At 38.5% G+C, this 144,179-nt stretch overlaps 3 protein-coding genes across 4 annotated transcripts; 2 read left to right on the top strand and 1 right to left on the bottom strand.

The window, feature by feature from the left end:
- Positions 1–36,286: 36,286 nt before the first annotated feature.
- CZH9orf85 (chromosome Z C9orf85 homolog) lies at positions 36,287–50,130 on the bottom strand. The gene is made up of 4 exons (XM_062599877.1): positions 49,993–50,130; positions 41,568–41,674; positions 37,833–37,946; positions 36,287–37,128 (listed from the first exon to the last, which is right to left on the bottom strand). Exons 1-4 carry the CDS (start codon positions 50,092–50,094, stop codon positions 36,951–36,953), a joined length of 501 nt encoding a protein of 166 aa, XP_062455861.1. The 5' UTR covers positions 50,095–50,130; the 3' UTR covers positions 36,287–36,950.
- Positions 50,131–50,579: 449 nt separating this feature from the next.
- Positions 50,580–70,958, top strand: ABHD17B (abhydrolase domain containing 17B, depalmitoylase). Its single transcript, XM_062599555.1, has 4 exons — positions 50,580–50,649; positions 56,621–57,095; positions 69,339–69,518; positions 70,187–70,958. The coding sequence occupies exons 2-4, from the start codon at positions 56,629–56,631 to the stop codon at positions 70,404–70,406; spliced, it is 867 nt and encodes a 288-aa protein (XP_062455539.1). The 5' UTR covers positions 50,580–50,649; positions 56,621–56,628; the 3' UTR covers positions 70,407–70,958.
- Positions 70,959–92,090: 21,132 nt separating this feature from the next.
- On the top strand, positions 92,091–141,311 carry CEMIP2 (cell migration inducing hyaluronidase 2). Of its 2 annotated transcripts, none has more exons than XM_062599923.1 (24): positions 92,091–92,147; positions 104,462–104,798; positions 110,722–110,862; positions 111,413–111,974; positions 114,742–114,911; positions 116,405–116,593; positions 118,927–119,096; positions 122,288–122,497; positions 122,892–123,097; positions 123,657–123,726; positions 126,220–126,348; positions 128,094–128,182; positions 130,000–130,131; positions 130,572–130,607; positions 131,310–131,465; positions 132,300–132,477; positions 132,855–133,070; positions 133,808–134,016; positions 134,524–134,709; positions 135,920–136,139; positions 136,311–136,409; positions 137,512–137,660; positions 138,469–138,572; positions 139,087–141,311. In XM_062599923.1, exons 2-24 carry the CDS (start codon positions 104,474–104,476, stop codon positions 139,281–139,283), a joined length of 4,143 nt encoding a protein of 1,380 aa, XP_062455907.1. In that variant the 5' UTR covers positions 92,091–92,147; positions 104,462–104,473; the 3' UTR covers positions 139,284–141,311. The 2 variants fall into 2 exon arrangements, with proteins under 2 accessions (XP_062455907.1, XP_062455906.1); XM_062599922.1 differs by lacking the exon at positions 92,091–92,147 and adding an exon at positions 92,855–92,913.
- Positions 141,312–144,179: the final 2,868 nt, after the last annotated feature.

Here is a 144,179-nt window from a genome sequence, read left to right as displayed (position 1 = left end):
TTTTGCACAGCTCAACTGTGCAGCAGCAGCAGCAAGTCTGAGCTCCCAGGACAAGGTAGGTAGCAAGGCACTGAAGTACACAGTCCTCTACAGTATGCTGCCCTAGGTATCTGCACTTTATTCACACTCACATTAGGTCAATTGTGCCTCAATATTCCTGAAATTGCTGATACTTATTCCAGCAGTCTCAGTGACATTTAATCCAGCCAGTATTTGATCCATCCATGCATCATTATGCATGAGAAAAGAGCCAGAAAAACTGACAGTTTCTTCCTTTAGAACTTTTAAGAAGAAATATGAATAAAAAAACCCTGTTAATCATCAACCTGTTGCTCTAAGTGGGTTCCAAACACTGTAAAGTAAGTTAATCATTAAAAGAATCTCTCACCAGGTGTGAGACAGCATGTGAATCTTTCAGGAGTGCTGATGAAAGAACGGCTAAAATCCTTTTCCTCCTCCCAGACCGTTTTTCGTTACTAGTTTCTGAAGCTCAGAGCTGCATACCCAAAATATTGTGATGGCTAGAGATGAGACCTTGGCCAGCTGTGATAAACGGACTCATTTATCCACGATAATATAACAGATCTGCTCAAAAGTGTGCTTGGCTTGACTGGGGTAGAAATTTAATGGTTGTTATGATTGCTGTTTCCTAATTAACTTAAAGAGTAATTGCAACAACCTGCTCTTGATTTTGCTAAATAGTTAAGAGTCTATAGTGAAAGATTTAGTTTCTTATAAATTACATAAGAAGATTTTGTTTGACTAGCAATTTGAAAAAAATCTCAGGTTTAGAAACTCTTTGAAATCATTATACCTGGATTAACATGTTCATCCTAAAGTATAAAATCACTGTACTTTGACCTACTGCTGTTCAAAAAAAAAAAAAAAAAAAAAAAAAAAAAGTTTTATCATTTAATCATTCTGTCTCTCTTTGTCTTTTAAATCATTGTATTTGGATGCAATTTTAGAAATTAAGTGAAAATTAGGTTTAGGCTAAGTTCTGAAGCTAAACAACAGTAAATAATTCAGTGAAAGTATTTTTTGGAGTGTTAGAGTACTTTTTAGCAGAATTAGAATGTCATCCTAAATTCACATTAGCACTCTCACTTTTTGATCTTTTCTTTCACTTGGTATATTATATAAAACAAGAATTCAATGCCTCATTTACAAAGTTTTAGAGCAGCTCTGTTGATCCAGTAATACATGAAAAAAATGTAAGAAATGGGAACTTATTTTTAATCCCCTACTTTCAAAAAATAGTCAGTGCGTACATGTTACTGAACAGAAGTTCCTGTCTTCAGGACACTGCTAAAATACATGTACTCAGAGGATGCAACGTCAGGGCTCAATAATTAATCATCTGATACAGAATTTAATGTTGTTATTTGCCTTTGCATTTGATTATCAAAGTGTACCTTGTGTATATTTTGTAGCATAGCAACTAATTCCATTTTCTAATTCCATCTAAAACTGAAACTTACCCCCCCAAAAAAAAGAAGTTAAGACCATGTGGACAAGGTCCCTTTCATTTCCCGCCATGGGGATTCAATATGCAGCTGTGGGACAGAGCTATCAACCTTTGAGTTCCCGTCTACAAAAATAGTTTAGGCAGAGTGAGACACCACAGGGGAAACTGGAGGTGCCTTCTGATGTTTTTGACCTCCAAAAGAGGCCAGTACTAGAGCAGTCCCATCATAAAACAGCCTATTATTTGAGCTTAAACATATTATCTCTTACTTGTTTATTATGCATAATTATCTGAAGTGCAGATTGGCTATGTTTGTCTTACACATATAAATATTTTCTGTTCTTTTACCAAGGTTGATCCCTAACAGGAAATAACAGAGGGGTTCTTAAAGAGTGCCAGGAACTACACAAATGATCAATAATACTCATCCTTTACTAGAATACATATGTGAATGCATGAAACATGCCAAAAAAATTGTTGACAAACTTATTTTCAGTTTCCACAAGATACACAGGATGAATCAGTAGATTTGCTAGATTTCATCTCTGATTGTATTAAGAGGGAATAGAATAGAACTTGAGTGTCTGCTCGAACAGAGCAGACAGAGATTTGTTGTGAATAAACGAAAGGAGGACTGGGCAGAGTTATATGAGCTCTTTCGTTTGTAAAGGTTGTGTCTGCATAATTCCATTGCAGGGCAAATGCAGTGCACATAACAGAGAGAACAGGATCTATTGGTTTCTAGTCATGACATCATCACATACCACTATAATTACCAATTTAAAAACCTTTTTTGTTAGTCTCATTTTCATGCTCAAAGCCCATAAAAACAAATCATACACTTCAACCTTTTATTAGTGTCTTTAGACATATATCTAATTTTGCATTGCTAGCAGAAGATAAAACCCTTACATCATATAGACAAAAAGAAATTGTCATAAGGAATTGAAATCTACAGTTATTGTTGATTTCCTCTTTATTGTGCTATCTACAAATAAATTATTTTCCTGAATTAAAGGGGAACAAATGAGTACTTCTTCTACTCTAACTTTGCCTAACACTGGTAACTGATAATCCTGAGGGGCTCAATTGTCCAGTGTGTCCAGTTACATTTTCTTTTCTAATGACTTGTTCCCTTCAAACCAAGCTGAGCACTCTAAGTTACAAATGTCATTAACAATGCATACTTCCAAACCTACTGCTATAAAACTGCTTAATAATTGCAATGTGTTAACAAAAGGCTGTTATATTTCTAAGATGTACAAAGGACCTCTGTAAAGATATTTTTATTTAGTCAAGTAGTAAAATAATACTGGAAGATTTTGTGATCAAGTTGGAGGAATTCTACTAGAAATGTGAGAATAGTATCGCCATATAATTATTTTATCATTAAATCTCAGAACATATTGAAATATGAAAATACATGTACTACGAGATTTTTTAAAAAAATGAATAGTTATTGAATTCCAGTGGTAACAGCCATGTGTATAAATTGAAATAACTAATTAATTTATTGGCAGGTACATAGTAAAATGGATTAGCAGCTTTAGAATTGAAAAGGAATTTATTTCTATGCCCTGTTGGCAGGTAAAGTTTATTTTTCCATCTAGAACAGGATTTTTAAGCCTTCTGAAAATGGCAATCTCTTCTTTGGGTTATACAACTTTTCCATCTTCCTGACATTCCTCTTAGAGATGCATGGAGAGAGGGAAAGGGAGGGAATGATGAGGGAGAGAGGAAGGAACAGACTGATGATAACTATGATATGTCTCTATTACTTACCTACATTCAATCGAAGAACTTAGTAAGAGCTAGTAGCCCACTGCCCAAAAAGGATATGTAAGTACAGTAAGTGAGAAAAGTAAGATTTTTCATCACCTAAAGTTGTTGAAAACCTTCACTGCTTCACAGATTTCCTACCCTCACCCCTTTTACGAGGTTGCTGCTCACTGGCTAGAAGTACTATGTAATCTAGTGTACTGGGCAGGGACCTTCTATAGGATCATGTGAACGTGTCAAAAAAACAGGAATGATTTCCTAAGATTGAAAAGGCATAGATGTTGGCAGGCCTTAGTCATATAATCACAGAATGGTTGAGGTTGGAAGGGACCTCTGGAGATCATCTAGTCCAAACCCCCCACATGTTAGCATGTTAGACAGGGTTGCATCCAGGCGGGCCTTGAATATCTCCAGAGAAGGAGACTCCACAACCTCTCTGGGCAACCTGTGCCAGTGCTCTGTCACTCTCACAGTGAAGAAATTCCCCCTCACGTTCAGGCGGAACTTCCTGTGCTTCTATTTCTGCCCATTGCCTCTTGTCCTGTCACATGGCACCACTGAAAAGAGTTTGTCCCCGTCCCCTTGACACCCTCCCTTCAGGTACTTGTACACATTGATAAGATCCCCCCTCAGTCTTCTCTCCCCCAGGCTGAAGAGGCCCAGCTCTCGCAGCCGTTCCTCACAGGGCAGGTGCTCCAGCCCTCTGATCATCTTTGTAGCCCTACGCTGGACTCTCTCCAGTAGCTCCATGTCTCTCTTGTACTGGGGAGCCCAGAACTGGACACAGTACTCAAGATGCGGCCTCCCCAGGGCTGAGTACAGTGGCAGTAGCCTTTCACACATTCATTTGCCTGGTTATTGTCTACTTATTGCTTCAATTTTCCACTAGGTTTTCACTGATGTGAGTCTTCTAAAAGTACTATTTTTATCTTGCTTGATCATTCTCAGGCACTCTGGTGTAATTTCAGAGCACAACAAGTGTGTAACATTCAGGCACACAACAGAAGTGCCTACATTAGCAATTTACTGTGTTGGATAGGCAAATTTCCTTTACACAAATTTCTAATCGGGTACAGATTTGCCTTGCGTTTATACTTGGAGTCATGTGATGTGAGTTCATGCACACTACTTGTGTGCTTGGCATGGTTTTCCTCCTGATGGGAGGGAACCATGGTGACACTGCACTGAGGAAGCCCCATGAAGGTTCCAACTTGCAATGTGTCTGCAGGGTCCTGCAGCAGTTTGCTCTCTAAATGTGCAAGGGATTCTGTTAGCAGCGTTTAGGCAATCTGGGATGGCTGTACAGAAATCCAGCGTCACTTATTAAATATAGACATATTCAGTCCAGAATCACTAGGTACAGACACATGATACATTCTTGGGACTGGTAACTTCTGTGAACTCCACTGCTGGTAAACATATGGTGTGGTCATATAGTCCTAGAGCCGCAACAGATAGTAGCAAATCAATCCCTTTTCCTTCCTGTGACTCAAGCCGGTCAGTAAGTTGTGATCCTTAGGTCATTAAGGACCTACCTGTTTCTAAAGATACCAGTCCTTTTTCTTCCAAGTCAGTAACAGTGTTCACAATTATAGAAACTGTTATTTCTCTGCAAACTTAAGTTAATATCCAGAAGGTACAAACAGAGACCCTATGCCATTGCTGACACCTCCAGAAGGGAATTCTGACATTATTCACAAAAGGATCACAAGTTATCTCCCAAAACCAATGCCAAGGCAAAATAGCCATACTGGAAATGCACCTGGAAAAGCTTCAGAGAAACCATACTGACTGGTGCATTATAAACACTAACACAGACAACAGACTGCCCTGGATGCCATAACATGGAGACATGCCATGGAGGGCATGTGTCACTGGAAAGAAGCATTGGACCATTAGTCTTTTTTAGCCAAGCATTGTCCTATATTGCTTGGGTTTTGTCATACTTGACATTCTTTAGTTCTTCATCTTCATTTATTGATTAGCATGGTAGTGACTAGCAGCTCTCTTGCAATTTTAGTTTTACATAGCTATGATTTTATGCTACAATCTTTTTGCTGCTTACGAACACTACAAGACTCTGATTTATTTCCAAAGTTGTTTTTTCTGGCTTGCAGCATTGAGGGACTTCTATGGCTTGTACAAAGTTTTCTTCAGACCTTCTTAATTTTCACATTTTCAGAGAGGTATATTTTTCAGTTTGCCAGATTTGTGGTATTAAGAGATTTCTTCTTTCCAATTTTAAGCTGATACACAATGTACTTGAAGTTCAGTGCTATGGGTTGTAAGACACTTTCATACTATTCCATTCACCCATAAGTGCAGATAAATTTACAGGAATAAAGAAGAAGGCATAACTGTGATCCTGCAGTTTAATCATCTATGTGACATGCATCATTAGCTCTGCCTGAGTTTATGTGTGTTTGGTTATATCTCTAGAAAGATCTTGATGCAAACTTTGAGAGTAATGGGGAAATCATTAGGACCCTTAATATGCAAAATATTAATATTGCCAATAATTCTGGCCCTAAAAAGAAAAGGAAGAAAGAAAGAAAGAAAGAAAGAAAGAAAGAAAGCATTTTTTGTATAGTTTCAACCTGTTTACCTTGAATTTTCAGACACTCAGTGTTTTTATACCAAATGGAAGAATCCATTGTGAAAGCTGTGCTTTAGTTAGATTGTGGTCAAGCAGATCCCTTCACTCTGTCCTTGACAAACTAAATTGATTAGGTTTCTCATCTTTCACTGTATAGCTTGTTTTCCTGTCCTTAAATGTTTGTAATTGGTCTTTTCTGGAGTCTGTCTAATCTCAATGTCTTTCGTGGACGTTGAGAACTGGACACAATATGCCGTAAGCAATCAGGCTAATGCCAAATGCAGAGGTTATGTAATGTTCCTATTTATATGTCTGAAACTAGTGTATTAGCCATTTTGCTTGTTCTGCTGCACTGAGCAGTTATATTCTCTTGGTTATTGATCACAGTCCATCCTATATCGCACTGAACAAATACAACCTATGTTCTTTTTTCCTGAGCTTATACCTTATACTTGTTTATATTGAAATATGCATTATTTCTCTGAGGCAAGTCAGCTAAACTGTCAAGATCAGAGAATTATACTCTGCATTATTTACTACTCTCGTTACCTTCGTGTCTTTTGCAGATTTTAGTGATGATTTTGTGTTCTCTTCTAAATGGTTGATAAAAATAGTGCAGAGCCAAGCACTGGCATCTGTCTGCTCAACTCTACTAGGAAAACACCATAATGTACTTTCCCATTTATGGTATGACTTGAGATCTGTTTGCTTTCTAATGTGAGTTGGTGGTCAACAGCAGAGTGTGAATGGTATCCCATCTTGTGTTTTATCTGATAAAACAGATTTGGTAATTATTCAATGTATTTTTTTAATGAATTTTCAATATTTTAAAAAAAATTATTGCTTTTATTTTTTAATGTGTTATAACTTCACTCTGGCAGAAAATTCTGAATTCAAAGCAAGCAATCAAAAGACACTGGGGAATTGAGACTTCTCTTATTTTTCTCTCTCCCTCGCTCATCATATCTTTTGATGCTTGCAAAGAACAGCAGTAGCATCTCCACTCCAAAACATCTGAGTGCATCAATCTTCACATTACTAAATGTCAGCTCAGAAATGCCTTCAAAATCAGTTAAAAAATATATGGAACAACCTGTCAAGATGTCATGGATGAGGCAGAGTAAACGACAGCCCAGAGTGGATCTGGAGTTTATTGAAAAATCAGTGGGATGAAGAATTTACACTGCTATTTCACATGCTTGCTCCCATCAATGCTATGTTCACTAGATCTCACCTTCCCTCTATGGCAAGGATGTCATTGCTGGTCCAGGGAGGTCAGGCAGAAAATCATTTTGGTTCCTGCTGTGCCGCTGCTCAGAGTTACCTACCTTGGGTGTTACCACCCAAAGTCCCAGAGCATCTCCCAGCAATTATCTTCATGAAGCTCCCTGATCTCTAGGATCTTCCCTCTCTTCCAAGATGGAAGGACCCAGTAGCCAGGATCCTCACCTGCTTCCTTCTGGGCACCCAGCTTCCCAGCTTTCTCAATTTCAATAGTCTACATGACAAGTATAACATGTGATCAGCCTCCTAAATGGTGGTTCTCTCTTTTTATTAATTCAAGAATTCAGGACAATCCACTTCTGTTTAATCCAAGTGTTATCAATATTTACAATCAGCCCATACTGGTTGCAGCTAGCAAGTAGCAAATTTCTGCTTGAGAGTGTAAAAGCTCAATTTTGGCTATTTACCCCTACACACACATATACCTAGTTATCATGCTGCCTGTTAGCATTCACAATTTAAGCTATTTTTCATCCATGACACAGGCAAGGTTGTTTTTTTGTGATTCAGAAGTATTGATATGACTCATAGGCCCTTTTGATATGTAAGTACATTGCTCTAAATAGCATGCTGTGACAGAAAGAGCAGGAAAAGCAGCTTGTTTTCTTTCAGAATCTTGGTTCCTGGTAAGTCATACTCATCGACATACGTCAGGTGTTAAAATGCTGTGTTTTTGTAGTTCTTCAGTTTGATACAAAGAATTTTCAGGGGGCAAAAGGTCTAAACCTTTGCAAAAGGCAGTCAGAGCTCCTGTTTCTCAGTCCTCCATACAGTCTGAATCACAGAAACATGGCACAGGCACCTACATGGATTCGCTGCGAGTGCTTTGTCATTCTGGGGAAGAACAGCTTTATCTTATTGCTTTGTCTGTATGAGAGAAATGGATCTCTGAAACAGCAGACAAGTACCAACAAAAAATATAGTTTCTACACAGGCTGTGTCATTTGAGAAGCAGCACTCTACTGCCACACCGCTTCTGATGTGTCCCTGTCCTACAGCTCCCAAGGGAGAGCCTATGTGCAGCAGAATGACTTCCTAGATTGAAGGAGAAGGAAGGAAATTCCCATAAATTCCTGGAATATGTTCCATAACTCCCATGATAGCAGTACCAATTTCTAGTTCTAGTCTCAAAATGAATGCTAGAGAAGATGCTTACTTCCACTTTTTGCTTTTTAACCGGTTTGTTTTCAAGCAATTTAGGTAAAAAACTGCCTGCTAAAAAGCTAGAGAGGAAGACAAATATCTCACAGCTGTTGCGAGGTTCCAAGGCAATAGCTGCTAAATGAAAATTCACATAAATACCAGGAGCTTTAGCAGAGGTTCAGGTAGATGAATTCTAGGATAAAGTTGGGGCAATTTTGAAACTGTATTATAACTAGATTCCAATATTGCAGCAATGGTTCATGAATTTGAGGGCCACCTTCATCATGCAGAAGGGGGAAATAATAAGTGGGAAACAGCTATCCCAGGTAGCTACTGATCAGCTAGTTGGTGGTCTGGGATCAAGCAATCTGCAGTAAATTCTAATTTTCTATGCATCATGTGGTACGGGGCAGGAGTGTTTGCACAGCACAACCAATGTGCCAGAGGTCACTGAAGAAGTTAGAAGTGCTCTGGCTATTCCAGAGTCACATAGTAGCAGGGTATACAGAGTTCATTAAAGGGAAGAATTACCATGTTTCAGTAATGCCAGCTTGGGTATGTCAGCTCAGAGGAATCAATAACAGAAATGTAGAATAGCCACACAATCTTTCTGACTGGAGAGTTTTATAAACTCTCAGCTATTCCTACATTTGAGGTGAGTGGTGATTCTCTCCTCTCTCTCTGGCTCAGTTGTTGTAAAAATTAAGTCCTATGTACATTTGGGAATCCTGAAGGATAGTGGAAATGACTGAATTAAAATGATGGGTAGTGACTTTGAATTGATTATTATAGTACCTTCTGCTTTACCTTAGCTATGTAATTGCAAAAGTGTGTTTAACAAAATAACAGCTTACAGTGAAGGCTGGCCTGTCCAAGAAGCCTAAATCACATCAGCCATTGCATCTCAACAGTCAGATTTGACCTGAAAGAGCCAGGCTACATTGCCACAGGCAAACTGCAAAAGGAAATAAAATGCTCAATTTCAATGAGCATTTAATGCTCATTAATGTTCATTTTAATGTTTTTAATCATAAAAAGAAACTGAAAAAGGTATGCCTGTGTCTATGCTTTTGGCATAACAGTGGCTAGTGTAGAAATATTGGATTGTATGTGTGTTAAATATATCTGTTATTACTCATAGAAATCCATTTATTTCTCCAGGGAGCAGACTCCTGATGATTGGTTATACTGTGAAATAGTTTTGTATAGTATGGGAACTAAGCAGAAGAGCCAATTTGTATTTCATTTGCTGAATAGGTCAGTTGAATTAGCTTTAAGATTTGGCAGATGCCATTTTAACAATTAGTAAAGGTTAAAGATTAAGCAACTCACCAGTTGAGAATTGTATTGACAGTAACAACAATCTCAGTTCACATCCTTTAACAAACAAGAATAAGAATACCCACAAGTATAACTTCTCAGCTCCACATACTTTCATTTACTTCCCACATGCAGCCACCCACACTGTTCATAACTTGCTCCTTTAAATCATGCTCAGATGCACCAGTCTTGGGGTTTTTTTAAGAGTGATAACACATTCTGTACTTTTACAGTGGAAGTCTATCTGCTAGTAAAATATCTAATTTCACAGAGGGTGTAGCTAAGCTTGTACATTCAAGTCTAATTAGTGCTTTTGGGGCTAAAGTTTTTGGTTTTGTTGTTTGATTAAAACTCCTGAAATTAGATGTTACACTTAGCAACAGTTCTTTTTGTTGGCCTGGTCCAATTTCCACTGGGTACTTTCTTTCATTTCTCCTAAAGAAGAAAAAAACGTTTTAATAGCGCTCTGCCTAGCAGATTGCCAATAGAGGTATAAGTAGTTAAGCTACAGAAAGATAGTTTTGGTGTGAATGATGGGAAACAGCTTATATTCCATCCCTGTGACTTCTGCCTCTACAGCATTTTATTAAAGGATTTGTGAGATTTCTGCTTAAGAATTTAAAAGTTTAGCTTTACCTCAACAAGAAAGTTCAAGGACTGTGGGTGACAAAACTGAGGTCACTCTACCCTTTATAAATTATCAGCCTTCCAGATTAGTTATTCTTTCAGCTAAGGATAATCACTATGTTCCCTTGGACTCAAAAGCGACAGTAACTTCTGCCATGTGAAGATCTGGCTTCAGATCATATGTCTGCTCCCTAAGCCATTCTTTAAGACCTTAATTACAACAGCCGGGGGTTGGAAGAACGTATATTAAACTTCTGTTTTTCTGTATAGCTTTTAGAGAAGGGAAGAAAGAAAGGGAAAAGCTGTGTGTCCTTCGCATGCAAAAGATATGCCTTATATCCTATTAAAGTTCCATGAATGAAGATTGTGACACAATTCTTTCATCTGCTCTGCATATATATCAAATATATCTACAACCACAGTAGTAAGAGTTGTTTGATTAAAGCTATGTTTGTAGGATTTGTGTAAAGTGCAATGAATTGTAGAATGAAAAAGGACCAAATAAACAATTTAGATGTATTATTCTGGAAAATTTGATCTACTGTCCTTAAACAAATGAAAGGAAGTCATCCATATTAATACAATTCTCTTCTTTCCCTCCTGGAATGCTGGATAATACTGCTTGTTATTCTTCCCCATCTGACTTCTATAGATGCAGACATAGATACATGAGCAAATCTAGTGCTTGAAAGTGCTTTATCTAGTGCTTTAGGGACTGCTTTCTGCAATTAGGAATCTCCTGCAGTTGTTGATTATATAATAAGTTTTTCCATAACATTCTCATATTTCAATGCGACTTAATTTTAGTTGTGCGTTATTTATCTAGCTATTTGAGAAGTGTGATTAAACTTTAATTTCTGTTCTTAATAATGGAGAAAGTTAATCCTTCTCTTATGATTTATGACAGCTCTATAAAAAAAGGATTATCTTCATGGTTATACTGAATTTTCCATCAAAAGACTGTCAGAATTGCATTTCACTCTCACTGTTGCATATGTACTAGACTGACATTCACATACTGCCTTGCCTTGCAGATTGGTACTTAATGGAGCTGAGCTGACTACCACTAATTGAACACTGGGCCTTGTATTTGTAATCAGTCATCTTGAAGATTCCCTGAATGATAAAGGACACATATATAATCAAACATCTAAAATATTATTACATTTCTTTCCCTTTGGAGCCTTACTTTGCCTTCTTTAACAAACTAATGTGTCTTATTGGATCATGAGTTCTCAGCTCTTATTCAATATGAAGTAGTAATGGAAAAGCACTTTGCTTTTTACTGCCTGAAACTATATGGAAATGAGAATGGTTAGTGCTGCTAGGATACCACATATTGACTATTCCGTAGAATGATCTTTCATTGTATCCAGGGAAACTCAGGTAGAAAGCAGCAAAAGACACATTGTGCATAATATGCACCCTAAGCATTCATACATTATGCACATATTTCAGCAGCCCGCACAGCACAGCCTGCATACAAAAGAATAAAAAGCAGTAAAAGTAATATAACTTTTTTTGAATAAAAAGCAAGTTAAAGGATCTTCCATTTAGTTTTAAGAGTTACAAAAAAAATTATATTGGCTCCTACTTTCCAGCCATCCAACAAAAAAGTTAGTGTTTCACAGCATATGTAAATATTATGTATCTCAATAGATGTTTACTTCAGTAGAATCCCTTATTTATTCATGCACAAGGTAAATTCTTTGAATTAAGGGTTTTATTTAGGTTCTTTTTACTCCAGCAACAAGTACAATATCAGCTATAAGGCAATAAATTTGTTCGAGGCTAACAACAAATCAGCTCAGTGCAGTGTTTGCCCGTACTCAGACACTGGCACCTCAATGGAGCCATGCCTTGTTAATACCGACAGCTTGCTCTTCTCTTCTTTCCATTCTTAATAACACTGCTTATTTCAGTCAAAGAACATGGCAGCTCCAGAACCTGTTGTTTTTTTTTGTTTTTTGTTTTTTTGTTTTTTTGTTTTTTTTTTGTTTTTTTTGCAACTGCACTGAGGCTTGCAGGCAGAAGGACTCCAGGAATCCAGCTGAGAAGGCAGAAAAGGGTTACCACTGGAATTTCACCAAATGGAGGGCTTCATTTCTTGCACCAGAGCCCATACCACCAACCTAGTCTACAGAAACATTTTTGCGATATTCATCTACTGAAGAAGGTAAAGATAAACTGCTGTGTGCACAGGGCTGACCTTGACATGTATTGATAATTGTTTAGGCCAGAAGGCCTTGAAATGTGAAAGCTATCACACTTTTCAGTTAATGTTCCCACAAAGACACTTTTCAATTGTTGCTATACATTAGAAATAACACAGTTCCTGACATTTCTAATAAACAGAGGGTATGATATACTCATACAGTAAATATATGACTGTTGCCAGAGTACGCAGCCAATGAAGAACCTCAGTCAGATATCTAAAGAAGGGTACTTCCCAGTGTCTATTACAGCATAGGGTACTTTGTACTTTTTTAGACAGGAAACAATAAGTTTCTTCCTAATATTCCTAATATACAGATAATATCATCTCAGATTGAATTCTTCAATTACTTAAAGAATTATTGTCTCTAGGTAGCATACATGAAGGAACGACCTCCTCGGTCTCGGTCGTTGACACCAGCCAGCTGATACCACCTCGTAAAGTCCCATAAATCCATGCAGTATCAATTTCCATCTTAAAGCTAGCTGGGCTTTCTGTCCTGACTCCTGTGAAGTGGCAGCTATTCCAGGGCCTCATTTCTCTAATGGTAAGGACTTTTCTTCTAATTTCTAGTCTAAATATTCATACAGCTCATGGATTGGATGAGCAAGGTATCTTAATTTATGAGTGATACAGACATAATTCTTTCCACGCACTAGCAGGTTTGAAATCCAACTGATTTGTGTTAGTAATTATTTATAAATGAATTATTTTATTTATCTTTTTAATTATTTATAAATGAATTATTTTATTTTTTTTTCATGCAGCACTAAAACTGTAATTAGGTGTTTCTGTTTGCTTTTTATAGGTTTCCATATTATAAGCATTTCTATCAAAGCTCACCTTTTTTGCTTTAATTATTATAAAGTAACAGAGATCTGAAAGCTTGAAAAACATGATGCCAAGATACAGAGTCTCTGTAATTCAATATGAACTTCTTAATAGCTTTTATTACTCCCTGAGGGAAGCATACTTTGGAGTGGGAAGAGGTCTTTTGGCCTCAGTCCCCATGATAATGGCTGCTGTATACTGTCAACACTTGAGAGGTTAAAGTAAAGGGCAGGTCAAGGGAGCTTTCATTGCTACTGGTCCTATGGTCAACAAACACTAGGAGATTTGTGAATTGTGAAACAGCAGTGGCAGCTCAACACTGCCTATATGCATGATGTATTTATTCATCTTAGTTTTTGTTCATAGGCCATACACACTTTCTTAAAACTTTATTAAGTAAATGAGTTATATGTGCTGCAAGTAAGGAAGACTGTTTTGTTATTTTTTCTAAGCTTGTTACACTACGTCACTAGGAGGCTTCATGAAAGCAGATAAAGCACGTAAGCTTGGACAGATCGTGCTTTCAGATCGTGCTTTCAGAGACTGTACTAGGTCTGTTTTATGCTGCTGCCCTCAGAGGCACAGTACTGTGGCTGAAGATGTGTGACAAACTTTCCATCTGTTTTATCCTTCTGGTTTGCGCTGAGGCTGAAATCACATACCCAGGTCCTCCCTTTGATTTTTTTCAACAGCCAGAAGGACAAATAGTTATAACTGACAACGTAATAAACAAATACAGAAACAGAGTAGACATAAAGGCATTTTCTTTGGTCAGCACTATGTATTGCTATGACAATGACAACTGAATAAAAACCAAGCTTAACCAGTCAGATTCAAATAAATAGTTCTCACAAATAGGTACCTAAATGATCCTCTGAGGAAAAGTTCTTCAATGAGTGCCCAACACTCCCAAAAGATTTCCATTCTGTGGTCATGTACAAATCTACCTTTTTGGATATGGGTAGCTTTAATGCAGCTTGTGATCTGAACAGTTACTCAGGGCTCTGGCTGTGCAGTTTATAACTTTCAGATTTACAGGAGAAGTGCCACGCTATTGGTACATAGCAGCTATTATCAATCTGTGGTAAACTCCTTTACAGTTTACCCTTCTTGCTTATACGTTGTAATAATCAGATGGTCAAATGAGAAGAAGTGAGAAAGGGGCTGAAAATGGAGATAATGGACATAACTGGGTTGATATCACCTTTATAAAAAGTAATGATTCTGTCCATGTCAACCAGCAGAGACAGCTTCCTCCCATGGTTCTTCTGCCAGGGACGCCTCCCCCCCACTCCAGTTACCAAGAGCTTCAAAGCAGTCTGAAGCTTATAGCACAAGACTGTCTGCAGGCAAGCCAAGGTCCAAATCTGCCACCAGTAGGGTTGCAACGATAGCCCAGTTTTGTAAATGCTCAGCAAGCAGTCCAGCTCCTCCTGAAATAAGCTCCACTCACTGCGCTGCACTGGCCTTAGTATTATTATTCCTGGCCCCACTCTGAATGAAGAACAATCCTCTATAGCACTGCTCTCTGCTTTGGCTGGCCTGTGCCTGCACTCATTTTAACCTAAGAGTCATTCAGGTTTTTGCAGGTCCCACCTGAACGTGGATGCACAAGTTTTCCCCTCAAGCTTTTTTCTTTTTTTTTTTTCTTTTCTTTTTTCCCCTCTCCTCTCCTCTCCTCTCCTCTCCTCTCCTCTCCTCTCCTCTCCTCTCCTCTCCTCTCCTCTCCTCTCCTCCCCTTTCCTCCCCTCCCCTCCTCTCCCCTCCCTTCCCTTTTCCCTTTTCCCTTTTCCCTTTTCCCTTTTCCCTTTTCCCTTTTCCCTTTTCCCTTTTCCCTTTTCCCCTTTCCCCTTTCCCTTTTCCCTTTTTTTTCCTACTACTGTATTGCCAATTGGAAAGAGCTGAAATAAAAGGTCCTGAAAGCAGCGTGTGACAGAGGACATACAGAAGAACAATAAAAAAGGCAACTCTTGCTTGCAGGGTTGAGTATTTTTGCTCCTGTGCAAACGACAGAAGTCCCATGTCTGGGGGTTTTGTAACACTGTCATTAAAACAGCAGTTGTGGGAGGAAGGACTTCTCAGAACAGAGAAGCTGTATACAATATTTTAGGATCATAGGATCTTAGGAAATTCAAGCTGGAATTGATCTAGGAGGTCTTTGGCCCAACCTCCTACTCAAAGGAAAGCCAGCAATGAGATCAGTCTTTATCAGAGCTTTATTCAGTCAGGGCTTGAAAACTTCCAAGGATAGAGATGGCACAGCCTCTGTGGTCCAGCTCCACTGCTGGGCTGTCCTCAGGAGAAAATGTTTCTCCTCATCTCTGATCTGAGCCCCTGGTGCTCCCCCATACCAGTTGTTCTGATACTGCTGCTGTGCAGGCTGTGCCAAGCCCAGCTCTGCAGAGCTGCCCCAGCCCAGCCCATGGCACTGCCAGGCTCTGCTCGTCTGGGCAGGGTTGGGCCTTCATCTCAGCTGATTTTTTTCAAGTCTCCGCAACCCCTTCCTCTTGTCTGACCAGGGCACTCTGAATGGCAGCTGCCCTCTCACATAGCCCATCGTCACCCCGCAGTTCAGGGTCATCTGCACGCTCCATGAAGTGCCCTCTGTCCCCTCTTCCAGGTTACCAATGGATGTATTGAACAGGACAGGTCCCAGCAAAGACCCCTGCAGTGGCTTATAGCCTCATGTGACTTATAACCATAACCCTCTGAGCTCAACCCTCCAGCCAATTCTTTACTCATCTAGTTGTCTTCCTTCTCAGGCACAATGTCCTAGTTTGGGCATAAGAATATTGAGGGAGACAGAACCAAAAATCTTGCTGAAACTGAGGTAAATGATATCCACTGCTCTCCCCTCAACCACAGATCTGGTCATTTTATCATAGAAAGCAGTCAGGTTGGTCAGGCATGGCTTGGTAAATCCATGCTGACTATTCTCAATCACTACCTTCTCCCTTATGGGCCCAAACTTGTAGTGCAGGAGGATTCACTCCGTTATTTTCTCAGGAACCAAAATGATGATGACTAGCCTGCAATTTTCCAGACTGACGTGTTTCCTCTTTCTAAAGGCAGGTGCAACACTTACCTTTCTCCAGTTGTTGGAAATCTCACCCAATCTCCATAACCTGTCAAAGCCTTGTGAGGATATCCACCAGCTCCCTCAGCATCTTTGGTGCAGACTGTAGTGTCACAAGGACTTGTGTGGGTCCTTGTGAATGATCCCTGATTTGATCCTCACCCTGGCTGGTGGCTTCTCTCCTCCTTGAGCCCTGTCACTAGACACAGAGGTGTGGCAGATGTTGCTGGTGACAGCAGAGAAGGCAGCAAGGGCTTCAGCCTCCTCTGTATTTGCCTTGCATTTCACCTGCCTGATCCAGCAGTGGGTGGACAACCTCCTTGTTCAGTTTTTTACTGCTAATGCAGCTAGGAAAGCTCTTCGTGCTGCCCATGACATGTTCTGCAAGTCTCAATGCCAGAAGAGCTTTGGCTTTCCTGATGCCACCCCTATATACCCAGGCAGTCTTTCTGGTTTCCTCTTTTGTAGCTCTTCCCTGTTTTCTCTACCTGTCTGGTGCCTTTTCAAATTTCAGTTGTGCCATGACTTCCTTGATTAGCCACGCTGGTCTCTTGATACATGTCTTTATTTTCCTGAGGATGAACGATTCTTAAACTTGGAGGATGCTCTCCTTAAAGATCTACAAGCTTTCCTGGACTCCTTTGCCCTTCAGAGCCACTTCCCATGGGGCTCTACCTACCAGTTCCCTGATAAGCCAGAGTCTTCTTGCTTAAAATCCAAGGTCTATGTTCTGATACATGCCTTCATGCATATGTCATTAATATTAGACATATGCAGGTGTTTGAGTCCTTTTCAAAGGCTGTCCCAAAAACTCCAAAAGAATCCTGTCTTCAGCAGACTTCGCTGTGAAGTTTTCTATTCCTGGAAGAAAAGAACACACTCTCTGTTTCTAGGGAATTATTTTCGGTTTGTTTGCTTTTTCCTGTAGCATCACTCCAATCTTCAGCAAAAGGTATGTGAAAGAGGAGCAGCTATATAGAAGATTAAGCACAACCACTACCTAAAATCAAATTGGGAAATACATGTGTATGCAGTTTTCCTCCACATGAATTTTCTGCAAAACAAACAACTAAATTTCCTGTTATTATTTCAGCTAAATTTGTCTAGAAAATAAATCTGTGCTTCACACTTTCTGGAGGGTTTTACAGGCTATGGCAGTTGCTTAGATAATACTGATTTACCAGAATGGAAGAAAAGACACATTGAACACGGATAATTTGTCAACTTGACATTTCTGACATTATCCTTCTTCATTTTATTTTTAGCACAAAAGAGGGCAGCATTTTCTATTTTAATTCTGAGCATATAAATATAAAACATAATGATTGAGCCACTTGCTATTTTTCTTTGTTCATTTGTGTGTATGTGACAGGAATTGCGCAGTCACATGGAGATCACTAGACCTATAGTAGTAGAAAAAAGACACTCGTATGAAAAGGAATGTTTTCCTGAAACATCTCTAGCTAGACGACTTAAGATAGAACAGGCACACTACCATTGCTCATGAGCTTGAGTTAAACTTAATTTGGAATCACACTGAAAATTTTACATAGAGCAAGACTGAGAATTCAAAGAATATACATTTTAGATTTGAGATTTTTTAAAGGAATGGTGTTATATGGCTGTTCATAATGCAAACTCTGTAGTTGAAATCATGAAATCATACATGCCAAAGATCCATCCTGTCATCTCAGATTCTATTTCTCTTCCTTGATCCCAGCCTGAAGTGTCCAGCTATCCATATGCTACCTCTGCTTCTCAGAAACCAAGTAAAATATCATTTTATCCCCATTTCAGAGATGCCTTCTCATACACATGATGCTGTGATTCTGTGGCAATTGAGGGAAACAGAGAAACTCCCTGGTGATGAAAAGATGATGATTTATCTGGCAGACCAAAGCAAAAGGGATGAAGATTTAAAAGCTCTGGTTTGCAAGTCTCCCCTTGTCTACCCTTGGCTTCTGATACTGTAGGTTACTGTCTGCACTGCATTTGCAAGCCCTTAGGACTGAGGTTGTTAGGTTTGCCCTATATGACCTTTTTTTTGAAAGTCTGCAGCTTTGTTTCACCTGGTTTAGCTATGGCAACAGCTTCTCTAATTCAGCAGGTTTCTGTGGTTCATTTGTTTTATTTCTGTTTATGTTTGTGTGGTAAAAGCATGTTTTTATATAGATAGCAGTAACAAGCAGCTATTCTAGGTAGAATGAGAAGAGAACTTGAGAAGCAAAGACACATAATGTAGCATAGGGGAGTACAGGCATGGAATGATAAGAGACAGAGCACAAGCTTAGCATTGGAGACCTCATAGCTATAAACAATTCACCTGTAATCAGTTAAAGAAATGCGGGTCTGAAGCTGAACAAAACTGATTTTAAGGACAACAAAGAGAACAAAGAAATAATATCTTACATATATAAAGGGCATTGTATATTGTAAATTAGGATGTAACGTGGAGTTGCAGAACAATAAAGAAAGAGAAAGGTGCAAATGTGTCTTAGCAAGCATACAAAAATGACCACAAGCTGAACCTGAGTGAGGAAGAAGAAACCACCACCATGAACAGCATGTTCATCCTCCTAATAAAAGGACTCCAGAGGCTACCAGGTTACAGCTTTCTCCTCTCCAGCAGTCCAAAGCGACTGACTTTAAGATGCAGAGGAGTAATGGAAAGGTGTGCTTAACACCAGGGACAGGAGCTAAGATATATGGGTGTTACCATTTTAATTGTTTTATTACTATTATTGAGATTTTTTTTGTACAGAAGTTCTATAACTGTGTTATTATTCTTTCTTTTCCTGTCATAATTCAATCTGAACTAATAATGATTAGACTGTTAAGGCGTCTATTATTCCAACAATAGATTCTCAGCTTTACTGATATATAAGGTGTGCTTCCTTGTTGCCTGCTAAGAGGATTTGGTCTGTAACACCCTCAACCCCTACAGCTGCCAGGTCACAGCAGTTGTCACAGTGCAGCTGGCCATAGGTCTCTGCTAAAGGTGATGCAGTGACTGGGTGATGTGGAGCACAGCAAGGTCTCCCACGCAGCCCAAACGATGGTCCTTCAGACGCCTCAAGCCAAAGAAGGATGTAGACAATGATGTGAGGTGTCTTTTAGCCTTTCTCTTCTCCTCTCCTCTCCTCTCCTCTCCTCTCCTCTCCTCTCCTCTCCTCTCCTCTCCTCTCCTCTCCTCTCCTCTCCTCTCCTCTCCTCTCCTCTCCTCTCCTCTTCTCTCCTCTCCTCTCCTCTCCTCTCTTCTCTTCTCTTCTCTTCTCTTCTCTTCTCTTCTCTTCTCTTCTCTTCTCTTCTCTTCTCTTCTCTTCTCTTCTCTTCTCTTCTTCTCTTTTCTATTCTCTTTTCCATTCTTCTCTTTTCTTTTTTTTTTCTTTTTCCTGGAAGTACCAGCAGTGAAAATTAACTCAGATTAGGAGATCTTTAGTTTTCTAGTTTTGCTGTACAAGGCTGAGTTGTAGGGGTATTCTTATTATTCAGAACAAGCTACAGTTCATTGAGGTCAACAGTATAAAACTTGATAACTTCCTCAGGATGCTTAGACTGGTTACCAGCACTTTTGATATCAGCATTTCAGTGAACCATTTGCAAGGTTAAATTGCAATAATGATGTAACCATGGTAATAAAGCTAATATTTATGTTCTGTTGATTCTATAAAAGATGTGAAAATTAGTGTGCATAAAATTGAAAATAAATATGTATAGCAGATGATAAACTGTAAAGGACATTGTTTGTGGGAAGAAAGTTTATTCCTCAGATCTTCTCCTGAGGAGATAAGTTTATCTCAGGTCTTTGATGCGTTACAACCTAAAGAAGGCTGTATGGACATAAGCAACAGGCTGAAACAGTAGTTCATCAACTGTTGAGTAATTTTAGTGGTGTTATAATTGTTATTGTTAGGTGCCTGGGGACTGCCATGATGGCAATGTTCTGGGAGACTGAGATTGAGCCAAACCTCAACACTTCCAACATGTATTTATTTATGTTCTGCTAATAAACATTCTGTTAACAAGTAAAAATGAAGTATTAATCAAACATATTCATCAGACTCTAAGCATACAATTCCACATGTCTGATGCTCTTTTTCTGGCTCTGGTGCCCACAGTTTTTGATAGTTTTAGGTCTCTGAGGTCAGGATAGCCAGGCTCAAGACTATTTTGATGACAGAAAACAGGAACAAAGTTGGCCACTTTGATCCAAAGGATTATTTCCTCTTTTCACAGATCAAAACAAGTCCATTTTGGCTTCTCCAAATACATCAGTTATTGGTTTGTCCAAAAGGGTATTGCCTATTAGATGACAATTATCTGATTCCTTCTAATAGTTGCAGACTGGGTGTGATTATCTTAGTTGTACTATTTCTATGTAGTTACACCAAACAAACAAATATTATAAAATCTATCACTTCTTATCCTGTATCAGTCAGTCTTGACATACATCTAGCTGCAAGACAATCAGAACAAAATCACAAGCAGATCTTGATGCTGCAATGGGAGAGTAATGTTTGCACTGAGGGGTGCTAGTGTAGTGGTCATCACATCTGCTTCACATGGTGAAGGTCCTGGGTTCAAGCCCCAGTGGAACCAGCACCAGGAAACCTTTGGGAGGTTGGATTAAATGATCTCCAGAGGTCCCTTCCTACCTACTGATTCTGATATTCTGTGACCTAACCTGGGCTGGGTAATACTCCCCAACACCAAGAGAGGTGGTTTCCCTTGGCTTTCTTGCATTTACCAAACAGTCAAAGGCTTTGTGGTAGTTCTACATTCTGTGATATTTCATTAATAAAGCACATTAAGCTATGCATAGGTTTCTGCTAAAGTAAAGCTGTGAGTTAAAAGTAGTCTTGGAAAAATTAAGGCTCTCTCTAGTTTGAATCTTATTTGATGGTCAAGACATTCCACAGAAAACAAAAGAAAATAACCCTTTTTCTCTCCCAGATTACTTCCCTCTGCAAATCTCTCACATGCTAAATTTAGAAGAGTTTGATTAAACATCAAATGGAATAAAAATGTAAATAATGTGCTCAGAATCCAGCACATATTTGCTTTCTTCATATCTTTTTTTCCTCTGAGTCATCCTTTTAAGTCTCTTTTCATTAACCAGCCATGTATGTTTAGCTGAGAATAAAATAACCTCGTTAATTCAGAGACTAGTATAATCTTTTTTTTCAAGATATGAGTTTTCTTTTTTGTAGCTTTGGGAGTGTGGTAAAAACTAAAGTTTCAAGCTCTTAGAAAAAGGTATTATTCCACTTCTCAAAAAATAAATTCAGCTTTGTTTAAATGGAACAAAAAGCCTTGAGTCAAATACGTATTTGTTTTTTTCTACATAAAAGGACTGGAACACCTACAGGCTCTAGGATTTAAAATATTAAGCACCTTAACACCTTTTAAAATTATGGGAATTGGCTTGGATGTCTCTTGACAGATAACGTGGAATAGAAATGCTAAAGGGCATGTGTGTTATTTATTACAATGCATTTATCAAATGTGAAGAATAAAACTTTGCTATCTCCATAGCAGCCCTTGTGTTAACAGACCTCTCTCACTTGGCTGTTCTGGTCTGTTAAAGCTCAGCACAAGTGCTTCAGAGGAAGGCTTAGCTGAAATCAAGAAACAAACCATTAGGCATCAGTAAGCTTTTTGGAAGATTATCATCAACTAAGGGCAGGTAGGGTTTGGCATACACCCAGAGGAATGAGGGCTGAATTTTTGTCCCATAGCTTTTATCCTCTACCTCCAATTTGACTAAATCCCAGTTCCCAGCAGTGGGGGAGAAGAGGCGGTAGCCCAGGGTGAGCCGCTTCTGCTGCTGGCCCACCTGATTGCCCTCACCCTACCGGCATTGCTTTCACAGTGAGCAGGCAGAAGTCCTATCTTTCTCTACCCCAACAAGACCCTAAGAGCCTCCCTATGTCCCCAAAACCACATGAACCTCCCCACCGTCCTTTTTTCCACTGCCTCTTCCACTGCCTTCTGCTGCTGGCCCCTTGACCAATAATGAATGAAAGGTAATTTTCAAGAAAGATTATTTCAAGAAAGATAATTTATTTTATCCTTTTACTTGGAACAACATAATACAATTTTACTTATAGTTCTGAGAATCTCTGTAGCTTTGCAAGTGTTGTTTATGGCCCCTCCAGGAAATTCAGGCATGGATCTTACAGCAGCACCACTTCTCAGCATCACTGGACCATTGATCCAATAATGTGGTGTTCTGTCCACTTGTGGTGCTAATCCCCATCACAGCCTTACAGAGAGGAATTGTCCCAAATTTTGTGATAAAATCTGGATTACATAACAGGAAGCCTTGGTTTCCATTCTGCACTCACAGTTCAGCAGATATTTATAATGCAAGCTCCCTTCTTGGTTTTCTTTCAAAAGGTCATACTGAAAATGCTTGAAAATATGTGTTGTGTAAATATACAACATGTTAGAACCTCTGTTCTAACCCTGTTCTCAGGACTTTTTATCTTTCTTAAATATAGCCTAATTCAGGTTATTAATGACCTAGGAGGCTTCTTTAAAGAATGATTTTATAAAATGGGATCATGCTATCTTGACCATTCTATTTCTTCCTCCTGACAAAGCTTTTTAAGGCAAGAGAGATTTTAAGATTAGCCAACTGAGCAAAATGAAAAAAAATATAAATATATTGGATGTTGAATATAAAAGCAATTTATTCAATTTCAAGCCATTCTTCACATTTCCAAGAGTCATAGAAACAAGGAAGAAAGAGGGAAAATCTTTTCCTATCATTTGATTTCAGCCATCATAGTGATGCTAGACCAGCTAACTAGACAGATCAGTTGTTGTACAAATTTTATTATACTGAGCCGCACAATCTAATAAGTCAGTGTGTGCTTTCTGTATTCAGAGCCTTTCATTAGTAGCCCTCACATTATTGGAAGGATCATTCATGGAGATTTGTATTAAAAGCTAATAGAGTCATCTATTGATAAGATATCCCACTCTTTATATACTTACTCAGGGAAAAAGTAAAAAGGTCCATCCATGACTTTTCATGGAGCACTTTACAGTTCATGTAAGGTGCTGCACGGAAAGGGTGTGTGTGAACACTAATATACTACTGTAAGAATAGGAAGTACATGAAAAATACATTTGTGTGATTAATCGTCAGTGTTAGGGCCAGCCATGATTCCTCTCTGGAATGCAAATACCAGTATATGTCTCCAAATAATCGGAGCTGATGTCCCTTTTTGGAATGAGGCTACTGGGTGCTTTGAGATGGAGATTCCTGGCAGCTCTGCTGCTGCACTGCTGCTTGACCGCGGAGACCTGTCCTGGAGCTGGGCAGGCTCCTGCCCCATAGGGAGCATCCCTTGGAGCATCTTCCCTTGTTTCAGCATTTCGAAGGCGGCTTTCCAGCACATTGATGTCACTCAAACACTCATTGCTTCAGGTACAAACCCACTGAGCACCGGTGCTTCACAGATACCAGTGGTGCACTGGCCAATTTTAAAGAACGTGTTAACGATGGGTAGGTAGTATTCATGTGGTGAATACTGAGAAATGAGCACAGGCTCCTCTATCATACACATGTTCAGGAAAATCTTATTTTGCCTTTGGATTTGTTTGGTCAGTTTTTTTCCAGTTTGCCATCAGAATTACCATGTAGATGGGAGATTACAGGTAATCTGCAGCACAATACAATAATTGCAGTTAAAAATTAGGATATATCACAATAAGATTTGCTATTAGTATCACATTATGAAGCAGTCAGAATTATTTTGGCAAGATAATTCTTTTGGGGGTGAAGAAAGGAGTAAAGCTGTGAGAGATGACAATCTGAGTAAGAGTCTGTGTCCAAGTTAAGCATTTACAGTAACCATGGTTACCTACTTCTAAGTGAGAAACAGAGAAGGAATGTACCATTTGTCTTCTGTAACTGTCCTGCCCTACCAACACTATATTACATTTGGACTTGGCCCCACTTGGCTCAGCTATTCAAATGCATGGGCTTATTTTGGATATGAAAAACTGAATAAATTAGTCAGCATGTTCCTGCTCTCTGCAAACAGGAATCATTAAAAAAAGAACTCATAACAACAACAAAAGAAAACAAACTAACCAAGTCACAGCTTTTTTCTTCTTTTTTTCTTCTTTTTTCCTAATTGGCACAAAAATAGTTTCGAATTTTTTCAAAGGCGAAATGCAGCTCCAAGAGGACTATTAAAATTTGTAATGTAAGTTGCATGTGCTGCATAGAGTGTTTTTAGGCCTTCTGCACTGATTTAAGTCTCCTCCTGTAGGTGCCTTCCCTAACAGAAAAATGTTGCTAATAAAGAAGTTAATGACCTAAAATGATGATTAAAGGAGTATTCAGGAAAATAGTTTTAATGTTTATTAGTTTATTTCCACCAGCCAAAGACAGGACTTTCATTTTCTGCTCTATCCACTTGTTCAAATTCTCACTGATTGTCTTCGTCAGACAGAAGAGGTGGTGATTCTAGGAAGGGAATTTTCTTCCACCTTTACTCAGTCTGAACTTAGGAAATTCTTCAGTAGCTGCCTAACTGACTGGGAAATACCTATATAAAATTATATCTACACTGAAAGTTTCATCCAACACATGAAAGCAGCAATAGCTCTATATTCCACCCCTATCACCTACCTACCTATGTGCTACTTGATAAATTGCCTTTATAGATGTCCAGCAGTGCTTAGTGCTAAACAACATTCTCACCTTGATACGTATTTACTTACTTAACCAAGAGATAATTTACAGAGGAGGAAGTAGTTTTTTCTACTATCTGTCTGATCAGCTATGCCAGATAAATAAATTACATAAATTCTGGAGCACAACAACAATAGGTATCATCTGGCTTCATAAATCATGCAGAGCTAAAGATATAAGAAGTCTTAGTAGATACATATATATATTTTATTAGATAAAAAATTAGCAATTAGCAATTGGATATTACAAGGTCTGCCATTCAATAAGCAAAATGAATCTTCCTGTCATATGTTCCTCTGCAAAACCCAGAAGGATTTGCAGAAGAAAATGATTTTATGTTATATCTATCTAATTTGGTCTAAAAAGACCTATTACATGTCTTTCAAAAACATAACTCGTCTAATTTTCATGCACGCAGGTAATAGTATTTTGTTCATTATACAGTCAATTATGGGATGGCCTGTGCCCTTTACAGTAATACCATTTGCAACACAAGCAGCACTGCGGATCAAACTCAGTGTTCCTTGAAAAAAATCCTGCTTTCAGCATTTAATAGAGACCCAACCAACTAGATTGCCCATTCTAAAAAGTACTAAGATACACTCACTTAGAATATCCAATGAGATGTAATTAAATTTATGTTATAGAAAATATCTATTTTACTTCATTTTAATATTAAGAATTTATTTGTACAACTGTTGTTATTACTAGTAGTAAAATTGAACTGCATTGTAAAAACTGTCAATTTCACGTGCATTTTCATTTCATGCTTTTGATTTGGTCTTTAATTATTAATGTTTGCTTGCATCATAATTCATGGTGCAAATACAGTGACAACATCAGGCATGACTGATGGTTTTGGCACTGTTGTACTTTCCATTTTGTCAAGAAAGAGTTCCTGACAGCTGAGTCATTGCTAGTTTAGCTAATCCAGTCACCACATTTACTGCAGTCATGGCAAGTGATTCATGAGCTAAACTGTGAACAAAACGAACATTTCATCTGCTCTATCCTCCATGCCAAACAATAAAAAGTATAATTTTTTAAAGCAACTCTTTTTGACTTTAACTGTAATGGTTCATTTGCAAATACCTTTTAACAGAGCACACTGATGCCCAGCCCCCAGTGTGATGTTATAAATATAGACATACTGTTCTTCTGTTACCATAGAAATGGTTCAAGATCACAATAATTTATTGAGGCATCTAGAGAAGATCCAACTGATGCTGTTAAATTTCATCTGTTTTGCTTTAACTGCATGAAATACAGTCAATGACAAAAGCAGTTCAGCAGTCCAAAAGTAAACTCTGTGTATTAAAACCGCCCTAACTGGAGAGCTGGAGACTGTCCTGACATGGGAAAGCTCTGTCACCTGCGGGCACTGAGTAGCCCATGAGAGGGACATCTGCCTGCCCCAGGGCCACTCGTGGGGCTGCCATTTGCCGAGGAAAGGCTAGAAATCCAGACAGGTGGTTTGTAGCCATCTCATCATCTCTGCTCTCCGGTCTTGTGCCAGCAGAAGGTGGGTCCTCCAGCTTGGAGACCTGAGAGTCAGCTCCAAGAAGTTACTTCAGGAGTGTATTTATTTCTGTTATATCAGTTTTATGGGCTGGAAAGAATTTCACTCAAAAAAATATATTGATCAAGAGCTGAGACCTCCACTGCAACAAAAACCCAAGAAAACTCACACCTGATATTTACCTTCTCTGAAATATACTGATGAAAGAGCCTGTCAAAGTAACTTCTGCATGACAATTTTGGATAAATCAGGTCATTACCAACTGTGACCAAATACCCTTGTGAATTACAACAGTACAGTGAGACTCCACACGCCCATAAGGGCTTCTTAGTGGAATCAAGATTTGTTCTGAGTATGTTGCATAAGGCTTCATAATAAAAATAACAATTAACACAATATAAATAAGAATTAGAAGTTCACAGTCCATTAGATCTAGTAACAAAACTCCCACTCATTTTTAGCAGTCTGGATTTGGCCAAATAAAATGAATGACCAAATAAATGAACAAATCTGTAATTCTCAGAAAACCCTTTGGTACTTCCCAGAACAGAAAGCCTGTGCAGTGTTGCTTTTATCTAGACCTTTAAATAATAATTAGAAAAACACACCAAAGCAAATCTGAATGCTAGTACACATATGGCTAACTGCCAGAGATCACAGATCAGAGTATAAAAGGAATTGTGAGAGGAGTAAAATATCTAAGTTTTTCAGGAGTGGCCAGTAAATCATTTCTAGATTTCTGTTCCCAAGCACTTTTGATTGCAGCGTGTCCTGCTCATGTAAAAATGACCACCCCCATATTTAAATTTATCCAGAGCACACATACCCAAGAAGTTCTCCAGGAAGTTTTGAAAGCCCAAGCCAGCCTACCCCAACTCAAATGTCATCATATATGATTCCAAATGTTCAGATCTTAATAATCAAGTGTACAATAGGTATGTTTTACACAGTCTTCAAATCCTTAGCTAGTGAAAGAGATACTGATTTTTTTTTTAATAGAGGTTCAGATCATTGCTTATCATGCATTTTACCTAGCAGTGATCAGTGCAACTGACTTTCGGCTGGGGACAACCATTTTGTCAGACTAAGGCATGTGGATCCCCAAGTGTATGCTCATAAATTTTCTTACAAACTTGCTAAGTCTGTGTTTAGGAAGGTCCCTACTGACAGTGTTATAATAGCTTCTATGTTTGGCACTCAGAATCAAGAGTGCTGTAACACTAAGACAATTCAGAAAGCAAAGTCAGTGCTAAACAAGCAGGTGCTTATTTGGATAAATTTCCACATGCCAAATCAAACCAGCTAATCTCTTCTTGGCAAACTGATGAGAAAGGTTCAGATTTTGTTGGCACTACTGCGAAGATCTCAGATGACCACGAAGATGCTCTAGAGAAGCTGTTGCTGAAAAGTTTTTTCTGGTGAAATGTCATTTGGTGGCAACATTTTTATTTTCTGGGTTCCTCTTCTCTCAACCTCTCCATCCCAGTTTTCTCAGGCTATTGAGGAAAATCATGAGCTGAGGTTAATATATTAATGTGTAATCCTCTTCAGTGTCATTTATACATATGTGGAAGGAGGTCACCAATTTTTAATTAACATTGCAGAATGCCAGAGTACTAAAAAAGCACGAAGCACTCACTTTTGAAAATTCACTACCTGAACATGTACAGTATTCTGCTACAGGTGTGGAGGCCAGGCTGGAAAGCACAGCCTTTTAAGCTTTCCCTATAACCAGCCTGCAAACTAAAACCCAAATTCTCAGCTCAGGTGTCTGCTGTTGACTCCAGCTCCTCTCCTGAGTCATGTAACCACACGTTACATGTGCAGAATATCAGGATCACAGAGATCTGTATCAATCCAAACAAAAGCCACCTCCACCATATTAAATCAAAGCACTTCTAAGATGCTCAGCCTGGGATGACTAGAAATTTTAAAAAGCTATTATCATCACATACTAACCCAACTTTAAGCCAACTTTTTCACTTTGTTATAGTGACATCTGGTGTTGTAAGGGAGTTGGTTTCTCTGAGACAGAAAAATGAGGATTAGATTAAAAGGAAAATTAGAAACGCTTCCTCATTCAGTGATTTACCAGACGCCCCTGCCAAGCAAATATAAAAATATGTGGTATTCTGAATGCAAGAACTCTTGTATCTCTTTTTCCCTTTGTTCTGCATTTATTGGGGGGGGGGGAAGCTAACTTTCTTCTTTCAGCTTCTTAGACTATAAGAAGTCGTACTTAACTTGTGTAGAAATCACACGAAAGGTAGCAAAATCGAAGGGGCAAGGCATAAAATGGGGATTTAAGAAATTTGGATTCTATCTGCTAGTCCCTTGCTTACATTTCTCATGTGAAGCCTAGTAGCTCAGGTGACCCTTCCTGCACCTCTACTAACTCATTTACACAGTAGACTCACTGGAACAGCAATTGCCACACAGAAATGGGGCCCTTCTCTTTAGTGGACTATCAAAGTACTCTAAAATTAAAAAGACAAAAAGAAAAGAAGAAAGAAAAAGAAAGAAAAAGAAAGAAGAAAAAAAAGGTCAGAATAAGTTGAACATGAAGATTGCCAGACTAGTTTGATGATAAGACAGTTAGGAAAGATATATTTAACCACCAATATAAGTTACTCAAGATCAATAAATCAAGCTCTCTTGTAACCCAACTTATCTTTAAGAAGGGGCAAAGTCCCACTTGTGGAATAACGCAACTCAGTGGTTTTATCCTTAAAGCAGTAGTTTTCTGCAGACCGGAACTTTGCTCAATGATGTAACTAATGTTAAACAAAGCTTTAATATAAACAAGAAAAAGAACAAATAAAAAAAATCAAGCTACAGAGCAAAAGCAATGATAACACTATACCTTGACTTTGGAGAAGCCTGGTTTCATTTCCAAGAATTGAGGTCTTAATCTGAATTATTCTTTTGGGGTCATCGCCAGGCCCAGGAGAATAAGTGCATTACAGAATAGTTGCTATCCGTTGCAAAGTTCTGTTAGTTGCTTCATTTTCCCTTAAAATTAAGAGTGCCGCAGCAGCAACAATGTGTTTCGTTTCTTGGAGCCTGCTTGCAAACCTCATTAAACATGCTAGGGGGCAATAAACACTAACTTCTTGTCAGGCCAATTATGGTAAAGCAGCAGATTTATTACTGGCGTTAATTACCATGCACATTACGGTGACAGCTATAGACTGCGAAGACGAAGGGAGGCAGTTGCAGGCTGTGTGAACCTCTGTATTTCCTTACTCACAAGCTCAGTGCTGTGTTTATTTCAGTGAGAAGCTTTTTCTTCTTTTTTGGCCTCTAACTGGCGTTTTGGACAGAGCCGGCGTGGGCAGCCTGCCTGGCTCCCTCAGCCGTTTGGCAGAGGTCCTGCTCCGGGTTTAAAGGCGAGCGGCGTGCACACCACCCCTCCGCCGGTGCCTCGCGCGGCGGTCTCGCTAGCGGCGAGCGGGACTTCTCCGCGCAGCGGTGAACAGCACACGCTTTTAACGCCAGCCTCTGCAGGAGACAGCGCTCTGGCCCGTCACAGGCTGAGGGCCTCAGGAGACAAAATGCCCAACAGCACACGCTTCCGACGCGCTCCGCGGGAGCACCGCAGGCCTTTTTGTCCCAGCCAGTCAGCTGCTAGTGTGGTTTCCAGAAGCGACGTCCGACGTCCGCAGCCAGCCATCATCTTTGGGCTTCCCCAACCCTCTGAGGGTCGTTGAAGCGCGGCGGTGTGAACGGAGCTGCTAGCTGAACACAGTGATCCAAAATTTAATGCTTTCTTGATGCAGGGAGATCACTGTGTCAGTACTATTTATACTTAAATGCAACCCAAGCTATTATGCAAACTGGAAAGCATAGAAAGTTTTCTGTTGAAACACTGCAAAAGCAACAGACCTGAAGTTCCAGTTACCACATCCTTTGGGGATGGCTTAATCCCTGACGTTATACTTTCCTAAAATACAAAACTTCTAGACACTTATACCAAATTCCTCATTGGTACCAGTCTTTTCAGGGTGCAGAATTACAGATTTATAATGTAACAAACATCTTCTGTCATTTCTCTAAATAATGTAGGCACAGGCTAGTTTCATTTGAAATCACTGGCAAGTTTTGTAACCAATTTATGATAAGAAAGACTGAGCTCTTACCAAACAGTTACTGTTACAGTTACTGAGCATGAGATGTTAGCAGTAGCCAGAGAAGGATGTTATATAGACTTTATCGTGTAAGCAATAGCAGATTTGCTGTTGCTAAAAGTCCTATTTTAGTCTTATTTTAAGGTTTCTGTTTTTAATGGAATTGGAAGGTTTGGGGTTTTTTTTTGCATGACTTTGCCAAGAGAAAACATTTTAGAGGCCTTTTTTCCTTTCCCCATGACCTGTAGCCTCATTTTATTTCATACTGTCTCAGAAATATCACCACTTCAGAGCAAGCACTTTCCTTTACAGTTACAGTAGCAGCTCTGTTGCTGCTGCTGGGAATAACCCAGAGTAATCTATTGTTCCTGTCAGCCAGAGGCTGTATCAGCTTTCATTCAAGCCGGCATCTTTCACAGTGCAAAACCAGATCATGGCACAAAGATAGAGAATGATCCTAAAAAGAACAAAATACTGAGGAGATAGACTAAGGTCTATGAGAAAAAGCATCTCAGACCGTCACAAATGCAGCTTGCAATTATTCATGCAATAAATGTTCAAAGTTTCACTAATACTACACATACTAATATGCAAACCATGGATATTCTTCATAGATCCTCTTCACACAGTATGTCACATATGTTCACGTAGGATTTAGGAAACAGCAAGCCAAGTGCTAGGCACAGGGCTGTGACAATCTTGAGACTCAGAAATGCAAGCCATCCTAAAAAGAGAGCTTTCCTGTGAGCACTACCATTCAGGAACACAAAAAATCCATGTATTTTTTGTACAAAAGTATAATCATGCTATGGCTATAGGAAAAATAAACAAAAAAAAAATTTTGATACTGCGATCAAAGCATATTAAGTTATGTGATTTTACCACATTCTTCTAACTTGTGTTTCTAAATCTCTATCAAAGAAAATAGAGATGGTACATATATCTGAAAATCAGGCCAAATCTGAGCATGAAGGAGGTAGTCTTCAGTGTCTGTTTTTCAGGTCTTCAAATTCAAGTCTTTTATCTACAACTAAATCATGGATCTCACATTATTGCAAATAGCAGTTTTCTCTCAGACTTCAGTAAGAAAAAAAGCAACTTCTCAAGTGATTTCATCTAAATTTTTTAGAGGCTCCAATCTGCTACGTGAAATAATATACCAAGCACCTCATTTCTAATCTATGTTAAAGTTCATTTGCCCAAGAATATTTTTCCAGTCCCTGAACAGAAGTACTTCAGTTCGGTCACTGGTTTATGCAACCATGCTGAGGACAGGAATCCACCTTTTTATACCAAATATATATGATTTATATATATATATATATATATATATATATATATATGAGTCAAAGTTATGAAACTTTCTTTTTTATAAACATCTTTTGCCCTTTTAATAGCTGACAGATTTTTATCTGGTAGGCAGAAGAACGAAGTGAAACAGATGTTAACAGTGTGCATGACCAGCTCACTAAACACCTGGATATTAAGAATGTCTCTCCATGTTGCTTATAAACCTTTACACATTAACTCTGTAAGTCAGTCTGATGCTTCCCACAAGCAGAAACAGATTTGCATTTTCTACCAGAATCCATCTGTGTGAGAACTCCTGAACAAAGCAGAGGTGCAATTGTAGGGCTAAAGGGTTACCAGGTAGCTCATATTTTGCTATCTGCTATTTTTTCCTCTATTTTCTTTGCTAATGCCATGATTTGGAGAAAACAAATCATCCTTTTTTAATTAACCAGTAGCCCTACAAATCTTCAGAGGCTAGTACTGCATTAGTAGTTTAGAGGAGTTAATCAGTAATCAGGACAAAAATAGAGGAGCTCAGCCCCATGCAAAGCTTAGAACTAAATCAACTAACAATGCTTTTTGTATGGCCTGGTACTTCAGAAACATTTGATGATAGGATGTCTGAGATGCTTGTGAACTTTTAACAAAGGTCATTATGCTAGGGCTCAGCACTGCATCCATACTGGACTCTTCTCATGCTGCAGTGAATCTGGACTCTCTTAGAAAAGCCTCTTATAGGAATTTGTTTTTGCAGAAATCTTAATTTGCTTAAGTTAACAATGACAAGTTCTGACAGTACAAGCTTATGATAAGCATTTCCCTTGTGAAGCGAGAATGATCTTGCATGCTTTTTTACCACATGCTAACAGTCCATTATCTAATTAATTACTGTCAGTGTTGAGTCACGCTAAATGAGAACTGATAACATTTGAAAGACAATCAGTTAACAGGAATCCAACTGTGTCAGCAGCATCACTGCATCTCCTTTATTCTTCATATGACTAATTATTAACATCTATCATTCTCTTCTCCAAGAATATATGAGGTAAGGACCAATAAGGTTCAGTTCAATTTCTGGCTCTTGTGAAATGCTCCTAATCAGTCATCTTAGGTAGAGTGCTTAAACTGCATCTCAGTGTGCTGCACCCATGGTGATATTATTATTCCCCTCTCTTAAGGCTTAAAAATACAAATTCATTATTCTTTGTGAAAGAAGGTGAAAAGACCTTTCAAAATCTCAAATAAAAAAAGTAAAAATTAAAATATGATTGCTGTTACGTAACTACCCTAAGAATTTTCTCAGAAATCTAAGACTTTTAATCTCCTTCCTTCTTTTGATTTTCTCATTTAAATAAGATTGATAAGACCAGGGTTTAAACCAGTTCTGCCTATGGATAATGCTCTGATCAGAAAATTGTTTACAAAGAACTTGTAATTTGGAACTATTAATTAAAAGTCTTAGGAAAATCAAACCTTACAGTCATTCTAAATATGATCTAACTTTGGCCACAAATTAGACAATAAAATCAAAACTGTTCCTTTTCTTTCTCTGCTAGAGCTGTTTCCAGGAAAATAAAAACTGATTTTCTCTATAATAGCACATGTACACAAACTCTTCTAAGTTAGCAATTTTGAGAGCTTTAGCATGTGGTTTTAGTTGCAGCAGTCATTTTCAATAGCATCTCTTTTATGCACATGCATCAAACACAGGGAAACCTTGCCAGAATCACATCTTGTCTTCACAGAGGCTAATGCCAGACAGCTACCGCTGTAGCTGTCCGTCATCTAAGCATAATTTATCAGCTGCAGTACCAACTGCCCAACTAAACTCTGAACAGAAGATTCGGTATGTGATGAAAAGACACTGTCTGGAGGGGATTTTTGAGCTTTGTTGTTACATGTTGCTTATCTGTGTGCCATTGCTCTTCCCTAGTATTGACAGATTGTAACCACTTTGACCAGAGAGCCCTTCCCCTTATTTTCAGATTATGCAGCTATTGTCCGTTCCATGACACATTTTCCTATCATCATTTCAGGATTTCCTCTCACCTTTGGGCAAAGTGCTAGACCATGACCAAATATTTCCGTCTGAGAGAATGTTTGTTTTACGTATATCACTTTCAAAAGTCAAATTCATTTTGTATGAAACTCATTGCTTCCTCTTCACAGAGCTGCTTTTTGAAGCTCATTCCAAATTACCTATTAACACTCATCATGTGCATGAGGAGTTATTCGTTGTTTACTCCATGTCACTACTGACGTCAACTGGCAGGACAACAGGCGATGTCACACTAAGGCAGGTGTCACCACTGTCCTGTTGGGAAGACTCATCTATCAGCACAACATAACCTTCAGCCCAGTTTCGAATCACTTCTGATGGGGCCAGACAACAGAGTAGCCAAGTTAACCTCACTTTCTACTACCAAGCACCTCTTGGTGCTCTGCAGCTTCCTGATCTGACTCAGCCAAGATAGACCATCATCATTCTACAGATTTTTAAATTAGGTATTTCTTGGTTTTTATTAGTTGAAGTGAAAGAACCTGTGTGTTTGATTACAAAGTTGGTTGTTTAGCTTATAAACAACATACTTGGAGACTGGGTGGGGAAAGGAGATGGGCTGTTTGGGTCATCAAATCTAGTTCTTTATGACAGCAGATAACTATGCAGTAAGCAACTCCAGAAGGACGAATACAGAAAACTTGATAAACTTCAGATTTTTCTCAGAGAAGAGCCACAAAGATCATAATGCATGACAGAAACAAGGAGCAGAACTTGATGAGCAAACTCATCAAGTTTGCTGCTAAAGGTTACCACAAAATACTTGGCAAAATATTTTGCCAAGACCAACTTCCACCTGCTTGAAAGATCTACCTGTGACAGAAAAATTAAAATAATCTCTTAGGTAATGATGCTCAATAAAATTTGTTGAAGGGTAGCAGGGAAAAGGAACAACAACAGAGAAACAAAGCAATTATTAGTTCTTAGAGATCATTACAAAGGTAGGTTTTAGCTGTTAAGCTACTATTTTACAAATGATTTAGAAAAGGCAAATAAGGTGCTTTATTGTAGCACTAAATTACATAAAAATGAAAGATGAACTTGAATAAATAAAATAAAAGAAGCAGCCTATTTTTAAGGCCTGAAATATAATGACAATCAGCTGGGCAGTTACGAAAAACCTATAGGAGCTATTGTTCCATTAGAACAATGTAAGAATTCTACAGGGACTGAGGGGGGATCTTATCAATGTGCACAAGTACCTGAAGGGAGGGTGTCAAGGGGACGGGGACAAACTCTTTTCAGTTGTCCCGTGTGACAGGACAAGAGGCAATGGGCAGAAACTGAAGCACAGGCAGTTCCGCCTGACCGTGAGGGGGAATTTCTCCCCTGGGAGAGTGATGGAGCACTGGCACAGGTTGCCCAGAGAGGTTGTGGAGTCTCCTTCTCTGGAGATACTCAAGGCCCACCTGGATGCAACCCTGTCTAACATGCTCTAGGTGACCCTGCTGAGCGGGGAGGTTGGACTGGATGATCTCCAGAGGTCCCTTCCAACCTTACTGATTCTATGATTCTATAACATTAGTCTCATTAAATGCTAAATAGATAGACAGTTTGTCCTTTAAATTAGAGTAGTTTCTGTCCTACTGACAACCAAATGTTTTAAAGCTCCTTAGCTTGATAACTGAAGGATTTTTTTTTTATATATATATAGCTTACAGCTAAGGTCAACTACAACAGCCGGGGGCGGCAGAAGTTCTATCTCATTTCAGTATTTCCCTTCTTTTAAAGAGATACAAAAATCCAACAACCCACATTTCTTACAATTCATCTGAAGAAGCCAGTTTGGGAATCAAATCTTAGCTGAGTCTTCTACTGTGAACCAGGCACACCACCAGTAAGGATATGTGGCTGTTGTCACCAGTTCACAGGCTAAATCCAGATAAAATATTTTACATCATTTAATTACTAGGAAGTACTTCTTCAGTTTTATTTATTGAAGTAGTAAATTATATAAAGAAATCAAAACATTTCAGTTACATCAACAGATAGTTACGGCAAATTTGGTTGAGCTCTTTCTAGATCTTAATCTACACTGAAATAACCTCTGGGAAATTTTGAAAATCAGGGACTACACATTCTCCACTATAATGCATCTATCTGTATCTAAAAAAGCAACAAAAATAAATGCTGTTCTGTAGGAGCATCTCTACATAATACACAAGTGTTTTCACAACAGGAAAAACCAAATTAGATCTGCATTCAAAGGAAAAAAACATGTGAAAACAATTATGAGATTTTTTAAAAAGTCTTTTATTTTTCTTCATTTTCAAGACATTGCTAGTAATAATAATCACAAATTTAAAATCTATATTTATATATGGTAAATAAGCATTAATTGAACTGTCCTGACGATGGCATTCAGGCCCTCTCTGCACACAAAAGAAACAGCAGGCATAAGGGTAATGGGCACTTGACTTCTCAATGCTCTTTGGAAGCTCACTGACAAGAGTAAAAGTCTGAAGCTTTTCCTTCAGAAAACTGCCATATTTGATTTAGCTTTTCCTTTTTTATGACAGGGCCTTTTATACATACTTCATATTTTCCACATAGCTTTCCAAGTGTCTATAAAACAGTCATATAACACTGAATTTAGAACAATTCCACAAAGAGGCTTTATTCCTCAGAAACAGGAAGTTGTCACATATATGCAAAACATACTTGTGCTTAAAGATTCAGGTTCTGAATCCTTCCACAAGAACTCCTGCTTTAATACAGGAATACATATCAATGCCCCTTCTCCCCCTCCCCCTAAAAAACCTAACAAGTATTAATAGACAAAGTGCCAACTTTTATAGGCAAGCATTATAGATGACAAACCAGGCTTTCTGAACAGAAATTCAAGGCAAACAGTTTACTACATTTTATTTTATTCAGTCTCTTGAGTAGAAACTCAAATTTTAGACATCTGTCCTTTCAAAATTCATGCTTTTAAATCTTTCTTCAAGCACATCAGAATCTTCATCATTGTCTGTACTACTGAAGTTTGCTTCAAAATCCAGTTCATCCTCCAACCCACTTCTCTCTTGGCCATTTTCAGTAGCTGTACTCTCAGTTCTGTCTTGCCCTTTATTAATCCTACAGAAAGCAAAATGAAGGTATCACCAGACTACTTTTGGAAGTACAAGAAAACAATGAAAAGTAGGTTATTTTATTTGAGACAGAGTGACAACCTCAAGTTACTTTCATGTTAAATAGAAAAGACAGTAAGGAAAGAAGTCTCTGAAGATCTAAGACAATTCTGCGAATACGCTGACTAACTAAACAACTGCTAGCCAGCTGACAGGTACTAGTAAATGAATTCAGGATACTCAATAAAGATAGAACTCTAGTACAACAGTTACAAAAACAAAATCCCACTAAACATATATTGTAGCTACTGTGCTCAACATCAGCCCTTGTTTAGTTTACTTCTGTTCATCAGTAACTGAATCATAAAATGACAGACTAAATGCAAACAGTAAATTGGCTTACACATATTTTATGGTGCTCTATCCATTTTAAAACGTTTGCTCCTGAGGAGGAGATGCAATTTACCCTTTCATATTACAATAAAGTGTCTTATCCAAGTAAGAATTATTTGGTCTAGCCACACTAACATCAATAGGCATTTCACCCTGGCTTCAGCAGAGGAAACTGAAGCTAATGACTCTTAATAATTCCTGTCACGATTATTCAGAATACAGGCATGAAGTACAACAGCTTCTAGGCAGTTTCCAAACATGCTTTATTAAAAGAGGAAGACAGCAGTTCTGAAGGTGTGTAATCTAACAGCTACTTACGGAATTACAATTTCTTCTTCCTTTCCACATTTAGCACAGATTCCTAGTTTACAAGCACAAGGTCGGCAAATGATATGGTAAGGATCTTTTATAGCTTTCTGGAGGCATTTGACACTGTGAAGAGAAGAACACAGCATTAAAACATTATTTGTAGGCACTTATTAAACATTCTATGTTCAAAGACAACATAAACAAACTACTGTGTTCTTCTGAAGAGGCACTGTTACAGCCAGTTTCATAGGAAACAATTGATTTTGATGCTTGCTAAAACATGAAGAACATTGCCTGATTTCTTTTTCAACTTTTTCAGAAATAATTTTTAAATTTAGAACCTAAAGAGAAACATAAAAGGTAAGAATTTTTATATTTGAAGAAAAACACTAATCTTTCCATTCATTTCAACGGGCTGCTTTGCTTTAGAAGCTGCATAACTTTTTCCTCTGGCTTAACAAAAAAGGAAAATCAGAATAAAGTACAAAAAGGCACATGCACTTTACAAACAAAAGCTTTCAATCCAAGCAGTACAATGTCTTCCTCTTGAACTTCTCAGAATACAAACAAAGCTAGTGCTGGAGTTTGCTTTCTAGGAATATATGTCTGCATGGAACAGTGTTCTGTTCTGAAAAAAAAAAAACCAAACTTAATTAACCGGAGAGTTTTGGCTGTACTTTCGAGAAATGATAAAACCCTGCATATTAAATGATTTCTAAATTGTTATGGCTTAATATTCACCTGATAACTTTAAAGCTTTGTATTTTTGGAGAGTAGAGCCCAAAACAACATATCCCATGATATGTCGCTGGCATTAAAGACACCCTTTCTTGGTTCTTCAGGCCACCAGGTCCAACAGAAAGGATTGAGATATAACTCTCAAAAGCAGATTTGGCTAAAACAGACTGAAGAAAAATGCCAAGTGTTTTTGTATGCCTTGTAAGTAGAAACACAAGATCCAGCATTTTCTGAAACAGAATTTGACTTGCTTTCTGAAGTTCCATTCCTGAGCACTATCTTCTCCCCACTATCTTCAACTAGACTCTGTAAAGTTTTTATATTGAGATGCACATATCCAACTCCTTAACAAAGTGTGAATTCACAAGAACTGGGGGGCTGACCTGCTGGAGAGCAGCTGTGCAAAAAATGCCAGGCTCTGGGAGTCCAGGTGGACAATAACAACCACAGTGAGCCAGCAAGAAGACCAATGGTATCCCAGGGTGCATTAGGAAAAGCACTGCTAGCAGGTCAAAGGAGATGATCCTGCCCCTCTGCTTAGCCCTGGTGAAATCGCATCTGAAGTAGTGTATCCAGTTCTGGGCTCCCCGGTACAGGAGAGACACGGAGCTCCTGGAGCGAGTCCTGCCAAGGGCTATTAAGGTGAGGAAGGGACTGAAGCACCTCTTGTATGAGGAGAGGCTGCAAGTTCAGCTTGGAGAAGAGAAGACTGTGGGGGATATTATCAATGTGTTCAAGTATCTGACATGAGGATGTACAGAGAATGGGGCAGACTCTTTTCTGTGGTGCCCAGCAATAGGATGAGAGGCAATGGGAACACACTGAAATGCAAGAAAGTACACTTGAACATAACGAAAAACTTCTTTACTATGAGTGTAACAGAGCACTCAAACTGCCTGGAAAGGTTGTGGAGTCTCCTTCCTGGAGATATTCCAAAACTGTCTAGATAGGGTCTTGGACAATGTAGTCTAGGTGACCCTGCTTGTGGAGTTGGACTAAACAATTTCCAGAGGTCCCTTCCAACCTCAACGGTTCTGTGATTCTGTGATTGCTGTAGAATACATTTGACAAAAGCAAACTCTGATTTACCTGATGTTTCTAGTCTTTCCTTTCCCCAGTACAAAAAAAGATATACTGAGAGCTCACTGAAAATATTTGTTTAGTATTTTTCCCTCCCAATCAGTTGCAAAGACCCATGAGTGTCTTACCAAACAGTGGCATTATCAATGCAAAGTAAAAAATATATATATATATTTCTTCTTTCAACAGTTTAATTTATAATGTTCGAATTTGTGAAATAAAAGTGAACTAGATCTTAGGAAAATTCACAGTTGCTGTACTAAAAATCATGATTTTGTCAATGTTAAGAAAAAAGAAAGTGCACAGAAGTTCATTCTCACTTCGATTTGAAAAATTCTCATCACACGGCAGTTACATTCTTATATACAACAGAGCCATAATTTAGAAGCTTCACCCCTTGAAATTCTTTACACTCTTGTTCTTCCCTTCAGTCAATATACTGCTATAGATAGGGCTAGAAACCACTGCCTGGAGATCTAGAACAGCACGCAGTCTAATTCACCTGTTCACAAATATGAGGAAAAAAATATTATATATTTTGTCATAGCCAGCTGTCTTCCCATAATGTCACTTTTTATTTCTTATGCTTCTAAGATTTATTTCTTTTTTGCCCACCTTTTTTTTTGATGTGAGTGCAGACACGGCAAAAGAATCAAATCCACCACAAAACTATTTATTACTGTTCATTATTTCTGTACAGGATACATAACCATTTGAGAAAGACTTAAAAAAAAAAAAAAAAAAAGATACACCCCAGCTTTACCAATCGTGTGCATAACCAAAAATATTAACTCTAGAAACTAGTGAGACTCCTGCTTAATCAGGTGTAAAATATTTTTTTACACAAAAGAATGAAATAAATTATTTTAAAAATAAATATTTATCAGATGTTGTTTCATATCAAAAAGAGTAAAACTTCTCACAAACATGGGAGATGGTATGAATCAACATTTCTTCCCTTTTAACCTACCAAAAGCAAAATAAAATGCACAGTCATTGAGGGAGCTGCACATGTTGCATTTAGAACCTCTTCGTAACTCTTCTGTGATTTTGTATTTCAGAAGTACATAACTGAGAACAACTTACATACACAAAGAAAATCAGAGTGATAAAGCTGACTATATCATACCCCACAGTCCAGCTCTTTAAGTTTAGCTTCACTGTTAGGCCTGTGCCTGCAGCCACAGAGGTAAGGACCTATACAGCTGAGCATGTCATGAAAGGAACACTATCCACCTAAGAAAATTAATATATCACATGCCTATGAAGTATTTCAAGGGATTTATTGTTATGTACTTGCCCCAAAACAAATACAGCTCTGCATACAAACAATGCTAAATATTTTATATTTAAAATTATAGTTTCATGTAAGAAAAGAAAGAACATGCTAGGATATACTAAAACACAGCTATTGCAAATATTTGGCAGGAATAGAGGTTCTTGTAATGCTGAGAACAGTGTTATTGATGATTTTGACAGGGTGCACAATTAAGTTTTTCCTCGCCTCATTTCTATGCCAAACAGTCTTTGTCAACTGTAATAATCTGATGTGTGGTTTTCTCTAATATCGACTTGCCATAAAATCTTAGAAAATTAGGGTATATCTGGTTCAGGTTTCTCTTTTTGTTAAGGAAGATGCACTGACACACTTACAGGTCTACAGTGAGCATTAAGAATGTTCAAACATTTTAACAAAAAGCAGAGAGAATCAATTGCTTTTCTACTGTGTTTTCTTTTCAAATCTTTAAGATGGAAAGATTAATGAAGCATAAAATTAACATTGTATTTATATTATCATTTCAGAATACAAATTTGAAGAATGTCATATAATAGCAACTACTACTTTGGAGTTTCCCAAAACAGAGTATTTTCCCAAAAACTCAGAAATTATATTCTCAGTGATTAACCCAAAGTATCTTAACTCACCATTTTTTGGGTTTTGACAGTAGTTTATACTTGTTGAATTTTACCCGCCACTCCAAGATACCTTTACAATGCTGACAAACTCCATCATGAAGCTTGGCATTTATTTTCTGAAAAGAAAAAAAGAAAAAGTGAAGAAAAATGTTTTTGCAATTCATACAATATTTAGAAAGATGTTAACTGATATTAAAGTTAGTATTCCATATATATTTGCTAGTAGTAAGTGTATGCAGCAGGAAGAGCAGCCACGTAGTCTTCTTAAATTATCAAAAAATGACAACAAAAGGTGAGTATTTTTAATTATAATTATGAGGTTACTTCCATCTCTAGAGATTTTATAAAAAGGTACCTTTAAGTAGAAATACATTCTGAAGTACACCGTTTTTATTCAGAGAAGATGGCTTAAAAGACTTAACATTTAGCTTATTATTGCTCAAGCTATTGTTACAGTACATAAAGTGGGTTTTCTCATGATTTTTTCTCAGAGCACAATAAAATAGAATGGACACATCATTTGCTGTCAAACCATTCAATATCTTTTTCATTATAACCTTTCTTTACTACCAAGTAATAAATTTTTGCCCTCAAGCCGCTAAGACAAAATCCATGAAACAGTCATTTAAACCACTGTGTATCTTCAGGACAAGGCAGTATTTACCGTAGGATCTTCTGCAACATTTTATATTTCTTTCTCTTTGAGAATACAAAAGCTCAACTGGCCACCACTATTTGCACAAGAACAGTTATTCAGAATACAGGAAACCATACTATTGCCTTAAAGAACATGCAACATATACTGAGTCAATCTACCTTCTTTTTCTTCTTTCTCCAAAAGTGCCAACAGCAATAATAACAACAGTTACTTTTAACAGTACCTATTGTACTATTGTACCAAAATTACATGAATGTCATAGTCTAAAAGAACATCTAATGCTTAGAACACCTAGGAGTTCTTTGGGACAGATTCTGCATTGAGCTTAAGGAAGATTATTCTCTTACAGATACATCAAAAAGTTTATAAATTCATACAGTAACTTTTGAAGTTATTGCCTACTTTTATGATCCCCCTACTTCCTACTACTCCACAAAATACTACTTCAAGACAATAAAGAAAATAACAAGCCTGTCTTTAAAAGTGTGGTCTTTATTCTATTCCCAAAATAGTATGAGGCAGAGAAAATGGTGCTTAGGAATGAGACTATACTATAGGACTTGGTTTCATTCTTTCTATCTTTATTAAATTTCAGCCATGCAGTACGAATTTTCCCATGCTTCATTTAGAATCATAGAATCAGTAAGGTTGGAAGGGACCTCTGGAGATCATCTAGTCCAACCTTTCCGCTCAGCAGGGTCACCTAGAGCATGTTAGACAGGGTTGCATCCAGGTGGACCTGGAAGATCTCCAGAGAAGGAGACTCCACAACCTCCCTGGGCAACCTGTGCCAGTGCTCCATCACTCTCACAGGGAAGAAATTCCCCTTCATGTTCTGGTAGAACTTCCCAAAACTGTGCTGCTTTTTGACTGTTTCAGGTAAGAGAGTGTTATCTTTCTTTCAAGTGACTAACTGAGTTAATATGTTAAACAAAAAAACCCCAATAAACCACAGGTTTTGCAAAATGCTTAAAGAGGGAGGTTAGCCACAGTTCTGATGATGGGAATGTATTATGAATGATTTTTTTTTCAGAAAACACAAATATGTAGCTAATCTAGAAACTCTGAGGGAAGAAAATCATTAGTAATGATCTCACATGTATTTGCTAAAAGGCTGGCAGTTCAAACTTCTGTCAGCACTGACTGTACTTCATTCTTTCAAAATTTACACAATTTGAAGATAAGCCTTCTTTTCAGCACTTAAATAGCACACAGTAAGACTCCAAGTAGTATAGCCTGAATCAACATCTAATAACCTGCAAATTACCCAGTCCTCCCTCTTGCTCTGCTGATTTACATTAATTAGTAATGCAGAAGGGGAACAAAACACAAATGCTGTAATTTGTATTCCCAGAAGCACTTTACTGTAATTAGTTATTTTTAGCATTGTTAAGAAGTACAATAAACTTCAAAAGACTGCAATAGTTTGAGCTGAACATAGCTAGCTGCTGCAAAGCAATATCTGTAAAAGGGGAGTTAGCCTGCTGGCTGACAACTAACCAGTTTCCAATAATACCTGGTGGCATCACAACTGAAGAAGGAAGCCCTGTTACAGATAGGCTCAGTATGCCACATACTTGGAATGCAAGAGGCTATGCTCAGAAAAGCTGCATATGGCACAAGCAATACAGAAGAATGAATTTCCTTCAAATGGAGGGGGAGGGGTTACAGTGCTACAATTCTTATTTTAAAGTTTGAAACAGGTAGTTGATTAAAAACTCTTCTTTAAAAAAAGGTACTAAACATTAGCTATGAAACAAGGAAATAAGAGTAACCTTATCAGTAGACCTTTATAATGCGTTTTTCCTCAATGCTTATCATACGGCTGCTGAACACAAATAGTGATAAATATTTTCATCACAGACAGTTAAAATGCAGGCCATCCCAAATTCCTAAGAGGCTTTTGCATATTACTCATAATATAGGTCTTCTCTTCGCACGGCTATAGCAACATTCACTTTAGTGGGAGGCCTGGAGGGTACTATATGGCACAGCTTGTGTCACTGGGATTTCTCCACCTTTGATTTTATACTGTGTGTATAACACTATACAGTATGTTGAACAGCAAAGCCCCAAGTTCTTATCCTATGTCCTCATCTCAGAGATCAGTGCTCCCTCTACATTCTTTAGCACATCGTTTCACCACTCTTTAAACTCTTCTAAGCATTAAATACAACGATTGAGTATACTACATTAGTAATTACAGTTAAGTTATTCTTCAGGAAGAAAATGTTCTGTTAGAAGGCAGTCTCAAACAGAGTTAATAAACTGTTTTGTTAAATCATAAACATATATTTGTAAAGGAAGCTCATCATTCTTAAAGGATGCTGTAAATGTTATGGTACTACTAATAAAAGAATAGGACACTAAATTAAACTGCATCTATTATAAAAATCACATTTATGTGTGACTAAGATTCTCAGCCAGGCACATAGATTCATGAACTTATCTCAATATGATCAACTGTAGAACAAGTCCTACTTAGAGACATGAAGAAATCACATATGATATCTGCTCAGAAGATAACAATTGAAAGAAGTACTACAGCTTTAAGTTCTGATTTTCTAACAGGCATATGTACAGCACAGTCTCTTCGTCCCCTTCAGCAATTTCCTTTATTTTTGCATGACATTGTCACTTTAAGTATGGAGTGGTGTAGTTAATTATTGGCTCAGCAAAAGAGAATATGAGAGAGACTATGATTCTTACCATTTTTAGTTGGTTGTTGATTTAGAAAGTCAACAGAGAAAGATGACCGATGTAAAGTGAGCAAGTGAGCAAGCAGGAAGCATTTGTCAAGTTTAACCTTAATTTGCATGTCTTCTAAGATTATTTCACTCAGAAAAACACAAGATTATTAAATGTTACTATTACTGAAGCAAGTTGACTTGTAATTTCCTGCAATTTTTACACTAAATTCAACATTTTCCTAAAAAGTATTAAATCATTTTCAAAACTAAAACACGCGTGAAAAAGCAGAGTCATCCATAATTAAAGATTTGAATCAACTGACTTCTCAGAATTAAAAGCTCTCATAACAAGCAGGAAAAGAAACTTTCCTCCTCTCTCAGTTCCCACTCAGAATGATGAAGTTATTTGTTAAAGCAAAGAAATCCTTCTGCTCTCACTTTTCCTGCTAATATACACTATTTATTTTACATTTTGTTACCTTTCATATATTTTTTTTCTTTCACTCACTCAAGAGGTTGCTTTCCTTTTAACAGTTAAAAACAAGAAAGTTAAAATAAACACAGACCCGAACAAAGGTTGTCAACTTTGTTTTTCAATTAAAACTTTTTTACCCAGCTAATTAGCTTTCATACATGAAGATGTGATAAGACTCATGGTCTGAAATGGATTTCTTTGCATAAGAATTACTTTAATAGATTAGAATATCTGTTTACCACAGTAGTTTCTTTATGGTTTTTACTCGTTTTCCTATTGTACTCAATAGTTCTTCTTTCCTCCCTCCATTGCTATACTTCCTCCAAAGGCAAGGACAACTCATCCAATGCTTACATTATTCTTATATATTCTCCACAGAAATGAAAGTATAAAATACAGACATACATACATAGTTTTTAAGTACACAGTCACAAAATATTCTATATCCACATTATATATACTCTGCCAGGTCAACTACACTAACAAAACAGCATCCTCTCTATGCCCAAGTAACCCAGTATTAAATTATTTAACAACCTGCCAAAAGTAGTTCAGAATGTGTTAAAATAAATACACACCTACACCTACTGACTTGGCACACAAAATAATCCCTACTTTGAGCTAGCATTAAAGCAATCAAAAGCAAGATGTAATGATGAGGTTTCAAAGAAACTTCAAGTCTGTTTGAAAGTTCCTAATTTTTTCTGCACATATATGCATTTTAATTCACTGTATTAAAAGCAAAACTAGCACTGAGAACCCATCAACGGTCTGTTCTACCGCAAAAAAAAAAAAAAAAAAAAAAAAAAAAAAAAAAATGATGCCAATACCATCCATAAACTTCCTTGGCAGAAGCACATGTGATACTGCTTCAGTCAACATGGCTCAGGGCCGAATTTCTGAACAAATATGCTTCTCAGAAAAACAAAACTCCACTCCTGAATATCAGAGTTCAATTACAAAGCAGATAAAGTAGCACAACAGCAGATGCTGAGATGGCAGCTTTTGGGGGGTTCTAATAAACATTTCAGACTGAAATCACGTCCTCTAAAGAACTTCACTTGCTCACATGCTGTGCCAGTATTACTTTAAATTCCATTTTTTTACACAAATATTTCCTGATCTCCTTCTACAGAAAAATACATTTAACAGACTTCCTCACAGGTAAATATTGATAGCTATAAGGCTATTTCAGGCACTTTTGTGTTTTACTGCTATGGACCTTTACACATGTGAAACCAAAATCTTTCTGTAAACTCAATTCCAAATGCTCACCTTGGAGATTAAGACATTTAGCTTCATTCATTCCAGTCAAGAACCTCATAACTGCTCCATTCTCTCAGAGCAACCACGAATCTCAAAACATACAAAAGTAACCAGCAAGCAGATGTAATACACACTTGAAAGAAGGACTCCTATCCTCTTCTCTTGAAACAACTGACCATAAATACGCACCGCAGCGTTATCTTAGAATTGAAAATAGATGCTGTGTTCACTCCTATTCTCCATAAAGAAAAGGTTGTAGTTCACTTTAAACTCAGAATAACAGGGATGGTTTGAGAACAGACTTTAGCCTGCTGACCTCCTCTACTACGCAGGAAGAATACAAGCTCCAATAGTCCCAACACTGTTATCTGGCAATTTCAACTGGATATGAGTTTATCTATGTCTTCCCTTCTAAGCTGTAAGTCATGCTCACTGACTCAGCATTTAAGTCCAACATTCACCCATTCCACTTCTACTGCCTTCCCACAGTGTTGACCAGTGTCTTCACTAAAACAAATTATTCAACTACATAGTGAGCTGAAGAAATAGCTGACACCAACATTGTGGTAAAGCTAAAGTTCAGAGCTAATAACATCTGAAATTTAGAGATATGTAGATTATCTGGGGTGTATATCAGGAGTGTATTTAATGAGAGAAAAGAAATGAAGAAACAGATTAGTCAGTTGGGTGTAAATATGAATCACTTTGTGGTTTACCATCTTATTACAATGGAATTTTGAAAGTTCTTGTTGAATGCTACTTAATTTCACCTCCAGAACCACCTTCATTTACAGTTTCCATGTTGACTTACACAATATACTTTATATAAAAGTATGTTTATATAACACAGTGTATATTCCTCATTTCAGTGCCACAAATAGATGTTCTAAAGTATACCACGTAAAGCAAGCAAGAATCCATAAACAAATGCACAGATTCAACAATTAACAACACAAGAGTATCTTACCCAGTCTGGCTCTTCCCACTTCAATTCAACCTAATACGCAACCTTTCCCATCACAGTTGTTGGCAGTTACCCAAATACAGTTCAGAAGCAGTGTACTTTGCTGCGAGGGTGTTTCACCTCAATCTGCCTAACCCAGAATAATGCTGTGGTAAAGATGCATCATTACAGGAAAGACAGATGGATCTGTCAGCATGTCGTGCAAGTAGTCACATCTATACCCTTTAAGATTAGAAAAAGGATGGCAAGGTCACTGTCAGAGAGAGCACAAAACCCTTAAATAAACAAATAAAAAGCTGGATAGTGACTGCCAGCAGGGAAAAGTCAAAAGAATATTAGATCAATTTCCGCTGCAGATATTCCTCCATTGAAAGAAGCAGCAATAGCACTGCAAATAACTACCTGAATGCCACCCACAGAACAACCTGAAGCTGGAGTAGTTTATTCAACACTACTGATGGAATGCCTGAATGCAGCATAACATAAATCTTAAATTAATACATGTTCTGCAGCCTTTCAAGATAGCTTTGAGGGGTACAGTGTTTAACAGTAGCCAGAGACAGGTCACAAACCTTAAACGATTTTTTTTTGAGCAATGATTTGCAGATCAATCCGCTTTCAGTAGCGCTAAGCATTCTTTCGACCATGGAGAAGTATGAGAGAAGTGCGTCCATTCCCTCATCTCACTTCCCATAATCAAACTGATATTTCTTCCTTCTACTCATGATGGCCTGAATGTCCATGGTACATCTGATCATTCAGGTCTACATGTATGTCAAGGAGAGACAAGAACGAGGTGTAAAGCTCAATGTAATCAACTCTGTATCTAAACTATAACATTTAACACCACCTAATCTTTGTTAGTCTAACTTATTTTCAAACTTTCTAAATAAGAGGATTAGGCCTAGTTATCATCACAGTCAGGCCCCTTTATATCCTTTAGCACTAGACACCAAAAAACTGAATTTGTACATGAACATGTACCAAATGAAAATACATCCTTCCCCCCTTTTCCCATTTACCCCAGTTATTTTACCCTTTATTAGGAAGCAGCTTCTTCAAAACCCTGCATTCAGCCATCACGAAAAACTGCAGCCACAGAGGGGAAGAAATCATTTGCTTGAAACCAAAGCGAGAAGGCTGCAGCCCCATTTCACCCATCCTTTGTAGTTATAAAAGACTTTTTTGACAGACTGACTCTCTAGGATATTTTTGTGTGTGCAGGACAGACAGGAAAATATGTTCCTATCAAAGATCATGTAGTGACACACAATCAATGACACACAAGCAGCACTGCTTGGAGCCCTACAAAAGCAGCCTGCTCCACCTGTGAAACCAGTCCTACAACCATATAAAAAAAATCTTCCCTCCTTGGTGGCACTGCTTTATTACTTTCTTCCCCTTCCTCAGTTATTTGACAGATCAGTCAGCTTTGCTTAAAGGGTTACTGATGTAACAACAGTATAAATAGCATCAGATGAACTTTCCAAAAAAGTTTTGTTTTCTGTTTTATTCCTATCTTTCAGTTTAGCTATGAAGACAAAACATCCTGCTTTATTGCTACTGCTCAGGCACACTTCTTGGTCTTCATCCTCTCCCACACTACTATTATGCTACCACAAATATAAGCATATTAAGTTTGTTCCAAAAATATATCATAAACTATTTCCTTTTCCTCACTAAAAAAAAAAAAAAAAAAAAAAAAAAAGAGAGAGAGAGAGAGAGACAAAAATGGTGCTTTACAACAATAGTGTGAAATATCAAACTAGGGCAATGTGTGTAGAAAAGCACTAATAAAACAACTGAAGACACTTGTTTTTTCTACCCAGAAAACACCAGAATATTTTTTCAGCCTTAAAGGAAATATGAGTCTCTTTTGAGTTACATCAAAAGTACGTGAGACAAACTTGCTATTTATATGAAAAAATAGGTAAATTGTGCAAAATAAATTCTCAAAATACAAAGATGTCTGAAGTGACATCAGATAGTTATGAGCTTTGAAGTAAGATACTAAACATCTTCCCAGAAGTCACGTTAATAACACTGCAGAAAACGTTTACTTACTGCATTCACAGCACAGCAGTAAGTGTTTTATTTTTATCTCTCGTCCTAGTGCTTTGGCTTTTCGGTTTAGGAGGTATGTTTCAGGATATCTGCTTATGCGACAGCGTAAGACTAGGGCCTGGTGACAGCTGACAGAAACGGACCGTCGGGGACCCGTCAGGACCCGTTCCTGTAACGGCACAGTGATTCTTCGAAGCAGAACCGAGCCAAACGTCCCTCGGTTTCTGCCCGCCGCCGCCCGCCGGCCAGAGTCGCCGGGCGCCCAACGGCTCTCGCCCCGGGGCAGGGGGGGCGGCGCGGCGGCGGGCGCGGCCTACCTTCTGCCGGGCGCTGGTGTCGTACTTGTCGTTGCGGAAGCCGTGCGCGTTCTGGTGGCGCTGCGGCCGCCGGCGGGACACGTTCCCCCGCTGCGAGCTCATCCCCGCCCGCCGCCGCCGCCGCCGCCTGCCCCGGAACCGCTCCGCCCGCGCGCCGGCTCCCGCTCCGCCGCCCCCCCATTGGCTGCGGGCGCGGAGCTCCCGCCCACCCTGCCCATTGGCCGCAGGCAGCGTCCGCACGGTCGCCCCGCGCGCGCTGATTCGCCGCCTCGCCGCCCGCCCCGCCCGCGCGGCCGCAGGCGGCTGCTCAGTGGCCGGAGCGGAGCTGCGGGCTGCGCTCCCATTGGCGGCGGCGGCGGCGCGGCCGGCCGCTGGTCGCCGCGGGGCTGCGCCCGCCCCGCCGTCCCCTTGCCGCCGCGGCAGCTGCTCCGTCGGCCGCAGCCCCTCGGCGAGGCGAGGCGCCCGGGGCCGCACGACGGCTGCCGGCGCGGCGCGGCGCGGCTCGGCTCGGCTCGGCGTCCTTCAGCACAGCCGCCCCGCGGGCCCAGCGTTCGAGCGGCGGCCGACCGTTGGGCGAGCGCGGGGCCGCGCGCGCCGCCGCCGCCCAGCGAGGGAGCCGCAGGCGGGCGCGCGCCGCGGCGCGGGCGCCCTGCGGAGGTAGGTGCCCCCTCCTCCGCCCTCGGCGGGCGGGCGCGCGCGGCGGCGGCGGGGGGGCGCTGGGCCGGGGGCGGCGGCGGCGGCGGCTGCCGGCTCCGCTTCCGCGGCGCGGAGGCTTCGCGGGCGGCCGCGGGCCGGGCCTCGCCGCCCTACCGGAGGGGCCTTCGCTCGGGGAAGGAGCCTCCGAGAGGCCGGGTAAGCGCTGGCTCTCAGTGGGCCTCGGAGGGGGCCCCGCGCGGGCGGCCTCGGCCCCGGCGCCGCCCGTCGCGTCGCAGGGCCCCTGCTCGAAGTTTGGTGAGCTGCTGCGCGGCGCTGCCGCGGCTCGAGCGGCCGCGGCGGTGCGCTCAGGTGCTTCCGATTTAAATGCGCCGTTAAAAACGCTTGGCCGGGAGGTGACTGCGACGTTGTGCGACTGCAGAAGACCAGACAGAGCTGTTTAAGAACAGACCGGCTCTAAGAACACGTATTTTCGCCATCGATGCCCTGGTTGGTGCAGGGATCCAGCTGGCCGGTGCCCCTGAAGTACAGCTGGGGGCTTCGGCGCGCCGCGGTGTGCGCGGATTCCTCCGGCCGCCCGGTACCGTACTGCAGTGTCTTGCTTGGAGCTTGCAAAACATTATGTAATCTGACTTAATCCCACACTTCTCAGTCTGAGATCTCTGGAGTGTTGCTTTGTTTTTTAGGTGAGCAGGAATGGCTGAATGTTGCAGTCTGTGTTTCCCTACTTCATTCAACTCTGCCATTAGGTCTGTTTGGAAGTATGCAAACTAACCAGCGAAACAGTGGTTCATACGATCCCAAATGTTTTTCTGTGTTGTTTTTATTGAGACTTTCTAGTACTCTTAAAATTTGTGAGACTACTAAAACTGTATTTTTGTTGTTTTTAGAATCAAACTATTTCAAAAATGCAGTTTTGGTCCTATCAGGCTGCTTAGTTTTCACGTAAGGTCATTGTGCTCTTTGAGAAATACTTAGAAGGTTAAAGAGTTACTTCAAGGTATTTCTGGGTATGGGCTTTTTCTTGCTGAAAGACTTCCTCTGTGTTCTTTTCCAGATCTGCTATGTGTTCCTTCTGAATAGTTCCATTAATTTAATACTTTTATATAACACTAAGTTACATACTGATTTTTTTGCACTTTTATTTTAACAATACCTTTTCACTTTTTGCTCCTTTGACTACTAAACAGGTTGGAAATGTTCATAGCCTTCTGTTCCAAAATAGTGTACTGTAGATGGTGTAATAAATGTTAGTGTTTCAATAGTGGCTTAAACACAAATGTCCTTTTTGTTGTCTTCATTGAAAGGGTGATATATGCTGTGCCATAGTTTCTTATTTCAGCTATATATAATAAAAAATGATGATTAAAAAAACCCAGCAATGTGAGCTTTTGCTTGTTGCTGAGTTAGAGCAACATTAAACTTAGAAACTGTCAGCTGTATTTACAAGGTCAGCAAGAACAACTTGTTCTTGTGAATAATTCTTCTGAAAAAAGTAATTAAACTTTAAATACAGGATTAGAATAATTTATGTTTAATGTAAGTATAAGATCATTTTTAGGTAAGTGTTTGAGGCTAAGCTACTAATATGGAGTGAAGTACTTGGAGGTATAAATAATAGAAACTGTTCTCCCATTATGGTTTACAGAGGGATGAAGTCAGGAATACTTGCTTATATGAAAGAAATAACATGTTATCTTAGGAGTCCTAAGATAAACACTTGAGCTCTTCTTTCTGGTTAGACAGCCTTTTTTTTCCCCTCTTCTGTTGGCCTCGGTGAAAAGGTTAGTTGCTAAAGAATGGATTAAAACTACTGCCTGTAGGCAGTTTTAATTTTGCCATTTTGTACTTTACTTTTTTTACTCATGAGAGAGTTAAAGATATAGTTAATAAAATAATTTCTTTTTTCCTCTTAAAATCTGTCCCGCAAAGGGTGGGTATAGGTAATGCTATTTAGATCTGTTTTATTTCTTAGTCTATCTAGATGCAGTAATAAAAGCCGATGCATTTCAGTTTCTTTTGTAGATTTTTTTCTTTTTAGTAAAGATGCAAAATTTTGGATTTTAAAGGATATATATGTTTCTCTTAGTATCTTTTTTTTTTAATGAGTAATTTTACCAGCATCAGGAACTGTCTTTGCAGAACAGCATTAGTTTCTTTATTAGAACAGAATTAACAAGCAGAAGTAGTGAAATAGTTATGTTGTTGAGGTATGTAGATCTCTACATTTGAAGATGCTGCTGTAAAGAGGGAAAATATTTATTTACATCATGCGTGCTAAAAAGATGTTAGATGATAATAGGACTGTGTTTACTAACACAAGTTTTGAATAGATGAGCTAAAAACATTCACCTGTATCCGTGGAACTGTCTGCTTGGGGGAATCTATGATGGATGTTGTTTCTTCCCTCAGTTTTAGTAAAAGAGTTCAGATAAAGCAGTCATCAGGCCAGCATGTGATTAAAGTGATTTTTAACACAAATTCACTCATATTTTCTTGATGTTCTATAAGTCTTATTTTAGACTTAATGGAGTTATTGATCTTTAAGTCTGTTCATCTTTAAATGGAATTTTGAACTGCTGTTGCCAATGCTGGGTGATGCTGAATAAAGGTTTACTTCTGACTTTTTTTAACCTGTATATTAACAATTCTTGGCTAGATGAAGCATTAGGAAATCATGTTTAAATGCTTTTGGTTCATTAAAAACACTTAAATAATAAATCCACTAATCCCTTCAATGGAGTATCTCACGTGTATACCTTTTGAGGAAAGATAATGAGTATTCTAACTGAAATTAAATGATGACATCTCATGGATAACTACTAGGTTGAAATGCTGATTCAGTTGTACTTTTAAACACTGATATCAGAATTACTCTATACACTCTGGAGACTCTCTCACATCCTGATTTCATTCCAGATCCGGAGGTTAAGAACACACTCATGTGAATACAATGAATGACAAATCAGTTCCAGTATAATGAAAACATTGTTTGCATTTAGTTGAAGGTATCCTCCTGAGGGAGTTCAGTAGGTATTGTGTGTCAGATTTATTCAGTTAGTGGGGCTAAGGGTCTGATGTGTTTTTAGGACATTCAGGTAAGGGAAATAGCAAGTATTTTTTGTTGATTTAAATGGAGAACAATAGCAGGATCACAATCTTTAGATTGAAGAGAGTTTCCATTGGACTGAGTGAAACATTACCTAAAAGCTATGTTACAGTCTACTATAGGAGTGAAATTGTATCCGAGTTATATTCGTCAGCATGGCTCATAATTTGCCATATGTCGCAAAAGTCAATTTTTAGCACATTTAAACTATTTGAGGGGACTGTACTACCTCAGCTGATTCTGTTTAGTCTGTAGTATGACTTGAAATGGTTGCTGCCATATTGCTGTTTATGTGAATTCCGCAGACCAGCTTTCAGTCTTCTGAAATGACTAGGACAAATAGCAAATATTTTCTGAGTGAAATCATATTTGTAGTTTGTGTTGTTTAGAGTTATACATAAAGTAAACTTACCTTTTAAATCTTTCTGACATGTGGATTGAGAAGAAAGCAAGAAATTCTATAGCGATAGTTCTGTTGCTGGGATAGAAGGCAGTATGTTGGTCTTGGCTATAGCAGGCTATTTGTATCTCACTTTTGGAGATGTGGCTAGATTTTTCATGTAAATTATAAATAAATATTTAACATAAAACAGTTTGTATTATATGTATCTAGCCTTCAGTTTTTCCAATAAAGTGGAAAAAGTCACTCAGAACAGGTCAGTGTGATTGTTATTCTGGTAGAAATAGAACGGTTGAATTCTGGGTTACAGACTCTTTTGCAAAAAGAGCCTGTTCAAGTATTGAAACAATTTCTCCAGGTTGTGATCTGGGTGATCTCCAGTTCATTCTCATCAGCTCCAAGAAAAGTAAAGAAGGAAAAAATGCTGAGCTTTTTGTACATATAAGATAGTTTAAGCCTTTTGCAAATCCATGGTCCCTCTTCTTGTCTTGCAGATTAAATTTAAACTTAATATCCAGATGATCTTGCCTGGCAGAAAACAGATGAGCCATTACAAGTTTCAGTGACTACTTGTACTGATTACATATATGCGGTTATTGTTTCTTTAACTACCAGAAATACGGTCATTTTTACTCAGTACTGGTCATTCAAGAAACAATCTGATTTTTGTGGAAGGTGACCAATGTACCCTTTCAGCTATCTCCTCTGTGTTAGTAGTGTTTGGCTACCTGTGATATCTAAGAATATGTGATTTCCCTCTGTTTCAGAGAAAACTGGAGGTCTAAAATGAAAGCGCTCAACCATAGCATTCTTGGTAAAACAGTTCCCCCTCCCCTCCCCCCCACTACAAAGAGCAGTATTATTCCAAGAATGCTCATGTTGTTCATCAGGCTGTCTTGTGGTGCTTATTTACTACTCTACAAGTATGCTTTCTTTGAGATATTACGTGCAGTATATATTCATAGCTTGTAATAGGTTGGACACCGCTCACAAATACAAAATAATGATAGTTGTGCTGTGATCTATATTCAACAGTTCCTACAACAGTATTCTATGAAGCTTTTCAAAGGAGTTGGCAGTGTGTGCAGGCATGAACACTACACTTGTATACAAGCTAGAGGATTAATTTTGAAATCTAATCCAATATTGCAAAGTATTATAGTTAGAAGTAAGATTTTTCTGTTGTTGCTGGACTATGCAGGTATTTCTGAACCAGCGCAGATGTTATAGCTAGCTTGTTTTATTCCTGATCATAGACTCAGATCTAGCCATTGAAAATGGCACATCAAGCTATACAAGTGTTACTGTTTGTATGATCTATTGAGAACTGAATTAGAGACCTAAGGATAGAGTTGGGATGGAAAAACTGTTTAAGCTGAAATATCAGACACCTTAGCATCAAGAAAGGAAGAAGAATGCTTATCTTAGCTGTGCTCTATAGCCAGCATGGTTCTTGGTAGACTTCGTCACCCCTTCTTCCTGTGAGCAAGTTACCAACACATTTTTCTTCCCTACTCCTTAAGAGGGAAAAGTGCCTCTCTGACAAAGTAGCTGTGTCTTTATCAAGCTTGTTTCAGGTGTATGTGTAGTATTTTATTATTATCACTATTATACTCCACCTTGTTAACCAGTACCTGTAATTGGTATTGTAGGTTGTATTAATTTATCAAGTATCTGCTGATACAGTGTTTGGGTGTGGGATTTTTTTTTTAACATAGAGTAAAAATAGCCTTATTAAAACAGATAATATTGACATGATCTCAATTCCAAATCGTAAGGCAGGAACCTTGGCTAATAACTTCTGTCAGGGGCTCAGAAACACTGGTGCCAGGCAGTGTGAGGAGCAGGTGAGAGTTTATTGCTGGATTTTAGCGTACTGAAGGTCTCCAGTACTCTGTAGGCTGGTAGAAGTACCTTATTTTGCCTCCTAAAAATTTGGATCTTCCTGCACCTTTCGTGCTGCTGATACTGCTTGCAGAGGCCCATTACTCTTATTTTCTCTCCAGTTGGGAAGCATTTTAGTGATCCTTGGCTACAGAGATCTTCATTGCCTTCATATCCTGCAAACATGATAGCATATTTTAATAGTTCTTTAAAGAGATATATATTTTTCAAGGAGGTGAAGACTTCTGTTACTGCCTTGAGGTAAAGGACTTTATTTCCTCAAAACAAACTCCAAAATTAATGCTTGTTCTTGCTATGGATAAATGTATTTCGATTTTCAACTTTAAAACTGGCAGGGTGTTAGAGTTAATATTTTTCTTTCATTTTGGATCAGTTAATAAAATCAAATAAACTTGTATAGGAATTTGTTCATATAACTATAGATACGTTTTGTTAAATGCGCCAGCTAAAATTATTCATTTGTTAGAGAGGCTAAGTTTATATTTTTCATGAGTTTTTCTTTGTTCTTTTTATGGGGGATTGTAACTAGAAACTGATACCACTCTCTCTTCCTATTTCAGACTAGAAGATGAATAATCTTTCCTTTAGTGAACTGTGTTGCCTGTTCTGTTGTCCACCATGCCCAGGGAAAATTGCTTCCAAACTGGCATTTTTACCTCCTGACCCGACATACACACTGATGTGTGATGAGAGTGGTAGTCGCTGGACTTTACATCTCTCAGAGCGAGCAGACTGGCAGTATTCTTCCAGAGAAAAAGATGCCATTGAGTGCTTCATGACTAGAACAAGTAAAGGTAACAGGATTGCCTGTATGTTTGTGCGCTGCTCGCCTAGTGCCAAGTATACTTTGCTCTTCTCGCATGGAAATGCTGTTGACCTAGGTCAGATGAGCAGCTTTTACATAGGACTGGGTTCACGGATTAATTGCAACATATTCTCATATGATTATTCTGGATATGGTGCAAGTTCTGGGAAACCAACAGAGAAGAATCTGTATGCTGACATTGATGCTGCTTGGGTGGCTCTTAGGACAAGGTAAGATATTACTTGCAATGTTTATTTTCCAGCATGCTTTCTGAATGGTTATACTTAATCTTTATTGGAATAGAAATACAGAATAGAATATGCTGTAGTTTAGGATTAATGTATACATATCAAAGGAGGTCAGTGATGTCTTATGCTGAAGATACTGTCGATGTTGGGCAGGACCGATATGCAGTGCTGATGTGCTGGAGAAGTTGAAAAGGGATGAAATTTAATAATGTATATTTCAGTCTTGCTTGAATGATTAGAAGATAATCCTAATTATCATAGTTTGTGATGAGGGTGAGAGAACTGTTCTTCAGATACATCCATCAGGTACTTTTTTGTAGGGATAATAGAAAGGCCATTACAAGAGACTGTGATGAGACTGGGTTGGAATTTCTGTTTAGTGTTCTGGTCACATTTGTTTCAGGATTGAGACTACTAGTTCTAGCCTTTTTAGATTGCTTTCCTTACAAAGCTAAAAGAGTTTTTGTCCCAGAGGTTATGGGTGATCTGCATAAACACTTTATGTTGGAAACAAAGAATAAGAATCTGAATCAGTGCTGTTAATTTAGATAAATTAAAACTGAGCACTAAAAAATTTGGAACTGGAAGGCTGTTTCCAGATGTCTGTATTCTAAACTCTGGTTTGGGGGAGATAAAATGGTAAGTTTAAAAGGTTGTGGAAGCATTCTCTGTTACAGGTGGGAAATCCAGGCACCAAATATATATAGCACTGAATGCACATTTCTAGAATTTGAGAGCACTTCTTTACCATGTTTTCATCCATTTGAAAACAAAGCTCATTTCATTTTATGAGTACCAAAATGCAAAGATTATTTTTGAAAATTCCCATGGTATTGTATATTTTGCAATAGAAGAGTTCTGGAAAACGGAATTTAATATTATGTGACTCATTATGGTTAGATCATTACAAGTTGAGTATACTGTTTAATAACATAATAGCAGGGGTTGGACTTAGTGTAGGAGCTTGCATAGAGGTTCTGTAAATCCTGGGCCTGGAAGTTGTCACAGTGAATTTAGAACTTGATCCATGTCATTCTAACTACTTCTCTTTTCCTTGAGGAATATCACTTTTCAATGTTTTAAATACACATACTATCTTACATTTCTCTTAAATTGCCAGGGTGTGATACCTTCTTTTGAAGGAATATATCTTGTTTGTATATTAAAGCTGGGGGAATGATTATAATTGTAAACGTCATGCAAGTAGAGGGGGCTCAGTATATAACTCAGATATTCTAAAACATTTATACTCTGCAGTTAGAATAGTTTTGGATATTTTTCTTGATTGTACTGGAAAGTTAGGCTGTAAATAAGCATCCACTATATCAGCCAGTATTTAGAACAGATGCATTGGTGACTGTGGCAGGTCATCTGGAAGATAGACAATTGGCAAAGTACACAGTATTGTGTACTCCACACTGGCCACACACCACATTGTTTTGGTCAGTCTAAGTTGTTTAAACGTACCAGCAAAACAGAAGCAAAGTAGATGATGAAACTTATTCACTGGTTTATGTCATTTTACAGGTTCTGTTATGTGAACTAATTGGTAATTTTCCCTCCCCAGTAATTTCTATCTGAAGACCTAAAAGGTTGCATCCTTCCCTCCACCCTTGAACAACCCATAGTGTACCTTTCTCAGTCAAATAAGATTATTGATCACAGTAGTCTGCTGTCTGAATATGCCTGTGATACAGTCAATTTAAGTATGTCCTTTGAAGGCCCTTGTGAGGAAGGCACTAAATATATTTTCCTTTTATTTTCTTCTCCCTCCTCAAATCAAGAGTGACTTCAAACACATTTATTGCCTGCATTTATTTTTTTGTGTCAAAATCACCTTTACAAATATATGATTCTATAGAGTAGATAGCACTTTGGTCTGCTCAATTTGTGGATTTCTCAAACCTGAACTGACTTTTTTTGTTGATTAAAAAGTGTTTGCTGTTACTAGTTTCCTCTGTGCTACTTTCAACAACTTTCCAACTGGCAGACTTTTGTTTTTATTTTTTATTTTTACCTTAATTACTGAATGGAGAGGGGACAAGTTAAGCATATGACTTTGCAACTGCTGTTTTCTGGGCATGCATCACAGTTCAGTTACCAGTCCATGGTATTCTCTGGAGCCCTGAGACAGTGCTCAGCTGTGTTTAACTACTTAATGAATATCTTGACCAAAACATAGGCTTTGAGCTTTTGCTGCAGTATTGATTCACTTTTCTAGCATAGCCTGTTCTGTTAGGATTACGCTGGTGCCATTTTTAACCTTTATGATGTCAAGTGTTCTGCAACAAAAACAAATTAATTCTGTGGACTGTTTGTAGGATAGAAGTTAAGTATAACATTAATTCCTTTGAAATTTGTGTTGATGGCATGAGAGAAGAGATGGCTCCTAGCTTTCAAACCATTCCTCCTGGATTGTTTGGTGGAACAAAGAAAGCAGAGAAATTGCCTACATGGGAGGTTGGTCACAGCCACCCGCAGCTAACTCCATTCCCTGTTGTGAGAAATGGGCTCACAGGACCTAACATTAAAAGATGTTTCTGGGACAGCTGAAATACTGATGCAGACTTAGTTCTTCAGTCAACACAGCTGCTTGTGGTGGAGACATGTTACATGTCTTAAGTGGTACTTTGGAAGGACAATCCTGGTACAATTTTCCAGTGGGGACTGGAGACCCAAGATGGAATAGTCTGTGGACTAAGAATAATATTCAGAGTGCTAGTGAGGTTAATGCAGGCTAGTGAGATTAGTCTGTACTAACCTTACTATCACTCTGAATATTATTCTTAGTTCTGTTTCTTAACTTGTGTTAAGAAACCATTTTCTTAAACATGGTTGTTATAAGGGTATGTGAATATTGTAATTCACATAGATGTCTGTATGAAAACTAATTTGGCAGCTAAATACTTCCTGAGTTCTGAACATACAGAGACAACATGTTAATATCTTTTTTTCCCAACCTTGAGTGCAAGTGTGTGTGTTTACAACCTTGCCATCTACGTCTCCCCTATCATGGGATGGTACAAAAGCTGCAGGTGAAGACATTCTTTTGCTGACTGTCATAGTTACATGGTGTTGAAATGCCAGTAGTCATATGAGGATACGCCTGTCTTTTGCTGTCCTGTTTTGTGAAGGCCTTTGATGACACCCTAGCAGGATAGAGAGATTTAACCAGCCCCAGGCAAATCCAAGGTGAGTAGTGCTCATTGGGAAACCTGAAGCTTGTTAGGGTTGCCTCATGAACAGATTTAGCTTCGAGAAGCCAAGCACCTTTGTCATTTCTGCTTACTGTGGACTGTGTAATGCTGGCAAAATTAAAAAGAGTAAATCTCACTATCAAGTTGATGTGTTGAAGGGGACAGAATATACGTAACTTAATCAAATACAATACTACTAAGGCTTTTCTGATGTTAGCTGAAAGTGTTTTTTTTGAGAATTTGTGAATTACATAACTTTTTTTTCCATTTAAAGTAATTTCTTTTTTGCTAGAAAGAAGATGGAAAGAACTTGAGCGTTTACTTAAAGCAGTGGGGAAAAGTATACTCAATTTATCATAAACACATGTCTTTCCAATAAAACAGAGGTACTAGTAACACTGTAAAGTTTAGAAAAGGCCGAACAGTTATGAAGAAGGTGAAGGAGGTGCAGTTTGTTGATCAGTGCATGTGTGGTCTGTGGGTTTGTCTCTCTTAAAACGTTAAGTTTCCATTTTCTTTCTAGTGATTTTATACGTTGTATATGCAGTAGGGGAATATGCGTCTGAGTTTAGGAAGAGGTATATATTCAAATTTTACTCATGAAGTGGAATGTTGGTAATTAAAGGTGTGGAAGATATTTGTGCCCTTCATGTCTTACAATTTACAGCTGTAGCGTCATATGCAGTGCATGACAAAAGGTCCTGAAACATGCATTTAAAAGTTCCCTAGGATATCCGCTTTTGTTCCAGGAGTCCAAGCCTTGCTGTCACTTGTTTGTGTATTGCAATAGCTTGACAGGTGGTGGCATCTCTAAAACATCTCTTCCACCTCTTTGTTAGTGGAGCCCAAGTGATACTGTTGAAAATGCACCTTTTTAAAGAGATTGTGCTGATATCTTACTTTGTTTTTGTAATGGAAGGAAGTCTTCTAGATTCACAGAAGTAGTTTAGAGGAAAAGAAAAAAGCCACCAACCAACTGCTGTGGTCTGCCTTAGATCAAGAGCAAAATGATTTGAACTGTAAGAACCATCAAAGTGTACTATGATAACTTCAACTGTTGTCTTCTTGTTAAAGGTGACTATAAAGTTCAGAAAACACTTGTTAAGAGTCAGACATGCATTTGTAGGTTGCATGTCAGTTGTAGGAATACAAGATATTTCCAATAAGTAGGAAATAAGAGGAGGACTAGCAATAAGTGCTTTTTGAAAAGCTTGTAAAGGCCCTCTTGTGGCAGGGGCAAAAAAATAAAGGAAATAATAAAGGAGTTTCTACTAGAGCATGTTGTCACAAACACAAAAATATTATTTTGTGCAGTTGAACAATCTGTCCCTTGTCCTCCCCTCAAAGCTGAAAAGATTAGGCAATGTTATTCAGCATTGACTCCACAGCAAGAATCCATCTATATCTGGGTTGCTTTCATTAAGATTATCTAGGTCTAGTCAGCATATATAAGCTTGGAAAAGAGGACTGTTACTGCAAGAGTAAAATTTAATTCCTACTGGCTTTATGAGTCCTGTGTTAGCTTGTGTTCTGATACTAGGGACTGGTTTGATGGTACAGGTACAATGGTATATTGCCTTGCTCCCTCCTTTACCTCACCAACAGCATGTCTTTTCTTGTTTGACCCTGAAGATAGACAGTTGTATAACATAAAGGAGCAGAAAACTGGTTGTTACCCTGATCCCAGAGGGATTAGTTCAGTTTCCTGAACTACCTGAGAAGTCCCAGTGAAGGGAAACACGTGGCAGAAGATGCGAATAGGAAAGTGGTTCCATTCTCTGTGGCAGTTGTTGGTTTAACAATACTATTAACTTGCATTTTTAGTGCTCTGGTAGGGAAGAATGCTTTCTGTGGACACTAGCAAATTTGTGTCAATAGACCTATATAAATATTCTTCAGGTTCCACATCCTTTCCTTGCAGATAGTCCTTAGGTGCGTAAATGTAAATGATTAATTGGGTGTTTAAGGGAATTGAAATCTCAGTTGCTGTGAGAAAGAGAAAAATGATGTGGTCACCTGTTAAACTCTGGAAAATATCTGTCCAATTTTTCATGCAAAAATCACTCCAGAATAACGTAGCCCTAAAGAAGATTACTTGTGTCAGGACAGACAGGTCTTTTGCTTGTTTGAAGCCATAATGGACCTTGCAACAAAAAGCCAGGAAGTAGCTGTGCATAGCACAAGTTTTCTAAGATTACTTGAGTGGACAATAGTGTTTACATTACTACTATGATCAACTTTCAAAGATATCAAAGGTATCAAAGATATCAATGCTGAGAAGAAGCTGGGCATGCCTTCAAGTGAAGCAGCTGGGCTGATGGAACTTGAGTCACTCAGGAACACCCAGAAGAAACGATGAGTGATTATAGTGGGTGATTCTCTGCTTGCAGGGCATGGAGGCATGCACATCTGCCAAGCTGGCATGTTGTCTAAAGAGGTTCGCTGCCTGCCAACGCCTCAGATCTGAGGTGTCATGGAAGGACTTCCAAAGCTTGTCCACCCCTCTGACTATTGCCACCTGCGACTCTTCCATGTAGGCACCAACAGTACTATCAAGTGCAACTTGGAAAGTAAATACGGGATTACAGAGCTCTGAGGATGGTCGTCAGGATGTGGCGATGCAGGTCATTTTCTCCTCAGTCCTCCTAGTGAGGGAAGGGATGGGAGGAGTAGACAGATACTCCAAGAAAACAATTGGCTGCACCACTGGTGTTAGCAGCAGAGTTTTGTTTTCTGTGACCATGGGATCCCGTTTGAAGATTGACAATTGATTGGGAGGGATGGGATCCACCTCACTAAATGGGGTGCACATATCTTTGACAACAGGCTTGCCAGCTTGACAAGGAGAGCTTTAAACTAAGAAAGATGGAGAAAGAGAAGAGTTACAGATACCATGCAGTCAGCAGAACAAGGCTGAAGTGGGGATATCTCCAGCAATTGCATGCAGCTAAAGAAGTACCTACAAGACAATATGCTGGGGAAAGCTCTTGCACTCCTTCTGGGAAATCAGTATGCTCAGATACCTCTCTGAGGTGCCTGTATACCAATGCACACAGGATAGGGAATTAGAGATTTGTATGCAGTCACAGGGCTATGATCTCATTGAGATTACAGAGACAGTGGTATAACTCGCATGTCTGGAATGTTGCTGTGGATGGCTAAAGGTCCTTTAGGAAGAACAGACTGGGAAGGTAAGGAGGAGGAGTCACCACCCTGTATATGAGAGAAAAACTGGAATGTATAGAGGTCTGCTTGGGGTAAGGATTAAGGGGCAGATTAACATGGGCAATGTGTTATGGGCATTTGCTACCAACTACCTGATCAGGAAGGGGGAATTGATGAGGCTTTCTACAGATGGATAGCAAGAACCAGCCTCACAATCACAAGCCCTAGTTCTCATGGTGGACTTAAACCAATTTGATATATGCTGGAGGAACAACATAGGAAGGCACAAACAATCCAGGAGATTCCTGGAGAGCACTAATGATAACTTTCCGGCACAGGTGATGGAGGAACCGGTGAGGAGAAGTGCGCTGCTTGATCTTGTACTAATAAACAAGGAAAGGCTGTTTGGAGAAATTGGAGGCAGCCTTGGCTCTAGTGACCCTGAGATGGTGGAGTTCTGAGGATCCTATGAGGAAGGAGTAGGGCAGGAAGTAGGATCACAACCCTGGACTTCAGGAGTGCAAATGTGGACCTCTTTAGGGATCTTCTTGGAAGAATCCCATGGACCCTAAAGGGAGGAGAGGACCCAGAGAGCTGGTCAGTGCTCAAGGATCACCTGCTCCAAGCTCAAGAAGGGTGCATCTTAGTGAGCAAGAAGTTGAGCAAAGGGGGCAGGAGACATGCATGGATGAACAAGAAGCTGATGGCAAAACTCAAACAGGAAGTGGACAGAAGGTGTAAGCTAGGACGGCCCACCTGGGAGAAATAAAGGGCACTGTATGCAGGGATGGGACTAAGAATGCCAAGACCCGTTTGGAGCTCAGTGTGGCAAGGGATGTTAAAAGCAGCAAGAAGGACTTCTTTAAATACATGAGCAGCAGGAGGAAGACTAGGCAAAATGTGGGCTGACTGCTAAATGTGGCAGGGGCCTTGGTGACAAAAGATATGGGAAAGACAGATACTGAATGCCTTCTTTGTTTCAGTCTTTACTGCTAAGACTGGCTCTCAGGAATCCCTGACCCTGGTGACCAAGGAGAAAGTCAGGAGAAATGAAGATTTTCCCTTGGAGGAGGAGGACTGAGTTAGAGAACATTTAAGTAAACCTGACATTCATAAGTACGTGGGCCTTGATGGCGTGCAGTGCATCTATGAATGCTGAGGAAGCTGACGGACATCATTGCTAGGCTGCTCTCCACCATCTTTGAAAGGTTGTGCTGATCAAGGGAGGTGCCTGAGAACTGGAAGAAGGCTAATGTCACAGTAGCCTTCAAGAAAAGCAAGAAGGAGGACCCAAGGAGCTACAAGCCAGTGATCCTCACCTCTATCCCTGGAAAAGTGATGGAGCAGCTCATCTTGGATGCCATTTCCAAGCATATGAAGGATGAGAAGGTGACCAGGAGTAGTCAGCGTGGATTCACAAACGGGAACCAATCTGATAGCCTTTGATGGAATGACTGGCTGGATGGATGATGGCAGAGCAGTGGATTTTGTCTGCCTTGGACTTTAGTAAGGCTTTTAACACAGTCTCCTGTAACTTCCTCATAGACCAGCTAAAGTATGGGTTAGATGAGTAGACAGTGAGTTCTGCCGTTCAGACAGTTCTCAGTCCAACTCACAGAATTGTGATCGTCAGCACAGAGTCTAGTTGGAGGCCTGTAGCTAGCAGTGTCCCCAAAGAGTCAATACCAAGTCCAGTCTTATTCAACTTATTCATCAGTTACCTGGATGAAGGAACAGAGTGTCTCCTCAGCAAGTTTGCTGATGACGCAAAGCTAGGAGGAGTGGCTGATAGACCAGAGGACTGTGCTGCCATTCAGAGAGACCTGGACAGGCTGGAGAGTTGGGCAGAGAGAGTAACTTACAAAGTGCAGCAAAAGAAGTGCAGAGTCCTGCACCCAGGAGAAATAACATCATGCAGCAGTACAAGCTGGGGGCTTACCTGCTGGAAAGGAGTTGTGCAGAGAACCTGGGAGTCCTGGTGGACAACAACAACAAGAGTGAGCCATCAATGTGCCCTTGTGGCCAAGAAGACCAATGGTATTTTGGGATGCAATAGGCAGAGAATTGCCAGCAAGTCAGGAGCAACAGGCCTGCCCCTCTACTCAGCCCTGGTGAGGTCACATCTGGAATCTGTGTCCGGTGCTGGATTCCAGAGACCTAGAGCCGCTGGAGCAAGTCCAGTGGAGGGCTGCTATGATGATGAAGGGGCTGAAGCATCTCTCTGAGAAAGGCTTGGGCTGTTCAGCCCAGAGAAGAGAAGACTAAGGAGGGACCTTATCAATATGAAGGGAGAGTGTAGAGAGGATGGGACCAAACTCCTTTCCATAGTGTCCAGCTGGGCACCAGCTGAAACATGGGAAGGTCCATCTGGACATAAGGAAAAAATTCTTTACTCAAACAGGTTGCCAGAGGGATTGTCAAGTCTCCTTTGTGGAGATACTCAAAAAAACGTCTAGATAGGGTCCTGGGCAACATGCTCTAGGTGACCCTACTTGAGCAGGGGGGTTGGACTAGACAATTTACAATGGTCCCTTCCAACCTCAACTGTTCTGTGATTCTGTGAATAGTTTTTACAGCATATCTTTGAGCTCTTACCTGAACTGCTATTTAGAGCATTTAGCTCTTTAACTGTTACTTCCCCTTTCTTTAGGATAGTCTGTAGTTCTAAGATCCTGTTAAAGAGAACAGTTACTGCTGTTTTTTTCTTGATTTTGACACTCCTTAATGTAGGAGACCAGGTCTGTAGCCTTTCTCTACTAATAATTTTCCACTAAACTTCTTGAAGTTTATCTGTCCAAAAAGAAGAAAAGAAATTACCAACAGATGTTTTCAAGCAGTATTAGCTTGAAAAGTGGTATTAAAAAAAAAAAAAAAAAAAAGGAACTGAGGCACACTTTGGCTCCTCCTTTCTCCCCTACTTTTCAAAAGTCTGTTCAAGAGAAGGAAGAAGAATGGAAAAATAGATGTGACAGATGTTAATCTCTGGATTCCAAGGTTCTTGGATTTTTTGTTTGTTTGTTTTTGCTTTTTTGTCCTGCCAGAATACTCTAAAATCTGGCTGCTTTGAACCACTAGTACCGGTGATTGGCTTCACATTTTAGTTTCCAAACTATAAAACAAGTCTCTGGCTCTTTACAGTTCTGCTTTGAAGGCAGTCTGTTTGGCAATGATGGAGAAAGGATTACTTTAATCCAAAAATAGTAAATACTATTCTTGGTTTACTTTTTCCAGCTAATATTTGGATCAAAATCCTTCAGCCTAAGGACAGCTCAACTGTAAGGAGAATAGTAAAGAAAAAGGAGAGAATATTTGTTCCAAAATGTACTTTAATTTTCTTTTAATTTCTTTACAGAAGCCTGGATCTTATAAAACTCAATACTTGAGGAAATGCAAGTGTAAAAATTTGCAGGGTATTTTGAGATTTACGTGTTAATATGTTGTGTAAACTCAGTGTTATATTAATGATGCAATGTGTGAGGTATTTAATGTGAAATTTCTTCAAATAAAAGGAATAAAAGGACATACTGTATTTTCAAAATGGACAAATGTGATTTGAATTATTTGAATTGGAGATTAAATAATAGGAATGATAGGAAGAAGAGATACAGAAGTAGTGTGAAGACCCTACAACTGTTTAGACTTCAAAGCATTAATTTATTTTATTTTTGTGTAAATTAATCTTGAAGTTTGTGGAGGGAGGTTCCCCCTTTCACTGAGGACTGTTGTAAGATGGGGATTTTGATTGTGGTTCAAAATTAATGACTGAGAGCCTTAGCATTTAAGAACTAACTGGATTATAATCCTAGAAACTCTTTATAAAAGTAATGTTAGTAATTAAGAGTAGTCATGGTATAAAATGTGTGCGTATGTATGTGCGTATATATTCGTGTGTGTGTGTGTTTCGTGTGTGTGTGTATATATATATATATATATATATTTATATTTGTGACCTGCAAACAGAGGGTTTTAGCCCCAGTTAGAAAGTTTTTGGAGGTGCCTAATTATATCTGTCAATGATTTTTGTATTGTAGTAACACTTAATGTAAATTGATTTTTTTTTCTTGAAATCTTTCTTGAAATCCTTCTAGCTTTTTTATTTTTATTAGTGCTTATTACACACTGAAGTAACATATGGCATGTTTTCTGGCTTATTGAAGAGTACTTGTGGATTTTTGGTTTTGATTGATTGGTACCTTTTGTATCTTTTGGAACACTTGGAACATTCTTTTTCCTAATATTCTGGATTTTGAGGTTTTTAGACTTTACTAACAATTCTACTCTTCTGTGCATTATCCGGTTACTGTAAAATTTGGCCATATTTACAAAATATTACAAATTTTTTCTGTATCTCTGTGGCTCTGGTTTTACTGGAGCTGTGCAAAAAGATGACATATAGGCAGATTGAGCTTGTTTGGAAATTTCTTTTGTGTGGCTGTTCTCATCTGACCCTACTGTCCTGCCCTTGACAGAATGGATGCATGCATGTAGCAAAGCCTTTTTTTCCATAGCCGCCTTTCACTTCATCTGAAAATAGTTTGTAGGCTCTCCTTTCAGGAATACTGGTAGCTATTAAACCTAGCCTCACACTGTTCCACAATGGTGTTTTAAACCAGTCTACTTTAGACTTAAGTTTCTGATAATACAATAGAACCATTTTAGTTTTTTGAATGTAGTGAAGTATCTCTTCCTTTTAAAGGTACTCTAAATAAATAAAACAAGGGTGTCCAGCTAGATGCACCTTTGTAGTCTTAACCCATAAGAGTACTTTGTCAATATAGATTGATGGTATATCAGTAGTTCATTTCTAGTGTGGCTGATGTTCTTGCCAGCATAACTGTTTGCTAACAGTTTTTTCCAGTACTGTTGTGTTACTTGGGAGAGAAACCCTCTTTGTATCCACAGTAGTGTGGGAAAAATATTTTAGGTCTGAGCTGTGTTAATATCAAACTGATGTTGACAACTCTATTGTCTACCATAGTTAATTAGATGGAAAAATGGAAGTGATTTCATTTAACTATCAGGGGCTTTGACTTCAATTTTTTAGTGCTTACTAGACAGTCTCAATTGTGCGTTAGGTTAGATATTCCTCTTCATAGCCTGCGTGTCAAAGTAACTCTAATAAGAAGGAAGCATCTCAGCTGTTATGTAGAAACCATAATATTCTGGCCATTGCCTGTATGGGCTACATTTAGGTCTCCAAAAATTGCTGAGTAGTGTTACCAGCTTGTCACTTTTGCTGAGTGTCAGAAGAGTAAAACTGACCAAATATTTTGTAAGTTTGTCTGCACTCCATTTGATGGAACCATACAGCTAGTAAAACTCTAAGCAGTTTTCTGTTGCACGTCTACTACAATTATCTGTAGAAGTATACAGCTATTTTTATGGTCATCACATTGTGTTGAAACATAAATATGTAAAACATTCATCTCCCTAAAATACAGCTGGCTTCTATTAAATCCAATAGATCAGATGCTTTAGTTCTTTTACAACTGTATTCCAGAGTTGTCATGAATTTATCAGCTCTACAACTGCACTCATAAATGCATATTAAAAAACGCCACATACATACATGCACATTTCAGTGTCATTCAGGGCAGCAGTTTTGTTTAATTTGTATTGCAGTTGATTTTTACCTTTGAAAAAGTACTGTAAATACAGAGTAAATAACATTTCTCACTTAAAATAAAAGGAAGATTATAAAACATACTTTCTTGTTCTTCTACCAGCTACAGTTTTGTAGTTCTTGTTCATCCTTTTTGGGAAACATTGATCTACAGAGCAGAGAGGCTTTTTTGTCTAGTTATGTAGGAACTGATCTGTTTCCTTTTTATGTGGCATTTTTTATACATGTTTAATTTTCTAGGTACGGAATTCGCCCTGAAAATGTGATTATATATGGCCAAAGTATAGGAACTGTACCATCTGTGGATCTTGCTGCGAGGTATGAAAGTGCTGCTGTAATTCTTCATTCTCCATTGACCTCAGGCATGAGAGTAGCTTTTCCTGATACAAAGAAGACGTACTGCTTTGATGCATTCCCAAAGTAAGTTGTGGGATTTTTGTGCATGCTTTCCTTGCCTCCTACTTCCCTCCCCTCCCCCCACCCCCATTACTGAAGTTTTAGAATGAGGAAACAAGTAATACGGAAACTCTCTGAATTTTATTTAGAGAATTTAAAAAATAACTGGAGAATGATGAGAGCAAATTATAACAATAAGGAATATTTTATTCCAAAGAGTTTACAAAACTTTATAAATCTTACAGGTTTTTCCCATTTTTAATCATTTCAATGCATATCTATTTAAAAGTGATTAGCTTTGCTATATGTAACCATTGAATGCTAACAAGGAGCTCTCTTCCAGTGAATTGCTAGTCTGAGTAGCTATAAATAGTATTTTGCAAATATTTATTTCAGTAGCAAAAACTGAAATTATACTTGAAAGTAATACGTTTTCTTCAATTAAAATCTACTTATTTTTTTGTCAGAACTACACGACTAGTTGGCCACTGTAAACTGTTCTTTTCTGTGTAGTTTACATATGCTACTGAAATGGCTTCCAAAATGTTGATAAGATTAATTTTTTAATGATTTAAACAATTTTAAATGGTTAAAACTACAATGTGTAATTAAAAAGTGAAATTAAGAGTCTCTGGTCCTTTGAGAAAGTTTAATATGGCTGACTGTTCACAGATATAATCTTTTTCTTACAGCATTGACAAAATCTCTAAAATAACATCTCCTGTGTTAATAATCCATGGGACTGAAGATGAAGTAATTGACTTTTCACATGGCCTAGCATTATTTGAGCGTTGCCAGAGACCTGTAGAACCACTGTGGGTAGAAGGAGCAGGCCATAATGATGTGGAACTCTATGGACAGTACCTTGAAAGATTAAAACAATTTGTGTCACAGGAACTAGTGAATTTGTAATTTTCTTTGTATATTTACATATTTTTTCATTTCACTGCAGAACTGTATACCTTGATAAATACATAACATAAAACCTGAAGGTTGTGTTTTCAAATCATGTTGGTTGCCTTCATTAAATGTACAGGTAATGATTTGTCAACATAATTAATGAAGGTTTTAATGCCGGTATTATAAACTGGAATTACATGATCATGCAGTCAGGCTTGACAGTTCATACTACTTTGTGTGAAATTTTTTTCTTCTTAGATGTACAAAAAAAAAATCACAAGGAGTACTGTATGAAATTTTCATTCTATAAAATCAGATGCTGTAAAAGTATTGCCAAATGCTTTAGCATATCAGAAACAACTTTATAAATACTTTTTAAACATCTCAAAATGTACTGTGACTTACTCTGTCGCACAGGTGTAAATTAAAAAAACCAGACTTTTAAGCAGTTGTCTTGTAAAAATGCAATAGCCATGAAATTTGAGCAAATACTCATGTATGTAATGAGAATAAACATGTCACTGGAAATGACCCATGCCCTGTTATAGAGGGAGGAGGTCGAAATAGATTTTTCCTTTTTTCCTTTTTTTTTTTTTTTTTTTTTTTTTTTTTTTTTTTTTTTTGTCTTTCATGCTTAGTTTTGCTTTTGTTAGTTGTTTTGTTTAACTTAAAAGGTAAGGATCAAATTTACCCACTTATTTTCTCAGTTGTCTTGGCCCACCCTAAATACTGTCACAAGTTACCAGTGTTACTACATAAATATCATTCACATGATTGCTACTGAGGCCACTAAATACTTCTTCAAAATCAGTAAGACTTCTAGAGCTTAGAAAAACTTTGTGGACAACATAGTTTTAAACATTCATTGTGTAGAGATGCAGTATTTCAATAGAAAGAACCTGGAAGTTTATCCAACTTTGTAATAAACATTTTGCAAGTTTGCAGTTGTCTGTTTGGGCTTACTTCTGGATGTTTAGTGTAAAAGCTTATTATTTTTTGAGTATTGTATGGAAATTTTACTAATCACTCCTGGACAGTGTGGGGAGGGGCCAGTAAAAAACTGTTTGACATTTTTCTATTAACTCATAGTAAAATAAACTTTGTAAGTTGCCTTTCCCTTGAATGCATTTTGCTTGAGTAAAACTATGAAAGATAAACTTAGTTATATGTAACCTGATTTGTAAACAAAGTAATATTCCAACAATACACACTGTGCTTCTAATTTTAAGGCCTTACGTAGTTAATTGTTCTGCTTGTTTTTGTGATTGTTTGAGACTATTGTATAATTAAATGTGTTACCAAGTATTGTGAAGACTTTGGTTCAGATGTGTTGATTAACAGTAAACAATATTCCACACACTTGCTGTTCTTTCTTCCTTTTTTCTGAAAAGAAAGCAATATATAATTGTGATATCAAAATAAGAAATACTGTTACACTAACTATGAGAAATCTAAGAAACAATGCAATTAACCCATTGTTATTAGTTGTTGGCAAATTTCTTTATCAGCATCTGTTGCTTTGATTACCCTTGCACTCCCATGTCTTATAATTCTTGGTTTTTTTGGTGTTTTTTTCTGCAGTTAGCTATTTAACATGCAGGTTTTCTGCAGAAAACCTGCATTTTAAACATTATTCTGTGACGAATTCATATTTAGCTTTCAATGAAATCATCAGTGACTTCTTGTTCTGTTCTCTCTGGCTGTTATTTTAATATAATGAAATTAAGCTTGTTCTCAAACAACTGTTTTTTTTTTTTTTTTTTTTGATCAAGTATGGATCAATGTGTTCTGAAGTTCAGACTAATATTCAGACACAATACTAGACCCATAGATTTTCATCTCAATTTAAGATTTTGCAATTAGAAATGTGCTTCAATAGATAATCTAACTCAGCATTACTACATCACATTTACACAGTTTGGTTTCAATTTCTTACTGCTTCAACAACCATGTCAGATTCAGATGGAAAGCTCAACCTTTAAGGATATAAAAATCTTTGCTTTTTTTATTATGAATTAACTCAGTTTTCAGAGCCTGCTTGAGAAATTTGCAAATAAAGAGTATGGAACTGCATGATACAGATTGACTGCTGGTACTGCAGACAAATGACCAAGTGTCATCACTAGAACTATCTGATTTCTGAGTTTTTTGCAGGGCAGTACTGTGGGACCCTTTAATTGAAAGGACAAAAAAGATGGCATAACCATTTTGCTCTTGTTCCTGTGTTTTGTTAAGGCAGAACAAAAAGCCTAACAATGTTTTGCCTTCGGTTGATACAGGTGTGCTGAATTACAGTAGTAAGTAAAAATTCTGGTCTCTTTGGGGCTGCTTATGCATGGTTAATTATTGCCAGTTTATTCTGATTTGTATTTTACCCCTAATTTTTTTATATATATATAAACATTGTTTACTGAAGGAATGAAAATCGCTTTTTTTTTTATGGCCTTTCTCATAGTTTGTAGCATATTATGACAACAAACTTGTTATTGACAAAACAGCTCTGACCTATTACAGCCAGAAAGAAAACATTCTGCATTGCGGTTGTCCTGCTTTTAAACCATCGTTTTGATGAAACTGACAATGAGCTGTTGTTTTACGTTATAAATACAATTGTCTCATGATAAATAAGAGTTGATTCATCATTCATTAAAACGACAATGTTTGTATTTTAGAGAAAAAGAAGAGAGCATTTTGTGAACCACGTGGTCTTGCTCCTTCCCTCCTCCCCCCCTTTCTTTCTTTGAAGACCAAATATTTGACAATACACTTTCCTTCTAGTTTTGGAAGGCTGGCAAATCAAGTTTAAAAACAACTTCATGTATTTAAAATGTGAGATCATTTATCAGACATATGATCTTTTGGGGTATGTTTGGGTCCTGTGCCATCAGAGGCACACCAGTAATCTCCACTCCATTTATAGTTTGCCTGTGGGAGCAAAGTGATCTGGCACATGTCTGATTAGTTACTGTTACTGACTGATATCAAACCTACTTTCATTTTCAAGCTTTTTAGTGAAAGTTTTGCATGGTTGTTTTGTTTATTGAATGTCATTGTGCAGTGAGGCTAGCTGCTCAATGCCTTCTGTGATTAAAAAAAAAAGATGCAGATAAAAAAAAAAACTCACTGTATGATATGCATTGCTAGTGAGTATATGTTTTGATCAACCAAAAAGACAAATACAAGAAAACTTTAAAAAGAGAAGGAGGAAGACGCATCCTGAAGAAGTATGGTATATAAATCCTTCTTTAAATGGTTGGCAGTGGGTATATTTGTGTATCATATTTGAACAGCAGCCTAAAAGTGAAGGAAACTGTTGAATTACAAAAAATAATCTTCGCTGAGTGCTCCCTATTATACATGCTTCACCTTTCAGCACAACAGCAGCAACAGAAAAACAACAAGAAGATACTCTAGAAAAAGCCCCCAACTCGCTGTCTTCATCTTTACACCATCTATGCTTGATGTACTATTGCAGGGACTGACTATAATACCAAAATTTATACCACAAACAGCATCATCAGATCTTACACTGGTATCCTACAACAAAAGGAATATTGAAAAGCTAAATGGAGCACAGGCATACTATCCTAAAATAGGAAGAAGTGCTTGAAAGATGTTCTAAACCTTCCTAAAGGAGGGTTACACTGTGGCCTTTGTACTTGGCAAGCAACTGATGAGCCTGAATCTAGAGAGTTTTCTGTTTTTTAATAAAATTGATGAATAAAGATTGGTCTACTTGACTTGAATAGTGATTATGAAACAGAAACACAAGGTTGTTTACATTCTCGTGGGGGAGTCGAAAAGAGAAAGCTTTTCATATGTTACTAACAATACCTCACAGGCTTGTCTCCCTTCATTTAAACAGATGAGGTAACAAAGTCTAACTTGTTCTTTAAATTTTTAAAAAATTAATATGAAAAATCATTGAGCATAAGTAATCTCAGATTGAAATTTCAGCATGAAATGACTTCAGAATCCTTGACAGAGGTGAAACTTTTTTTTAACAATTTGCACTGAGAGAATATTAATTATAAAGCAGCCATAGAAAGAAATGAAGCTTCCTTGCAGAGAGATTCTATTCTATGATGATAAAATTCTGCAATGTACCAATGTACCTTGCTTAAATGGGGGGGGGTTTGTTTGTTTGTTTTTGGTTTTTTGCATTTCTGAGGTAAGACCTCTTGCTTTCCTTCCTGTGAAAGGAAGGAAAATTCTAGCATATTACTGAGAAAATGCCAAGGAAAACTGTTAAGGAGCAAAGTAGCACAAAAATGTTCTCAAGTGATTTTTCTGCCAGAGAGGAAGGAAGGAACCTTAAGCATTTTTTTTTTCCTAGAGCTGTTAAAGTATCTTAACCTAATAATCTTATTTCAAAATAATTGAAAATTTTCAAAAGAGTTTTCTTCTCCAGAAGAGGTTGTGTTGTTGCCAGATTAGACATTATTCAAAGGGAATTTGGTTTTTATAATGTGTCTTGTTTCCAAATCTTTCTTGTTTACAGTGGGCAAGTAGTTTTCTAACCTTCAGCACTGAAGAAAAGACACTGAAGAGAGATTACACAAGACGAGATCAGCTTATCTTCTTACTATGCTAGGAGTTATGCATGATTTAAGCAGGTAGTTGTGTCCTGTGTTCCTCTAGAACATAGGGCATACATATATGAATGCAAAGTACAACTCACAATCTTCCAAAAGCTACAAATGTTTTTTGCCCCAAGTTTTTTTAAAGTATCAGATAAATAGTAAATTTATTGTGTTATTCTTAAAAAATATATACCAATGAACCCATAGAGGTTTAAACTAAAATAGTGTTACAAGTTCATTATAAAGATGAAGACCATTCAATCAGTAATTCATATGGTACCTCAAAGGCATATAATGGTAGCACAGGTATTGGCAAGATACTTGTTACTCTCCACTGCAAAGTAATGGAGAATTATTCTTAATTATTTTTTGTAAAACATTAGCGTATTATTGTAATTTACATAGCAGCTAAGAAATTAAATTTGATCAGATGAATGCATATATACACCGTTATCTTTGTTAAGCATTTCAAAGATCGTAGGTGAGACAAGTCATCTAATTTTAAAGATCCTGCAGTCTAAGTACATTTTAAAGATACAAGACATTTAAGGCAGAGCAGAGGAAGATGCACTCAATCTCCAGCAGCTAGTCAAAGTATTACTGGATTAGAAGTGTTTGAATATAACTGAAAAAAATTGAAAATATTGAAACTGAATATATGATACATTGTGATTTTTGACCCAATTCTTAATTAAGTTTTTAAGGTCCATTTAAAAGATTCTGCACTGTTCAGAATAGGAACAAAACTCTGCTGGTTGCTGGCCTGAGATGATCTCCCACAGTGGTTTTACTTTTTAGTATTGATAGAGATGTTTTAGTGCATTAGAAGTATATTTAGAAAACTTTGGGGCAATAAAGCCTAAGTGCTGGCAACAGCAGAATTGGTTGAAAAGCATAATGATTATCTAAGATGGCACATGATAATGCTAAATATATAGTTTATTCTCTCATTTAGCCTTTAGTCAGGTCTTTTGTGTCCTGCTGCACAGAAAGGGCAGAATATTGCACCATTTATTTGCTAGATTTGTGTTTATTTTATAGTGACACTTAGCAGTAATTTTAAGAAAGGCCACTTCTTCTGAGTTTTATAGCCTATCTAGTGGTGTAAGACAGAATATCTGTAGAATCAAGAATAGATCAATAAAACTGTCTTTAAAAAAACATGAATTCTATTTCTGCTGTAGTGGTAGATCCCTCTTTTTCAGTCTGCACATAAAAATAGGTATGTAAAACAGATAACCTGTCATTCTGAAACCTAGATCAGTTCTGGAAAACAAAAAAATGGAATAATTCTTAGAGCTAGAATACAGCCTACTTGTAGGCTGCATTTTATGTGTTTCTCTGCATTCACAAAGGCTAGAAATTTAATCTGTTTGATGACTATTCTGATGATAGTCATTTGTCTTCAGTAGGGGGAGCTCTGAGATACATGAGATATCATAAGACATGGCAAAACCATGAGGACTGGGAAATCTGATTATACAGTTTGGGAGGCACCTCCAAAATAATGCTGTTAAGGTAAATGTTAAATCTATGCCAAGGCCATTTTAGACACTAATGTTACAATGCGTTATTACCATGCATGGTTTTCACTTGGTAAGGAGATGGATTTCATGTAAGGTATTGTTCATGAATAACAAAATCGTATTATAATCGCCTATGACTCTGTGTGACCTTTATGGTTGTTTTCTACAGAAACTTGCCCAAATAGATTTGTTTGCTTAGCTGTTTGGGGAACAGCTACTCTTAAGAAACAATCAGGTATGAACAGGGGTGTTCATGTATGAACAAAGTATTACGGTTCATTTCTGATTATTTCTTAGTCATTGCTCATTTCCAGGCTGAGTTGCTTCTTTCTCTTCTTTTAAGTATGTGAGGAGTGGCCCACCTATGAGAATGTGTTTAATAATAATTTGTTCTTCTGTTTAAACTTTATCACCCACTCAGAAACATAACCAATACTGCATGAATTTGAATGATTAGGTTTTATAAATAACAAGAAATCACTAGGGTGCAGTATGTGTGCAGGTTACAAGGTGCAATGTGTTTATATAAGCACTTGATTAATATTTTCAAATAAATACATTTCCATCTTTCAGTATCAACTCACAAAATACTCTGAGCCAGACCGCCAACTGGTATATATCTGTATAGTTTCATTGGGGTTAAGATATTATTTAGGAAGCTGAGAACTTGATTCTTGTTCATACCTGGCTGCATTGTACTTTTTTGTGCTTTGTGTGTCTATGGTTTATTTGCTTGTTCCTATTAGGTCTAAATAAAGAAACAATTCTGGTCGTGGTGGGACCAGAATTCTGGACCAGAGGTTTGTACACACATCTAAGTCTTGTGTTATTGCATTTTTTAATGCTGTGTAGGCATTTGTAAAGTGCTTAATCTCCTTAATCATTTTAGTTGTCATTTTCTGCATTTGATGTCCTGTTTTAGAAGCAATGATTAGAACTGCACAAAGGGACTGCACAGGAACTGCCCACTGAAAAATCAGGCATATGCTTTCAAATAATCTGATAAAGAAAGAAGACTCAAAGTATAGAAATATAGAATTTAGCACTTGCACATATGATGGACCAGTACTCTCAAAGTATTTTTATTAATTTTAGAAGCTGAAAGTATGAAAAAGGGGGTGACATTTAATGGAATATTGATGCCAGTAATGTTTCTGCAATAGAACCATTAAGGAAAATCCTTGTTAGAAGGAAATATATTAAAAAAAGAAACAATAATCTCCAAAGTGTTTTGTTTGGTTGGTTGGTTAGTTGGGTTTTTTTAGACAATTAAATCAGTCAAACCATTGTTGAGCAAGTATTTGTGGCAAGGAGGGATATTCATCTTTAATTTGTTAGTGAAGTTATCTCATATGTGCTGTAACATTTTGATATGTATTTTTTTGACCAAGGATATGGGTCTACATAGTTAATTCCTGTAGTAGTCCTTTTTTTTAGCTCTTGGAATTTTTCTAAGTATCTAAGTTAGTGTTTTTTAGCTTATGTTTCATTATACCTGATAATTTCTTACACTGTTGTGTATGTTGAAACAGTAAGAGCAAAGACTTTTTTAAAATTACAGCAGTGGAGAAGCAATGTAAATAATCTCAAATACTTTTGACTTCTGACCACTGAGTCACATGTTGCCAGACTGCTTACTGTAGTTATTGCTATTATAACAATACTGTAATTAAAATAATGTGCTGTGGCATGTAATCGGATGAAGAATACCTGTGAATATTGAGAGTCTTTTCCTGAATTTAGATGGTCTTACACACCATTTTTCCTTCCATATTTTTACCTCTATCCTTTTGTCACCTTTGCAGTCTGTCTGGCTGTCCCCATGCTAGTCTCGGTGCTTCACAAGAAGGTCAGTCCACACAGAAATCTCCCAGCCTGCTGCCAGAAGTGGCTAAGGCTTCACCAGCTGCAAATTGTATTCTGCATTTCAGTGTTGTGGAGGACCTCAGACAGGAAGGGACTTGTTGCAGCAAATGATCAGCTATTCCTGCTTTCATAAGCTGAGCGTTGTTGCCAAGAGAAGGGGTAGCCGGAAGGCTAGAGGAAACACAACACCGCAAAGGCATGTCTCTACTCCCAAGTATTTCTCTCTCATCTTGTTATGGAAAAAGAAAACAGGAAGGAGAGGATGTGGAAAATATCAAGGTCCCATTGGGGAAAAGGAAAACGTTAAGGTGATAGAGGGGAATATAAGATGGGAAGGCCCAGCAATGGAAAATGAGAAAAAGGAGGCTGTGATTAGATAAAGAAAGTAGAATTAGACAGAAGGGGAGATGCTGACAATCTGAAAAGGTTATGACAGAACTACACAAAATGTAAGAAAAATAAGAGGAAAAAGACAAAAGGAGCTAAGAACTTTTGACTTTATAAAATAAAACATCTTTAAGAAAAGTGAAACTAATCCAAATAGGAGTGGAGTAAGAAGTGCCAAAAATTAAAAACAGAAGGGAAGAAGAAAATGGAAGAATAAAGGGAAATGGAAGGGGATGAGGGGACAAAGCTCTACAAGTATACTACTGTATTCCAATACCTATATTTTGTCATATGTCCTTGGGGAAATGGTTGATCTGATAAAAGAGGATAAGTGTAATGGTGATGTGTATGTCTTAAAATGTTCCTATGGGAAGAGACACCTATTTTTATTTGTTGATAGCAGTAGTGTATAAGTACTAGACCATGATGCAAAGTCTCAAGTTACATAACAAGCTTTCTCCAAAGCTATAGTTGACATTTCTGGTGGCCTTAGCTTATAATACAAGGTGCAGAGTCTCTGCTCTTTGTGAGAGTGGAATCTGAGTGTTTCCAGCACCGCACAGGAATAGATCTTAATGTATATAGTTAGTACCATAGGAAAACAAATATGTGATCATTCAATCTGACTACATTTGGATTTTCTAGGTTCTTGTGATCTTATTTTTAGCAGTGAGAAGTACCAAAATTACAGATTTCCAAAAGGATCCACAAGTCTTACCGAAGGTGGTGTCCACTAGTTTGAAAATTCCTAGTCCTGTCAAAAAAGGGGAAAAAAATGAAAGTGTTTGCTAAAGATACTGAGAATTTTATTCAATTTAAAGGCTTGTACATTCTTCTCATATTCTACTCAAAGCAGGATCTACTAACTAAGGTGTATTTTGTAAGCCCTCTGAGGTAAACCTTTCCTCGATCATGCTTTCAGTTGCACAGATAATATTAGACTAACCATTTAAGGAATAACTTTTTCTATATGTGTTGATTCTTAAGCTTTAAATGTATTTAATGTAACTCATTAACATGGCATTCAAAACTTTACATCATACTTGGCTTTTTTGAAAAGAGTAAGTTTGAAAGCCCATACCTTCATTTTGTCATCATCCCAAGCTTTTCTTTGGAAATTTGTGTAACAAAGTTTATAGGAAGATACAGCCATAAGCAAACAAGCAGAGACTTCTGCTTTAGGAATATTTCTCTTTAATAACATTTACATTAAATTTTTAATATTATTAATTTCCTCACACCCAGAAGTAGCCATTTTAAGCAGCAACAAACCTCAATGATGAAAATTATATGAAAACATGCTAAAACAGTGGAGTTTTTAAAGGTGTTTTTAAATTAGATTACAACTAGAGACTTTCTAGCTGTGTATATGCCCTCTGCTGGCATATACCTGAATTGTCAGAAATTAATACATTGAACATTGTAGGTCGAAGAATCTTGCAAATGGAATTTGATACAGTTCAAAGGAAGGGCTCTGGGTTTGAGTGCTATAAGAATATGTATACATATATTAAAGTCAGAAGGAAAATACGAAAATTGACTTTCTGTAGGTGATTTTTTACTTCTGTTTTAAAAATGTACTTGCATTTCAAGTGTTGGAGGTTTTTTTCCTCTTCTGTGTTATTTTACATATTTTCTTGAGACACTGCATCAACTGTATTGATAGTCCCTGTGCAGAACTGGCAGAACTCTGACCCGAAAAGAATTTTTTTAAATCTTCCTCAGTTTGAGTTTTCTGCTTACCATGATGGTAACCGTTACAAAACAGATACTGGGTCACATAGCATTAGACTGAGAAAACTGCTTGTCGTCTGTGTACTTCTGCATGGCTGCATCAAGCAATTACCTACCACTTTGTTTTCAACTCACTTTATAAACATGATCCATCATTCTTTCCAACTGTTGGAGTACCAGTTGAAGATACCTTTGGGATAAAGGGGACTGTATCCTGTTAGCTATCAGTTATCCTTTAAATGGTATTTAATGGTTATACTGTTTGTGAGAGAATACAAGTTGAATGATAGCAAGACATTACTGCATTGTGAAATAAAAAAGATATTATCAATTAGGTAATAATAATAAACAAAGCTTCCATAAAGCCATGTGTAGATGGTATGTCTGGAATTTTGTTCCAAATAATAATGCATTCTGTAAAGTTTTATAAGAGGTCTGTTTCCCTGAGGATGTTTATCGGTGTTTTGAACAAGGAAGAGTGAATGAGCTCAAACCCAGCCCAATCCGGTATATTAAAAACATATGTTGGGCCACAAAAAGTCTCCCTTAAAATAAACTAAATCCAGCCAAGTTCTTCTGATTTACCTCTTGGGTTTTGAACTTTCAAAGGACAGTCAAACTACATTGCTACCAGCTGTAACACAGAGGCTAAAAATACCCCTTTTTAAAAATGACTCAAAAGTATAATTGCTGTATTTTAGGGTCTGGGACTTCAAGGCAAACACTGAATTAAGTCTGAAGCTAGTAAAAGAGTCATGGGAGTTGACAACACCAAATACTAAATGTGCTTAAACCTGCAGTTTTCCTTATGTGCTTCTGCTTTCAGGGTCAATTTGTAGATTCCGTATTAAGGAGAGTCAATGACTAAGCACAGGTGCATGAGGTTATGTAAGTGGTGGGTATGCTGGGTTATGAGACAGAAAAGATCACAGTATTGGGCTCTTTAATTCTCTGACTTCTCAGTCTTTCAGTCATCTGCAGTCCAGAGGAGGAGATTTCAGTGCTGCTACTGGAGGATCAAGCAGGTTGCTGAGGGTCGGACAGATACCAAATACACCAGTATCACGCTGACCATATTAACTTTGCCAGGTTCATACTGAGATGTGGCTTTTCCATTGCTAACATTATCTGAATGTTTAGAAGAGCCCTGAGTCATGGAGAGCTTTCCGCTAAGCTGTTCCTTCTGATTCCTGTGGAAGAATTGTCTTCTTTTCTATGGTCCCATTATTGCTTGGTCCTGTTCAAGTACAAGGGAAACAAAAATGCCTTCATCTGACAGACCTGTTCAGACCCTAATTACTTCTGTAACTTAAGCTCAGACTCAAAAGTAGTCTAACAAAAGAAAAAGGCTTCCTATGAAGTCTGAGATGTTCTCATCTGCATCTAAAAGTGCTAAAGGAAAGACACCAGGATTGGTCAAGCTCCCCAGCCCAATATTGGGGACACAAAGCAGTCTGTAAAGGGAACTGCTGCCACTTTCTCATTCCAGAGTCGGGAAAGGAGATGTTTTTAGGTCTTGATTCAGAAATGCAAGGACACTGGGAATGCAGACACCAAAACTGATAAAAACCCTACTTAAAATCAACCATCTATACCAAATCTCTCCCTCATGGCCTCAAAGCCTCTGACTTCTGTAAGACCAGCATTTTGTTGAGAAAGTAAGAAATAGAAAGCATGTAGCTACTACACAACTTTCTCATTGAGGAAACCTTTGAAAATATGGCTAGTGAAAGGGAGACTTTTTTTGCCAGGATAGAAGCAAAATTTCTTTTAAAGGGAGGAGGCAACCTCATTCTCCATGCCAGCAATTTTAGGTGGCAACTAGCTATTCCACTGCAGGTTTGGAGTAGAATATAGCAATATCTAACAGTGATGGCAGATATCAACCATATTAACCTTTTTTTTTTTCTCTCTCTAATATACTATGTGGATGCTCAGCTCTAAGTTTTTAACTGAGAAATCACTGTCTCGGAAATCTTTGTTGTCTGAGTTTCAGGGGCATTAGCTATAAACATGCAGTATGTTCCCAGTTGTAGGCTTTTTTTTCTCTTGCTGCATACATATATATGGACATGGATAGTAATTACTGGTACTTCCCCTAAGAGTGTGATTACTAAGCTTCAAGATTAGCACTGATGAGACGTACAGGAGCCGTTCACATCTCATGCCTTTTGTTTGACCAGTTGGCAGTCTCTGTCATTAAGATGACATGCCACCCATATTTTGAAACTTAGTTGTAGAGCTGCAGGCTTTCCAAGACAGATATTAAAACTGCCTGAATATATTTATATAGTACTTCACGAAGAAAGTTTAAAGACACTGGGTGGTAAATACATCAGATAAAATAGATTCCTTTTGGATAGAGGAGGGGAGAGGAAGGTAAGTGGTAAACAAAGGCTTAAATTTTAAAGCCCAAATAAAGGCATAAATTAAAAAAAGAAAAAGAGAGTCATTATTACAGGGCAATCCTTTAGACTTGTACCTAGCAACATGTTACTCAGCATTTGCTGTACAGGATAGGTGTGTGATGAGCAATGCTTAATTTTTAATCATACTCTAGGAGAAGGGATCTGAAGTAAAAAAAGTATACTTGAGTAAATAATAATATTTGTGTATATCTGAATTCATTATTTCTATTTCAAGTCAAGGTTTTGCTCAGAGAGGGATGTTTCTAAAATAAAAGTAATTTCTATATTGTGTCTAGCCTTCAGTTATTTTATGATTTACCATCACATTTCTCGGTGTCCGAAAATGCATTTTCTTTGCCTGGTTAGTTGTGACAGACAAGATAAGCTGTGAGGCTGATCAGAGGCAAGTCTTCTGCTCTGAATTCTTTCAATTAAAATGATCTTGGAGAATACTTCTAACAATAACTTTAAAAAAGTAAACAAGTGTTTACCTAGTCTTTTTTGAGTAAAAAGATTCCTAACTTTATTTCTCGTCTTGTTTTGTTTCATGTGACTTTGTATACATTCAAGTAGGCCATAAAGATGTACTAAATAATTTACACAGAGGATTATTTTTTTTTATGTCCCTGAAAGCTGTATGTTAGAATGAAATGTCTATACAACCATTAGACACTAGCTGTGTCAATGTATGAAATGAATTAAAATAACAAACTTCATGTGAACTTCTGTATCTCTTGTGGAATAAACAGTCTTTTGTGCATATGAAGGAATTTGACCTAAAAGCATCCATAGCTTTAGAAAGCAAAAAATGTTCTAGTTCTTTCAGGGCTTGTTGGCAGGACCCTAGATCTCTAAGGATTCATATTCAGATCATTGGTCCCTCCAAGGAGGGGATCCAGATTATTTCCAGTCCCATACAGCTTCCTGTTCTGCCTGATCCTGTTCAAGGATACTACTTTTTTTGCAAGTAGAAGTAGCTCTCACCATACACATTTAAGTGTTTACCAAGTTCATGCATAGACTCTACTTGTTCAACGCTCTCATTTCAGTTTCAGTTTCAATCCTCAAACAGGTCAGGGCATTGTATTAGTTCAGCACAGGAGTGAATTCCACTGTCTATGATTCCTTACAGTTGTAAACAGTGTAAATCATATGTATGTTGGGGAATACCATATTCAGTAGAAAATGTTGGCCAGACTAGTCCTGTAGATAGTGTGCAATGCATAAAGCCTGCAAGGCCTTTTCTATTCAATGTCTGTTACGGTCCAGCCATTACTTCAGATTCTCTAACGAGTTGGTTGTGGGGCTTTTTTGTAGACTCCAACTGTAGCATGCTTTTTTCTATGATTTGGCTACATTTCTCATTTCCATAAAGCCTGTGTTTTCTGTACTTCAGAAATTGAGAAAATTCCTTTGACAGATATAAGCTGTTACTATACTACGTGGATGCTCAGCTCTGAGTTTTTAACTGAGAAGTCATTGTCTAGGAAATCTTTGTTGTCTGAGTTTCAGAGGCATTGGCTATGAACATGCAGTATGTTCCCAGCTGTAGGCTTTTTTTTCTCTTGCTGCACACTGCTTGCTTCATGGAGTTTTGTGGAGGTAGGACTTAACTACAAAATTTTGGTATCAATCCAACATGTGCATCTGGCTTGCTTAGTAAATGTACTTCTACAGCAGTAAAACAATAGGCAAAGGGGGAAGGGAGTGGAACCAAAAAGCAAGAGACAAATGACTTATTAGTAGTAAGAGAACTTGAAGGGGGTCAGCAAAAGTGAATTTTGCTGATCTAGTGGCGTTTAGCCTCGTGTGTATAAGGAACACCACCCCTGCACAGAGAATGGTGTCCTGCCTTGTTTATGTGTTGTGTACCATATACTTTACTATGTATTCTTCCTGAGCTCCTCCCCCTGTTATTATTTATCTTAAAATTTAGATACTGATGCTTTGAGAAGACAACAGTAAGTGTTCTGTTTCTTAAAGGAGCTGGTGTGTTGTTAAGTTTTTGGATTGTTCCTTTACATGGCGCTTTTCAAGTATGGACGCATCTCAGTTGTCTATCTTTTTCAGCACTCTCTGCAGAGCAGGTTTGAATGTGAACTATCTCCTTTCCCTTTCAGTACTCATAAACATGACCAAAAAGATTAAAAAGTGAATCTGCTAAAGTTTGTTCAGTTTAATTCTTGAAGTCTTTCAAAGTCCATGTGTCTGTAGGAAATCAAAAGGATGATCATCAAATGGCATTAAGTTATCTAGAGGATGCTACAGCCTATCTACATAGAGTTACCAAATAATACAGAGCTGGCTTAAGTAAACTGGCTTTATTTGTGACTGACTCAGAATAGGAACATGCAATTAATCTGAAAGGTAGAGATTTACTGATCTGATGTGGTAGCATGTAGTTGGGCAGCCTTAAATATACAGTGATAGGCTCTAAACCATTGTTGCTCAGGGAATAAGGTCTTGGCATTGCAATGAATACTACTAAGCAAACATCAGCTCCGTATTCAGTGGTGGCCAAAAAAGCAGATGGAATTTGGAGATGATTCAGAGAAGAGAAGAGAATAAAAAGAAAGCATATTTTAAAACCCATGGTGGATCCATGGTGTCCATTCTGGATGCTTCTGCAATCTGGTTCCCTTATTTTAACAAAAAAAAAAAAAAAAAAAAAAAAAAAAAAGTAGCAAAATTGGCAAAAGAATGGTAAAGGACAGATCGCAAGATATGAAATGGCTTTCATGTAAGGAACAATAAATACACATTTATTTATTTGGTCAGAAAAAGAGGTGACTGAGGGAAGTGTGGCTATGTGGCATTGAGAAGGAGAACAAGGAATGACTCTTTCAATGTGAGAACTGTGTCAAAGTGGTGGTGACAAGAGGGGTATCAAATGAAACTAGTAGATGGATGTTCAAAACCCACCAAAAGCCAGGCAATTCTTGTAAGAAGTAACTGCACTGTGGAACTCCCTGTCATGTCACAGGACACTGTGGATGCTCTGAGTTTGCTTGAGTTTAGAAAGCAACAAATTCTTTCAAGGGCTAGTGAATAGAAGTATCTCCCTGGTGATGGTGGCAGAGCTGGAAATTACCGGAGGCTGAGAGAGCAGACAACACAGTATCAATGTTTACTTACCTTCTTCTTAACCCACATCATCAACTGCTGTTGGAAACAGGCAACAGTGCCACATGAACCTTCAATATGGCATGTGGAATCCCATTTCAGTATCACTTTCTTTATTTTTTCTTAAGAAACAGACCTAGGAAACTAATGTAATGACACTGTATTTTCACCTCAAGTTTTTATTTTTACAAGCTGACTTTAAAAAAAGGCATGACTTTTAGCATTATTATCTCAGTCTGAATCTCCAGTTCTTTAAAGTGATTAAGCAAAGTGATTCTGCAGCAGTGCAGATGCCTCTCTGCTCTGAGAATCAAAAGATTTATTTCAGATAGGCAAACAAATGTTTCTTATTTTTACATTTGGCTTTCATTCATGTGAGATACTTTAATTCCTGTTTTTTTTAGAAAACAAAAGGTCATGATGATATCCTATGCAGGGAAGCCAACAGATAACTTTTCCTGTAACAGTGATTAGCCTTTGTATTTGCTCTTTCCCAAAAGGAAAAAGGTTTAGTCAGGCATTTGGTGACACACTGTGATGATAAAAAACGGAAAATTTACTGGAAGCAAAACTCTTCAGTTTTACACATGCATATGATTGCTTTGATACAAAACAAGGTAAGCAAAAGAACTGCGATATTTTACAATATTACTTAAAAGTGTGCCTAATGTGTTTTAATGCTATTTCAGAGATGTTTTATGTTTGAGAAGAATTTTGATGGCTATTACCTGAATGTATGTCAGAGTTTAAAGCCCAAAACTTTGCACAAAGTTTTTCAATAGCAAGTATGAGAGACATACTGTACTACTGGATGGCAAATTCTGTTTTAAAATTGGATGTAACGAGCCCTTAATATGTGTTCCCTAAAAATCCTTGGGTTGTTACATTTTCAAAGATAGACAAAGTATTTTTACATTTATATGTTCGTTCTCAGAGGAAGTGAGCTACCAGCAAATGCTGATCTTCAGCACTTTTGACATGTGTCTTTGACAACAGTCTACAAACATTGTAGCATTTTTTCCAGAACCATTTATTAATGTTTTTGAAATATGTGATATTCCTGAGCATTTCTATTTGTGAAAATACATATATTGTCCCTTATCAGCTATGTAGTAACTAACTTTATAAAAAAGAAAAAAAAAAACAGTGTTAAAGTGTTTTCTGCTTACTGTATACTACTGGTTACAAAAAGCAAAATCACTCTCAGTTAAGATCAAACTCAAGACTAAAAGTTTCAGGACACAAATTTATTGGTTAGAAATAACTATGTGTAACATCAAGCACAAGAGATGAAACAGAACCATAATGGATATTCCAAATAGTCTAACTGGAATCTGGTAAATAAACTTACAGAAAATAATGTATTAAACAGTTTTCAGTCCACCTTATAGTTTGTGAAATGTCTTGTAAGAGCTCATAATCCATTATTTGTCAAAAAAACTAATATAAAAAGCTCTGTACACTCTTTTTACTTAAGAGTACACTACTCCAAACACAACCCACATGGGACTGACTAGACACAGGATCTGTGTGGTATTGTTTCTGCTTCTTGACCAAATAAGCATGTTCATAAGGTCCGTAAGGTTACATTTCTGATAAAAATGCTCACACTCACTCATTTAAAAAGTTTAATATTTTCATTAAATGTATGCCAAATTTGCTATTTCAGTTTGCTAATAAATTCAACATATATATAAATCCAACTCATGTTAAAGTAAGTACTGAAGAAACTTGGAAGGTGAACACCTTCCCAAAGAAAGCCTTCCCACGGAAAATGTTTAAAGAAGGAAGGCAATTGGATTACATGTTTTTAATAGCATTGAACCAAAATGTAAACATAATGGGAAGATAATACCTGTATTTCTTAGTATGAGAATACTCAAATGTTTTGCTTGGTATGAAACTGTGACTTTGAAACTGTGACTTAATGATTTTACTGATTCACTATGAGTGTCTGATTACAGAGGAGAAAATCTGAAGTTCATAGAAAAGTTTATCAGTTTTTCTTGCAGGATTTCAACAGTTTATAATCTCTATGTGACTCTGAATCTTGAAATTCTGACATGCTTCTCCACTGTAAACTTCTGATAACAGCTGGAGTGAGGGGGGACAATGTAAGATAGAATTGTGACAGAACTCAGTAACAGATCACTAGTCAAAAAAGTGATTTGGGCCTATAAATTGGTGCCTGTGGTATGCTTACATTCAAGTAATCTTAATAATTATAAACAGATGGAAAACATCATTTGCCAGGCACCATGTAATACTTTCTTCTTACTGACTGACTACTAGCAAATTGCACAGAGTTTAGAATTATATATTTAATACAAAAAAAAGAGTGATTTGAGACCTCTGTTTGTAAAGCTGTGTCTTTCAAAGCCATGAAAAGACTTTGTATGTTGCAGTGACAGCAGATAAACAAATCCTTTACAGATCTTTTACAGGTAGGGTTGACTCAGAGCTGCTTGGATATTGCAATACATGAAAAGTCTCCTTTGCTGGCCTGGGCAAATTGTCCAGTGATGCCCCCAGCAGCTGGAAAGCTAGGAGAGGATACTTTTAACTTGCAAGCTATCTGTGGTTGTGGTGGGTATATGTGGGGAATTTAAGCTATGCAGTTGAAGGTGCTTATTATTCTTTAGTGAAAAATTTAAACCCGATACTCCCCCCAGGCACATCAGCTTGGGGGAAATGTGTAAAATCCCTGAAGAACCCAAAGCGGACACTGCAGTCCTGCATCTCCTGCCAGCATCGCTGCTGTGGGGCGAAGAGGCACTGTCACTAACACATGGGAATTTGTGTCAGAGCAGTAAGAACTGAACCCAGACTTCTGAACTCCTAAATGAATGTGTTTGCCACCTACAGGGGTTTCTTGTCTGTTTTTCACGCTACTAATTCCAGTAATAATAAATCAGGTTTCTAATGACTTTCTTTACATTTTCCTATAGACCTAAAAAGAGAAAATGAGTTGTGCATTGCTTTGTTTTGACATATATAAGCAAAAAGGCATGACAGCTAAGAAGTTCTATAAGTACTAACAATTTTTCATGAGCCAGGGAAGATTATACAAGGGGAATTGTCAGAGGGGAATGGCGACAGATTGTGAAACAGGAAATTATGCTGAAAGTACTCTGTATTAAAATCCGGTTAAAAATTATTCAAACATTTCCACAAATATACATTTTAAGCTCTTTTTTCTTCCTTTTTAAAACTGTTGTTATACTTTGCTAGATGTTGTTAACTTTGGTTAAAACATAGTATTTGAGAATTTGAACAGGCTTTCACCAAGAGCAAATTTCCCTTCAACCTAGGCAGCCTTTGTATTATTTAAGGAATTTAACTTTTCTTTGCCACATGACATGTTAGACTCCCAGAGAGGTAATTAAAAATCCGTATGTTTAGTAAGATAATGTAAAACACAGCTACTATATGGAAAAGGTATTACCACCGAGTACCTGGGAAGTAAGCCAGAAAGGCTTAAATAAGGGAAGAAATATGTGAGTTTGTGCTCTTATCCACAATACACCAACAGTAAGCTTTCCTGATTCACAAAGCTCTGGATGAGAATTCAGAGAAAAGGTCATAATTTTTGCTAACAACTGAATCATACTTGCCACTGCCCCCTGGTCTACCAGTACTTCATTTTGTTTAGGAGGACAAAATTGGCTTCTTTCTTACTTATTTTGAAATGATCAGACCATATTTACCATATCAATGATCTCCTTTAAGTGTATCTTTTGCTACTGTTAAGCTTTTTAGGATATCCATTTAGCACAAGGATTTATCTGCTTAAACTCAGAGCAGTGTGAGTAAAGAAGTTGTACTAGATGTCATGCTTTAGTGCTACAGATGGGCTTGACACAGATTTCAAATATTCAGGTAATCTTTAAATCAAGTCTTTCACATGCTTACAGAGTTTAGAGATTGTTTCATTCAAATGCGTCTATCACATTTTAAAAATTATAGATAAGACAAGACCTTAATCAAATGATTAATTCCATTCTATAAGATACCTGGCATTTTTACAGCTGGCAAGTATTTGTGATTTGCCTAGGGTTAATAGGTATGTGTGTTTGTGCATGTGCATGTGTGTGTTCACCTGAATGAAATACTGGAATCGCTAAACAATACTGGACTTGCAAACAATTGCAAACCCACGGCCATTCTCATTCGATCCCATCTCAGATAGACAGTCGCAGTGCAAGACCTCTCCTCGGAAAAGAAAATGGAAAAATAAAGTTATACCAATGTGAGATAATCTTTCTGATAAAAAACCTCTTCGAATACTGCTTGAGACTGCTTTATGCCATGAATTGTAAGGATTTCTGTGGGTGTACAGATTGTGTACATATATACATACACAATATACATTTAACTTCAGACTACCTTATGCACATAAAAATGTTTCTGTTTTATTCCCCTCTGTAATCAGTGCCAGAAACCCAGTGTGCCTACCACACAGATCACTGAAATACGCACTTTGCAGGCTTAGGACTCGGAGTGATGATTTTGTGTTTTTTGCAGCTTGATGTCGTATGCAAGTATATCAAAAGTAATTATTTTTTGTATTCTTGGGCCCATAGCTTTCTAATGGATAAGCAATATGTTCTCTGTTAATGAAAAACAAAAGTCTCTGAAGAAAAACACATTTTAAGTTTTGTCCTACTATTTACTGAGAACAGGAAACATATCCATCTGGCAAAGTTGCCTTTACGGAATTTTTGCTGAAGTACCACATTAAGTAAAAATAATTTTTCAAAAGAAAGATTAGCCTTACTTCTAATTATTTAGTTGAATTTGGGGAGGTCAAAAATTAAATTATGGGAACATTTTGTTACAACAGGCATTCTCAAAGAGTAATTCAGGCTGGGGTTTGGGGGGCTTTTTTTGTTTTGTTTTGTTTTTGTAGAGGATTATCTAAGAAGGATAAATTAAAGAGTGCCTTGGTAAGGGGAAAAAAAAGGCCCAAATTTCGAAAGATCAGATATATGCTAAAAAACAGAACATGCCATAGTGTATATATTCTGTTTTTGCCAGTTTAATTGCATGTGAAACTAAGGCAATTTTCCCATTAAACAGGCAACTGAGCTAATAATTCATCATCTACATTTCATGAACAAGTGTTCTATCCCATGTGTAAATTGGATGTCCAGTGCCATGCTGAGTTTTTCTTTTTTGTTAAATTGGGCACTTTGCCAGCTGAAATGTTTGAATTTCATACCAAAGAAAAATAAACTGCTTCCAATTTGACTTGTCATTCAACCAAGGTCATTCACAAATGCAAACACGCAATTTGCCTATGCACTTGCCAAAATGAGGCAAAGATTTAGGATTACATGTGTTAGAAGGACTGTGCTCCTTGGCATTTGAAAAATAAAGCTAGAGTTGGACGAGTGGTAACACAGAGACATGACCAAAGAGAGAAGAAACTGCCTTACTCGGATAGCTAAAGGGTTATCCTCACTGTAGCGAGGCATTCATCTTTTTCACGAGTTAAGCACTGTCCCAACCCATTTTGTGTCTCTCCACACAAAATCTTGAGTAATACTTTAAATCTGAGACCTGGCAGCAAGGGGCTGAGGCCCAAGTAGCGGGGAGGACCTGCAGTGGGCGCAGCTGCTCGCCGCGCTGCAGCAGTTTCTCTGCGCAAACGCTGCCTGCATCTGCACCGCCCCGAAGGCTGCAGCCCAGGTGCAGCGCTCCGCACCGCGGGTCCTGCTGCGGGACCGCAGCCCCAGCTCACTGAAGGCGATCTGCAGTCTGTTATTTAGTCACTAGATGTCTCCATCCGCTGCAAGCAAACACAGGATATGGTGGCTGGTAAACAAAGAAGAAATAGCTAGAACTAAAGTTACGCGGGGCACTGTTTATGGGAATATAAATGAGTTATCACTTGGTATCCAGCTGTCTGGAAAGCTTCCAAGGAAACATTTATGTTGGAAAATGCTGGCTGTTCTTCCCGTTCATTCAAAGCATCTTGGATCTGATTTTTTTTTTGATTTCTAGTGGGGCTGGCCCAGACCTCGGCACAGTGGGAGGGGCGGGAGGTCCCAGGCTCCAGAGAAGCCCATTGTCGGAGCCACATCAAAGCGGACAACCTGGGGGGCTGCGGCGGCCCAGCGCGAGGTAAGTCCCGGAGCTCCCCGCTCCCGCTGATCCCGCAAACGAGATCGCTGGGCTTTTTTTTTTTTTTTTTTTTTTTTTTTCGCTGCAGGCACTGCCGCCTTGAAATTCAGAACATTTGGGGGTTTGGTCTTGGTCCAAATCGGACTTACCAGAAAAAAAAAAAAAAAAAAAATGAAAGAAGGACGTTCCCCGCAGCCAGGGTCAGGGTTCCCGTCAGCTCTGCTCCTGGGTCAGGCGCCGTCCGGGCTCCGACTCTTGCGAGCAGCTGGCGCCGCGTCCCCGCGGAGCCGGGTCCGCCCGCGCGCAGCGATGACCCGCTCGCGCTTCCCTCCCTCCCTCCGCCGCCGCCCGGTGCTCGGCGGCCGCGGCCCTCCCGCCCGCGGCCCTCGACGTGCGGCGGGCGCGCCTTACACCTCCCTCCGCGGCACCTGCGCGCTTCGCCGGCTGCTTGCGTTAGCGCCCGGGGACCCGCGCATCTAGCGCGCTCCGTGGCGCCGCGCAGCCGGCTCGCTCCGCCGCCGTGGGCCGTGGCGCCGCGCCCGCGGGAGGCCGCGCAGCGCCGGGCCTGCGCCGCGCAGCGTCCGCCGCGCTCCTCCCCCGCGCTGCGCGGGGCGGCGCGGGGCTGCGCGGGGCGGGGCCGCCGCGGCCTGGCGCAGCCGCCGCCGCGGCAGCCGCCGCCGCGGGGAGGAGCCGCCGCCGCCGCCGCCGCCCGCGGCGGGGAGCGACATGCCGCCGCGCTGAGCGCCGCGCCGCGCCGCCGGCCCAGGTGAGCGAGTGCGGGCCGCGCCGCGCCGCGCCGCGCCGCGCGCGTTGTTCCCGCGGCAGGTGCCGCGCTGCGCCGCCGCGCGCAGGCTGCGCCCCGCATGCGCTGCGCGCGGGCTCCCGCGCGGGAGGCGCGGCGCGGCGCGGCGCGGCGCGCTTCGTCCGCTGCAGCCGCCCCGCTGCGCCGGCGGCCGGCGTCGGGGCGGGCGGGGGTCGCCTCGCCGCTGCGGCAGCCGCGGGCGCGCGGAGGACAGGGCTGCGCGCGCGGAGGAGCGCGCGCGGTGCCGCGCGGCGCGGGTCGAGGTGTGCGCGAAGGCGCTGCTCCGTGCTCGGCGATTTAGAGGCGGATTCGCGGCACGGATTCTGGAAAGGGGAGGGATTTTTGCCTGCCTTACGAGCTGTGGGAGTGAAATAGCATCTGGGGCTTGGCGAAGATAAAGCAATAAAAAAGCCGAAGCGGGGCTTGAAGCTGCTAGGTAGCATCAGTTAGGTTTCAGCGCAGAAAAGGATTTATAGCCGTCTGTCCCTGTGTGTAAAATGGCCTGTCTGTAGCCTGACTTGAACCAGATAGCAGTGGGGAGGAGAAAGAGACTCTTCTTACGGAGCCTGTAGTTCTCTGAGCTGCTTTTTTTGCAGGGACCCGTGTGCAGCCTGTGTGAGCGCAAAAGCTTCTGCCAGGTAGAGTTTGGGCTCCGCGTTTAGCGTGTTTCTCCTGCTCTCTCCCTGCCAACTCAGCATCCAGCACAGTATTTGTCGTGGGCTCCATCTAGGCAAAGTGCCCTGGAGAACAACAGTTTTATACGAACTAAAGGCAATTTTTTTCCCTTTTTTTTGTTTCCTTTTTTTCTTTCTGAATCACATTTACGGTTCAGGGCAAGATGACTGTTTGAGGTCCCTGCTGAAGTGAGATTGCAGAAATGCTCTCTGAAATCTAGCACCTGATCAGGATATTGGCAGAGTGGGTATTGTTGAGACACATAGATAGGTATTTTTTTTCGGTTGGGGGCTGTAGGGCTTTTTAATTGTGAGTATCACTTTACATTCATAATATTCTGTGGGGGAGTGGTGGCAAGAGTTGCCTGAAAGCTTTTTCACCAGACTTGTTGCTATTTGTTGAATGTTGAAGCTACTAAGTGGTAGATGATGGTAGTGGTGACCTCTGTGTGAAAAGAACTGTGTTGTGTTTAGCAGACACTTGTGAAATCTTCCAGAGGTGTCCCAGCTGTAGCTGATCCCATGACTGGAAGAGGAGGTTCGATTTCATTTTTTCAAGGATGGGATAGGAGAACAAAAAAAAAAAAAAAAGTTGGTTTTCCTCTAATACGTGAATGTAAAAATAGGTGCAGTAGAAAGAGATTTATTAATTCTACAAACCTGAAGAATAAACCGCTGGGTATTCTCAGTCAGTTAGTAGCCTGATTTTTTCAAAATCTTGTTTGATATGTATTTGAATAGCTTATATCTGAAAGGGGATTAAGAGATTTTGCTTCTGTGGGTAATGATAAGTTCAGAGGGACGGATGCTTTTCAGTCTAATTTAAGTGCTTGAAAGCAACATTATTATAAAAGATGCAAATATATACCTTCATTCCTTGGACAATCTGGACTACTTGAAACATTCTTTAATAATGGATAATAACTTAAAAATTTTTTAATATCCAATAGTCATTAAACTATCTTTATTAAGTATCCAGCATGTTGTAGGAAACTATATACTAAAGAGTTTTAGCAAACTATTTTTCTGCATTTTAAGTCGGTGTATTCTCTACTTCTTTGTGTTGGAGTCTCATTTGCAAAAAAAAAATATATATTTTGCAGCTTGTTATTTTTACTTAAATGTGAAGAGCCATAAAGGAGGGGTAGTAAAAATGTCATGGATGTTATGCAGTGAGTCAAGTATGTTTATCTGATTTGTTGAACATGAGGTAGCCTCATGCCTCTTTACTGGCACTGAGTGGATCCCAGCTGTCCTTCCTCTTGGTGCTGCTGCCCTCCTCCCTACTGCTTGTCCCCTGCTTGCAAAATCTCTTCCAGCTCGGCCTCTCCTCTTTATTCGCCTCTAAAATGGACAATTCGCAGAGCTCTGCAGACCAAATTGTGCCGTTTTACACAGGAGGTGAGGGGAGGAGATCCTCTTTTCACCTGCTGTGTAGCAATCGCTAAGTGTTGGAGCCGCAGAGCCGCAACCTCCACAGCTGGCTGGTGGCATCTTCTCCTGCCCGTCAAACTACGGGGCTTCTCAGCTCGCTGGCTTCATTGTGCATCTCTGCAAGGAAACTCGGTCCAGAGCTCTGTTCCTCACCTTTTATGTGATTACGTCATTGATTTAGAAACTACTGACATAAGAGTGGGAAAATTATCATCTAGTTAGTCTCACTCCCTGCATGTACAAAGGATATGATGGCAGCACATGATGTTACATAGTTGTCTAAAGTGTGTCTCTGAAGTTCATTATTTGGATTAGCAAAGACAATTCCATAAAATCATTTAAAATATACATCAAAAGCATATCTTTCAGCTTCTTGTTGGTTGAATCCAATCATGAGTAAATGTAATAGTAAAGTCCTTTACAAGTTACGTTTTACTGGAAAGGATTTCACTATTGATTTAGTGGAGATGTTTTTGGCAAGACAGATGGGGATGACTTGTTTATAGATACGGATTTATTTAAATATTTTCTTGGAACAGTAATACTAAGAAAAGAAGTTGAGGAGGAATAGAAATCTGTATACCTTCAAGAAAGATGCGAAGAAGAAAAGTGATCTATATGCCAGTGCAGAAAGGAAATACAGAAGATGTTGAAGAAAGCATGCTTTAAAACTTGTATCTAATTTCGCTCCTGTGTTGTAGAGCAGGTTAACAAAAGGGAATGTACTAGCTGATTCTCTATCATTTTGACATACAAGATTTTTCTTTTAAAAGGCAATACAGTCATGCAAAATGACTAGCTGTACCTGGCAGAATATTGCAAGGCCTGGATATTAGATGTAAAGTTCTTGGAGTAAATTCCTAGAAAGGAATTTACCACAGTAATCCAAAATATGAATGCAGCCTCAGCAGAATGCATACTTAATGGTGGATCTGAAGCCATTGTTTTACTTTTAAAATTGGCTTCTATTGTCAGATATCCCAAATACTTCATTTCTCTTTGTGATTCTTACAGATGGGAGATGTGTTTGTTTTCTGAACTTATACCAAGGTCTTCAGTGCTGTGAGTTAGATCACTGTATGTTATTTACTGGGTTCTCCACTCTTCAGTATTTCTGTGACTCTGTAAAACTATGCAGAATGTAAATGTTCAGACATGCAGTCGAGTTACTGTGCATTAGCCGAACTGAGTTTTTAGGAGGCACCAGAAACAGATCAGTGTGATACTAGGGCTTTGAGCTTGCATAGATTTAGCTGGTAGTTGTCCTACCCTTCAGCTGGAGGCCACCATCCACAAATGGGAACATGTTCCCATGCATCTGCTACTGAATGCCAGTCTGCCATGTTAATTTAAATCGTCGGTTAAAGGTATATTTTGTGCTGACAATGTTGACAAAGAACTGCCATGGTTGGGCTGAAGGCATTTGGTATTTATAGGAGGTGGTAAGTTTGAAAAAGTCGGGACAGAAGGTGACAGATAACTGGAAGTTTAAAGCATAATACATGAATGGCCATATCATGTCAGACCAAGTATCTGTCGAGACAATTACCCGATGTCTAAAAGTGGTGAGCAATAGATGTCTGGTAAAGATTTTATAGTCATATCACTGCTCCCAGCCACCAGCAATTTATGATTCAAGGGCTTCCTAAGCTACTAGCAGTGTCTTGTGTGCAGCAAGCCTTGGCTGACTGCTTTTCTGTGACTTTGTTTTTTTCTGAACCTACATAATCTTAAAATTCACAAAATCGAGTGTTATATCAGGTTCAGAAGGTTTTTCTATCTCTGTTTTTCTTGGAAGAGGCATGAACAATCTTTCACCTTTTCTGTACTGCTTATGACTTTATGGACCTCTATCATATATCCTTTTAGTCATCCTTTTTCCAGGATAAAAAAATCCTCTGGGAGTTCACCGAGCTAAGAGGTGCGGATGTTGCAGCTGTTTGCTCAGAGGGTGTGACCTGGAGCTCGTGGTTTAATCATCTTCTAATGCAAACTCATATAATTTAGAGTTGCCTTGGGTTTGTTTGAGTCAAAAGAACAAAGGTGCGAAAATACAACAGAACAGAAGGCAGTTTTTCAAGCTGCATTGTTTTCTTCTTCACAATTAAAAAAAAAAAAAAAAAAAAAACGAAAAAACCCTCAAGTAACAGAAATAAGGGTTGGCATATCATCACTTGAAATCTGAATTGGATGACTAAACTTGTAAGAGTAAGATCTGGGAGCTTTAGCAGAGAGGAAAATCACAGTAAGTACAAAGAACTGGGTTGAAGGAGAGAGAGAAGCAAATGCATGTTCTGATACGGAGTAGAGCATATTGTGCTAGTGATCAGTATTTTAAATATAATTTGGTGACTTAGGCCTTTCTTTTTTTAACATGAAATCCCATCGAGTACTTAGTAATGCTATCAATAAACTCAGGTGTCACCTGGAACATTTATGTTTTCGTCCCTTGACTAAAACCAAACATGAGAGCTGTTTTTTTTTTTTCCTACTCTGTGTTACATTCTGTACAGTTATATATGATTATAATCTTTTTATAAGGGTTTATCAATCATAATATTTAATAAACAAGAATTAGAGATGTAGAGTTACTGTCCTCCCCTTGACTGCATTACAAGCCAGAACTTGATTATCATCAGTCACTCAAGATTGTCCCAGAAGTGGAGTTCACTTCTTTGAAAAGTATTTCCATTGCACAGAAAATTTTTCTGAAGTTAAGCCCTAAGCAGTAGCAGTTCTGGATGGGATTTGTGTACTTTTAGAAACAGTGGATATCTTTAAATGCAGCCTCTTGTTAGAATCAGTATGACAAGGTTTTTTTTCCGATTTTACTTTTTTTTTTTTTTTTTTTTTTTTTTTTGGTGGCATCTTTTCAGGTTTTCTAAGACAGATGAGGTTACTTTCATGTGGAAGCTGTCCACTTAAACCCACCCTTTTATCTACTTAAAAGCAGGCTTGTTCTTAAACCTGTTGCTGAGCCAAGGGAGATCCAAGCGTCCTGGAAAACCAGCTCCACCATGTCCCGGTGAGGCTAGCGACCGGTTCTCTCTAGACCGTTATAGCCTTGATGCCCGAACGAACCATGACTCACACAGCAAGCTAATGACAGATGCATGATTAAAATGCAGATCTCCACTTTTGATCTCTTATGCAAATTATTAAAACTTTCCTTTATGAAACAAACTAAGTTTAAGTGAGAAGCATAATAAAAATTATTCCATTCAAGTTGCCTGTTTTAGGATGTGCTCAGTGTTTGCTAGTGTGCTGCTTTGGATCCTCTGTATTTGAAATACGGGTGTATGCAGTTGTATACAAAGAAACAGTTGGTTTCTCTGTAACTTCCTCCCACAGAACATTCTGCTCATTTTAACAATGAATGAAAACCAGAATAGAGTTGCCCAAACTGTAAATGTTTTCTAAAGATTAACTATGACAAAGGGAAACAGAAGGGAAAAAAATGAACTCATTGCAAGTGTTAGACATTGCTTTAGCTATAAGGACCAGAGCTCAATGCTGTGGTTTCTGGCTTCTGTTTTAATGGGCAAGATCTAAAGATGTTGGTCTTATCAGAGCAGTACTGAAAGTAGCAGTGCCTTTATACGAGTTGGAACACGTGAATATTTACTGTATATATAAAGCTCAGGATCCAAGAATTAGAAAAGGCAGACATGTCTCGGCAATCTCCACAGTAAATACTCGGAAAAGAACTACAAAAATCCCTTAATCTCATACATGAAAATTTCAGAAAAGTTAGACTGCTTTCAAGTGTTTTCCTCATAATTATATAAGTGAAACTAAATGGCTGCTGCAAACTTAATTTCACAAACTATTGATAAAGAACAAAAACATACCCAGTTATCATTGGAGAGGGAACCACTTTCTTTTTTCCCCCAAAAGAAGTCACTTTGCCTCTGATCTTTTAGGCATCATCCTTAAGGGAGATCTACAGAACACCCACCTCCAGAAGAGACCAGGAATGAAATTCCTAGTAGCTCTGCTGTATGCTGCAAGTCATAAACATGAGAGTGGTTTCACTTGACATGCCATAATTTCATACTTGTTCCCACAGTCAAACTCATATTCCACAGACTGCAAATTACCTGTCTCCTTCCCTTGGGAAGTAATTTTATCACCCTCTTCCTTCCAAAATCTTTTCTAATCTTCAGATAATAACTAAATTGCTTCCCCTATCACCTGCCATATATGTAATAAAACTTAGGGCAATTGTTTTCTACTTGCATAGAGCTTTGAAATATGTTTCTGTTTCTGACCTGGAGGAAGGCTGTATGCACAAAATATTTCATTAGAGTAACTAACTAGAAAAGATTACCTACAAGCCTTGTCTTAAGTTGTAAATATTATGCATAGGTATACTTTTCTCTCTTGATATGTGGTGCTTTGGGGAGGCTTGTTTTTGGAAATGTGCTACTCAGTTTGAATAGTTTCCAGTGCTTGCATATCATGTCATTTTGTGTTTTCTGTGTGCCTACAAATTCAGTTAAAATGAATAGTCACTATACAGGAAATTCAGAAAATCTGGGGAAATGTGACTTTTTCTCCCCCCCGTTTCCTTTAACTATGCTCGTACTTCTTGTCTATCTTGCCTGCATCTCTATTTCATGTTGACTGTTGTCCTCTGACTTTCTTCAGAAACCTCTGGGCAAGGGAGGCGACTCACTTTTGGTGGCATGCTTCTAACAGTGTACATAGTAGCGGATGTCTCTAGCTTTAGAATTTGTAAAGTCATTTGGCTTTTTTTCAGGCTGTTACAAACATTGTTGTGATCTCCCCAATTACTTTGTTAATGCATTTTAATATATGTTCATTCTTTCCAGCTTTTGCATTTGCCTGTGGAAAAGCAGATTCCTGTAAACATGCTATTATTTTAGTGTATAGGCCTAATTTCAAACAAGGGGGTAGAACGAAATGTGCAGTTGCTTAGGCAGGCATATAGATACCTCAGGTGTTTGTTGGAAACTCTTCATTTTCAAAAGTAAGCTCACACCATGCAGATTATTTGAACTGGGAACTTCGAAGGCTTTTGAAGCATTGCCCTGAAATTAATAGCTTTAGCAGTTAATGGCCAGCTTGGAAGCAAGTAAAGGTGTACATGTCACACACTGGAAATTTGCTTTGCACCGCTTTCTGTGCAGTAATTTTAGCTACTTAGGAGCCTTCTTGTATGGGCTTGTTGTCCCTTTCCCTTCTTCTGGGTTTCTTGCTGCTCTTTGATCGCACACCAGACAAGCCCATGTGCCAAGAAAGCAGCAGGAACCGGTGTAGCACTGTATTACGTGACTAAGTAATTTTCCTGATGCGTGTGTGGTTTGCCTTCCCCCATCCCCACACCTGCATATATTTCCTGATTAGTGATTATATACTCTGAAATTAAACTCCGTGGTGATAGGCCAGAGCTACAACTTGTAGTGTTGATAGCCAAGAGCAACAGAAGTACAGTTTCATCTAGTTTCTTTGATTTGGTTTTTTTACTGTTTTGGGGGTTGTTTTTTGTTTTTCTTTCTTTTGGACAGACATGTAGCTATGCACCCTTAAAATATATTTTAAAGGAAGCATTAATTTCTTTGCATAATACAGAAGTAAGCTTGCATTGTTTACCAAATTGTCAGAAGATGTAGTGGTGAGTGAGGAGTTTTACAACAAGCTTGTGTTTTCCTACAATAGTCATTTCACATCAGGAAAGAGTGAAGTGCCTTGGTGCATTTCTCTCATCAGAGTGGCATCAGAAGATGTTTTGAAGTGGCTCCTAAAAGGCATACAATCTGATTCCTTCTCAGGAAATCGGTCCCATGCTGAGGAGCAAGTAAGCATGCCACTTGCTGCATGGTGCACACTTGTGGCTCAGGAGATTTGTTTTATGGTGCATATGTTTGTAGTTTGTGCCAGTATAGAACAGTATAGGTATCTATGAATGTGCAGCTACTTTTTGCTATAGAATAAAGGTACAACTCAAAAGTGGTGAAGGAAGATGTGAGGAAATAAGGGATTTTCCTGCCTGTCCTGGGAGTCATTGCCATCTGTCCCTGAGGTTTACTGTCCACACAGCTCAACTACCCACCTGGACAAAACTTGCAGGTAATCACTGTACTTAGCTGCAGTGCAAAATAAACTGGTTCATTTTAAGGTAGTTATTGAAGACAAGTTGGCTGACGTGATGAATATGAGAAGTACTTCCTTGTTTACTTATTTTAAGGAAGGAGTACATAAGGAGAAATCTGAGCTGTGTGGAAATAAATAGCATTACTGCTGCAAAAGGATGACATGTGAATTCATTTATATTCCAGGAGAGGAATGTGAACTAGCACCTAGTGAGCTGTGGTATCCAAAATGCTTTACCTGAATGTATTAGAGCCTCGTTGGTGTTTGTGAGCTGGAAGTAGGTTTTTGTATATAATCCTACCTGAAAACTATAGTGAATAATGGATTTGCAAAAATTGTGTAATGGTCTGTCAAAGCGTGAAGGCCAAGAATTTTGAAAATACCAACGTAGCAGCCCATTCGAATAGTGCAGTGCTATGGTAGCATTGAATTCTGTACAACTTTAGTGGCAGCATTCATTAATCAGCTGAACATTGTGCAAGAACTTGATTTTTACTGAAGTCACTCTGAAACAAGCTGCAAAGTGAAATACAAAAATCATTCTATATAATACAGTGGACATGCAAGAGCAGACTCCTGCTTGTCTACAACTCTGTCATTAAGAGGAGATACCTAGATTGTGGAGTTCCATCATGATAGCTCCCTTTTCCTTGCATTTAGGAAATCCTGGTAGCAGGAGCCAGCCACCTCTGGTTTTTTTTAATTGCAGTGGTCTCCTGGATCCTTTGTTTTCTATACCTGAAAGAAGATGCAACCTTCTTTGGTATTTTTAAAGAAGTATAGTGTAGGCGTGGGTCAAAGGGAAGTGGCAAACCTTGGTTGTGGGTGGAGAAAGTGAAAGTGGTAAAATGAAAAACCTCAGATGAATGGGCGTTTGCAAGAAAATGTGGCATTTAAGAAGTTCAAGAAGCTTTTATTTTCTTTTCTCTTTTTTTTCCCTCAACATTATACTCAAGCTGTATTTGTATGGCCTAGTAACTGCACTTCTCTCGAGGGCATTACTGGTTATACTGCTATTATGCAGTTGCATTTATGTTGTTCTATATGAAAACTTCCACAGAATAGAAGGGAACCAAAAAAGTCAGTAATTTGAGTCATTATCAGTGTGTTTCATTTTAAAAGAAAAGCCAATAAATGTTGTAAAGGATAGAAAAGATCATTGTTTCCGCTAGAGAATTTCAGATGACACAGGAAGAGGGAAGGAAGTGTGGAAATAGTTACTCCTGTTGTACTGGAAAACTACATGCTAATTCTTGATATTACTAAATATCTTCTTGTGGTTGTATTGCTTCATTTTGATTTTGTAACAGGGAAGATGTTGAGTCTGCAGGCTGCTTTCCACCCATGCCTGAGGTGCCCAGTGTTCGCACTCAAATGGGATTCTTAGAAAACTTTTACAGTTAGCAAAATGATGTTTGCAAGGGAGAGTTAATGTTTTATAACATATTCTCACTGCTGTTTTTTTTTTTTTTTTTAATAAAAGGATAGTTTCTTATCTTTTTCAATTAGACATGAATATTGCCTTTAAATTAAAAGCTCCTTCTATATTAAGCTTTTAACTCTACTTCCAAAACATAAAAAGTGATTGAGATTTTACTATTGGGAGATGTTTAGCTGGGTTTTAAAGCACTTGTGAAAGAAGGCTCTTCCACAGTGCTCATAAAACATTGTACAGTTAAGTTTGAGAGAAGAGGATTAGATTTGCGGAATAGTTTCTCAAAGCACAGAAGGGAGAATGGTGAAAATCAGTTGGCTGTGAGGAACAGGTGCAAGGAGCACTGGATAGCTGCTGGGGGATTTGGCATAATTTTTGCACTCTGCGGCTGGCTACTCCAGTTAATGTTTCAGTGCCTTTATCTTCATTGTGCGTACATCTGGAGTTGCATTGTCTCCCTAGAAAGGGTAATCCAGTCTGCTCAGTAATGACGACCCCGCTTGCCTTGAAACAGTGAAGTATCAGATTTTGCAGTGCGCGAGACAAAAGGCTCCTTTGCTGCTTCTCAGAATGAGATTACAGTTGTTGCGTTTCTCCTTCACCAGTGTGCCTGGCACTTCAGAGTCTGGCTTTAGAGTTCCCTTTGTTAATGGAAGAGAAAGAGGATCTTTATGGCCTTTCTTTTTACTAGTTCTTATTTTTATAATTCATTTTACTATTTAATATGCATGACTTCTGCTTAAGCTTTTTCAGGATCTAGTTAGGAGGTCAGGTTTCAGTAAGCTGAAATTTGAGCAGCCTTCTCAGAAATCCCATCCCTAAGAAATGTTAATAATAACAGTAAAAAAAACCCAGCTTTGTGAATACCTCTTACAATACAATGCATTTGGAAGAAAGTTTGAGGAAATAATTGTATGCAGTTTTGTATCTCCTAAAGTAACCAGGAAGCTGTGGTAGATTAAAGCTGTTGGGCAGAATGAGTTGAGGAGTAATATTTTTAGTAGGTTTTTCGCCCTGGTTGTTCCAGAAAAAGGTGAAACCAGAATGTTAGTAACTGAAATAAAAGGAATACCCTATTCTGGGTGATAAGTATGAAAATTTGCAATAATCATGTTGCTTCCAGGTTTTGTGTCCAAGCTCAGACATCTTGGCAAGGAGACAAACTGGACTTGCTGAGCAAGGATGCAGATAACTTGCTCACAGGATCATTCCAGACACACCTTTATTGGCAGCTAAATTCTGCTGCGAGCAAATTGGAACTCTGCAGGATCTATATGTGTCTACTAATTAAAAGTTGCATCAGAGTGGAAAAGTGAATACAAATGAAGTTGTGTCTGGTACTTTATTAAATGCTTTTTAGTGCTTCCAATATGCAATGAAGAATTCTCTTTCAGTCTCTTCGATAAAAGAAAACAATGAGGAGTTTGTTCAGCTTCTGCATGCAGAAGAAATACATCTAGGCATTCTTTGCATAGCTGTGGGCAAGAGGGGGTTGCTGGCTTTCTCATTGTTTGGCGAGTCATTTCTTAATTGCACAATACAAATTAACTGTAAGAACATTCGATTAAAAATACCTAGTAGAAATGTTGAGAAATGGCCTGTGCTCTACTGGGTCCTAGTACCAGATTTTTTTGTTGATGAAATTTTATGTGGTGTTGTTTTGCACTGTTAACACCATGGTGAACGACCAGTAGCTACTGTGTGACTGGTGCTGCATAGATAGCCATGCTAAGGAGAATGCATGTGGCCTGAAATTTGTATTTTTTCTGGTGTAACGTACTCTCCATTCTGAAACCCTCTCTCTTATTTTTTCTTTCCTCCCCCTCTGTGTGTGTGTGTGTGCATGTTCCAGTGACTTTATAACATGCAAGACACTGATCCCAGGGGGAGCTCCCCTGCTTTCCTTCGGCCTCAAAACGGGAGCAGTCACAGGTCGTCCGGGTATGTTCCAGGCAGAATCGCCCCTCTTCGCCCCCCGCCGCCTTCACAGAGCCACGCTTCAGCCGAATTTACCTCCGCCAGACAAGAAGCCCGGGCAACGTTTGCGTCCTTGCCAGTGGAGCAGCACCGCCGCCAGGCAGAAGCCAACAGACACAAAAATACTCTCATTTGCTTTGCCGTTTCTAGCTTTTCACTTTTTGTTGCACTGGGGATTTTTTTGGGAATAGCTTCAAAATATGCTCCAGATGGTAAGTTCTTGTGCAAACAAACATGTCCTAGAAGTCAAACTCTGTATGAATGTAATTCAATAATTTAACATCAGAATAATGTTAAACGTTTAGCACAAAAATGCAATACTCACTGTAATTTTAATATGGGAAAGGGAGCAGTCCTTTAGTATTAAATTCAGCTCCTTTTTCTGTTATTGGTGTCACTTTTTTATATGTTTTTGTTCTGAATGATTTAATTTACTTGAAGGAAAAAGGCATAGCAATAAATAAAGATGGGGGAAGCATGTGCTGAATAGGTGTAATTAATTTTGTGTGTCAGAGAAGCTGGCTGATATTTTCACAAATTGCAGAAAAAATGAAGTACTTGTTGTTTGAGCAGTAACTAAGGAAAATAGTCAGGGTATTTTACTTGAATGCTTTTTTTACTATGTACTTGCTTTATTTTTTTTTTTAATTGAAAAGGCAGCTTTTTGTATCAGTCTAGATTTTTAGATGATCTTGGAAGTCTGGACAACTTTCAGGGTATCATGTACGGCAAGGCGGAACCAAATGTGCTGGTGGTAAAAAAGCATGAGCAGATGATCTTATTAATTACTTATCACTAGCTAGATATGCCTCTGGCAAAATATTGCTAAGGCTCATTAGGAGATGCAGTTGTTAAAGGCTGGTTGTGTATTTTGGAGAGTGGGTGTTTTTTATGATTTTTTTTTTAATTTAGAATTCGGTTCCTACAAATGAGGTTTTCTGAATTGAAATTGGTTGACAATGATTATTGTGACACAACAGACTTAGCCTCTTGAATGGTTTTTGACGTTCTAACACCAAAGGTTCTGTTTCCCAAGCTGATACAATGAATGGTGAACAAATTGGAGAACAATTAAGTGAAGATTTCAGATAGCAGCATTAAATGGATGCATACATGTTACAGGGACACACTTGTTGGTGGGTGAAGTTACAGAATTTGTATTTTCCCAACAACATTGCAGGAAAACAGAAAATTGAGGAAGTGGTAAATGGCCGATTAGCGCTACCTTGTGACCTAGATCACTGGTGATGTGAGTACAGATTTGCAGTGAGTACTTCAGTACAGCCACATGCAAGAGAGCTAAAGGTGATTTAGTCAGCTGATCTTGGGAAGAAAATCTTCCAGCTTTTATATCATACTGTTAAAGCTTTCTTTTGCTAATTAACTAAAAGTTGCAAGTTTTGGTGGATGTTTTACTAAAAGTAGTGAGGTTTTACTATGCATTGTGGACTATTATAAAGAGTGATCCCTTTATACTTTGAAAACTGCTGATGTGAAGGAGATGGTTCCCCCCTTCTGCCCCTTTTTTAAATATAAATAGTTTTGGCATATTTTTGCATCATTTGTTGTAGGTTAATTCTGAGTTCTACAGATCATAGCACCATAGAATCACAGAATCAGTAAGGTTGGAAGGGACCTCTGGAGATCATCTAGTCCAACCTCCCTGCTCAGCAGGGTCACCTAGACCATGTTAGACAGCGTTGCATCCAGGTGAGCCTTGAAGATCTCCAGAGAAGGAGACTCCACAACCTCCCTGGGCAACCTGTGCCAGGGCTCCATCACTCTCACAGGGAAGAAATTCCCCCTCACGGTCAGGCGGAACTTCCTTTGCTTCAGTTTCTGCCCATTGCCTCTTGTCCTGTCACACGGGACAACTGAAAAGAGTTTGTCCCCGTTCCCTTGACACCCTCCCTTCAGGTACTTATACACATTGATAAGATCCCCCCTCGGTCTTCTCTTCCCCAGGCTGAACAGGCCCAGCTCTCACAGCCGTTCCTCACAGGGCAGGTGCTCCAGCCCTCTGATCATCTTTGCAGCCCTCCACTGGACTCTCTCCAGCAGCTCCATGTCTCTGTTGTAGTGGGGAGCCCAGAACTGGACACAGTACTTGAGATGAGGCCTCCCCAGGGCTGAGCAGAGGGGCAGGATCACCTCCCTCGACCTGCTGGCAACACTCTTCCCAATGTACCCCAGGAGACCCTTGGCTTTCTTGGCCACAAGGGCACATTGCTGGCTCACGGTCAATCTTTCATCCACCAGCACTCCCAGGTCCTTCTCTGCAGAGCTGCTCTCCAGCAGGTCAGCCCTCAGCTTGTACTGGTGCCTGGGGTTATTCCTCCCTAGGTGCAGGACTCTGCACTTGCCCTTGTTGAACCTCAGGAGGTTCCTCTCTGCCCAACTCTCCAGCCTGTCCAGGTCTCTCTGCATGGCAGCACAGCCCTCAGGTGTGTCAGCCACTCCTCCCAGCTTGGTACCATCAGCCAACTTGCTGAGGAGGCACTCTGTCCCCTCATCCAGGTCATTGATGAAAAAGTTGAACAGGATGGGACCCAGTCCTGAGCCCTGGGGGACTCCACTACCCACAGGCCTCCAGCTGGACTCCACGCCACCGATGACAACCCTCTGAGCTCTGCCTTTCAGCCAGTTCTCGATTCACCTCACTGCCCACTTGTCTCACCCACACTTCCTGAGCTTACCTAGGAGGGTGTTCTGGGAGACAGTGTCAAAAGCCTTGCTGAAGTCAAGGTACACAACGTCTGCTGCTCTCCCCCCATCTGCCCAGCCAGTCCTTCCATCAGAGAAGGCTATCAGGTTGGTTAAGCAGGATTTCCCCAATCTTTTCCAGATCTTTTCCACTGAATATTTAGATATGGTTAGCAATGGTTGATGGATTACCAAGGATACTTAGGGTGTTGCAGGAAGAGTTGTTGTGATTCAACAGATATTTTTTTTCCCCTTCTATCTTTTGTTACGACTTTTGTTAAGATTATGACTGCTTTCCTTCAACATCCCGTTGCTCCCTTATGGAAGTCCAGCTAGTTTTCAACATTAGTTGTTGCATTGTGTCTTTCTGAATTTCCCCTGCATCATTTTTTAAAAGGAAAAGCATGCCCTCTTTGGGAACCTTAACCAAAGAGAAGTTCCACGCAGGCCCTGAGGAGAACCTGACTGATTAGAAATTTAATCTCGTGGTATTGCTGTTGCAGCAGCTCCCTGGAAGACTCTTGACAGGTGGGAATTTTAATACCCTCAGCAGAAACCCAGCAGGTGCAGTATTAAAATTAGCGATACCAGTGCCAGCTAGGTGCTTTCTCGTTAAAGGGCGATCGGAAATCCATATCATCGATGCTCTTCCTGGCAGTTTCACTGGCCACAGAGGGAATGTGAGATTTAGTAGCAATGCAACAGCAAATCCTAACCCTCCGGCATGCCTTCCCGGCAGGGAGAAGGATGCTCGTGTGTATTCCTGTGCCTGCCTCTCCGCTGGAAGCACCTCGCGTTTCCTCCTCGCTGCTAGCTGCCCGCCACCGTCTCCTCCCAGCCGCGGGGCGCCGGCGGCGCTGGGGAGCGCTGGGGAGCACTGGGGAGCGCTGGGGAGGCGGTTCCCCCTCCTCCGGGACCGCGGCGGGCGGCGAGGAGGAGCGGTTTCTCGCAGGAGAGCTCTGCCTGGCCTCTGCCGCGCTCGCCTGGAGCTTGCCCAGGGTAAACAGGATCCTCGGAAAACAGAGCTGCCAGATGGTGATAAACTTCTGCTGAGCATAATATAACACTGATAATTTTTTCCCAGAGGCCTGGAAAACTCCAGACTTGGTGGCTAAGCAGGTAGAAAGCAACTATTTAACTGCATGTTGAGAACTGTTTCCTGCCTTTTTTCCTGCCAAATTTCATATCCTTGCTCCAACATGTGGAAGGTTCTAGATTTCTTTTTGGCATTTTTTTTAACCACTTACAAAAATACTATTTTTTTTCCCTCCTAACCCTGTTAGAAGCAACTAACAGCTGACCCATTTTTGTTAAAACTTGCAGAAATGCTGTGAAGCAGAGGCTTGACCTGGAAAATTTTCAGCTTGAGCGGTTTGGCCAGGCTGTAACTGCCTAATATTTTCCGTTATGTGTTTCTGTTTTCATTTAACCTTAACCATGGAGGCAATGATTGTGGACTGTGAAAACTAATCGGTAATTTTGGAGGTAATACATGGTGAAGTACTAAGTATATGATGTTTCCCCGCAGCCCAGTGGAATTACTGAGGAGGAATTTCAAAATGCTTTTGCTGAGCACGTCGGATTTGCTTGCCAACGAGTTGTTCAACGTGCTTTAAAAGCGTGCTCGCGTTACAGGAGTGCTTAGCTGTGGTTCTGATGGCCACGTTGTCTTTGTTCAAATGCAACCTGCAGTAGAGGCTAGGGGCGTTTTTTTAATTGTTGTTCAGTTACAACGATTTTGCTCATCTTTCTGACTCGACAGAAAAACGTACAGTTACTAGATCTTAAACAGATCATACAATGCAGAAATCATCAAGCTGCTGACTCATGGACACATTTCCCTCTGCTGCCAGCCAGGAAATAAGTTTCTTCACAGTGCATGTGTGTGGTGTCTGGGGGAAGGGGCTTAGTGATCCTGCATGAGTCAGGTCTTGAAACTTGCCTTTTTTTTTTTTTTTTTTTTTTTTTTTTTTTTTCCCAGCGGCTGCTCAGCTGTCTTGCAGATACCAACACTCCTTGCTTTTTGGCTTCCACCATCTATTAAATTCCATCTATTAAATTTCGTATTTTTTTAAAAAAAAAAATCTCTTCTTAGGCTTCCCCCATTTGTTTTTACATATTTTTTATTATTTCCATATTACTTCTGAGATGCCTTTTGGCTCTACTCAGCCAAACTCTGCTGTTTTTTCCCACTGGCAGCCCAGGCTTAGTTTCTGTGGGTTTCCTGGGTTGGGAAGCCTTTGAAATGTGGAGAGCAACAGCAGAAAAAATAACATTTCTATCAGCAAAGCTGAGGCTTGTGCTAAGTCTGTGTGTAGGTTTTACTTTCTTTAGATTTTGCAAGAGTGGTCTATTGCTAATAGCTTCCTCCCCAAGCTGCACTGTTTCAGGTGTGTGTTTTTTTTTCTTCAGAAGGTAAAAGGTGAAAAAACAGTGCATAGGCTCCATTGCTATGGAGCCTTGCTATTCTGACTGTTACCTCACTTGCACTGCAAACCTGTTTATTTCGGCATCTCCTTGGCTGTGTTTTGCTTTAACAATAACCTTTGCAGTCCCTTCTGTTTCCCCACTTTTTTAGAAAATTCAGGAAATACTCTCCAGTCTGTGTCCAGTATGTTTATGCTGCTGTATTACAGTGGCTCTTTATGCTACGTCTCCTTTTCTGGCCTTGTGGTGTGGCGTTGTTGCCTTTGTAGTGCCAAGCTTCTCGCAGGATTTCAGCAACGATGGTGTGACTCTGCTCTACCTACTGTATGGCCTGGTGTTTATGTTAACTTCTTAAGGAATTGCAAGTTTGAACCTGTAATTCCTCACTTACTAGGAAACCTTCTGGGAAGGTATTATATTTAATATATGAAATGTGCTTTGTCCTTATTTCTGAGTTACTTGCAAACCTGGATTTGAAGGCATGTTTGGGAGGCTAAGGAGCAAGAGGGGATCAGCCTTTCTCGCACAGGTGCCCGTGACCTTGAGGGAGACGAGATGCTCAGGGGCTGTGTTACAGCCGTGTTAGTGTTTTGGATAGCTGCCCTAGGACATCCTGCACTCAGTGTGACTGCTGCAAATCTGAGTGCTTGTTGCTTACGTGCCTGATACGGACAATTTAGACATTCTGAAAAATATTAGATGTTGCGCTGAGGTTTGAAAGTGTGGTGTATGGCAACAGTTCAGTCTCTGTGTGGGACTCAGGGACTCTAAATTAGGCATAGGAATGCCTGCCTTTCTGTAAAAGTTTAGCTGCGTTTCCTGCAGCCTTTTGGCTACTCAAGTGGAAACTGCAGCACCAGTCACTGAAGTAATGCGGAAGGTTTTGGGACCCCTTGATGGGTGACTGACACTACCTTGTGCGTGTTCATCCAAGTGCTCCTTGGCTGCTATCGCCCTGCTGGTGAGAGTTTACTATTAAAAACTGAGTTTCACGTTGTGTTGCAGAGAATTGTCCCGATCAGAATCCCCGTCTTAAAAACTGGAGCCCTGGACAAGATCCTGAAAAGAGAGTTTTTATCAAAAAGGGGGATTTGTTTCGTCTGGATTCAGATGCTACAGTACATTCTATAGTTATACAGGATGGAGGTATGTAATGGCACAATAAACAAGAAGCTTCAATTTACTGTATACTTTTTATTTTGTGATGATATGGAAAGTGTATTGGAATTTTGTATTGCAGCTTATAGACTCTGCTTTTACTTTTCAACTTGCTTCCAAGCCAGAAGCATCAAACATTAAAAGGATGAATGAATGCTCTCATGCCCTTTCAGTGGGGCAATCACGTGGCTTGCAGTAGGGTATAGTAAACGAAGGCTTGCGTAGTAGCTTTCCAGGTACAGGATCTTCTGGTGTTAGTCATGGTATGTTAGTAATTCTATGAAAATGGCCCAAAAAAAAAAAAAAAAAAAGAAAAGGAAGAATAAACTGAATAAACTCACAAAATTCTTAGGTTACTCACAGTTATTAGGAGTTACTTTCTAAAGTATTCTTAAACGTATTTAAAAGCTTAACTGCTTATTTCATGGGGGTGGAAATTAAATCTTTTCTAATTTTTCTGTTGCTCTTATTGGAGAACTGGGTTCTTTGAGTCTCCTTTGATATTACTTTGACTTACGAAAATATGTTTTTCTTTTAGGGTTACTTGTTTTTGGTGATGATAAAGAGGGTTCTAAAAATATTACTCTGAGAACTCGTTTTATCCTGATAAAGGATGGTGGAATGCTTCATGTTGGAGCAGAGAAATGCCGCTACAAATCCAAAGCAACTATCGTTTTGTATGGAAAATCAAATGAAGATGCTGATGTGCCAGAATTTGGCAAAAAATTTATTGGTGTGGGCCCTGAAGGGACACTGGAATTGCATGGGCGCCAGAAGGTATCATGGACTCTTCTGTCGAAGACCATAAATTTCTCAGGGCTGGCCTATGGTCATTATACATTTAAAAAGAATTTTTCCCGAGGACTAAATGTGAGAGTGATCGATCAGGATACAGCAGAGGTTTTGGAAGTATTAAAGTTTGATACTCATCAGTTTTCAGAAGAAAGCTTGAAACTCCAGAACTTACTGAAAAAAGGAAGTCCTGGTCGCATAGTTGCTATTGCCGTAGGAGATTCAGCTGCTAAAAACCTACTGAGGGAAACTAGATTAACTATTCAGAATCTTCTGGGAAGTAAGTTTGTCACAGGATTGAGTTACAGGTAAATAATTAATTTTATCTCTTATGTTGAGTAAAGTTTAGTTAGACCTTCTGCCCTCTTTAGGGGGTTTGTCAAACTTTCACAGTCCCAGTCCTTAAAATCTTATAAGGATTAATTATCATTGTAGTATTTTGATAATGCAGAGGATGATAGTTAACAGATACCTGTATGATAAGTATTATTAGTTATTCATAATTACTGTCTTTTGTTGTTCTTTATATAAATTAAATTTAGGTACAGTGAAAAGTTATTTCCTTTCAAACACATAGATAGCAAATAGGTATTAGGTAAAGCTTTTAATGCTTATGCTTTGATATTTGGAAGTTTAAGGAATGACAAGCTAGACAAGGCCTGCAGAGAAGGGAAGCTGATCAGGTATGTCAAATTTCTCTGTATATCCATGCCCATGCGCTACTGAAACCAAAGTGCAGTACCCCTTCAGTTATTCTTCAAGGGAAGTGGTCTGTAAAAATACTTTATTATCAAAATGCATTTGTAAGGTATTTTTGTAATTTTTGCCGTTCCTTTCATTCAGTCTGTTGGGGCTCAAGTGGTGGGACAAATAATAAGATATAATAGTACAGGTGAAACAAGTTATATAGATATCGCAGGAAGTGTTAAAGCAGGAAACTTGAAACTACTGTGCCATTCATTTTGTTATTGTACATGACTTTTTGCAGTGTATGTTTTGACTCTGGCTTGCTGCTCTATAAGTTGACAATAAGTGTGAAGGGGCTATCAAATCGCCTAATGGTTTACCGGTTCTTCAGCTTCCATAAAGATGGTTTTGTATAACCTTTTTTGTTTCTCAGAAGATGAGCAGTGTAGTTTTTCTGCTCTATTTTTATCCCTTGTTATCCCCTAAAACCTGAATTCCAGTTATTTTTCCTTCCTCTACTTTGACAAAACAGTATCAAATATCAATCAAGATTACTTACTACAACTCTGATTTCCTTCAGAAACATGTTCTTGAAAATAGCTGCGTAAGATCTGGCCATGTGGTCCTGTGGAAAGTACTTTCAAGCCTGCTTGTGAAGCAGTTTTGTTAGAGGCACTGAGACCTGTGTGGCCCAGGATAAGCGCCTCTTCTGAAAGCTGAGAGGACTATGTGAAAGTGGTTTCTTCCCGTTCCTGTGCAGCCAGCCTTAATCTGAATGGCAGGTTCTGGAGTTTACCTCTGCCCATGACTGCTGCAGGAACTATCCCAAAATGAGGAACTTACTTAACCTGCTGCCATGAAGTAGATACCTTATATCCTTTTTCTTCTGTTTTCTGCTGAACTGATTCCTGTTTATTTTCATTAGTATAAAAAAAAAACCTCTTTAAGCGCACAAAATTTGGTTATTTCGCTGTTGGTCTGCTCTCTGCAGCAGAAAATGGACAAGTAACTCATTTCTTGATGGTCACTAACAAAAGCAGGGTCATTTCATTAAACTTACAAAGCTAGTAAAACAGAGTTGAGCATGGTTATTAAAAACTGCGTTACGTCCTTCTCCACTTCTGTCTCTTCATCTGAAATAGGATGTGCTAAATTCTGAACTACTTATTTTAAATGCTGATGTATGAAATGTTCGCTAGTACTATGGAAAAGCATGACTAGTATATACTATTCTCATAAATGTGTTGAAACCAAACAGTTTAGTTTGGCCTTTTAAACGCAATCATTAAGAAGACTATAAGAGGGGCTGAAATAAAGGCAGCTAGATCTTAATGGTGGCCTTAACAGTGGTCTTAATACCTACCTTTGAATCAGTCATTAGCAATAGACTAAGTCCAGCTAACTGACCCTGTTTTCCTTTGATTCAAACCTTAATGATACTTTTTTTCCAGCTTTTTAATGATGTTCTAGTCTGCTGCCTCTGCATGTAATTATGATATTATGGAGCAGTAAAGGACAACAAAATACTGTGATGTTCAATTTGGTTGCAGCTTTCTGTGCTACACAGTTCATTTTCCATTTTCAAAAACTTGGATGCATTGAGTAGAGCTGTAAGGAAATGGAAACACATCAAGGACAGTTCCTGGCTCCCTGCAGGCACCTGGCCAAGATAACTGTCCAGCTAAGGGAAGGGCTAGTGGAAGGGAAAAAAATGAAACCCTTGGCCTCAGCCTTCAAAAACCTCCACAATCACCTGTCCAAGGGTTTTAAGAGTATACTTTTTTCTTTTTCCTTTTTTTTTTAATGAGTATCCTGAAAGATTCAGAAGATCTTGCCAGCCAAACCCAGCGGCTGCAGCTGGACGCGTGCGTCCCTCCCAGCCTGATGCAAGGAGGTCTCCTGGGACTCTTGTGTGAACGAGGCTTACGGGCAGCGGCTGACAGAGCTGCTCGAGGCGCGTCAGTGCTGCCTCCTAATCTGCCCCCACTCCAGTAAGCCTGTTCGTAAACTGGAGCCAGAATTGCTTCTATCACTCGTCCCTTGCGGTTTGTTTTTGCTTTTCTTAAAAAAAAGTGAAGTGTCTTGTTGGACGATGTACAAAAAAATGTATCTGAAAGGCTTCTCTTCTAAATGGAGTGATCTCATATTTGCCAGCTTTTATGTAGAACATCCAAGTGTTTTAAACCATGCTTTTTTTTTTTGGGGGGGTGGGTATGCATGTCAAGTTTTTTTTTCTACTGCTTTTTAAAATGAATTTGGGAGAGTAAACAAAAGGATTATAAATACCTTTTGTATTCCTTTTCTTGTCCTGTACCTGTTTGTGAAGAATTTCTTTAGGGAGATTATATTTAAATATTTACTATGGGTTTTTTTTTTTTTTTTTTGCAGGCAAGCCTGGGCTTTAGTTGGTGTGATAGGTGGTGGAAATTCTTCTTGTAATGAGTCGGTGAGAAACTACGAAAATCACAGCACAGGTGGGAAAGCTCTTGCTCAGAAAGAATTTTTCACAGTGGATGGTCAGAAGTTTGTTGTGAGAGCATACAGCGAGTGGAATGAAGGTAGGAAAGCATTTTGGTAAAAACTGTGAACTGGGGAAAAATAAGAATCTGTATATGCCTTTTTTTTTTTTTTTTTTTGCTTGAACTGTTACTTGCAATTCTAATTTCTAATTTTCTGTGAGTTTTGCTTTTTGCCACATATGCGGCCTGGCTGTTGGATTAAGTGCAAGGACACAGTCCTCTTCTAGTACAAGTTTTTCTCTCAGTCTGAATTTTGATTTCAATTTAAATTTTTCTCAATCAAAATGTGCAGTATGTGTGAAGCATTATATTAAGAGGCAATTACTGTCTTCATTTTCAGTATATTAGATAGGAATAAGGATTCTAATAAACCACTAAAATAGATTTCTGTTTCTTTTAGCAATCTGTCAATCATATATATTTTAAATTTAAGCTTCTGAGATGTTGATTATGATCCTAAAGGGAAAGCAGTGTGCAAGCCAAGAGAAGCATTTTATTTGTTTTATGAGTTCCTGTTCTTTTTGATGGTGAACTTCAGTTCCCTCATCAGCATTAGGCAACTTTATTCAGAGTTGGTTCTCTGGAATAAAGAGCCTGAAAACTCTACCACTCATTTGCATTTAACATTTAGTTCTTTTTCAGTAGGACTTTTGATCTGGGCTTTGTTGTTTATGGGCAGTTGTCTTTTTCTGCTTCTGGAATTACTGAGCAATACTGTTTCTTGCATCAGAAGAATTTTTTTAAGGTAGTCAAATGCTTGGTTTTTAAAGTAGTTGAGCTATTTTTTCTACTCTTTTTACTACCCTTACATTGCTTGCTGTGGCCCTATGCAATCGTACTGGCTCACATTAAAAAAAAAGAAGAAGAAGAAGAAAGAAAAAAAAAAAAGCTCACCAAATATATATTTCACTTGCTGGTACTACAAAGGTAGGCTGCATTTTATAAGTAAGCCAGATCCAATTCAGTTCTTCATTGTGCAATAAATGCTAAGTGAAAGTGAAATTGCTCAACTTAGGCAAATCCATCAGAACACAGTGAAATTGCATGTGCGTGTGATCTAGGCTGCCTGACTTTCATTTTATGCACAACTAAAAAGTTTCCTTACTTTGGCTCACCAAATCCTTGATTACATCTGCAAAGTTTTAAAATGCAAAGTATCACTTTAAACAAGCAGTGCTAGTTAGATGTACAAATTGTTGCTGTCTGATATGTGAAATTTTTATTAGATTTTACTAATATTTGCTGATTTTTTTTTTTTTTACTGATACAGCTTTTACTGTCATTGTTAATTTCATATCTTCTCTTCTTTTTATTTGAGTTCCACAAATAAAGCAGATTGTAATGGTATTTCACACTGTCACGTTTCAGAGCAGAACTGTACTTTAGAGGATTTTGAAATGTATGAAGTCTCACAAATTTCTTATTAGTCAAAACTTAACCATCTTCTTAAAGATAGTTTGAAATAGAGGAGAATAGAATCTCTTATTGTATTTACTCCCCTCCCACTTTTTTTTTTTTTCCATTTTTATTAGGTGTCCCAATTTCAGGGTTCCAGGTGGAAGCTGTGGGTGGAGTGATACTGAATCTTCTGGATGATGTTAGTAGCTGGGAGCCTGGAGACCGGATCGTAGTTGCAAGCACAGATTATTCAATGTATCAGACGGAGGAATTCACTCTCCTTCCCTGCCCGGAGTGCAGCAAACAGCAGGTCAAAGTCAAAGGTATGGGAATGGTCAGCATTTCCTGAATCTTGTGCGAGATACGTATAAGCGGTAATGCACCGCAAACAGGTCCTTTCCGCAGGAGCAGTAACAGCCTGTTAATGTCTCTGTCTTCCTTGTTGCCGTATACAGGATTGTATAGTTCCTCTTACTGTAAAATTGCCCTGTGTAATGTCAGATCTGCCTCTGACCTCTGATGCTTACCATACTAACCTTTCTTTTACCTTTCTTCCCAGGGTCTGTGAATGCTTTAGTTTTCATCCAAACATGAATTATAGTAGTGTTCTCCTCTTAGCTGCTTTCTGTCATTTCACTAATTTTGTAATAAATATTTGGATTGTTGTTTTGGTCATTGCCATTTCCTTTTTGTCTGTTGTTCTTCTCATCTTCCGAAACATATCCTTGTATTTTTTTCCCCCATTTTTATAAAAGGGGAGAAGAAAGACTGTCATTTTTGAACCCATCTTCCCTTCCTCCCTCCATTTCACATGTGCGCCACCCTCCTCCCCCAGAGAAATGGTTATGAAAATAACTGGCAGTTCCAAGCCTGTGCCTGCACAGGATGTCCCAGGCTGGCTGCAATTTGTTTTCTCTTTGGGCGTGATGCGCACAAAATGATCATACACGCTATTGCCCGTTTCCCTTTTCGCTCTCTGACTCATGCCGTTTGACTTCACGGCGGCCTCCCAGGGGATCGACTCCTTGGCTCTGCAGACCAGCGTCCTTCCCTCCTGCCACCCTGCTCTCCCTCCGTGCCAACCCAGCGGCCTCCTCCTCCTCCCGGGAAGAAGGTCCGTCCTTGGCCTCAGAGCTTGGGCTTCCTATGTTACTCTCTTCTGGTGGTCTGCAGAGTTAGCTGCAGCTTAGCAGGCTGCTTCTGTTCGTCCCATTCTCCTCTGTAACGTCCGACTTCCTCTTCTTCAAACAACTCTTAGCTTCTGCTTCTGGGTTCCCAGCGCTGCACTGGGTACGCCCTCAACCTTTCCTGTTCCCCCGTGTCTTCTGGGACTGCCCGTTCATATGTCCGCTTTGCGGTGGTGTTTGTGTCCCACAGCGTTCATGAGCTTGCTAAGATACGTTCTTCTGCACTGTGAAGTCCTAGACAGGAAAAAGTCTTTTATAAATATATATGTGACATCAGAGAGTACCAGCATGCATGAAACCACAGAGCTGACTTAGTGCTAGTGTGCATGAGACATCCTCACTTTTGTTTCTGAGTTTCTCACCTTGTATGTGTTATTGAACTTGATATTTTAAGGTGCGAGCTTGCAGTATGAAGTTTCTGTTGCCACTGAATAGAATGTATGCAAACTCTGTTTTATCTTGAAAACTATTTACCATAAGAAAGCAGCTGCTTAAGAATATGTAATTTTTTTTTAATAAGATTTGCAGTATGGCATAAAATACAAAATTTCCTGTTTTCTGAAGATAAATGTTACCAGAACTGTTTCTAGATTGTTAAAAAGTGTTAAACGAGATAAATTAGCCCATCATATTTATTTCCCTCTTCCAATACAATATTTTTAAGTTTCCTTTTTCATAGTATGGGAAGCAGTTAAAAAAAGAACAAAGACATACTTATTCTGCAAAAAATGAATTTTCTGAGGAATGGAAAATTCGACATATTGAAGAATCACCATCATTTGAAAAAATTTTTTTTGCTCTTTTGGACCTTATGTAGTTGGAAAACAAAAACAAAGTGTATTGTTTTATAGGAGGCCTAGTTGCTGTCTCCTCACTTGATATGTGCATGCTATGCAAATACGGGAAGAACAATAGGTAAGAGTTCAAGAAGAGGAGCATAATCCTATTTTACAGCTTTATTTTCTCATCTAATTCTTAGCAAGATGCAGAAATTTAGGGTAATTGTCTTTTGAAAAGGCTTCTGTGGGATTTTTTTTGTTTGCTTTATCTTGTTTATTTTTTTCTCCCATTTTTCTCCAACTTTGGGAGTTGTTTTAGGAATGACAAAAATGGAGAGTTTTTGGTCCTTTTAGTAAAATGAAAAATATATGTACAGCGCCTAGTTTTATAATGAAACATGCAGTAGCATATTTGATCCCTCACACTAAGGTGCTCAAGTATCATTAAATGAACCAAGTCTGGAAAAGCAGAGTTTGCTTGGCTTTTGCTTGCTTAATGTTTATCAATTGCCAGTTACCGCCTTTATGTGTCTTAGCATAAGAAAATCTGAGAGCTTTTGAAAGCTTGTTGAGGTATCAGAATGAAAGATTTGTTGCTAAAAATAGTTTTCCTATGTAAAATAAGTGGTTTCATTTTTAATCAGTGCCAACACATTCATTTTTTTTTAATTCAAAATTGGTTTTGGACAGAAAATCCTCAGTTTCCTCATATGGGAGAAGTTATCGATGGAGTGGACATGAGAGCAGAAGTGGGAGTCCTTACAAGGAACATCTTAATCAAGGGAGAGACAGAAAATACATGTTACCGTGAAAAGGAGTGTCAGTTTTTCAGTTATGATACATTTGGTGGACATATCAAGGTATGAAAAACACTTTAAAGTAGCTTTCTATAGCCTAAAGGTGTGTTGAGGACAAAAGGATTAATACTGGACTTGGATTTGAAAATTTAGAGAATATTAATCCATATAGCTGCTTTGCCTAGAGGACTCTCTTCTCAGCTTTCCCAAAGTTAGATATAACTCACCAAGACTTAGACTGCAGAATTGAGGCAGGAGGGTATCAGTGTTTTAAATGCTGGAGAAACGTACTTTGTATATTGCAACTGGCAGTGTTTAAAACTTACAAGTGACTTCCCTGTGTATTCCGCATTTAACAGTGTAGAATAAAGTTCGATTCTCTTTTCTCCATCTTCTTTTCATTTCTTCCTTTCTTCTTTCCCCAAATCCTGAGTATTGAATCCTAGAACTCTACCTCAATCTCTTGAAGATACCTCAAGAATTTAGGCACCAGAAAGGATTTTTTTTTCTTTTTTTTTTACTAAGTACTGAGATGATTGTGCAGAAGTGTATCAGCTCTTCATTCACAGTGAAGAAGTTTGAAACCTTGTATTTTAAATGCAAATTTATTTGTGCTTGTTATGTGTTGGTCACAGTTTAAATCACCCTTTTTTAAACATTGGGATGCAGATTTTAGATTGAGGTGGATATAATGCTGGGAAAGCCCTTTCCCTTTTGTAGCTGCTTTTGTTTTGTGGAAGGGAAGTAGAGTGGGCTGTAAGCATGCTTTGTGTTTGAGATGCACAGCATCTCAAACACATGAAAGCATGATAAGCAGAAATGAAAGCAGATAAGGACAAACTGTGAATCTTGCAAAGCGTGACCTTCGTTGCCACAATAGGGTGAGTACAGCAGGCCTGTCAGATGGCTAGAAGATGGAGCAGAAAACAAACAGTTTGAGTCATCAGAGTGGTTAAATTGTTCCCAGGAGCCTATTCAAAATTGTGGGTGCCTGTTGCTGAACCTAGACTAAAGGCATTTTTCATCTTTTCTTAGCCTTATGTGCTCAAGCAAAGAGAGCTAGACATTAACAAATATTCATGGCCTCAGGGGTTTTAATCAGCCTGGAATTTCTCCTGGTCATGGGGACAGTAGTATAAAGGAGGTTTAGTGGCAATAGGTAATGAGGCATTAGTTTGTAGCTTTACTGCTTCTTTAGCATTCTTAAATGTTAAGAGTCAGATCTTGAAAGAATATCCTGATTTGACTATCAATCTGCATTTTAAGCAAACAAACCTTAGCTGTGCAATGAAAACCCCCAAGTATCCACTATTATTAACTTCCACCAGCTGTGTATTAAAATGATTATAGCTGTTAAATATCTGATGCAGATGACTTAGTAACAACAATATTTTTTTTCAAATTTAGCTCCTGTAGGTTTGCTGCCTAAGCATTTCTCTTGCATTTGTCTTCTATTTTCATTTGTTTTCTGTCTTCATATTAGGTTAGAGGGAATGAAAAATCATATTTGTGCTTTTTCCCTTTATTGATAAAAACCCTTATCTTCATGTCTCCACTGCTGAATCTTTTTGCTTTCTATTAGTAGCTTTACTATGCATAATTCTGAAGGCAGTTTCTTAAAAAAATTCTTCCTTAAAAAAGAAGTTCCTCTCTGAGGTCAGATTTCAGCATCCATTTGAAGCAACATAAATGCGAGTTGTGACTGAAAAGGAAGCGGTGGTAATGCAGAGGCTGGTGAAAGACCTCTACGTATCATTTTTCAGTGATAACCCACACTTACGTTGGTTTAAAGTATGTGTGAAATTACAGCTTAGAATATGTGGTTCTCTTTTTGGAGTAGTGGAGTGATCCCCATGTAGGAAGCCAGGCAATTCTCTAGTTTCATATATGAGGCAATTCTGATGAAGAATTATTCTTCATCTTTCATGAGCTCTAATTTCAAAGAGCATCCAAGTCAACAGTAATGGTATTGTCCCAGAGTGAGAGCTGTTTTGTTAATTCTAGGTTTTCTATTTTCTTGGTTCAAGCATCAACACTTGCATTCCCACCTAGGTATGTTAGGTGGAAAATCAGGTAAGGCATTAGTCTCAAAGTTGAGGTGGTAGCTAGTTGGTTGTGGTGTCTCTCAGGCCTCAATTGTGAAGACAGTGCTGTATAACATCGTTATTTAAATGACTTGGATGATGGGATGAAGTGTGTCCTCAGCAAGCTCACAAATGGTACCAAACTGGAAGAAGCAGTCAGTCCATTGTGGGGAACTGTTACTCAGAGGGGCCTGCACAGGCTGGAGAAAATGTCTGATGGGAACCTCATGAAGTTCACCAAAGGCAAGTGGGAAGTCTTGCAGCTGGAGTGGAGTAACACCATGCAAAGGCATAGGCAGTGTGCTGACTAGCTGGACAGCAGCTTTGTCTACCAGGACCTTTTATGCAAGAAGGAGACCATGAGGCAGCAATGTGCCCTTGTGGCAAAGGCCACCAGTATCTTGGGTCTCACAAGTGCAATCCAAGGAAGAGTTCCTCCCTTCTGTTTGGCACTTGCAAGACCATATTTGGAGTGTCGTGTCCTGTTTTGGACTCCCTAGGACAAAGGAGACGTGGATATGCTTTGTGAAGGTGCGCAGTGGTAGGGAAAAAGGCACCTGGAACCAAGTGGCAGCAAGCCAAATTCTCATTAGATATTAGGAAAATAAGAGGGAGGAACCAGTTGTTCTCCTGTGAATATCGGGATTGTTAGAGGTACTCCTTTGGCAACGCACTGAGCAAGCTTCTCTAAGCTGTCCCTCTGTTGAGCCAGTGATGGGACCAGATGATCCTGAGAGGTTTCTTTGAACCTGTGTTACTCTGTGATTCTGTTCAACTAAGCCTTCCCTGACTGGTGTAGGTGTGTTGGTGGTGGATGAGGCCAGTGTGGGTAGCATCTAATTGTCTGAATGCAATGTTGTTGTACATGAAGAGTATTTAACATATCAGCTGGTAAAGACCAAATAGTATAACATAGCAGTATAATGTCTGGTGAAAATTTAACTGTTTTAGCCATGCATAGGTTTTGTTTTTACTCTTACTCATGAAGGGTTCTGTTTTGTAAAATGGGATCCAGAACAAGAAATTAATGATTGCTCCAACTAGTATTGCTGGTATTGTCGCATGATACCTGTGTTTCTGGCAGAAATAGCTAATGTATTAGCTTGAATTTCCACTGGTTAAAAAGTAAATAGTTTGTTTTTCATTCTGGATGTCTCATTATATTTTTAGATTCTGAAGAATTTTACATCTGTTCATCTCTCCTATGTGGAGCTGAAGCAAATGGGGCAGCAGCAGATTGGAAGTTACCCTGTTCACTTTCACCTATGTGGGGATGTGGATGAAAAAGGAGGTTATAGTTTTAAAACTTATCTGGAAGGTCTTTCCATTCATCATTGTTTCTCCAGATGTGTGACTGTTCATGCAACTAATGGCTTGCTGGTAGGTACCAGGACAGTAAAACTATACCTTGTTGATGATAAATGTTAAAAAGAGTATTTAGAGCAAAAACAGCCTCCTTCCTTCTTCAAGTTTAAAATGCTCAGCAGCATGTTTTTTTTATGGCAATGAATAAACAAACAAGTGCAAACAGTAACTTTCTTTTTAACAGATCTTGCCGTTCTGTTTTTTTTCAGATCCTTGCAGGCAGCTAAGCTCTCCAGGCGTAGTAGTGTGTTTGTAAGGGATAAATAAAACTTCATGTTTGAGTCATCCTAACTGCTGATTCTGAAGCTTAGTTTGCAGCTGTGCCAACATAGTAAAACTAAATGGCTCTTGTCAAATAAATCCCAGTCAATGCTATTGCTAATGGCATAATGAACTTGTATTTCTGCAGATAAAGGACACCATTGGCTATGACACACTAGGTCACTGTTTCTTCATAGAAGATGGCATTGAACAGAGGAATACTCTGTTCCACAACCTTGGACTAGTCACCAAACCAGGCACTCTTCTTCCTACAGATAGAAACAGCAGCATGTGTATTGGTATTAGGGATAAAGTGTATGGAAGTTATGTCCCGGTGCCAGCCACAGACTGCATGTGAGTATTTCCTGGTGAAAAAGCAGAATCAAACTGTTTGCAGTAGTTAAATTGCTGAGCATCTCTTGACAGTATAGAGAGGAGAACATCTTCATGCATAAGCTTATGAATACAGAGACCTTAAATGTGATTCACATAGTAGCACAGTTTAGAAAAAGAATTGTTATCTAGCCTTTCATTAAAGATTAAAAAAAAATTGTTTTGTCAAAGATTGTTATTTCCTGTGGTACATGCTCAAAAAACTTAAGACTGCATCTTTATTTCAGTGCAAAAGCCCCCACATTCTCAAATTATTGGCAGTAGTTTTTCTTCATAGCATTAATCTCTTTTAGAAGCACTGAGTATATGAAATGTTTTAAAATACTGTGTACTGAAATAAAAAAGTAGCATTTCCATGACTACTTAAATGTGGGGTGTTTGTGATTTCCCTTCATATGTAAATTAGTGAATTTAGACATCAGATTAACATTTTCTAATGTGCTTATTATGAAATGTAAGAGATTTCTGTAAGGGACATAGAGCTTCTGAATAATAGTTTGTTTTTTGAATAATATTTTAGGGCAGTTTCAACCTTCTGGATTTCTCATCCCAACAATCATCTTATAAATAATGCAGCTGCAGGTTCGCAGGTGAGGCATACAGATGTATTCAGCACAAACTGTTCATTGCCCTGATGTTCACAAAATGTGTGCAACATTACACTTAAGGATTTAAAAAAAAAATGAATCTCTTGGCATGTTTGGTAGCACATTAGCCTGATAAGCACATTTTGTCTAAATGTGCATTTAAGAGAAGCCACCTTTGTTTTGGCTGGAACAGAGGAGATCTCTTCCTCTTTGTAGTTTCTCGCACTTATGCATGCTCATACACATGTTATTATGTATACATGTACATAGATATATGCATACCTGCATATATATAAATCTTTTTATTCCCAAGGAGTTAGTGCACTGCATTGTAACAGTAAGGCTTCTCTGTCTTACATAATTTCTGTCATGATTTTACTCTTTGACTGCTTTTCAACATTTGGCTTTATAGCTTCATTCTTTGAACTGAAAAATAGCATAGCTAAGATACTTTTTTAATTATTATTGACATTGTCATTAGTCATTGTTTCTTAGCATTTTTTTTATGACTTAGGCATAGAATACATACAAAAATGGAATTAGTGGAGCTGGTTTCAAAATTCTGAAATAGGTTGAAATGTCTGTAGTGTAAAAAGCTTACAAAATTCTTTTTCTGCTTCTTGCATGTCCTGTCCTTCCCTTCCCTCCCCCCCCCCCCCCGCCCTGGAGAAACATTTTTTATTTTTAATTGTCCAGATCCTTCCTAACAGTAGACAGACTTAATCAATCAAACTATTCTTCTATTTCCTGCTTAGTATCTTTCTATTTTGTTGACTGTAAGTGACATTCCTTTACCTGTTTTCAGTATTGTAGGCCAGGTTACAGGAAACAGCTGGCATGCATCTGCTGCCTAAAATTTGCAAGGACTTTTTTGCATTTGCAGTGTACCACAGAGGATGTCACTTGCTTTTGTTATCTTGGTGTATATTATCAGAGTGAGCATTTGTATATGGTGCAAAGTTTAGTAGCTCTGTTACTGCAGGCCAAGTCAGTGAACCTCCCTTGAATGGACATAAATACATTTGTCTAAAAGTTTATTGTGTTTCAGAAACAAAATACTCAAACTTTTTTCTAAAAATTACACTGTACAGCTTATGCTGGCTTAAATTTTAACACTTAACAAGCAAATTAAAGAATGCCACTGCCTTCTCCTTTGTTAAACAGTGAAGCCTATTGTAAAGCTGTATCAGCAAAGCACACTTTTCTTCTGTTTGGGCTATATATGTGAAATAATGCATTTTTGTTTCTTAAAACAAGTATTCAGAAAAACAAATAATGTTGTAAGTGCATAAGGAGCTTTCAAGTTTTTTTTTTTTTTTTTTTTTTTTTTTTTTTTTTTTTTTTTTTTAGGCAGCAAGATGTGTTTTTGGTAAAAATTACTTGCTTTTGCCAAGCATGGAACTGTGTTTAATTATATGTGGAGTAAGATTTTGGTGTTTTACTAATGGAACATCCACATTTGCTTAGCACAGTTAACTGTCGGAAATGTTGAGCTGTGCCATCATTAGGGATAGGAATATATTGTTGAGAAGTAGAGTCTGCAAGGGTATTTGGAAAATGAGTATGTTCTGTCAGAGTGAAATCTGTCAATTCTTTTAAGCCAGAGTGATTTGGCTTTTTCACCATTTCTTGAACAGTGGAGAGGATGAAAACCCTTTATAAGAATTCAGAACATGTAGTCATGCAAGATTTTTTTTTTTATATATACTTGTAGGTGTTTGCTATTCTGGCACAGTCCCTGTGCCACCTCTTTTGAGCCCAAATGCAGTTAGAATATGAACTTTTTTGGGTCTGTCTTAGCAGATAAACCTAGCCACTTTAACAGCAGGGATGTTGAAGAAGTGGAGAAAATGAACAGACACTGAAGTTATTACTGCATGTTATTGGCACAGTGCTCTGAACTGGCCTGACTTCTCGATGTGCCTTTTTTCCCCTCCTTTCCCTGAAAATTCTTTTTTTTTTTTTTTTTTTCTTTTTTTTTCTTTTTTTTGACTGTGTCACTGAATTCTTACATGAGCAGAAATGGACAAACCTTAGTCAGACTGTAATAGTAAGGAGAGAAGGGGAGACTATTTTACAGCATCGTTTACTAGTAACAAAAGGAAACCAAGTATAAACAGGTGTAATTCAGATGCAAAGATTACATGAACTCTTAATACTTTTTTGTGATTTGAAATATTAGAGGATCTTAAATATATTACATAATTTCTTTCTTACATAATTTCACTGAAAAGCAAAAAACTTTAATATTATTCACTAGAACACAGCCTTACTTGAAATTTTTTAATTTCTTATCAAACAGTTGTTCAGAGAATTTATTTTGAAGGATGCATTCCATTGTGCAAAGTTAATTTTGACCTTGTTTGTTTCTGCTGCCTTGCTTAAAATATCCAGGTTCTATTTAACATGCGATTGGTTTGTGATTAGAAGTAAATACATCAGCACTGATGTATCAGACTCTCTTATAAGTAGTGTTATTCTCTCCTTTATTTGCAGGATGCTGGAATATGGTATTTGTTTCACAAGATTGCTACAGGAGACCCTTATGGTTCAGCCATTGAAACTAAGTCAGAGCTTACACCTTTAGGAATCTTCTATAACAACAGAGTTCACTCCAATTTTAAGGTAGTGCACTATCTCATAAATAAAGAATTTTAATTTGTGAAGGGTTATTTTTCTATGTAATAACTCATCTGTTTAAATAATAATCCAGTTAGATGATGGCTTGAGCTGTTACTGACCTGCATGGTTCTATGCAGGTGTTTTAGCACAGTTTATAAAAACCATGTGCGCAGTACCTTGCAATGTTTTACTTCAGCTACTTGCTGTGTTTGATATTCTCTTAGAGCACAAACAACTGAAATCAATTAATACTTCTAGTGAAATACACTGTCTCAGGAGTAACATTCTCAGATGCTATTCAGTTTTTCCTGGCAGCATTGTTTCCTACTTTGAAGAAAATTGATCCCTGAGGTACTGAGGTTTATTACAGTTGTGATTCATAGAATAGCTGTGACGTATCTTCCTGGAGTCTTTTTTGTACAGTAACTCAGGTTATTTCTACATGGTGACACAATTTTACTAGAGATTATGCTTTCAGTTGCCTTTAGAAGTCAACTTGTTTAGCAGCAATTTTTTGTTAGAGGGTTCTCAGTCTAGATACAGACTTTCCTTTTTGTTTTGTAAAAGTGATTTTAATCTTTTCCAAATTCTGCTAAGTGAAGTCAGTTCAAGTCTTTTAACTGATGCTTTCACTTGGAAGATAGCTGCTGTCTATATCGATATCTATGACATTTATAAAGCTACTAATTTCAGATGTCTATTTTTGTTAATGTGAAGCTTACCTACTAAAACCTAGGATCAGTATTTATATACAGAATCTTTCTCTGACAAAGTTGTGGATGTTTTCTTACCAAAAATTTTAAAAAACCTTCTGATTTTACTAGTTAGTACTTCAGTCCCGTAACTGTCAAAGTGTAGATGCACCATTTTATAGAAATTATATTAAGGAAAGGTCTATTTGGGACTGTAGGGCAGTTTTCCAGTTTGGAATTAAAATGTGTTGAAGACAAATGTGCATTGTAAGCAAAAAAAAAAAATGTGTTTCAGCACTATAACTGTCATTACCTTTAAACTAAGATAGGAATTTGTGTGCTAGATTACATATAAAAAGAACTAACTCCAGCAGCACATCTGAAGATCTGCTTATATAGCAAGTAGATCATTATTAGATGATTCTAATCAATATTTGGATCACAGGTGAAGGTAGTTGCAGCTGCAGTGTATTTAATTTGTTAAATTAATCACACAAATGCTTCTTTCTTATTTTCAAAAGTAAATTATTTCATACTGTATTACTGAGTTTCAGATTAATGACGATGATTGCTTGGGTGAAGCTTAGCTTTAGTGGTAAAGGAGCTTGAGCTTTAAACTAAAAGACCGAACAAGCTTGCCCAGTTAATTTTTTTTTTTTTTTTTCATTTCTGAGAATATTTTGAATTCTCCACACATTGGTTTCCAGATTGTCCAGTACAGTATGTGGAAGAAAGTATAAACCATAGATAATCAGATGATGTGAAGAAATTTAGAATGAACTTTAATGATTTTTCAGGAAAGGGTGTGTGCGTGGCAGGGGAGTTTAAATCCATGCAATTCCCCCCAATCCTCCCTGCCTTAGCATAGATTATTTGTTTCTTTCTAGAGAATGTGTCAACTAAGTCCAGTTGAAATGTCAGATAATACGTAATATGGTCTACTGAATGAATTGCAACTTCTTAATTTTTAAAATATAATGCTTATATTTATTGCTGAAGATAACTAGTTAAAAGTCCTCACAACCAGATAGTATGAAATATCTGTCTTTGTTTCAGGCTGGTTTGTTCATTGATAAGGGTGTTAAAACAACTAATGCTAGTGCTGACGATCCCAGAGAATACCTTTGTTTGGACAACAATGCAAGGTAAGGGATATTCTCTATCAAATGGATAAGGTCTGAGATTGTTTGTACAGTCACATGAGGAAAAATATGTTCTAAATATTATAAAATAATAACTGAAAAGTAAGATCATACCATTTTTTTCTGGTACATTCTTGTGTTTTAGGAACAACAGAGCATGATGTTCCTTAGTGGAGCTGGCTGTTCCTCCTGAACCCTTGCCCAAGGTGGTTTTCAGCCTTTTAGAATTCATTGTAACCATGCTCTGTTGTCACAGTCAAAGTATTTTCTGGTATTGCTGCTGAAGGTAAAGGTTTCTTTTAAAATTTGGTTTTCTGGTTTTTGATTCAGTCCCAAATACTTGTTTGAAAAAGGCATACAAATGGTGAGTAACATAGGCACTTGCCTTTCCTGCTGCTGAAAGTTTCCTGGCATACCTTCTGGAGCTGAAGTTCATAGTTTAGTGGTATAGTTTCACTGGAAGTTATTTGCTAAGATAGTGCAAATTAAACACATTGAGAGACAATGAGCCCATAGCCCAGTGGTCAGGATGGCTAAGTAGTCTAAGGCACTGCATTCAGGTTGCAGCCTCCTGTGGAGGAGTGGGTTCGAATCCTGCTCATGACACAGCTGCTTTTGGGGGTTGGACTAGATGATCTCCAGAGGTCCCTTCCAACCTTACCAATTCTATGAGATACAATACTGGAGACTCTAGGAAATTTCCCGATTATATTGCATCTTGTTACTCTTGTCCTGAACTTCAGATAAAATATCTTTGGTTAGGGAGCAAATGTCAAATGGGACAGAAAATACTGAGAAGTTATATTCATTGATACTCTGTTGTGACCACTGAGCCTCAAAATTGAAATTATAGTTCAAGAAGAATACTGGATTGAGTATTGTTCTGATTGCTTGAATATAATGATATAAAGCCACTAATCATTGTGCATGGAATCAAACTGGAGGAATTTAAAAATTAATCAAGGATCTGGAGACTATCAGAGACACACATTCCCTATTTTTTCCCTCTCTCACATGGAAACTTCCAGAGACAGGTATCATGATACAGCAGATCCCAGATAGAGTGCAGGATGATTGGGATAAGAGGAACAAGTACTTACTATAATAAAACATAATCTTCTCAAATTTAGTTTTTATTTATTATGTATTATAATGAATTTCCTCTGCAGTTTTGAGATTAATTTATGTGACAGCTTCCACCAGTATCTAATCTGCCCATTTCTTCCTGTTGGCTAAAACAGATTCGAGCTATAAGTTACCCTTTGAGACCATTTTGGTGGCAATATGGAGAGCTCATTTGAGCTGGAGTACAGGAGTGTCTCAGGTGCGCTCGAACAAGGAGTGCTCCTCAACACTGTGCGGGGTCGAGGGAGCAGTCAGACAAACCTCCAGCTTTTTTTTTTTTTTTTTTTTTTTTTTTTTTTTGCCTAGGACAGGACAGCCTTGTGTATCCTGCCAAGGAGCTTTAATTCCCTCCATCAAGCTCTCCTTTTAATGCTGCAATGGGAATGGGGAAAGGATATATCAGGCAGGGAGAAAAAGCAGCAGCTAAGTGGAGGGTGAGATGCAGCCTCAGGAAGCTGAGGGAGGTTGAACACAGGGTTGGAGAGCTCCAAGAACAGAGAAGCTTCCACTTGTTTAGGTCCATGTAGACCCTTTTCTACATGGGAAACTACAGATGCTTGTAGTTTTGGTTTGTGTCATTTCCAAATACTGTGCCTGTCAGCTGAATGTGAGTATTTAGCTTTCAGCCCTATACGTGTGACACATATAAAACAAATAGTAATTTTATTTTAAGTGTTTTGTGTTTTCTATCCCAGGTTTCGACCTCATCAAGATGCAGACCCCGAAAAGCCCCGAGTTGCCGCTCTAATTGACAGATTGATCTCTTTCAAAAACAACGATCATGGGGCCTGGGTCAGGGGAGGGGATATCCTTATTCAGAACTCAGGGTAGGTATCCAAAAGCAAACATCTAACTCTGGGAACTTCTCAATATCATCTACTACTTTCACAATATTGTGCTACTTTAGATGCAGCAAGTTTATACACAGTTAAATGGGAACCTGCCTTGAATGGAAGCATAAAAATTTGCATAATAGAAAAGAAAGAAGTCTAAAAGTTGGCTAAGACCATATGTTTGCACTGAGATTTTTATGGCTTCCCTGAAGCTGTTGTGTTTCCACTTAAATATATATAAAAAATTGCTTGATTTTCTTTAATATCAGCATTTTTATAGGAGTTGTTTATAAATATGAGGGGGTTTCTAAATTTCAATAATATAAAAACTCAAGCTTTCTGCAGTTCAAAACAGGATGTGCTCTTACATGAGTTTATTGAAGGATAATTCAGAAAATATGGCTTGAAGCTTGATTTGAAAATCTTTCTTTTAGGTTTGCAGACAATGGAATAGGTTTGACATTTGCTAGGTGAGTATTTCATGTTAATCATGTGTGTTTTTACTTACATAAAAGTTTTATAAAATAAATCCTTCTGTCAGAGTTGATAGGTATACCTACGTAAGGATATACGCTCATTTTTGGGCCCATGTCTTATTTCCAGCAGTGCAACAAATGTTATTAAGGCTGTAAATTGGCATGACTATCAAAACTTGCTTTTTAATTCAGCATGTGCTGGCTTTACACCTCAATTTGCTGCCATTTTTTATTTTTATCCCAGTATTTTTGGTATAGCATAACTTGTTAGACAGTTTTGGTCTTCTCCATGAAGAGTTGAGTAGAGAAAATGGAAAGGGATGAGTCTTTCAAGCAAACAGAATCTCATTTTAATACAAGAGAATTAAGTGACTTTGGTAGAATGCCAGAATTGTTGTCAGTTTAGGTAACAACAAAATGGGTCTAGAGCTGTTGTTGTGGGTCCTGAAAGTACAGGAGTACAAGAGGAGGCAAGGAAGTGTAATGCTTAGGTGTGCACAAGTGTGTTTAGCCTCTTAAACAAGTAGTCTGAAATACTATTAATGATGAAATTTATTGTTTTATGTATTATAAATGAGATATAGACTATTTTGCTTTATGAAGATCATTGTAAAAACAGAAATAGTATCATAGTTTGGTGTGTGTGTCTGCTGAAGAGCACTAACTAAAAGCTTGTCTCCAAAATTGCTTTGATAGTGATGGGAGCTTCCCAAATGACGAAGGTGCCAGCCAGGAGGTATCTGAGTCTCTGTTTGTAGGTGAAAGCAAGAATTACGGGGTTCCTGGAGGCCAAAATAAATATTGGGGAACTGGAGGAATAGACAATAAGACACGTACTCTGCCTAGAAATAGGTAAGTATTTTATGATTGAAATAACTACTGCCCAGAAATGATTTTTGTATCAAATATAAGCTCCTCCCTTGTATTGTATGTAGGAGATGAAAACTCTGTTGAAGGTGACAAACAGTTTTAAACACTTTGCATGACAGCTATGTCACTCTTGCCTGTTTGCAAACTGTTTTGATTTTAAGCCACCAAAAGATTTTCCTCCTTACCAATTTAAGTTACCCTACTTTAGTAATGAAAGCTTAGTCTTTTAAAAGATTTGGGCCTGGAAGGAAGAAAAAAAAAAGCTTTCGGGTAAAGAGAATTCAAGGGAGAGGTTAGGACTATGGAGTAAGTCTGTTTGTGACAATGATCCTTTCTTTCTCCCTCTGGCTTAATGTGCTGCTTGTTTAACGTGATGTCAGATCCTACTGCTTGCCCTGGAGGTGAATGCTAGGTCTAGGCCAGACTGGTTTTGTGCCACTTAGCCACTCATGAGGGCTCACTTATTTGAGAGGTGAATGTGGTGGTGATTCATGAAGTATTCAGGCTAGTCCAGCAAGTGGTAGTATTCTCCTATGGCGCTCCACCTCTGGAGAAAGGACAGATTTGCAGGTGGACTGAGAGAGCTCTTTCTTCTAACAAGAAAACTCGAAGAGTCAAGGCTTGGGAGTTTGAGTCGTATAGATAAGTCTAGAAACAGATTTTCTTTTACAAAGACACGATCTGTGAGTCATTGTGTTGCTTTCTTGATTCTTGAATGGGATAAAAACTATTTCTAACACCAGCTGAGGCTTGTCACGGTTATTTTTACAGGATGCTATTTTAAAAAAAACATTAAACATTTACTTCTATTAACAGGACATTCCCAATCAGAGGTTTCCAAATTTATGATGGACCTATTCATCTTACCAAATGCACATTCAAAAACTTTGTGCCAACTCCAGACAGATTTACCAGTGCAGTTGGTTTCTTGATGAAGAATACATGGCAGATGACACCTAAAAACAATATTTCTCTTGTGAAGTTTGGTCCAAATGTAAGTTTGGTACAAGTTCACTTTTATTCTTTTAAGAGGCTTTGCTTTCTTCTTGCTGTATTTTTCATCATCTCAGGGCGCCAGGTCATCTTTTTCCATGCATCATATTGCAGAATGCATCTTTTGGTGAGAGGTCACCCAAGGTGTCCTTTGTCCCTCAAATAAAAGGGCATGTTGTTTGAGATGGATGATGTGTTCCAATAAAAATTCTTCTGGACCAAAGACGTGACTTGAGCCTACTACCAAAAAATGAAGTTCTGTTTGCAAGATTCCACTACCTTTCCAGAAGGCTTTTAATCAAGTCTGTCAAATTCTTCTATTTTCAGAATTTGTGCTTCACCTAGCAATAAGTTAACTATTTGAATTGTTATTACCAGGTTTCTCTGAAAGTTTTCTTTGGAAAACCTGGCCCCTGGTTTGAAGATGGAGATCTGGATGGTGACAAGACCTCAATATTCCATGATCTAGACGGCTCAGTGACTGACTACAAGGATACCTATGTTGGCAGAACGGATAACTACCTGATTCAGCACCCGAAATGCATTAACAATATAGAATGGAATGGTGTAATTTGCAGTGGAACATATGCTCAGGCTAGTACTCTTGCAGTTTTTTGTTTAAAACATATCTAGAACTTGAACATTTGGGGGGATAGCATTCAACATTCCCTATCTTCAGATGAAAAAAAGTCCTTCAAATTATTTTTAAAATATTTCACTTTCATGTGTATTATATGTATTTTCAGGCAATTTCTGTAATTTGCATGACTCTCAGTATGTGAACAGAGAGTACAATATTGAATGCAGCAAGGTAAAACCAAACATTTAGGCTGCGAGTTTGTGTGCGTACTATAAGTTCTATGTTGTACTCCTGTCTGCTAAGACATTTTTGCATTGGAGATTTTCTTCCACTGGAGCACTGTCTTTTGTTCACGAGCTGGGTCTTGTTTTCTTGTTTTTTCTTTTTTTTTTTTTTTTTTTTTTATGAAAATATTAAGTACAGCGTTCTGAATCACAAGTCTCTTGCCTAGAAAATTCCAATTTCTGCTTCATGTTGAGTATGAGTTTGGCCCAACAGCTTAATTGATTCTGTACCTTTCTTTTCTTTTCTCCATCCGCTTTTGCTAAGTCTGTAAAAAGGGGAAAATCTTTTTGCAAATTTGTCTTACAAAAGTGTTCTGTTTGGGTCTTGCATAGTTCAGAACCTAGTATGCAGAAGCTCTGTTCACAATGTACTGATTATTCTTCAGTACTTCATTTCTGTTTGCATTGATTAAAAGATTTTGTCCAAATCTTTCCTATTTCTTTTCTTCCCCTTTAATACCCTATAGGTTTATGTTCAAACATGGAATGGGCAGAACCTTTCCATGACCATTGTACGAGATGAATATCCATCCAATCCCATGGTTCTGCGAGGTATTAATCAGAGAGCAGTTTTTCAACAGTACCAGCCAGTCGTGATGCTTCAGAAGGGCTACACAATACATTGGAATGGAAAAGCTCCAAATGTCACTTACCTTTATCTCATTAATTTCAACAAGTATGTCTCTTTATTATTGTTGATTTATAAAGTATCATTGAAATAATGTCCTGCAGAATTAGCACGCATGAAAGCTGTCAGCCATCACTGAAACTGGTGAAACTGACTGAAACTTTTTCCCCCAGATACTAAAATGTGAAAAGCCTGAGCTTAAACAACAGGCCCTGCATGTAAAGCTAAAAGTATGTCTTCAAGGAAAATCATTTGGAGAGGAAAAATTGTTAAATAGTGAAGTTGTGTAGAGCAGGATTTGGGTGGTTTGACATGAAATTGTTGTCAGATGAACTTATTAAATGTTTGAAGTATAAAATCAAGCATATATTAAGGGTCTCAAAAGAAATATAATATTTAGTGAAACATTTTGTGCAGAGAGGGGAGGAAAAATCAAGTTTGAGGATGGGCGGGAATTTCTGTATTCCTGTTGCTTATTTTTTGAATGATTTGTTTGCTGCACGCTGTCATCTAAACCATTTCTATGTTGTATCATACATTTGGTTTTGTTTTCAGGAATGACTGGATTCGTGTTGGTCTTTGTTATCAACCAAATACGGATTTTATTATAGTACTGGAAACCTTTCAAAGGCAGTCGTCTGCTCTGTCGAGCAAGATAGAGCGTTATACACCTGTATCTTCAATGCTGGAACTCGAAAAGAATCGATCAGACAAGAAGTTTTATTTTGACAGCAGTACGGGGTAACTCTTTGTAGTTTGGCCCTACAGGAAGGCATATTGTTTGACCTTAAAATAGCCAGTTTGATACTCTTAAAATCAACTCTGAGATGCCCATACAGCAGGAAAGTGATTTCAAAAGAGCCCACAGCATATGTGAAAGAATATTTTACGTGACTTCTAATTTCCAAAATACAGTGGTTGTCATTAAAACACTTTTCAAAGAATACCACAGTTGTCACAGCCTTTTCCTGTCCCATGCTCAGGGAAAATGTGGTGCCTGGAGTGCTGTAGAGCAGTGCCTTTCAGGAAGAAACTTAGTTACTCGAAGTCTTAAAAGAAAATTTGTGCCTTTCTGTTAAACTGAAATGTCTAGAAATTTCCGGAAAGGTTTTGATTCCATGAATATTTTGAAGATAGTACGTACCCATTTCTGAAAACACTGCTCTGTTTTCAGACTTACCTGAAGTACTTAAAAGTCCTAGTTTCCCCTCAAAGGTACTTCTGACACAGATACTTCTTGGAAATGTAAGATATGGTAAACTTCTAGAAATTTTCTACATACATCACTTGCAAATTGTACTCTGTTGTTTATAAGCAAATGATTGGTATAGGGCTTTGTTCCCTTATGTGTTTCTCTGTCCATCTGTGGCAAATGTGCTGATGAGTCTAGCTTTTTAAAAGACACTTAGGTTTCCTTTTTCTAAAAGCTCCCATGATAACAATTAAATGTTAGAAGAATTATTATCAGTCTCTATGCCATGGGAACAATAATGACCACTACCCCCTAAAACGCATTCCCAGGCATTTGCGCAACACACAAGAATACAACTACATTGTCCAATGTTGGTGGGTGAAGGTGAATATCCAAACAGTAACTACTTGATATCTATCAAGATCTATGATCAAAGAAAATATTTGTGCTATGCAGTTTGTTTTTTGTTTCCTGAAAGCCCGTGTTTTGGGGAGTGGCTCTTCTATTCAGAACAGATCCATTTGTAATGATGTCCCCTGTAATTGTTAGGGATTTCTCAGATATGTCGGTAGAGACTTCCTAATTCTAACAAAGTTGTAAATATTTTGAAATGACTTAAACAACTGTACAGAAGTAAATGCTGATGTAAATACTGTTGTTTTCCTGCTTCTTAAAATCATGGATTAAACTCTATGCAAATGTGAATCTTGCTAGTAAATGTTCTACTTGTTTTTTCTCTCTTTTCCACCTTTTGCATAGATTACTGTTTTTATTTCTTCAAGCCAAATATAATAGGGATGGTCACAGTTATTGCTCATCTCAGGGATGTGAAAGGATCAAGATTGTGACCAAAGATTCAGCAAAAGGGATCAGTAACTGCATGGCAAAAGCTTATCCAAAGTACTACCAAGGGCCAACTGTCATAAAGCAAATGCCAGTAAAAACTACTGTACCATGTACAAAGTGTGGCGCAACTCAGGTAAAATATATCATTATATTTATTGTCGTGGCTAGAAACAGAAATAACCACCTTGTTGTATGATTAAATGGATACATTGGCTTTGGAGCATAGATTATTTGAGTAAGTTAAGTGATAAAGTGTTGATGAGATCTGCACATATGTACTTAAAGTGTTTTGTTTGATATCCAGATGGTATTCACCAGTGATCCTCACAAAAACTACCTCCTTGTGCAGATTAATTCTCCTGGTAAAAAAGAGTTAAGTGGAGGTCAGCAAGCATTTATTTCTGTAAGTATTGCTTATGGTTTTCTTCTGAAAAGCTTTTTATTCAGCAGTTTATATTGCAAGAGTTGTACAGTTTTACATAATGCTGAGGTCACTTCACTCAGATAACTGTTGATTCATAGATTTAAAAAAAAAATCAAGCTGACGTTTTTCCCTCAGAAAGTCATGCTTCAAAGTTCTCCAATATGTATTCAAATTCTCTGCTGCTGGAGAGAAAACTACTAGTGAAGAAGAGTTTAAAATCTGCACATTCCTCTTAAAATCTGATTTGTTATATGTTTGTTGATGGCTGCTTTTTAAAAAGCTGTTAAATAATCCTTTTTGCTGAAATAATTTTTGTGCTAACAGAAGTCATTCAAACCGGTAAGCTTTGTTAAACTCATTCAAAACTGCAATTACCAAAGAATCTGTAGAGATTTCTATATTTGTTCCAATGCTGTACTGATGTGTGTAATGCTGTATAGTGTATAAAACTTGATTTACTTCATTTTTTTTTGCTGTTTGGAAGCTGAAGAAGACTTGTATGTGGTGCTGAAGATAGAATTATCTTTTGAATTATCATTATTATGTGGTATCCTCATACCACAAAGCTTAGTCTGTATATGATTTACATCTTGCAATTTAAATGCATTGTCTTGATTGAAATAGTAAAAATCTGAATTATCTAGATGGACAAATTGATTGTGATCCGTTAAGACAGCAATCCTTATACAGAAACTACATTGTAGAATCTAGAATCTGTAGATTCTGAATCTGTAGAAACTACAGATTTCCACATTGTCATAAGCATTAAGAGAGTTTCATGGGAAAAAACGGGGCTAAAACTGGGACTGCCACAGAGACAGATCAACTGAGCACTTGCAAGTAGCACAAACAGGTCAGTATCTGAATGTTAGCTTCCCTAAATGGGAGAACTTACCAAGGCAGGCAGTAAGTCACCTGTGCAAGTGTTTCGGGGAAGAGTTGTATGCCACTGTGTGTAAAACAGATGAAGATAGCTTTGAGTGCAGTAGAATAGCTATTGTTTGCATAGGTAATTTAAAAAGAAAGAAAGAAAGAAAGAAATTGTGTTTCTTCCCTCCCATCTTTTTCTCCTCCCATTCAGGTCAATGACACAGTATTTTCCCTCAAGGATAATGGTATACTTATTGTTGTAGTTGATGCCTGCACTGGCACAGTGTCAGGAAGTAAATTATTTTCTGAAGTAGACATTAAGCGTGTAGATGGATATTTAAAATCTGGAATTCCACAAAGGTATGTGTGATGAACATTTATTTACAGTATGTTCCATTAACTGTAGTTTTACATGGAAATATTTTGCTCTTGTCAGGGATTTCACTAACTATGTTTATGCAGAAGCATTTAAAGTGAGCCAAACATATGTATGTTGAGGGAAAAAGAGAAACACAGGAGCATTTTGTCAGTGCTCTTAACTGACTTTGTTGAACTGTAAGCTGCTATTCTTTTAAGCTAAGAAATATTATTGCATGACATTTGAGTTAAGGAAATTTTCTTTTGAGGTGGAAGACAGGCAAAATTGGAAAATTTCACATGTTCCAGTTTAATTTCAGATTTTCTCAAGTGAAGCAACTACCTACAAATCTGAACTACATCACAAAATGTTATTCTGTTAGTGAGTGACTTCACTGTCATCCAGGGAAAAAGTACTTGTCACTTAACTCATTTTAAACAAAGATAAAAAGCTAACATCAGAAATACCAACTTTCTAATACTTTAATTTTGTATCAATGCTTTCATGTGTTTTTTTTTGATTCAAAAATATTTATTCATTAAACAAAGTATGTTTTAATCACACTTACAAATGGTTTTGAGGTTAATCTTAAAAGTCAATTTTGTGTTTTAATAACATTTATCTTCTAAAACAGACTATTTTCTAGGAATGCTTTTCCAGAGAATGATACCCATCTCCATATGTAGTGTTACCACGAGTATTATTAAGCAAGTGGACTCTTAGGCGAGCTAACTGTAAAAGCGTTCAATAAAGTATTCAGAAAACTGAGTGTTCATAACCATTGCCGTCTGTCCATTGTTTCTGATGCAGGTCTATAGTTCTGCTGAGCACAAGAGGCAACATAGACAGTCCTAATATATCAGAAACGTTAATGTCCCTGGGGACGGCCAAACCGCCTTACCTGCAAAGCAACGGTTAGTGGAGTTTTGCACCTTTCTCTTCTCCTCAGGCTCTTTTTCAAAGCTGAGATTTTGTGCGTCACCCAGCAAATGTGAGGGGTTTTGGTTCTATTTTTAAAAACTTCCTTGTGCTAGTCTAGTGCTTCTTATTCTAACAAAATGTGAATGTAGCAATTAAAAGTTATTAGTATTTTGGGTGTTGGTCACTCTATAGATCACATGGTCCAGACCATGCTCTGCCTCATGGCCCTAGTTCGAGGCCCTGGCGTAAGTCCTGTGTGGAGACGACAGGCTTGTAACTGTCATGGATGTTGAAATGTTTATTTCCAAATACTTAATGACAAATGACCAAAAAAAAAGGCAAATTAGTATCTCCTAATCAGTTGCATGGAAAGCTGAGATTGGGATTAATGCACTAAGGAGTCCTGGGAGGAGAATATTGCAGCAGTGCGTTTTTTTTCTTCCATTAGTGTATTGCACTTGGATGGACTTGACTGCTTCTGTAATAGCAACCTGTTTTTTGTCACAGGAAGCATGGCCTTCCTGGGCTTCAAAGGAAACTTTAAGCCATCCTGGATTAAGCTGTTTACCAGTCCTGCTGGGCAAGGGCTAGTTCAGATAGAGAAGTATGTCCCTTTACAACTGGAAGAGTATGGTTGTGCCAGAGCTATCAAAAGCCGACGGAAAGACCTGGAGCTTCTAAAGAAGGCTACAAGATCTCATTAAAGACTAAGATGTACATAAATGCTGGGGAGAAGAAAATGTGAACTAACTTATTTTTAATTTATGGCATTTTAAACTATATTGTTATCCAAGTAAATCATGTTATTGTTTGACAGACGTTTGCCAACATTGACCGCTTGAATGCTAGTCTGTGCACCTTCTAGTTGTACAAAATATTAAAGAATTTATTACTATTTGTATAAACAGGTTTCAGAGATTTTTTCAGATGTTTGTATTTACTGTAAACAAATTCCTTCTGATTAATACTCGTTTGTATTTAAGAGGGTGTTCAAAAAGCCTTAAAAGTTTTGATAGCAGGTATAGGAGTGCATCTTGAATTACTTGAAAGATTAACGTTAAAATCTCTCTAACAGCTTGAATTGGTCATCTTAACTTAATTTGCATTTTCCTCTGCCATTTACATGTTTTTCTGAGAGGTCGTTTAGCAATCAGCTCAGTTACATTCCTTACCTGCTTTCCAAGGTGTTAAAGAACAATTCCTTTCCTGCATGCAGCTTGGGCTCAAGGGGCTATAACCGTAGGGACATTTTTGCTTTGCTTTGTGAAAGATAGAGAGGAGAGGGGTTTTCAAGATCCAGCCCAGGGCAGGGGATATGGACTGGGCAACAAAGATTGCCAAGGCTATTTGCACCAGCGTAGCATATGGAGCAGGGAAAGACTGCAGCTCTTCAGGATCTCTGCTTGCTGCTCAGCCCCAAATATGCAGGAGTATGTAAGAGTTACTTCATCAGTTAATCTGAGTATTAAGGCTACAGTCTTGGGTACAGGTTTATTTCAGCATTTGCTTTTAAAGCTTTTAACGAGCAGGGCAAAGCTGAGAAATCATTTGTTACTTTCAGTTTTTATGAACCTAAACTTCACTCTTGCAGTGAGTTTTTTAAAGCTATACCAGATCTAACTTTTAAGTGAAGGAAGTAGCAGGTACTCTCAGTTTTTCAGTTAGTCATGTTATATCTTTTACCTTGGACTCTCTTAATATGCTCAAGTTGATATTTCCTGTTGATTTTATATTAAGTCTGTTTGGTTGCTTTTGGTTTTGTCACATCTATTTGACCCTTTCTGGGTCAAACACATTTAGAAGAACCGAGACAGAGCTGCCCTTTCTTAGGATCTAATCTTTGAAACTAAATTTCAGAGACTGTAAAGATGCATTTCATAATGGGTGCAATAGAGCTAAAATGTAGCTATGGTTCTAACACAACTGACATGGTTCCTTTTCCTTATGTATGTGTTCTCATTCATTCTATCTGGTTTAACATATCTACCATTCAGAGCTGCTTTGTTCTTTGAATTTAACATGGAGTGGCTGTGGGAAATGAACTATATTCTTATCTTCTCCAAAGAAACCGAAAACTTTTTTTTTAATCGTGCTTTAAAGGGGAGAATGCACAATAGCAGACTTGTTATTTTGTTCAATTAAAATATGCTACCTCAGTGCTACAGTTAGACTGCCTGTTTTAATACCTTTGTTCTTAAGTGGGAGGATAGGGGAAAGGAGCACAAGACACGTGGTGAAGTTAAACAGATGACTAATGTTATTTTTGTTGTAAAACCAAGCCAAATGGATGATTACTTATCTTGCAGTTGTTCTGATGCACAGTTCTGTTTTAATGTAAAAAAGGCATTTTGTTAGAGAAGTGTGTGGTAAATCTTTAAGACTAGCTATGATGTTTGATGTTAATAATGCAGAGCAATGTGATTTGCTAATGCTGTGAATGCAGTAGCGATAATATTTGTGGATTACAATGGTCTTAAGATTTCTGCTATTCTTATCTGTGGGTTGTGCTCAGTAGAGAAAGCCCAGACACAGAATGGTCTTGGGGCTTGTGAGGTAGGTAGACCATTGGGCATGAGATGCAGCTATTCCAAGCCATCTTGCAAAAATCATACCCGGAAGTGTCAAGATTATTGCAGTGTAAGACTGGATGAACAATTCGACCTGCAGTTGAAGCGTCATCTTTTGTGTAAATCTAAACACTTGCTAAATAAATTTTTACATCTGACAAGGCAATAAAATCTTGAACTAGTCTCCTCTGTTTTTCTATTAAGTAATTTTGTAACATATATTGTTCTGAAGATTATAAACCACTTTATTTTAAATGTCAATGAACCTGTGAGGTTTATGGTTCATGTTCCACTTTCATTCTGCCTTCAAATTACACTCAGAAAAGAGAGCAGCAGGAAATGTTGATGCAAATGCTTTGTCCAAGTTGAACAGGATGATGTCTAGATATCCTGACTTAGAAATGGTTTCTGAGTAAATGTTCTTAGAGCATGTAATATCCTCTTTTTTATGTATAATTTATGCTAAAATGAACATAAAAATGAAGTAATTTTTCAGGATCTTTTTGTGTGTGCAAGTTTATAAGTAATAATGCTGATCCACAACTACTTGGAAGAGTTAGAAATGTAACTATCCCATGTGTCATTTCCTGTGAAATTTTCAGGAGGCACACACAAATCAGTTCAATTTTGTATGCTTTGTGTAATTACTAATTTTGAATCTCAGATGATTACATACCATCCTTTAAATATCTGTGAAGTTCTTTAGCAGAAGATGGTTTAATCCATCTGCAGGGTGTGAGCTATGATTTAATAGTTTTCTTCTATCTCTGGTACAAATGATGTCTGTGGCACATGTTTTCAGTAATGGCAGAAAACATAGCCTCTCGTTATTCCTATTTCTGAGAAATGACTGATGAGTATCACTCACAAGCATATACTGAACATTTCTGATTTTTAATGTTCTTCCATAAACTTCCATATGGAGCATGTTCTAGGATTAATTTTTCTTTTTAGTACCCCTGTATTGATAGCAGATTCTTTTCTGTCCTATGCAAGTGAAACACAAAGTATTAGAAGATACAGCTGTATATACTCACAGGAATCATAGCAGCATGTACAATTTCCATTTGGGTTCTTTGTAGTAGCTAGCAAATAACCGTAAAATAAGAACTCATGTCATGATCTTATAGTTGGACAAGGCCAGAAGAAAACAAACAATGGCTCAAGAAAAACTTACTTGCAGTCTCTTCACCCTAAAAGCCATACACATACTTCTTTCCCCCTTTCTTCCCTCTTCTGGCCCCAGAGGCTGGCATGCTGCTCCAGTTAAGGGTCTTATTCCCTTTGGAATTTTGTTCTCCATGTTTTGTTGTCCATGGATTTTTCTGATTAATTGCCCACCCTTTTCTATTAACTCTGTTTTCAAGAGATACTGGGGATTGGGTTGTACTCCTGTTTTCCCACTCTTTCAGTCTACTAAGCCAGACTTGGTACTATCCAAAGTAGACTTCTTCCTTTATATTTCTGGTGTTCCACTGACTCTGATTGTAGTAACATGTTCAACATTGGATAGATACATGGAAATTAAGGTATTAAAGGCACAGAACTGTTACACAAATATTGATCTCCACTGGCTAATTTGCATACAGTGCTACTTTTTGAGTACCAGATAGGCTCTTTCTAATCCAACTTAAGCCCAGAGGGTGAGTTTAAGTTCTTTGATAGCTTTTTTGTTGAACAAAACTGATTTAAATGTTTGCAGTCCAGGGTGTATAATTAGAATGAATACTGATACAAAGCTCAGAAATATCAATACCCGCTCTTTATGTAAATAAATAGCTGGATGCAGGGGTTCTTACTATTCTCCTGTTTCTTTTTTTCACACTTAAGTCATTGTGCACTCTCTTTCTTTCCCTAGAGCAGTCTGACACAGACCCCATGACATCACTGTCAGTAATGACATAAAAGGCAGTTTCTAAAATGAGGCTAATAAATTAAGTTCATGCTGATAAGCATATACCTAGTAGTTTCTGGTTATACAATATTAAAATAGGGTCTTAAATAAACTGCTAAGTTTCTAGACATACATGTGTTTAACACATGGATATGTAAATAGCTATATTAAATGAGGTTCCCAAAGCAGATTTTAAAATCGCAAAAATGTCTTTACATATGAACGATACCTCTGTTTGCCTCTGGAAGCCTGATGTTTGGGACCTATGAAAGAGTAAATGGCAATGCAAACTGCCAGGGATCTGCTCAGAAGCTGTTGAAGTAGGTTGCTGTTGGAGGTCCCCAGGACGTGCAGAACTCAGTGCTGTGCTTACTAACGAGGAAAATGGGAGCACAGTGAGGTGCAAGCCTGAGCCAAAATCATTTTTCCCCCCCTGACAGATGGATCCCCTAAACACTGAAACCAAACATGGACTCCTTCCTATAATTAGTCAAATTCTGTCCATCCAGGTCTTGGAAGAGCCTCCAATACTCAGTCTGTTCATTACAAACATTAAGAAGTCTTGTGAGTGTTATCAAAAGGTATTAAATTGATCAGAGATGTACTACTTGCCAGAAAGTACTTGCAATATGAAAATATGAAGTGAGGTGATGTTTCTTCTTAGGAACTGGCACAACAGTCTAGGCTCTGAAGAAAGTAATTACAAGATGGGTTTCTTCACACTTTTTGTATGCTTGTCATCCCACAAATGCATAAGCCTGTGAATAATCAGCTACAAGAGCTTAGGTTCACAGGGACAGTGGTAGAATTGAAGATGTGATTTTTTGTTCATAAGAATTGTTGCAGAAGTTATTTGGTGATTGTATCTAAAGAGTGTTTAATTCTGCTTTTCCCTTTTTAATCTGTTAGCTCTTGATTTAACTCTACTTCTTGTAAATCAAGTTCTTATACTGAATCTGTTAAGTTTCTTCTTAGACAATCAGCAAACCTAACTAGGTGCAAAGGAAATATCGAGATTTTTCAGACATAAAAAAATGACACCTGCTCTCAATATAGCAGTAGGTAGGGGTGTGAGTTTTGTCTGTGTTCATGGCTCTTTTGCATGTTTATGGGTATAGCTTTCCTAGCATTGATATAGT

Source organism: Rhea pennata, chromosome Z (assembly GCF_028389875.1).
Source record: "Rhea pennata isolate bPtePen1 chromosome Z, bPtePen1.pri, whole genome shotgun sequence".
NCBI lineage: Eukaryota > Metazoa > Chordata > Aves > Rheiformes > Rheidae > Rhea > Rhea pennata.
Note: the sequence above shows the minus strand (reverse complement) of the source record. Positions and strands in the feature narration are given on the sequence as shown.

What these genes read in the sequence shown, in the direction of transcription:
- ABHD17B (XM_062599555.1), top strand. Translation starts at nt 56,629, where the DNA reads ATGAATAATCTTTCCTTTAGTGAACTGTGTTGCCTGTTCTGTTGTCCA. An exon ending in TGGGTGGCTCTTAGGACAAG is followed by an intron (nt 57,096 to 69,338) that starts GTAAGATATTAC and finishes TTAATTTTCTAG; the next exon opens with GTACGGAATTCGCCCTGAAA. An exon ending in TGCTTTGATGCATTCCCAAA is followed by an intron (nt 69,519 to 70,186) that starts GTAAGTTGTGGG and finishes TTTTTCTTACAG; the next exon opens with CATTGACAAAATCTCTAAAA.
- CZH9orf85 (XM_062599877.1), bottom strand. Translation starts at nt 50,094, where the DNA reads ATGAGCTCGCAGCGGGGGAACGTGTCCCGCCGGCGGCCGCAGCGCCAC. An exon ending in ACACCAGCGCCCGGCAGAAG is followed by an intron (nt 41,675 to 49,992) that starts GTAGGCCGCGCC and finishes TTTTCTTTTCAG; the next exon opens with AAAATAAATGCCAAGCTTCA. An exon ending in GAAGAAGAAATTGTAATTCC is followed by an intron (nt 37,129 to 37,832) that starts GTAAGTAGCTGT and finishes TGCTTTCTGTAG; the next exon opens with GATTAATAAAGGGCAAGACA.
- CEMIP2 (XM_062599923.1), top strand. Translation starts at nt 104,474, where the DNA reads ATGCAAGACACTGATCCCAGGGGGAGCTCCCCTGCTTTCCTTCGGCCT. An exon ending in ATACAGCGAGTGGAATGAAG is followed by an intron (nt 114,912 to 116,404) that starts GTAGGAAAGCAT and finishes CATTTTTATTAG; the next exon opens with GTGTCCCAATTTCAGGGTTC. An exon ending in GCCTTACCTGCAAAGCAACG is followed by an intron (nt 138,573 to 139,086) that starts GTTAGTGGAGTT and finishes TTTTTGTCACAG; the next exon opens with GAAGCATGGCCTTCCTGGGC.